Source organism: Haliotis cracherodii, unplaced genomic scaffold (genome assembly GCF_022045235.1).
Source record: "Haliotis cracherodii isolate W230 unplaced genomic scaffold, xgHalCrac1.p SCAF_4, whole genome shotgun sequence".
NCBI lineage: Eukaryota > Metazoa > Mollusca > Gastropoda > Lepetellida > Haliotidae > Haliotis > Haliotis cracherodii.
The window spans coordinates 55,625,158-55,754,882 of NW_027266297.1; the positions used below are offsets into that span (position 1 = coordinate 55,625,158).

General features: G+C 41.7%; 7 protein-coding genes across 8 annotated transcripts; 5 read left to right on the plus strand and 2 right to left on the minus strand.

The window, feature by feature from the left end:
* The first annotated feature begins 1,367 nt into the window (after positions 1 to 1,367).
* On the plus strand, positions 1,368 to 22,304 carry LOC139479831 (serine/threonine-protein kinase dyf-5-like). Of its 2 annotated transcripts, none has more exons than XM_071262724.1 (14): positions 1,368 to 1,453; positions 6,198 to 6,341; positions 8,237 to 8,291; positions 8,521 to 8,642; positions 10,068 to 10,147; positions 11,358 to 11,490; positions 11,853 to 12,192; positions 12,472 to 12,711; positions 14,600 to 14,793; positions 15,004 to 15,128; positions 17,809 to 17,874; positions 18,487 to 18,573; positions 19,131 to 19,254; positions 20,905 to 22,304. In XM_071262724.1, the coding sequence occupies exons 2-14, from the start codon at positions 6,241 to 6,243 to the stop codon at positions 20,918 to 20,920; spliced, it is 1,683 nt and encodes a 560-aa protein (XP_071118825.1). In that variant the 5' UTR covers positions 1,368 to 1,453; positions 6,198 to 6,240; the 3' UTR covers positions 20,921 to 22,304. The 2 variants fall into 2 exon arrangements, with proteins under 2 accessions (XP_071118825.1, XP_071118826.1); XM_071262725.1 differs by having other exon boundaries at positions 12,472 to 12,540.
* Positions 22,305 to 32,622: 10,318 nt separating this feature from the next.
* On the plus strand, positions 32,623 to 43,520 carry LOC139478182 (ras-related protein Rab-10-like). The gene is made up of 6 exons (XM_071260541.1): positions 32,623 to 32,978; positions 35,373 to 35,433; positions 36,482 to 36,620; positions 37,540 to 37,629; positions 38,210 to 38,311; positions 39,557 to 43,520. The coding sequence occupies exons 1-6, from the start codon at positions 32,852 to 32,854 to the stop codon at positions 39,629 to 39,631; spliced, it is 594 nt and encodes a 197-aa protein (XP_071116642.1). The 5' UTR covers positions 32,623 to 32,851; the 3' UTR covers positions 39,632 to 43,520.
* A 5,015-nt stretch (positions 43,521 to 48,535) lies between these two features.
* On the plus strand, positions 48,536 to 64,862 carry LOC139479050 (uncharacterized). The gene is made up of 10 exons (XM_071261797.1): positions 48,536 to 49,240; positions 54,531 to 54,642; positions 56,485 to 56,646; positions 57,144 to 57,320; positions 57,498 to 57,571; positions 58,014 to 58,211; positions 59,645 to 59,738; positions 60,051 to 60,184; positions 61,425 to 61,568; positions 62,415 to 64,862. Exons 1-10 carry the CDS (start codon positions 48,854 to 48,856, stop codon positions 62,535 to 62,537), a joined length of 1,605 nt encoding a protein of 534 aa, XP_071117898.1. The 5' UTR covers positions 48,536 to 48,853; the 3' UTR covers positions 62,538 to 64,862.
* A 536-nt stretch (positions 64,863 to 65,398) lies between these two features.
* LOC139480187 (uncharacterized) lies at positions 65,399 to 81,890 on the minus strand. The gene is made up of 9 exons (XM_071263218.1): positions 81,699 to 81,890; positions 79,599 to 79,692; positions 78,037 to 78,119; positions 76,795 to 76,993; positions 73,524 to 74,194; positions 72,118 to 72,205; positions 70,519 to 70,620; positions 67,730 to 67,857; positions 65,399 to 65,948 (listed from the first exon to the last, which is right to left on the minus strand). Exons 1-9 carry the CDS (start codon positions 81,801 to 81,803, stop codon positions 65,571 to 65,573), a joined length of 1,848 nt encoding a protein of 615 aa, XP_071119319.1. The 5' UTR covers positions 81,804 to 81,890; the 3' UTR covers positions 65,399 to 65,570.
* A 127-nt stretch (positions 81,891 to 82,017) lies between these two features.
* On the plus strand, positions 82,018 to 94,250 carry LOC139479843 (1-acyl-sn-glycerol-3-phosphate acyltransferase epsilon-like). The gene is made up of 8 exons (XM_071262740.1): positions 82,018 to 82,264; positions 83,871 to 83,949; positions 85,838 to 85,953; positions 86,907 to 86,996; positions 88,893 to 88,983; positions 90,005 to 90,169; positions 90,662 to 90,785; positions 92,040 to 94,250. The coding sequence occupies exons 1-8, from the start codon at positions 82,046 to 82,048 to the stop codon at positions 92,269 to 92,271; spliced, it is 1,116 nt and encodes a 371-aa protein (XP_071118841.1). The 5' UTR covers positions 82,018 to 82,045; the 3' UTR covers positions 92,272 to 94,250.
* A 10,124-nt stretch (positions 94,251 to 104,374) lies between these two features.
* LOC139478399 (E3 ubiquitin-protein ligase rnf146-like) lies at positions 104,375 to 107,562 on the minus strand. The gene is made up of 2 exons (XM_071260843.1): positions 107,322 to 107,562; positions 104,375 to 106,449 (listed from the first exon to the last, which is right to left on the minus strand). Exons 1-2 carry the CDS (start codon positions 107,419 to 107,421, stop codon positions 105,419 to 105,421), a joined length of 1,131 nt encoding a protein of 376 aa, XP_071116944.1. The 5' UTR covers positions 107,422 to 107,562; the 3' UTR covers positions 104,375 to 105,418.
* Positions 107,563 to 108,128: 566 nt separating this feature from the next.
* On the plus strand, positions 108,129 to 123,074 carry LOC139478669 (eukaryotic translation initiation factor 3 subunit E-like). Its single transcript, XM_071261233.1, has 13 exons — positions 108,129 to 108,228; positions 111,163 to 111,280; positions 111,820 to 111,937; positions 112,523 to 112,565; positions 112,751 to 112,855; positions 115,478 to 115,603; positions 116,442 to 116,566; positions 118,318 to 118,438; positions 119,021 to 119,122; positions 119,625 to 119,734; positions 121,210 to 121,312; positions 122,382 to 122,513; positions 122,966 to 123,074. Exons 1-13 carry the CDS (start codon positions 108,139 to 108,141, stop codon positions 122,987 to 122,989), a joined length of 1,317 nt encoding a protein of 438 aa, XP_071117334.1. The 5' UTR covers positions 108,129 to 108,138; the 3' UTR covers positions 122,990 to 123,074.
* Positions 123,075 to 129,725: the final 6,651 nt, after the last annotated feature.

Here is a 129,725-nt window from a genome sequence, read left to right on the forward strand (position 1 = left end):
TAGATGGAAAATATGTCTTCAAAATATGTAATACAGCGAATAAACCCATTGGCATCTCTCTTCAGGACATTGACTGTATTTATGAGCAGCAAATATGTTACAAAAGCAAATATAATATGAAGCGATATCTCGCATGGTTAATATTCGGAGTATCAACTTCTTCATTCTGGCCGACAACTACGATTGCCGATTTTGAGAAGAGTGAGTGAGTGAGTATGGTTTTACGCCGCTTTTAGCAATATTCCAGCAATATCACGGCGGGAGACACCAGAAATGGGCTTCACATAATTGTACCCGTGTCGGGAATCGAACCCGGGTCTTCGGCGTGACGAGCGAACGCTTTAACCACTAAGCTACCCGACCGCCCCGATTCTGAGAAGAAACATGGCCGGGAATTCATTCATACCAGCTTGTACCATGTTTTATAATAAGTTTTGTGAGAAATAATTGTTGAGCATGTGTGTATTCGCTACTGCCAAATTTAATGTACATTACGTTTGTGATGCTTTTATTTATCTGTATATGTCTTTACAAATAAGCTAAGACCTTGTACTGATGGAAACCAAATTGCCTTCGGGATAATAAATTTAAGTGTGATCTCATCATATTTTATCTTATTGCTGAGTGCGGCGTTAAAAAAAGGAAAAGGAAATCCTCAAAACGACAGAGTAACGGTGAACGATCGTCAGGGACCAAGCAGTGTATATTTTGAAAAAAAAGCGCGCGTGTATAGATATATAAACAAGTATAAACTGAATTTAAAAGCACGTCTTGAAGCATTGACAGATCGAATGTTTTTTAAATGTCTCTGGCAACGACATCATGCCTTTGTCCCAGAACATCATAAAGGTGTAGTAATCGAAAAATAATTGAGAGTTTTTTGAAAGTGTGTTAAAAAAAATGATCCCAACCCGACAACATATATCCTGGCTAGAACACCGGTTTATACATTGACGACATCACGTCGTGCTGTTTTTCAGTGACGTCATTGGAAAAAAATGCGAATTGTGTTTGCATTTATTATTTCACTGGTGTAAATAACATTTATATTTCACTAGGTATTTTGCTTTCGGAGTTAAAATAAATACAAATGATGAGGTTGGAACAACATTGTTGATATTTTCTGAACCTTTTAGACCGATTTTGTAATATTGATAAATTGTTCAAATACTGGTTAAAAATCAGCTACTTAGATTACTTTATGAAATCAGATATTGCCTAAAATAAAATTAGTTGTAACTGGGTGATGACCATACGCCTGCGTCTAACGGTATAGTCTACATCCAGACAACAATTCATTGATCTCTCATTCGACGCCATTGTTGTCAGAAATGTCACGTGACTAGCAGCGAGAGCCAAATAGCAACTACAAACATGGCGGAGTGTGACGGGACAAGTATAACATGACACTTCGGATATGCAGTAAACAACGGGTTATATCGCGTTGTTATAGGTAATATGACTGTATTTTTTACCTTAGCAGAGTAATGTAAGTGTTGACGAACGTTCACCAAAGAAAATGTAGTAGGAAATGTGAAAGCGTGCAGCGAAGAGTCGATACAGATCTTACGGATCTTGGAATGTTGGAACACAATCCGGCTAAAAATGACAGTCGGTACAGTTGCGCACACAGACTATTCCCTTACACACCATTTTCTTTTTGATGAACGTCATCTAGTTACAATCGTCTTTAACACATGTTTTGTGGGACATTGATATTTTTGTGTTGACATCTGGTAATGGCAATAACGGCCTCAACCACTTCCAGTCGCTCAATAATGTCAATGATGGAATGAACAACAGATCGATGTTCAAATGCCTATTCCATTGTTGCACATCCAGGTTCTATCTAATGTGCTTGGACAATATCCAAAATGATGGCTCTTTTAATATAAATCACTTCATTGATAATGTTTTTAAATAATAGCCAGCCTGCTTGTGTCACAAATATTGAGGCTTTTGGTTGTGTTTATTAGGGCTGCAACGAATACACTATGAGGCGAATATGATTCATATCATGAATATAGGGTAACGAATACGAATATTAAATCACAAATACAATAACAAGTGGGTCATCTGCTGAATTTGGGTCCCCACTTGGGGGGTTTCCATAAAGAAACCGCTGCCTTCGGCAGCTTTGCTTGTATATATAAGCGTGCCGAAATCCGTTAGGAGAAATTTTTTTGCATAAGGACCCCAACAATGAGCTGGACGTGAAAATTATGGTCTAAAACTCCGCTCCTGTGGGGGCCGAGAGTTTTACGATAGAAAGTGAAGCCGAATAGTCGTACTGTCGACTTCTTGTTGTTTATAGGCGGGACATAAATGACGTAAGATGTCACGTGTCTGATCATGTGACTTTCCTTATATGGACTCGTTACTACGAAGGCAGCTTCGCTCATAACTTGTAAATTCATAAACTGTGGCTTGTACAAAAAACAGAGTCGACTTGGAGTACAGTGAAGACATCTTTGCATAGGTATGGGATGAATGCGGGAATGTATGACAATTATTTTGTTCAAAACATCAGAAAAGTAATATTTCAGTTGTTCAATTGATCAGTTTCTAAGTTCACCAGCCATGTTTCCATTTATCAAACTTAGGAAGCAAAATGATCGTAAAGAAAAAGATGAAAAAGAAGCAGAAAAAGAAATTGAACTAGGTCTAGATGGATCCACAGACTTATATGACAGTCAATACGAATTCAATGTTTCAAATGATTTGTTTGAATGAGAAAGTATCTATCGATGATCATTTTCCTATGAAAATTCACATGCTTTCATGAATGAAGTTATACCATAGTGTGATTTTTTTTTAACCCCTGTATTTTACTTTAAAAATGTCATAAAGGTGGGGATGTACCTGCCTTGAACCCCGCTGTGTTGTCCGCCCCACAAAATATATTGTTCAAGTAACAGAATGAACTTACTGCCGTTCGACTTATTTGAAACCCCCCTTGAAACCCCAGCGTGTTGTCTGTGTGAGAAAATACTGAACTGCACACAGCTGCAGACAGCGTTCAGTAGAAAAATGGCTGCCAACAAATCCTCTGAGTTTGACCGTAAATAACGAACTGCGCATGTGTGGAACGTTTTTCATTTGACAACTTTCGTAAACACGTAACAACGTTCGTTCCGAAGTGGGGACCCAAATACTGCAGTCTACCCTAACAAGTCAGCAGCTGATGTATTATTTGTCATATTCAGTGAAACGATAACAAAAATTATTTGACATCGTTCATTAACTATTAATATATTATACATTTATATACTGTACTTATCCAGGTACTAGTATCTGCTCAAATGCAACAATGACAAGTGATCACAATACTGTCAAATTAAATATTATATGAGTGTTATCTTTGAAGAAATCAATGCATAAAGTATGTTCTTATGGATATTTTTAGGTACAGGGTATGTGAATGCACATGATTGCATATTCATAAATATTTGATTCTAGTGGCCACGAATAACGAATTCAATTCATGAATGGATACGGTTCGATTCACTGAATATGTGAGTGAATCGTAACAGCCCTAGTGTTTATCAGGATTAATTTTGATTGTTTCAAGCAATATCTTTTGTCAGGCGTAAGCTCTTTGACTGTTTCATGTTGGTTGCACCCCTTAACCCTTGAGATACTTTACCCATGAAGATCCGGGTTAGAATTGGTTTCAGTTGCCTAACCCATGTTTGACGTTAGAGGCCACTAACAGAATCGGGTGGTCAGACTCACTGACTTGGATGCCGCGTGTCATTGTATCCCACATTACGTAGATCGATGCTCATGATGTCAATCACTGGATTGTCTGGCCCAAACTTGATTATTTACGGAACGCCATCATATACTGTGAATATTTCTGAGTGCAGCATTAAACAACAAACAAACAAAGCGGTTTTCATGTATGCCAATATTCATGTTATTCACCCATTGTGCTGCCACACCAGGGTATTGGTGGAAAGTGTTGTATTTATCAATCGTGTCAGTTAAGCCCATTCAACTGGGTTTCTATACTGGTATGTACTGATAAGATAGTCAGTTACTAATGTTGTGGGGTTGTTAGTGTTCAAGGAACTGGAAATCACTTACACATGTACAGCATGTAGGGCCTACAACATGTACAATGTGATCTGAAAACTAGCCTAAGTGAGTGTGGTAACGGGTATACAGAACTTACATATACTTGTGCAACTTACCTGTCTTATTCATGAAAAGAACATTTTCAAATACTGGCTTCCACTGGAGATCTCTTACAGATTGTCTTCACTGCTTGATCATGTTGATGTCATCAGAACTAAAAGTTTACAATGACATTCTTTGGGTTTGTGTTTGGCTGTCAGTGTCAGCACCCAATGTTTGTGGTGAGCATAGTAAGAGTTGCCTGAAATTAGGTTATCGTGTTCCCTGCTTGATTTTGTGCTGTGTACCTTTGACTGCATGTTCCTAAAGCGGTCAAACTCAGGTTCAACTGGCCAAGACTCAATTATTTACATGCTTCTGGGACATGTTTTCAATATTACTGCAAATGCTTAGTATATAACCATGCTAACTATACAACTATACTAATTATATATTGTTAATAATGAAATGCAAGTGGCCTAAAACATGTGTAAAATGCGTTATGATATTAATACAACATTACAAGTACCGTATTCGACGTAATAAGCGCCCACGGCGTTATTTGCTAATATATTGGCTAGTGAACAATCCCAGTTAGCACCTTTCCGATTGATCAATGTACACAAGACTTATTTATTCGTGTATAATACACACTCTTTTGTTATATTCACCCTTAATTATGGGCAATTAAATTCTCGAAAATATATCTATCGTGTATAATACACACAGATTCTTCTTTTATATCATTTCAGGCTGTCAGCATAAACCACAACATTTACAATCTTTCAACCTCGTTTTTAATCTCACCAAAATTCTATTCTAATAAGAGCCCCCTATTTCTAATTTTGAGAGCGCCCTGGGCGCTTATTCAGTGTTAGAAATTGGCACTAGTCCTGTAGTCCTTACCAAACTGCCCAATAGTAGTGGTATCCTAAGGACCAGTAGAAATTGACCCATTTTAAGGGTTTTGCTATATGTTATCATTATAAGGACTAGTGAACAAAAACTGTTAGTTTCTAACCCTGTTATTACGTCTAATACGGTAGCCCTGCCTTTGGACCATAAAAACTTGTCAGCCAACTATTACCATGATAACACTGAGATTTAGAATTCCATGGTATAGTATGGGGTGATAGCAGCTTGATTGAATAATAGCATTTGCTATCTTCACAAACTTAACTTTAACTGCTTGACAAGTGATCTAACTTACATAAAAAGCAGGTAATTCCAAATAACATATCTATGTGAGATAGGTCGGGTCACCAGTGAAGATCGTACAGGTTCAAGCGTTGTTAAATGAGTTGGTGCAAACCTTTGAATGTAAATGTGCAGTGTTATGCATTCACCATGACGGCTGTTACTGTACTAGACATTTTCACTGTATGGGTGAGCAGTGTTTTGCATGTAATTATGAGGTTATTTGACAAGGTTGTTTGTGTTGAATACATTTTCTTAAGACATGTGAAGATCCTGGTTAGAATAGTCTTCAGCAACCCATACTTGCCGTAATAGGTGACTATGCTTGTTATTAGAGACGACTAATGGGATCGGGTGGTCTGGCTCGCTGACTTGATTGATGCATGTCATTGTATCCCATTTGCCAAGATCAATGCTCATGATGTCAGTCACTGGATTGTCTGGTCCCGACTCTATTATTTACATATGGCTGGAATATTGTTGAGTGGAGCGTTAAACAACAAACAAACAATGTGAGCATGACATCATCCCTTGCTCACATTAATAAAGGGATGCATTTGTATCCGAGCATATTTCCATGATTTTCGGTACAATATGTAACCATATTAATTAAATACCATGCTAAGTAGGTGTATTGTAATGTTAAGTTATGTTAAGAATGAGTGTCACAGTTGACATGGTTGAATGTTGTGAATACAGGGAAAACGGTAATATTGATTTACATATTGGTATTATAATAATGATGATTATAAATTATTGATATGTCGGATGAGTATAAAAAAGTTTTCTAAAACCAAACGAATTGCATCAATGACAACTGTAAGAGTTTTATTGTGTTTGGGGTTGTTAGCTGATAATAATGTTTCTATGTTATGTTGCAGGATACAGTAGCTAGTTAGCTTGTAGAGACATCAACACTTCATTATGAATCGCTACCAACTGACGAAACAGCTGGGCGACGGCACGTACGGTAGCGTGCTGCTTGCCACCCACATCGAGACGGGGGAGAAAGTAGCTGTCAAGAAGTAAGTGCCTGTGTAATTCACATGTATTTGAAGCTGTATTGATCATTTTGAGGTAACGTTATCAGCAATTCTTATGTCTGGTCATGCCATACAATTAGAGGTGTAACAATACGATGGGGTCGTGAGATGTTACACATCTTGAAACTATGGGTGTGATACAATTTGTATCCTAATACAGCACTTTTATTAAGTTGATATTCTTCCTTTTGCATGTAAATCACAACCCTGAATCATATGCTATTGTTATTAAATTTGAGAGATGAAAATGGTATATTGTGGGGCACAGACTTATAGGCTAGATGGCACTGTGAATGTTATGCTATGTATAGCCAACAGGGAATTACTAGTGCAGCTGCATAAACAGTTTCTGTTATTATTCACATGTTTTTACACAAATGTAACTTGAAATGTGATGTATCGTGATTCAGGGGTTGTAAATTGATGTATTGTACAGATGTTGTATCGTGGGCTTTGTATCGCAGTATTGTTACATCACTACATACCATGCCAGTGTTTGAAGTTAGTTTTGGGTCTGGGAGTCTGGAAGATGCCATTTTATAAGGCTGTGTGTCCATTGACTGATTTTGAGAGCAGTCTGCATTCTCAATGTCTGCCGTTCAGTTAACCTGGCATACCCATGATCAGAGTTAGAATTGATCTTCAGGAACCCGTCCTTGCCGTAAAAGGCGACTATGCTTGTCGTAAGAGGCCACTAATAGGATTGTGCTTGCTGACTTTGTTGATGCATGTCGTTGTATCCCACATTGCTCAGATCGATGCTCATGACGTCAATCACTGGATTGTCTCGTCCAGACTCGATGATTTACAGAGTGCCATCATATAGCTGGAATATTGCTGAGTGCGGTGTTAAACAACAACTTAACCTCCATATATATTAAGTGAAGGAGTTAGGGTTGACGTTGCCTTGAACAGTTATATCACATTATGTCAGGTTAATATGTGAGGAAGCTCACGTGCATGTGTATTGTGCTGACATACCGAGAATCATATTCATGGCAAGTGTTGGATTTGAACCCAAGGTATTCAGATCAAGTTATGTTTTAGATGGCTGAGTTACCTGTGTCCACCATATGGACTTGTAGGTGTTGTGTCAAAATGCAGGGAGTAATGCAGGAATATCAGATTCCATCATCAGGGTTGTGTCCATGGAAACAAGACATTCTCATCTCTATGTGATTCTCTCAGTGTAAAGTTATCATGTATGGTGTTATGAGTAGACAATGTAGGCCGCTGGGTTTCAAGGGATCAAGTATTGTCAGTGAACAATAAATAACACATCAGCAAATTGATCGTCATTCCTCTGGGATCTTTGCATCATTAATAATGCCCAGCCTTTATCATGTTTCCTGCTTGTTCACGATGGGGTTGAAGCCTCAGTGTAAGTCCAAAATGATGAGCTGTTGCCTATCTGGATAAGTGGCTCATACAGTTAGGAAATAATTAAGTGTTTTTGTTGAATACATTTTCTTGAGACATGTGATGTTCATGATTAGAATAGGTCTTCAGCAACCCATGCATGCAGTAACAGGCGACTATGCTTGTCGTTAGAGGAAACTAATGTGATCGGAGGGTCAGGCTCGCTGACTTGGCTGATACGTGTCATCGTATCCCAATTTCTGAGATTGATGCTCATGATGTCAATCACTGGATTGTCTGGATTATTTACAGACCCCCCATCACATAGCCAGAATATTGCTGAGTGCAGTGTTAAACAACAAACATTTACAAATATTTTCTTTGAGTCTTAAGATTTACTTGATTTATGCAGAGCGAATTCTTTTTCTTCAATTTTATGTACCAATCTTAACTGCACAATGACAGTCAGACAAAGAGAGTTGAATACATATATCTGTACATGACTTTGTTGATTTCAGGATGAAGAAGAAATACTACTCCTGGGATGAATGCCTCAGTCTGAGGGAGGTCAAGGTCAGTATCAATACGGTGCTTGTGGAGATAAAGACAACATTCTGTGGTCAAATCAGATAATTAGTTTGTGATTGGGCTGTAATGAAACTGCAAATCTCAAAACATAATGTTTATTTCCTTATGATTCAGATGGTTTATAAATGTGTTGCTGGTTGTCAGAACTTAATTAAATTGCTATCAGCATGATCAGGATGTCACATAGTTACATGCTCTTCGTGGATTGTTGCAGTCTCTCCGTAAATTGAACCATCCCAACATAGTGAAGCTGAAGGAGGTGATTCGGGAGAATGATATGCTGTACTTCGTGTTTGAGTTCATGAAGGAGAACCTCTACCAGATGATGAAAGACAGGTGAGTGCTGCATCCTCCGTCTCTCTCCTGTCTGGCCTCTGTGTCGCACCAAGTAGAAGCAGGTGCAACTTGACTGTTAGCATGTTTACAGGGCAGGAATTGATATTGGTCTCTTTTGGCCTACATGGTCTGCATAATTTAGAAACTGGCAAAACTTCAATAAATTGTTATGAAAGTTGTTTGTTTACCTGAATGAGAACTAGATTTTGATCATTTCAACAATGCATGTCATTGTATCCCAATTGCGTGGATCGATGCTCATGATGTCAATCACTGGATTGTCTGGTCCAGACTATTATTTACAGACTGCCGTCATATAGCTGGAATATTGTTGAGTGTGGCCTCATGGTTTAGATTAGTAAAAACACTAAAGTATATGTGAGGCTAAAATGTGTTGAAAAGGTGGATTTTAAGGGTTTTCAGGAAACATTTTTAAGTATACCATTTAAAAGAACTGAAGGACCACCCAATTCTTTCTTATTATGTTAGTTAATCTGGCATTATGGTCATGGTATGACAGATTAACTATTGGAATATGAAAGAATATGATGGTCCAAGGCTTCTTTTGAGAAATATATTTCAATATGTAGAAGTCTTCTTCCAAGCTAAGGTCACCATTTGCATGACTGCCTTGTTCATGTTACAAATGTAATTTTTCATTTCATTAAGATCTTAGTTCTTGCTACCACTACACAGAGATCCGAGCACATCCCATTACAGGTCACTTCAGAAGGACCTTTCTCGAACTTTGACCAACCAATGAAATGACAAATAAGAAGTCACCATAAGCCAATCAGAAAGCAGCTTTTTCCAGCTTTACGGCACTAGTTGCAAACTGGTGACTTCCATTCCAGACTACACAGGGACGGTCGGGTAGCTTAGTGGTTAAAGTGTTTGTTTGTCACGCCGAAGACCGGGGTTCAATTCCCGACATGGGTACAATGTGTGAAGCCCATTTCTGGTGCCCCCCTGTGAATGGCGTAAAACCATACTCACTCCAGACTTCACTTTGACAAAGTTCTTGATTTAAAATGAACAAAAGAAAATTCTGGAATGTCTAATAGATGACTGAGGTTATATGGCAGTACTTCCCACAGGCTATGGAAAGTCATACTTCTGTTTCAAATGTTTATCCAACTGAAGTGAAACGCTGATTTTGAAGGAATCAGTCGGACAGACCATACGTTTTCAAGGTAGGTTGATTAGAAAACACTTTTGGACTGTCACATTCCCTATCTTGAAAGTGATGTTCAAATTGGTCAGCTGAAAGGTCGTTCTGATGTGACCTGTAATGGGATGTCCTCGGATCTTTGTTTAGCAGTAATAAGAACTAAGATTTGATTTTAATGAAGTTGTGTTATATTCCTCTTGAAGTTGGGGGTCTACTGTGGTTGTTGTTTGATTGACATGTGATACTTGTTTCAGGGAAAAGTTACTTCCTGGATCAGTGGTGCGAAACATCATCTACCAAGTTCTACAGGGATTAGCATACATGCACAAACAGGGTAGGTCAGGGTCGGGTACATAGGTCAGGAGGGACATCGGTTGGGTGTTGTGGGTCAGGTGGTACATGGGTCAGGAGGGACATGGGTTGGGTGTTGTGGGTCAGGTGGTACATGGGTCAGGAGGGACATGGGTTGGGTGTTGTGGGTCAGGTGGTACATGGGTCAGGAGGGACATCGGTTGGGTGTTGTGGGTCAGGTGGTACATGGGTCAGGAGGGACATCGGTTGGGTGTTGTGGGTCAGGTGGTACATGGGTCAGGAGGGACATGGGTTGGGTGTTGTTGTTGGTCAGGTGGTACATGGGTCTGGGGTTGTGTTGTAGGTCAGAGGGTACACGGGTCGGGTGTTGTGTTGTAGGTCAGGTGGGTCAGGGGTTGTGTTGTAGGTCAGGTGTCATGTTGTGGGTCAGGTGGTACATGGGTCAGGAGGGACATGGGTTGGGTGTTGTGGGTCAGGTGGTACATGGGTCAGGAGGGACATGGGTTGGGTGTTGTGGGTCAGGTGGTACATGGGTCAGGAGGGACATCGGTTGGGTGTTGTGGGTCAGGTGGTACATGGGTCAGGAGGGACATCGGTTGGGTGTTGTGGGTCAGGTGGTACATGGGTCAGGAGGGACATGGGTTGGGTGTTGTTGTTGGTCAGGTGGTACATGGGTCTGGGGTTGTGTTGTAGGTCAGAGGGTACACGGGTCGGGTGTTGTGTTGTAGGTCAGGTGGGTCAGGGGTTGTGTTGTAGGTCAGGTGTCATGTTGTAGGTCAGGTGGTACATGGGCCGGGTGTTGTGTTGTAGGTCAGGTGGTACACGGGCCGGGGGTTGTAGGTCAGGTGGTACACAGGTCTCAAGTTATGTTGTAGGTCAGGTGGTACATGGGCCGGGTGTTGTGTTGTAGTTCAGGTGGTACACGGGTTGGGTGTTGTGTTGTAGGTCAGAGGGTACATGGGTCGGGTGTTGTGTTGTGGGTCAGAGGTTGTGTTGTAGGTCAGGTGGTACATGGGTCTGGTGTTGTGTTGTAGGTCAGGTGGTACATGGGCCGGGTGTTGTGTTGTAGGTCAGGTGGGCCAGGGGTTGTGTTGTAGGTCAGGTGGTACACGGGTCAGGTGTTATGTTGTAGGTCAGGTGGTACATGGGTCTGTTGTTGTGTTGTAGGTCAGGTGGTATACAGGCCGGGTGTTGTAGGTCAATTTAAAACAGAGATTTTCCCTCCATTTCAGGATTTTTCCATCGTGACTTAAAACCTGAAAACTTGCTATGTGCGGGCCCAGAGTTAGTAAAGATCGCCGACTTTGGTCTAGCTCGTGAGACTCGATCTCGTCCCCCATACACAGACTATGTGTCCACACGATGGTAAGTAATAGCTGGAATGACTAAGCATGTCCATACCCTAGGTGCAAATGGCATAACTACATTGTGATATGTAGTCAGGACTAAATGAGTTATCTGATGGGCAGGAAGTCCTTGTCTAGAATCCAGTGACAACAAGGTGTGATCTGATTATGTTTTTGCACCCATACAAACAAGATGCTTTCTATCACTGGTTACATTGTTTATATTTGCTTGCTTGATATTTTCAGCTGACCAACAAGGGTCCTTATCATGACTTTTCCTGTTTAGACAGTATGTCTGAGGTGATGACATGAGCAGTTCTAGCTCATGTTGTGGAAGATGTGTATGATACGTTATCTACATTATGAGTCGGGTTTCCACAGGTACCGGGCCCCAGAGGTGTTGCTCCGCTCAACCAACTACAGCTCCCCCATCGACATCTGGGCCCTCGGCTGCATCATGGCCGAGCTGTACACCCTCCGACCATTATTCCCTGGCAGCTCCGAGATCGACCAAATATTCAAGACCTGCACGTGCCTCGGCACTCCGTCCAAGGAGGAGTGGCCAGAAGGCTACCAGCTGGCCAGTAGCATGAACTACCGATTCCCACAGACTGTGCCAGTCAGCCTCAAATCACTCATACCAAGTGCCGACAAGGATGGCCTTGACATTATGGCACGCATGTTAAAGTGGAACCCGTCACATCGACCCGGGTCAAGTCAGGTAATTCTGAGATTTCTCTATATTAACAGTCTGAGTCGACATGCCAGAAGTTGTCTCTGCATCATTTTTCATTTGGTGTAACTTGACAATGAGGAGCTAGGTGTACAAGACCAAACAGTTTTGCTGGACGTAAGAGTCGGACAAGTTGCTGAAGTCTCAAAGTGCATCAGCAAGAGTAAGAAGTAAATACAGAATATTCATAATGGTCTGTATAATATGTTATGGATGACCTATGTTATGATGTTGATGACAAGGCTGTATTGACTTTTGTACTTGCAGTGTTTGCGGCATCCCTACTTTCAAGTGGATCAGACACTGGGTGTGTCCATGGCTTCTAGCAGGCCGCAGGTAGCATCCAACCACAGCAGCCACCCAACACAGGCAGCACATGCACCAGCTTATGCACCAGCTTATGCACCACAACCTGCACCCACTCGCAAGGCCTCAATAGACAGCATGGGAGGCCCTGGCATGGGAGGCCCCTCCACCTACAAGGACAAGCCAATCAATCCCTCACCGGTTAGTGGCACTTGCTCTTAGCTCATCTTGAAGACCAGCTTCTATATAGCGTTGTAACCATCTTATTGTTTGCTATTCTCAGCTTTACCAGTGTTTAGACATGTTGACAGCCATGTCTTACCACGGCCTGTGACAACATGTAATGTTTCTTAGCCTTCTAAATGTGTCTGGTCAAGGAATACCCGTTAACCACATTTCTGACTGGAAACTGGTCTAGTTAACTTCATGTGCTCTTCCTGGCACTCTAGCAACAGCAGCAGAGTAGGGATGCAACTTTTCAGTAGTTGAGTAGCTGTGGTGATGTGTTCTTCCTGGCACTCTAGCAACAGCAGCAGAGTAGGGATGCAACTTTTCAGTAGTTGAGTAGCTGTGGTGATGTGTTCTTCCTGGCACTCTAGCAACAGCAGCAGAGTAGGGATGCAACTTTTCAGTAGTTGAGTAGCTGTGGTGATGTGTTCTTACTGGCACTCTAGCAACAGCAGCAGAGTAGGGATGCAACTTTTCAGTAGTTGAGTAGCTGTGGTGATGTGTTCTTCCTGGCACTCTAGCAACAGCAGCAGAGTAGGGATGCAACTTTTCAGTAGTTGAGTAGCTGTGGTGATGTGTTCTTCCTGGCACTCTAGCAACAGCAGCAGAGTAGGGATGCAACTTTTCAGTAGTTGAGTAGCTGTGGTGATGTGTTCTTCCTGGCACTCTAGCAACAGCAGCAGAGTAGGGATGCAACTTTTCAGTAGTTGAGTAGCTGTGGTGATGTGTTCTTCCTGGCACTCTAGCAACAGCAGCAGAGTAGGGATGCAACTTTTCAGTAGTTGAGTAGCTGTGGTGATGTGTTCTTCCTGGCACTCTAGCAACAGCAGCAGAGTAGGGATGCAACTTTTCAGTAGTTGAGTAGCTGTGGTGATGTGTTCTTCCTGGCACTCTAGCAACAGCAGCAGAGTAGGGATGCAACTTTTCAGTAGTTGAGTAGCTGTGGTGATGTGTTCTTCCTGGCACTCTAGCAACAGCAGCAGAGTAGGGATGCAACTTTTCAGTAGTTGAGTAGCTGTGGTGATGTGTTCTTCCTGGCACTCTAGCAACAGCAGCAGAGTAGGGATGCAACTTTTCAGTAGTTGAGTAGCTGTGGTGATGTGTTCTTCCTGGCACTCTAGCAACAGCAGCAGAGTAGGGATGCAACTTTTCAGTAGTTGAGTAGCTGTGGTGATGTGTTCTTACTGGCACTCTAGCAACAGCAGCAGAGTAGGGATGCAACTTTTCAGTAGTTGAGTAGCTGTGGTGATGTGTTCTTACTGGCACTCTAGCAACAGCAGCAGAGTAGGGATGCAACTTTTCAGTAGTTGAGTAGCTGTGGTGATGTGTTCTTACTGGCACTCTAGCAACAGCAGCAGAGTAGGGATGCAACTTTTCAGTAGTTGAGTAGCTGTGGTGATGTGTTCTTCCTGGCACTCTAGCAACAGCAGCAGAGTAGGGATGCAACTTTTCAGTAGTTGAGTAGCTGTGGTGATGTGTTCTTACTGGCACTCTAGCAACAGCAGCAGAGTAGGGATGCAACTTTTCAGTAGTTGAGTAGCTGTGGTGATGTGTTCTTCCTGGCACTCTAGCAACAGCAGCAGAGTAGGGATGCAACTTTTCAGTAGTTGAGTAGCTGTGGTGATGTGTTCTTACTGGCACTCTAGCAACAGCAGCAGAGTAGGGATGCAACTTTTCAGTAGTTGAGTAGCTGTGGTGATGTGTTCTTCCTGGCACTCTAGCAACAGCAGCAGAGTAGGGATGCAACTTTTCAGTAGTTGAGTAGCTGTGGTGATGTGTTCTTACTGGCACTCTAGCAACAGCAGCAGAGTAGGGATCCATGTAGTCAATGTTCAATGTGTCTTGATTTATTCATGTTTAGGGCCCCATTGCTGTGACTGTCCCTCGGAAACAGCCGGAGCGGAAACGCTGGGGCACAACCAACATATCAGAGAAGTGGGACGACTGGGATGACCTAGACTTCTCCCTACCCAGCAAGAAGCCGATTGCAGCCGTCAAACCAAAGTACAAGGAGCCTGAAAAGGCCAATGATGATTTTGACGATGATTTTCTTAAGTGAGTATATAATGACAGTTTGGTTAATAGTTGTCTAATTATCTGTTTTCAAAAGTTATAATGTATTAAATATCAATTGTGTTCAAGCAGAAATAATAGAACAAGATTTCTTCAAAAGGAATAATTTAGCAGATTCAGCATGTATTTTGTTGCAAATGTTTTCAACAGGAATGATGAATGGAACATTTCATCATGTTTTCTATATTTCAGTTCTATCTTGAGTAAGTCCCCCGGCAAACCAGCTGTGCCAACTGCGGGTCGACGGATGAACTCTGGAAGGTCGTCAGCGCGGTCTGCCAAACAGCACTACTTGAGCTCCTCACGCTATCATCCTGGTAGGCAACATCTCACTCCTGTGAAACACCATTCACATCTCCCACACACCACCAGGTCGTAGTTGTATCATGGCACGTCTCACACACCACCAGGTAGCAGTTGTCTGATGGCACATATCTCACACACCACCAGGTTGCAGTTGTCTGATGGCACATACCTCACACACCACCAGGTCGCAGTTGTCTCATGGCACATCTCACACACCACCAGGTAGCAGTTGTCTGAAGGCACATGTCTCACACACCACCAGGTAGCAGTTGTCTGATGGCACACGTCTCACACACCACAAGGTAGCAGTTGTCTGATGGCACATATCTCACACACCACCAGGTAGCAGTTGTCTGATGGCACATATCTCACACACCACCAGGTCGCAGTTGTCTGATGGCGCATATCTCACACACCACCAGGTAGCAGTTGTCTGATGGCACATACCTCACACACCACCAGGTAGCAGTTGTCTGATGGCACACGTCTCACACACCACCAGGTAGCAGTTGTCTGATGGCACATGTCTCACACACCACCAGGTAGCAGTTGTATGATGGCACATGTCTCACACACTACCAGGTAGCAATTGTCTGATGGCACATATCTCACACACCACCAGGTTGCAGTTGTCTGATGGCACACGTCTCACACACCACCAGGTAGCAGTTGTCTGAAGGCACATGTCTCACACACTGCCAGGTAGCAGTTGTCTGATGGCACAAGTCTCACACACTGCCAGGTAGCAGTTGGCTGATGGCACATGTCTCACACACTGCCAGGTAGCAGTTGTCTGATGGCACATGTCTCACACACTGCCAGGTAGCAGTTGTCTGATGGCACATGTCTCACACACCACCAGGTAGCAGTTGTCTGATGGCACATGTCTCACACCACCAGGTAGCAGTTGTCTGATGGCACATACCTCACACACCACCAGGTAGCAGTTGTCTGATGGCACACGTCTCGCACACCACCAGGTAGCAGTTGTCTGATGGCACAAGTCTCACACACTGCCAGGTAGCAGTTGGCTGATGGCACATGTCTCACACACTGCCAGGTAGCAGTTGTCTGATGGCACACGTCTCACACACTGCCAGGTAGCAGTTGTCTGATGGCACATGTCTCACACACCACCAGGTAGCAGTTGTCTGATGGCACATGTCTCACACACTGCCAGGTAGCAGTTGTCTGAAGGCACATGTCTCACACACCACCAGGTAGCAGTTGTCTGAAGGCACATGTCTCACACACCACCAGGTAGCAGTTGTCTGAAGGCACATGTCTCACACACCACCAGGTAGCAGTTGTCTGAAGGCACATGTCTCACACACCACCAGGTAGCAGTTGTCTGATGGCACACGTCTCACACACCACAAGGTAGCAGTTGTCTGATGGCACATATCTCACACACCACCAGGTAGCAGTTGTCTGATGGCACATATCTCACACACCACCAGGTCGCAGTTGTCTGATGGCGCATATCTCACACACCACCAGGTAGCAGTTGTCTGATGGCACATACCTCACACACCACCAGGTAGCAGTTGTCTGATGGCACACGTCTCACACACCACCAGGTAGCAGTTGTCTGATGGCACATGTCTCACACACCACCAGGTAGCAGTTGTATGATGGCACATGTCTCACACACTACCAGGTAGCAATTGTCTGATGGCACATATCTCACACACCACCAGGTTGCAGTTGTCTGATGGCACACGTCTCACACACCACCAGGTAGCAGTTGTCTGAAGGCACATGTCTCACACACTGCCAGGTAGCAGTTGTCTGATGGCACAAGTCTCACACACTGCCAGGTAGCAGTTGGCTGATGGCACATGTCTCACACACTGCCAGGTAGCAGTTGTCTGATGGCACATGTCTCACACACTGCCAGGTAGCAGTTGTCTGATGGCACATGTCTCACACACCACCAGGTAGCAGTTGTCTGATGGCACATGTCTCACACCACCAGGTAGCAGTTGTCTGATGGCACATACCTCACACACCACCAGGTAGCAGTTGTCTGATGGCACACGTCTCGCACACCACCAGGTAGCAGTTGTCTGATGGCACAAGTCTCACACACTGCCAGGTAGCAGTTGGCTGATGGCACATGTCTCACACACTGCCAGGTAGCAGTTGTCTGATGGCACACGTCTCACACACTGCCAGGTAGCAGTTGTCTGATGGCACATGTCTCACACACCACCAGGTAGCAGTTGTCTGATGGCACATGTCTCACACACTGCCAGGTAGCAGTTGTCTGAAGGCACATGTCTCACACACCACCAGGTAGCAGTTGTCTGAAGGCACATGTCTCACACACCACCAGGTAGCAGTTGTCTGAAGGCACATGTCTCACACACCACCAGGTAGCAGTTGTCTGATGGCACATATCTCACACACTGCCAGGTAGCAGTTGTCTGATGGCACATGTCTCACACACTGCCAGGTAGCAGTTGTCTGATGGCACACGTCTCAGACAGCTGAAAACTTAGGTCACACACACACAATGAGAAGTAATAACACATCTCATGCAATCACCTAATAAGATATATTCGTTTCAAACATACACAGGTGATAACATGTCTCCAACAGTCAACTGATAACATATTTCACATACACAGGTAATAGAGTGTCCCCATCTGAGCTTGTATTGATATAGCTGTACTTATTGTTTTCCAGGTTTAAATCCCCTAAACAGTGGCATGAAGCGAAATCCCCTGGGAGCGATCTCCCGTCCCAATCCAGGTGAGTTGATTGATTATACAACAGGGAACATCCTACTCCATATGTAATCCCACAATCAGTTGAAAACAGACAACCAATATGATGTCTATTGCCAAATCATTTATTACGGTTTCTGAAGGATTCAGCTTTAAAAAACCCTGATAATTTATAGCTTCATCTTTAAAATGGCCTGTCTTTCACCCTAACCAAAATTGAGAAATATTCAACTAATATTCAAAACTAGACTGAACATTCAAGTTTGATTAATCTTCCTATCAAACTACATTTAGCCCAAGGCCAAGTATTTGGGGGAATTATCTGACTCATTTTACTCCCTTTTTAGGAAGTTTTTCAGCAACATCACGGGCGGGGGGAAGCCTTAAATAAGCTCAACATATTGTTCCCTTGTTGGGGATCAAACCCGACCAGCAAACACTGCCCTACTGCCCCGGTGAATTAAGTCAATGTGGGCCTTATATCTTATCTACAATAAAAACAACAAATCCTCTAAGGCTAAGAATCCAGAGAAGTGAGAGAAGTCACTACCTATGAGGAAGATGGCATGATATCAGCTCGTGGTCAGCCCATGTCTTCTCCCTGGCCTAAATGTTTGAGGTGTTGTTTGTGTTACAGACAGTGGATTGAGGAACTTCAACACCCCAGCCAGCAAGGACTCAGGAGGAGGCTACATGCCATCATTTGGTCTGTCTAATAAACCAAGTAAGCGTTCTGTTCACATTCTACACTTTGAGCCAAACAAGCTCATTACATGATAAAGGCTACAAGATTAACTGTTGCACATGCATGCTTTTCGTATTGTTGAGTGTGTCTCCCTCCAAAGGATGTGCAGAGATGCCAACCATTACGATTTTGGCACCAAATTCAGCCAATACGATAATGTGAAATATTTTATGAATTACATCCAAAAACATTGCCTTACAAAGTAATTTTGCCAAGTCATTGATACATGTATTGTTAATATGCCCAGGTTTTTCGCCATATTTACTACTCTCTACAACAAATTACTGCTTCTACTTGGGAACATTGCCACGGCATGCTTTTGTGGTTTAAAAGAACAGCAAACATGAGTTTTTAAGAACAGCGATTATGAGTATCGGAAAGCAAATATCTGAATCAGGAATCTGAATCATTGAAAACAATGATAAATTTTAGACCCTTGTTATCCCAGATATTCTTACCTGCCTCAATGTAGGGTTGGCTTCTCTGGTGTGCAGTGTGTGGGTGTTGGTCTATATGTTATTGTGTTGTCTACACAGGCTATGCAGGCAGCAACATGAGCTGGAAGAGAGCCCAGCCAGGCCCCCTCAGTAACAACCCAGGGTCCAACATGCGACAACCCCTGGCTGGACCGGTGCCTGGACGCACAGACTGGGCTGCTAAGTATGTCGCCATCATGTTGCCTTTCTTGTATCAACAAGCACTCATCCGCAAACTTGTTACCTTATTTGCTTGATCAAGTTTTAGGACAGTGAATCCACTGAGGGTCTTAATCTGATCAGGTTAAAATAATTGTCTTGTGTGTTCTCGTCCATGATGTTCAGCTCTTGCTTTGTTCACAATAATCAAGGTGTATTTCTGATACATTTTGAGAATTTAGTTTTATTTTAAGTTGTGATATTTAGATAAATCAAATAAATACATCAACATAGTCTCATCTCGCTTCTGACTTGAAATTATTTTTTATGTAAAATTATTGATGTGTCTAAATTCATTTCTGTGTAAAAAACATATGTCAATTCAAAAAGTATATCGTGGAGTTAGGGAAAACATGCAAATGATATACCCCCTGGTAGACATTTTTGCAGTATTTAGCCACTTGCATGAACCCTGAGTCTATGGTAAGATGAACTAAATATGATTCCACAAGACATCATCAGGCTCAATTGACAACAGACATCTTTAGTTTATTTTCAAACTCATTATCATCAGATCTTTTGCTCAAACACAATCACAGCTCCAGATAACTTTTTGAGCAATTGAGTTTTAACTCTGGGGTTTCTATTCTAATTGGGTTATTACATTTTTCATTGGGTTACCAATATTTTTTCACTCATCTATTCATTACTCTATTGGTTTTTTCCCAAAATTAGTGAACATTTTAAGATTTAAAAATAATGTTTTATATGTATATAACTGTTCTAAATATATATGCTTGACTCGGAAAGTAAATTAGTTCATAATTGTGTTTCGGAATTTAGCTCCTTTTATGCATGCTGAAAAAGCTTCAATGGGTATTTACACAAGCTGTTTTTATACATTTGAGTTTTTCATTTAATGCATGAGTTTCTGTGAGAATGTTAACTGAAAGTATTTGGGTTTTGAATATTTAGGGGTAGTATTTTACGACAATACGCTGCTTATCTGTAGCTCTTCCTCTCGGCATCACTATCTTACAACCCTCCAAAGAAGATCTTGTCCTGTGAACCCTGAGCCAACTTTGACAGCTCAATCTAAATGAAGGACGTGTGGGTTCCTGAGTCAATCAGATGGCAGTTTTCTGAAACTAGTTGGCTTCATTTCTTTACAACCTTGATTAAAAAATTGCTATCTAAGTAACAGAAAAACCCACACAGAACAGTACCCTTGATAGTACCCTCTTTTGGGTGTGGGTGCGATGGTGATCAGAAACTACATGAGGTATAAGATATCCACAACAACAGTGTGACCTTTATTGTTTTGCATCTGGAAGTCTGTAAATATGTTCAGGTTTTTCATACAAATTTAGATATGCCTCTTTAAAATGCTTCACTTAGAATAGGTCTTCAGCAACCCATGCTTGCCGTCAGAGGCAACCATGCATGTCATAAGAGGTGACTAACGAGATCAAGTGGTCAGACTCGCTGATTCGGTTACTGTATGTCGTTGTATCCCATTTGGGTAAATAGATGCTCATGATGTCAATCACTGGATTTTTTGGTCCAGACTTGATTATTTACAGACTGCCATCATATAGCTGGAATATTACCGAGTTCAGAGTTAAACAACAAACAATGACACAATGAACTAATTGAAACCATTTATCTTTTGCAGATACTTGAAATCCTGAAGTCATCTTTTCAAGGGGAGATAATCTCACATCTGTTGTCGAAGATTTGATGGGAGATGTTTTCATTGTGACTGTGATAAATTTTCTTTTTGTGACTTGTGGACTTTCTAAGCCATGTCATGGACAACTTGGGATGACCGGACGGTCATCAGTGTAATGTCATCCTTGCTCCAGCGTATTGACAGCCTTGTGTATTTTCTGTCTCAGGGGCACATATTGTTAGTAGGGTGAGGCATGCCTTGTATCATTGTATGTCACCACATCGTTAACAGTCAGGAGGGAGGGGACAGGAGGGGGTCGGGACCTTTTTGTTTAGGGCAATCAGAGTAAGTGAATCATGTTCGGGGTAGGCTATGGATCACCATCCTAGTTCATTTATTGGTATTTAATGCACTCATTTATCCCATATTAAACATTTAGGTTTTAAGTATATGCCCAAATAGCATTCATTTATAGAAGTAGATGTACTGGTGTTAATTGTAAATCAAAGAAATTGCACTATTTTATCTTTTAATGTATCTATTCCATACAGATATTTTTACTATCTTCCACATTCACAAGTTAATAGTTGTCAGCCAAAGATAGAAGAGTGTTCACCCTTTACTCAGGTCCCTCAAGGCCACATCTGTTTCACCTCATTGTAATCATTAATCCATCACCATGGTACATAGTAATCAAAATCATAAGAGCATAATTTATTTTCATAGTGTATGTGTTTGTGGTTTTCCTTCTCTAATTTCTCTAATTAATACTGCCTTTCCCGGCATTATGCCAACATGATCTGTTTAACCATCAATAACTGGTTGTGAAACATATCTATGAAAGAACACCAGACAAGTCTCACGGACATGTGCTAGTCGCAACACCCAGCTTTAGATATTCTCATTGAATATTTGTTTACCATAGAAACTCTGCAGTCATCAAATACATAGCTAAAACATTATATTTTTTATTATGTGTTTTATTAGATAACATCTTATAATCAGTTAATGATAATGCTTTATTTGATCAATAGATAACAAAATATATGTTTTTTATTTGATTGCCATTTTATTGTATATAACCTGTGTGTATCCTACATGTGTTGTGGGAAGTGCACAGTTTACTGTGTAGATGGTCATCACAGTTTGTTGAAGGGGGTGGGGATTGTCTGATTCAGGAGATAGGTACATTACCTGTGGGGTGGGAGGATGGAATGAGATGTCGTCGCTTGTAAAGGCATTAGGGCCCCCATTCCACAAAGTGATTTTTGCACTACAGCTGTCATAACCCTATGTTAAATATAGGAGTTGCGATCATCTTAGCACTAAGACTGCTTTGTGGAACAGGCCCTGGACAGCAGGGGTGCTTCATCATATACTCAGGCAATAGGATAGCTCATGTGTAACTGGGTGTGAAGTAGCTAATGTATCGTTCTTGCATTAGCTGATGTCTCCTTGTAACGGAAGTTATGTAGTAGCTGATGTCTCATTGGTGCACAATGATGCTGCAGCTGCTGACGTCCTAGTGTAACAAAGTGATGCAGTGGCTGATGTCTCATTGTACAATGCAGTGGTTGACGTCTCATTGCAACACCTCCACATCCACCTGACACAGTAATGCTTACAGTTGTTTCAGTGAGTGAGTATTTCTTTTTGCCGCATCACAATTCAGTCTGTATTCGCGGTGAGTTGTTACAGTGCTGTCTTCTGTATAATCATGTTATATATATATTATATATATGTGGGATGTCATCCAGGTGCAGCCATACAGTCAGTTAACATGTCAGTCAGACATTTAGTTACTGAAGCAACTTGTTCTGGCGGTATTACTGGTGCTGGTTCATTCACACATGCACATGCACACATAATAAACATGTCCCCAATACAAAGTTGGTGTTATCAGTTTGTCCAGAGGTCTGTTTGCTGGGGGCCAGCAGGACCGAGTTCATTGACACAAAAGTCAGGAAAACTACTTCAGTGTCACAACATTGGTGATCAACTCACTATACTGTCTGTAAAGCTTGGTAGTATCATAGGAATCCTCAGTTCTGGATTAAAATAATTAACTTTTATATCTATACTGGTCAAGGAAACATATATAGAATACTAAACTCACTCCCCTGTAGTACCAGTTTTATAAAACTCATGAATAGTTGATACCTGATATTGAGATCCTTACACAATATGGTGTAATGTTGATAAGGATGATAATACCCAAAAACATCATATAATAAGGTTGCATGAGTGGTCTACAATTACAAGAATCTATTATTACACAAACATATTATTACATTTACTGTAATACCATGAGCATCAATTTAAGCATATATTAAATACAATTAAAAACAACCATCAGTATATTATTACAGCTATAAATCCCATTTATATGATAGAATATACATCCAAATATGATATATACATACAAATATTAGCACAAAAAACAACAACCAAAGTACTCACGGAAATGAAAAAAAACTTTTTTCGACCTCAGATCTTAAATAAATGCAGTTAATATACAAAATATGTAAATATTCAAACAACTAAATTAGTACTAATTGGGCCGTGTCAAATAAAAAATAAATACAGCGTGTCAAATGTTTTTATGCCTTTTTACATGTAAAAGTGTGTAAAAATGTGAATAAAACAGACTATTGTGAAACAGGGCATAACCAGGTGTAAGTAGATCAAGGTGACCTATGACACCTTGACGACAGGTGAGAACAGGTGCATAATGCCTATAGTCTGTTTCTGCTATGTCAATTTGGACTTGGTTTTATTTTTGAATGTTGAAAGTGCCAACAAATTACCTCCTGTAAAGTACATTTTGTATTGTTCACTGAGATCAAACTAGCAAATCCAGACTAGTACTTTTCCAGTTGTTTTGTTATTTCGTATTTACAGCTACGTAACACTTTGTGTCGATTTTTAAATTGAGAAAAACAGTTTTTTTTCATTTCTGTGAGTACTTTAGTCTCAGGGTCGCAGGCTTATCACAGCGAAGCCAACAGTAATGCTCTATGTGCCTCATGCCTAATAATAAAATGACGCAATTAAGTAAAAAGCATACACGCACACAGACATGCTTTCTCTCTATCTTGCACGCACAGAGTAAACACACACCAATACTATTCATAGAACTATGTACATAACAATCAACTAACTCATGCAAGACGTGTACTAACATCCTACTGTACAATATATTTATTGACATTTATAAATAGCTGTAATCTATACATCATTGATAGAGATAAATGTATTTCTAACAGCAACAGCTACAAGCCATAAACTGAATTACTGAAAGCACCTTATAACAATATGGTAGCTTAACACTAATTACATTATATTCTAATTGGTTACTTCAGTCATTGCTAATCACAATACACACTAAAGTATCATACCTTTGTTAAATAAGTAATATATTTACAACATTGCATATCCTGTGGATGATACTGCAAATCATACCATATAACAGATATGCAATTAAAATTATAAAAGTATATACTTATAAAAGATACTAACCTCCTTATGATAAATATAAATACAAAAGAAGTCTAAATTAACTTACCCCAATCAGTGCAGTGCTGTGAATCATGCAGGGTTGAAATGCAGCAGTGACCAGAGAAGAGAAATATTGAAGTGTTTAAAGCTGAAAACCTGGTCACATGCTACAGAAACAATAGAACAGGCAATCACTGGCCAAGCTGTGTCTGTGTCTCACTAGAGACCTTACATAACTACTTTACCTTGGGACCAGTAGATAGTGCTCAGGTTAGTATAGGGGCTACTACCGTACTTAACTGAATTATTTACCTAAGTTTAAACTACATGAGTTAAAGAAACACGTTATTTACATTTTGCTACGTCTTCACGGGAGAATAATAAATACTACTATACTATACCATAAGTTCTGATTTAAACAATTAATAATTGTTGTTTCGTGTTTAATATGAAACACCACTCTCTACAGAAAGAACCAGTAATATGCCATATCTGCGGTTTGTATATTCTATAAGAAGGGGTGGTTTTAATTGTTTAATGCATAACTTATGACTCCTGTGGAAGCAAATATTTGCTGGTCCAGTATGCAGTCGAGGGAACGCCTAGCTATATGCACTAGAAACTCCTACTGCCAAACCATGTTTACTGCTATGAGAATCAACTTCATAACAGAGTTGTGACAGTTGTAGCGCAAAGATCGCTCTTTTAATGGGGCCCAGGCAAAGCGAACTTTTGGCAGCACCTTCATACAACAATACTAAATGCCAAGTTACCTCAGCATTAACTGTCTTCGGGAAACACCCAGCTAACAAATGCCATCTTTTATGTTTTATGGACTTGCAAGGTAGTCAGTCTACCTTAGAGTCAGCTCTCCAGTGACCGCAGGGACGGGGCAGTATAGTGTAGGTGACAGAACGACTGTAAGGTGGACCGCAGATTGGAAATTCTTAATAATCTCGTATTTAGGAATGTCGGGGAAAAGTTCTGAGCCCAACGACGAAGGATGTATAGTACACCCACAGCACATGTAGTACAAGTTTGTAGTACAATTCTTCCATGCTTACAGGCTGCATTGAACCAAATACACAACCAGGCAGACCATATCTGCAGCCATCAAAGTGACTGAGTATTTTCTGTTAATGAAAAAGGACCTTAAACTGCTGAAATATTCTTTAAAGGAAAGAATTTAGCATGACTCCTGATCAGAGACTCTCCAGGTTCATCATGTCATTGAAGTAAACCAAGCTGGTTTTCTTGTGTGGATGAGTCTTGGGTTCACCACTATCAACCAGAGACTGAACGACTGTCAAAGTAGCGGTAACATCTAACGTCCCCGAAGAAGAAGAATGCAAAGTCTGTTCCATCACCTGGCAAGGTGATGGCTTCGGTTTTCAGGGATTCCAAAGGAATCCTGCTGGTGGGCTACCTCCGGAAAGGTCAAACGGTTAATGGTCAATGTTATGCTTATCTGCTTCGGCAAACTGCGTCATATATTAAGTCTAAACGTCGTGGAAAACTTACTAAAGGTGTGTTGTTTCAACCAGGACAATGCACCTGTGCACAAGTATGATGTTGTCATGTTTGCAATGCACGATTGTGGCTTTCAAATTGAACTTCCTCCATATTCATCAGATTAGGCATGGGCACATTTCCACCTCTTCCCAAACTACAAGAAAGAACTGTCTGGCAAGCATTATGCAAATGTTGGCGTCATTTCTGTTATTTTACACCTCCTTTTTAACCTTCTACGCTGGCCTGGAAGGTGTTGAGAGGTGCGGCCTGGAAGGTGTTGAGAGATGCGGTCTGGAAGGTGTTGAGAGATGCGATCTGGAAGGTGTTGAGAGATGCGGTCTGGAAGGTGTTGGGAGATGCCGACTGGAAGGTGTTTAGAGATGCAGCCTGGAAAGTGTTGAGAGATGCGGTCTGGAAGGTGTTAAGAGATGCCGACTGGAAGGTGTTGAGAGATGCGATCTGGAAGGTGTTGAGAGATGCGGTCTGGAAGGTGTTGGGAGATGCCGACTGGAAGGTGTTTAGAGATGCAGCCTGGAAAGTGTTGAGAGATGCGATCTGGAAGGTGTTGAGAGATGCGATCTGGAAGGTGTTGAGAGATGCAGCCTGGAAAGTGTTGAGAGATGCGATCTGGAAAGTGTTGAGAGATGCGATCTGGAAGGTGTTGAGAGGGATGCGGACAGTTAGATGAATGGAGATGACGCATTATAGAACCATGCACCCATGTTGAAGCCGACGTGCTTACATTATCTCCACTCTGTCACGCGCTACAGAGAAAACCTATAAGTATTTCGTGGATAATGGAGGGTGCACAAGTAGACAGCATCTCTCTCTTTTGTACTTTTCCCAATTAAATCAACCTGATTAACGATGATAGGTTGCATTTATTCCTAGTGGTTTTAAGTAGTAGTAGTGAAATATCTGGGGGCCACATGGTCCAGTGATTGCCTATTTGCATCCAGTACAGCGTGGTCTTGTAACAACGAGCTATCTTTAACATTTGTCTAAATGAGAAATGTATTTTACATTTCAAAGGAATCCATCATATCAGTACTGGAAGAATGTAACCGGGTGAGCGTTTGGATCCAAAGGTCCAAGACACAGGTTTCGGGGTGAGAACGCTTATTCTTCAAGTGTCTAACAACACACCCTGAAACAATATATCATTCAATAAACACAGGGCACAGGAGTCCGTATCTAAAAATAGACGCCCTCATGCATATTCATGACCATCTCCACACGCGAGCCCGAACGCTCGTGTGTGGAGATGGTCATGAATATGCATGAGGGCGTCTATTTTTAGATACGGACTCCTGTGCACAGGGTCATACAATATACATGGGGCTTCAAAACAGACAATTACATCACTTGGATGAAATACGAATAAGAAAGATTATGACGATATATTTACCCCAAGGGGCGATAACTCCTCGATTGATCACATACATTCGGTACAGACACAGACGTATCAATGCAATACCCATGTCAAATTCAATGGATGTGATACACAGTATAACATAAACTTATACTGTTATGCAAAGTAATTCCTACCCGATGTATGACACTAGGGCGCAGACGTGACAGCGCCGCCAAGCCAGATCTACCAAGCGTACCTGAAATCTGTGTATACAGGATATAACATTAATCCTGCAGTAACTATATAAATCAGTATATCTATTACCATTACAAAAGAATGGAACACTTCATAACAGCTTAGGCTCAAACCACATTTATACTTGCATTCACATATACGCTAATCTTTCTCTCAAACATGAGGCGGTTGGGTAGCCTAGTGGTTAAAGCTCGTCTCGCCGAAGAACCGGGTTCGATTCCCCACATGGGTACAATGTGTTATGCCCATTTCTGGCGTCCCTTGTCGTGATACGGATGGAATATAGCTAGAAGCGGCGTAAAACCTTATTCATTCATGTACTCTCCCACACATAAAATGAAAACATGCAACAATTTACTCATAGGGAAAATAGAAATACTTGAATGAATTAGATACGTTATTTTATATTACATTCTATACTCTGAAATTCACTAAAACCTGACTGAATAATTACTTACACTTAGGGTAGATTTAGTTTTATTAAGGTTGAATTTGCTGGATATATTTTACAGAAACAATATGATATGTCACGTAAAGGTGTACACACTTATAAACCAACCTAAAAGACGTCAACTAACCTGTGAGGTATTGACAATAATCATTGTTGATGACATCCAATCTGGAACTCTGGAACTCTGGAACTCGTGCTCAGCGTGAATGTGAAGTGCAAATTTGAATTAGGAAAGAGGGCAAGAGTTTGAATGATCCAATCCAATATATAAAACATATAAGTTGTGGTAAAGAAAACAAAATGGTAGTACGTCATTAAAAGAACCGATGGCACAGCAAAGAAAAGGAAACAATTCTCAAAAATAACATTAGGTCTTATTTGTCCCTTTTTACACCGAATTGTAACAAAGCCAGTTTTATCGACCCTAACAATATTTGCCCTTGTTAATCAAGACGTAGACAGAAAGATATGTTTGATATATGATATAGATTTAGTAGTGGGAGAAATTATAGGGCCCTTCTCTCAGTCCAGCGCCAGTACTTAATGCTTGTCGTAACGGGCGACTAGCGGGATCGGGTGGTCAGGCTCGCTGACTTGGTTGATGCATGTCATCGATCCCAATTGCGTGGATCGATGCTCATGATATCAATCACTGGATTGTCTGGTAGATTATTTACAGACTGCCGTCATATAGCTGGAATATTGCTGAGTGCGGCGTAAAACAACAAACCAACCAATTAACCAACTTAATGGCGTTGCGTGACGAGTGCGGTACGGTGCAGCTGGTGAGTGAGGACTTAAGTCGCTGTTAGCAACATTACGGCGGGGGACACAAGAAATGGGTTTTACACATAAGGGAGACGAACCAGGGCATAACAGTGTAACAAGCGAACGCTTCAACCACCAGCTAGGCCACCCAACTGCCAAATAGGTATTTTTACTGCATGGAGTTATGTCCCTTTGTATATTGATGTAAACAAGTGTGTTGACTTGCATCACGTAGTTCAGCTTTCCTGTCTCTGTCGGTCACTCCTATTCGGTACTCGCTCTGACGTCGTCGTATTTTGAATCAAAACCACACAAACACCAAGGGGACGAATATAACGTTATGTAGCCCTCGTCTCCCACTTTTAAATGCGTTAAACGTCTCCATAATCGAATTTAGTAACATATCTTCGAAAAACGAGGAAATAACTGAAAAGACCATCTGGGTTCGTGACTACGAATATAATTCACGCTATTATTAGCTGGTTTATTGGTGTTATCATGTTTAATAGGCGACATTAAATTTTAAGATAACATTAATTCATCGATATCGAATTTAAATCAGTTTACTTGTGAACTATGAAACCTCTAGCTCATTGACCAGAGTTCCATGTCGTGATAATCTGTATCACAGTTCCTGAACCATAATATTTTCCCTTCCGCCCTGCCCCTTACTGAAATGCTGAAAGCTGAAGTCTACATTTTTCACAAGGCTCCTTTTTAATCGAAAAGGAGTTGCTTGTTGCTATCAAAATTATGTATTTTTATAGAGTAAGCGTTAGTCTAATATTGTGAATGGAATGTGATTCTGAATAATATGGGTAGTGAATATACAAGACAATATATATAAGCAGGCATTCTACCATGAATTTGGAATTTACTCGATTCTGATTGGTCAATCAGAGGCTATTAAATCACAATAAACCCCCTCTGATTGAAACAGCTGGTTTGACGGCCGCATCACCGCGGAAGCTAATATTCACAGAATAGTACTATTTTCAGTCATTGTCGGTAGGCATATTTAAATAATTATATCTACAATTACAGGTTACGAAATGCACAGATGCGGTTACTACAATATTCAAAGGATGTGTGGCAAAGGATTACGTGCAGAAAAACACGACCGAAATCAACAAAGGGAATGTATTTACGTTTTGGAGACAACAGAGAGCTTGGAATTTTGGCGCTTTTCTATATACGACTGTGACGTCATATTTTTTGCGTCACAATGAGCGATATGACGTCATAATGGTGATGCGCGATGTAAAGCGAAATCCTTGCAAAGCTTGCTTTGTTTTCTTTAGGGATGCCCACCTCATGTTAGCTTACCAAGTCATATGTTCGAGTGAAGTATAACGGTGTAAACAAACTGCTTGAGTATAAACAGCACCATATTTTGTTCGGTGATTCCGTAATTCAGATCGATAACCCACGCAAAACACTGAACTCAACCCATGCCGCTTCACTCAGTATATGTGCTAACACCAAAGAGTTCGCTGCGCGTTCGGTTCCAAATTCAATTTAGCGGGGTTAAATCTACAGGTAACCTAGCTCTACATTGAAAACACAGTATGTTTATCTCCTAATTAGATTGCAAAGACTTTTCAATGAATAGAGTGAGTAAGCTATATGTGTAACGCCGGAGGAAAGCCTGAAGTGATGCAGGTCTCAGACGTTAACCACTTCGGTGAAACCCACGCGCACGGGTATGGTGCTGACAAACCTAGAATCATAATCAGGCAAACCGGGATTCGAACCCACAATCATTGGTTTATGGCGTGCCCTAGGGACGCAACTCTGCACAGCGAATTGCGGCACCTTAGACGACTGGGTCATCCGTGCCCCTCTCATGGATTGACACGAGCATTTCTATAAAATATCATTGTAGGAGTTCGTTATTTCTATGAACCATACGAACAGTTAGAGACATTTGGATTTTACTGGCGTTAAAACTGTTTCAACATACTTTATGGGTTATTAAATACCCCTTGCACCACAAAACATCCACACTGTAATTTGTCAATACAACATCATATCTTTTCCTACACACCATGTTGTTTGTGTGGTATTAGGCTTTAATCACTGCAATTTTGCTTAAATATAATTTTGCCGGATATGAAAAAGTGTTTGTTTGTTGTTTAACGCCGCATATTCCAGCTATATGACGGTGTTCTCTAAATATTCACATCATGAGCATCGACCCACGCTATAGACGCTTACGACAAGCATGGGTTGCTGAATACCTATTCTAACCCGGATCTTCACTGGTTTACAAAAAGTTAAAGGTTATTTGTTTCTTTAATTTATACACACGTCGCCAGATACTAAGTTATTTACGATTATTTTTATAGATCGAGGAAGCACTCCTAAATCACAAATTCGATTGTATGTGATCATTTATTTGTGATATCTAATGAAAAACAATCATATCTGAATATCGAATCGGTCAAATCAATAAATCATCCCAGATATGTAACTTGAGTTGGTTTGATATTGATAAATACTTGTCATTTTATTCATTATTTCCATTTTAAGAAATCACTCGTGCGAATTCTTGATATCAGTAAATGAATTACTTGTATAGGAAATACTGATAAGATAGTGTGACTGTCATTTTTGTTGTGATGTGACACGCGGCGGTGATCACCATTCTCTTTGTAATCCAGTGTGCGTAATCAAAGTCCAGGCACGTGACTGAATTAGCGTCCGTAATACAACCCGTGCGGTCATGACAACATTTCTCTCGGTTCATTATTCCAGTAATGACGTTTCTGTTCTCATTTCTTAACCTGTTTCCTCCTGTGTGTGTATGAGTCATGAGGATAACAAAGAAGATATCAGTTTCATCTTTATTACAGCAAAAGGCTTGATTGAATACAAGTTATAGGACTCTGCATGGTTGATTGAAGCTAAAAATAATCTACTCATTTCATATCTGCACTAACTAGTACATGATAGTATCTTTAATTAGTATTAAGAAACCTCTTTTATCCACATCCCGTTAGTCAAGAAATCTCGATATCAATGGATAGACCGGAATACCGAGGGTTCTCTGTATTTGAGGAAAAATGAAACAATTGACTTTGTATCAAACAAACCCTTCAAAATGATATTATTCCTTAATTCTTAGGTTAATTATTGTGAACTTTCAACCACTCATACCAAACTAATTCCTTGCCTCCAGTACCACGTTTGTCGTTACAGTAATTGTGACAACAGGCATGTATCAAACGCACGTACGGACGTTGATATCACACGACCACTGTTAAATTAGACATGTATTAAGTCAATATTGCAGTATTGTTTCGGCGTAGCATTACATGATTCAGAGTTAACTGTTAGGAACATATATTTGGCCACAGGGGGTATTAAAATGATTAAATCAGTATTCGTTATATTTAAAATTGTAGTACTGTATATGAGGTGTGTAGCACGTAATGCACAAGGAAGTAGTCTTGCCTTTGCAATACATATGCGTCTTATATGTTGCGTATTTTCCTTCTCTAGCCAGTTAACACTACGGATGAATATGAAAAAAAACTCGATCCGTAATAACACATACAGATTTACAATGTCATTTCTCAATTTTTGTATTCTTATTGGGGTTCAATGAAATCAATAATTATGTTGAACGAAATAGATCTTGCATTCATGAGTCTGTTTTGATGTGGCATATGTTATATGTTTATGTTCCTACTTCTATTTTCGACCTTCAGTGTATCATGGCCTGTCACACGCTAAGCATTCCAATGCATAACAGTGAAGCCTATATTTAGTATATTGACATATAGTCAGGGCGCCACGTTGAGGAATATATTGTGGTCGACACGCTTCGTAGGGTGTGGTGAGAGTTACCTCCCGTTGCATTAATCATTTCAGTGCCCGGATTAGGAAATGACGTAAGGAAATATCGCGAAGTGCCGCTGCGGATGGAAATGAATCGGCTAGAGCAACAATAAAGCTCCATTGCGAAACCAACCTATCGGAGTTTGTTGCCATCTGGACAAAGAAATCCGATACTGTTATACGAACTGAATAGTCGACGCTGTTTCAAACTAAGAACATTTATTTAATGTGATAAGGTTGTAGTCGCCATTTTGAATGCTAGGTAGAAAATGGCGAAAAAGACATACGACCTTTTATTCAAATTGCTCTTGATCGGTGACTCCGGAGTTGGAAAGACGTGTTTGCTTTTTAGATTTTCAGATGATGCTTTCAACACGACATTTATATCCACCATAGGTGAGTACTAACTAACAATACTAGTTGCCAGTAAACATTCTGTTTTCTAGATCTCGTGATCATGACTACAGGAAGTGATCACAGCCATAAAAAAGCATCTCCAGTGAGTATGAAAACTCACAACCACAAAGTGACATTTGCTTTAGTGTGAAACATGAGCTATATTTCATTTACTCATAATGTAGAATCTATGACATAAAGTTAGTTTTAGACATGTAATATAGACGATACGTGTATATTTTGACAATCATCATCATCATCGTCATCATCATCATCACATCGTCGAGCACTCTGGGAATACTGTCAGCTATGCATTTTCAGGTTCACTTGTTTGAGAAAAGTTTTCTTTATTTAAGAATCATGAGATCAGCTTGAAACCAGTAAGAGTAGATTATATCAGCAATGGGGTGAAGGCTGAGTTAAGCTATTATGGCAAAGACATAGTTTAGTGTTAAAAGTTCTGGGGCCAAAAATCCTTTCTACAACTACTTATTTGGCAAGCTAGTTAGCTAATAAGTAATAGCATTCATCCAGTTTAATGCGTCTATCAGCAATAAAGTATTAGGGATGTAATAAGTCACTTTGACACAATCAGATACATACCTGGATACATACTTGACACTTGCCATGCCAAGAGAATGAATGGGAGTCAAAACATATTAAGTAGATTTGATTTAATCTGTTAAAAGGCTTTAGCTCTTGCACATACCTGTAGAATATAGTTTTTAACAATTCATCTTCATGTAAATTTCCATCTGTCCATGCCACCATGGTCACCCATTACATACTTATATCATTTTGTTTCGGTACATGACCTCATGAGACAAATGTGCTGAAACAATTGTTTGGTTGATCATTACTCTCCCTACATCGTAAGCATTACTGTGATTTTTGTTTCAACACCATGTTTCAAAGGCAGAAGTACACCATGTAAGCCAAAAGAATATGTCCAATTAGACGATCATGCTTAACACCATTAAATTTTACCATTTTTCTTAATGATTTTGAAAAAGTCCTGTTTCATAATGAATTGAACTTGAAGAGGTGATTAAGTGGATCGGATGCTTTGTGACTTTGTTGATGGCATATTGTATCCAAATTGTGTAGATCAATGCTCTTGACATCAATCAATGGATCGTCTGGTCCAGACTTAATTATTTACAGACCACTGTCCTTTAGCTGGAATATTAAACAAAATGGTTGTTAGTATCAAATAATCATTCAAGATTACTAAATAGCCAGTTTCACTTTCAGAACTATTTCATGCAGATCATGCTAATAGTGAAAGCAGAAACAGGTTAAAAGAGACCTATGAATCACCATGATCACTGTGAAAACATTACAGGACAAGCATGTGAAACATGTATTATAAGGGGATTATTTCCGGAGTATTTGGGTTAATCCAATCACATGAACACTTCAACTGTGGACTGCTTAATCTATTTACTTTGAGCGAACTTGGGCATGTTGAGTATGCATTTATCCTGTGCAGGAGCAATGGAAATGCTGGGTTAAGTTCCTTGTATTTGAGGTCAGTGGCATGGCAGGGATAGAGACGGACACTACATACACTAGTCCGAGACTAGTGAGAATCCAGACGGACAGGGTTTTTTTTTCCCAAAGTCCATTTATTTTGCATAACCACAACTCCAAAATAAGCTACGGACTATTTGGATGTGACCAGTGGTGTCTTTTGATTGATTAATTGGTTGACCAATTGATTGAATGCCTTAGTCCCTGAGAAAATGTTCTGCTCTGTCACACCACTCACAGGGTCTAGTGATGCAAAATGTGTTTGTGTCAAACACTGCCAACACAGGTCATGCTTGTAAATAGTCAGTTTATTTGGGTGTGTCATTAGAAAATAAATGTTATTTGGGCCTCCTTCAGTTCTTGACCTTTGCACTTCATTCTTCTCAATGCATGCACTATTATATCTATTGGGTCAATGACACTGCCAGATGACTCGAGGGTTGTGTACCATAGTCACCTTTCTTTACTACCCTTAAATATTAAGTTGAATCTTTTTTGGGTACAAATTGTTTGGTTATGTCATGTCTGTCCCTTTTTTCAAGCTTATACAACATGTACAAGAGGCTTTTTGGAACAAGTGTTTGATCATTCTCATAGGTGCACGTAAAAACATACTTGATGCAAGATGTACCACTTGATCGAGGTCCACCATTCTGAAGTTAGTTTATGCACATTTGCATATGAGGAAATTATTGTAGTTACTTGATTGTAAGCACATTCTTCTAGCTCATTGGCAGCCTTGGCAACTGTTAGGTCCTTAAAATAGATGCTGCAAGTCTCACTCAGCTAGCTACTCTTTTATTTGTTCTAGCAATTTTGTATTGAAAAGTCTGTATTAATCTGGTGCTGATTTTCTTGCAGGAATTGATTTCAAAATCAAAACCGTGGAACTTGGTGGGAAGAAGATAAAGCTGCAGATATGGTAAGGAATATATAGATAGATTAAATGATAAGCATAATAGTTGACTAAGTGCTTAATGCAATGTAGCTGCATAACTAATGACCAGGGGTGAGCCTGTAGGGACCTTCACCTCAATACATTGCTCATACTATCAACCACTGGTTTGGCCTAGCTGAATTTGCTGAAATACTGCTGTGACACGACTGGGCTCGATGTAGTTATATAACACATGTACAAGTGCAACTTATTATTGAAAACTGCATCCTAATATAAATATTTGTCTACATGCATCAAGTGCATGTCAAATTTGTGTCTGACTAACCCTCACTTTTACTTGTCCACAAACACAATCAATCTTTGAACATGCTCAGTACCTCTAAAGCTTAATAATATAATGTATAATTTGTCATGCTTTCATGGGCAAGAATATGCTGACATCATCAATTGGTGGGTACTTCAAGATAATGTGCATACGATGCCATTACACTTTTCTTGGTTTTCATGTCATCATGCACCTGGTCAAGTCAAGTTCCTTAAATCGAGTCCTGTGAGATACCAACCAACCATATTAGTCGTTAACAGTGTTCAAAATTAAACAAAGCCCATTTCTGGTGCTCTGTGATATTGCTGCAATATTGCAAAAAGCGATGTAAAACCATGCTTACTCACTCACTAAAAATTAAACATGAAAGTCAAAGGATGCATGTTAAAGGGACCCATGAAGATCCGGGTTAGAATAGTTCTTGAGCAACCTACGGTTGCTGTTAAAGGCAACTATGCTTGTCATAAGAGGTGACTAAAGGGATCGGGTGGTCAAGCTTACTGACTTTGTTGATGCAGGTCATCATGTCCCCAATCAATGCTCATGATGTCAATCGCTGGATTGTCTGGTCCAGACAGATTGTCGGCATATAGCAGGAATATTGCGGAGTGTGGCGTTAAACAACAAACAAATAAAGCAAAAAGCATGTTAAGATGTAAGGATTTACCCCACAGGCTCCCTTCATTTTGAACACTGTATGTGTAGCAGATGAGTTAGATTGCTGCAGTATGTGTTGTTATACTTCAGGGACACTGCCGGACAGGAGCGCTTCCACACCATCACCACCTCCTACTACCGTGGGGCCATGGGCATCATGCTGGTGTATGACATCACCAATGCAAAGACCTTTGAAAATATCTCAAAGTGGCTTCGCAACATTGATGAGGTAGACTTTTGCATTCTATCACTTTGTTCTATGCTTTGGTGACTGTTTTTATGTACATGCCCATTGCATTCAGTTTAGGAGCGAGCCAAACTTTTTGTGTTTATTTTTATTTTTAATGTCACACCTGGTGATGTTGCTGATATATCCTGTCAGAAGGTGATATCATGTTTCAATCTGATTTAAGGTTTGAGGTTACATCCACCAATTGATTGGCATCTTTGCATACCTCCTTTGTGTAAAGTGAGAATTGCCATGATTGCCCATTTTCCGGTGATTGTTGTCAAAGAAAGAATGCAAATTGGGCTGGGCACATTGTATTTATTTACATTTGTGTGCATTTGCCTAATTCAGCAGTGTCATTGACTAAGTCACACTGCTGATATTATTGCTGACATCCCTGTTGGTATTATGACTGACATCCATTTTGATCTTATTGCTGACATCCATTTTGATCTTATTGCTGACATCCATGCTGATATTATTGCTGACATTCCAGCTGATATTATTGCTGACGTACCCTGTTGATATTATTGCTGACGTACCCTGTTGACATTGCTGACGTACCCTGTTGATATTATTGTTGACATACACTGTTGATATTATTGTTGACATACACTGTTGATATTATTGCTGACGTCCCTGTTGATATTATTGCTGACGTACCCTGTTCATATTATTGCTGACGTACCCTGCTGATATCATTGCTGACATACCCTATTGATATTATTGCTGACGTACCCTGTTGATATCATTGCTGATGTACCCTGTTGATATTATTGCTGACGTCCCTGTTGATATTTTTCCTGACGTACCCTGCTGATATTATTACTGTTGATATTATTGCTGACGTACCCTGTTGATATTATTGCTGATGTACCCTGTTGATATTAATCGGGGATGTACCCTGTCGATGTTGCAGCACGCAAATGAGGATGTGGAGAAGATGATCTTAGGTAACAAGTGTGACATGGAGGACAAGCGTCAGGTGTCGAAGGATCGTGGTGATGTGGTCAGTAGACTTTAGGCTTGTGTATTTGAAGGCTGAGCATGGTCTAACTTTCAACATATGTAGCTAGCTGTTCTGTTTTATCATCACAATTAGCCCTGTCAAATAGAGGAATGTTTTCCTTAGAAGTGTCAACTGCTGAACTACTCAGTTTATGCTGGGGGGCACGAATGGCCAAGTCGTCTGTGTGTATGGGGAGTGATGTATTCAGGATTGTGTAATATTGTATGCGTTTGGGGTTTTATATGGTTCTTTGTGTTCACCGGGAGTGTTTTATCTGGAAGATCAAGTATTTGTGAATGTTTTGTAACTTTGATCATTTCTATTGTAAATATTGTGAATGTTTTGAAGGTTTAATGGTTATGGTGGCAGGATGCACCAATGTATAAGACAATAAGATGCACAATGCACTTAAATGTTTTTGGGGTGGGTTGTGTATGTGGGAGGGTTGTTGATTTTGACTCAAGTTTTATGGGGAATTTTATTTGTTGAGGGATGGTAATATGTATCCTCGCACACAGAACATGTTTTTTAACATAGTCCTGCATGTAACCATGGTAACTTGTGTTTTGTTTTTTTCCAGATTGCCAGGGAACACAATATTCCATTCTTAGAGACAAGTGCTAAGGCTAATATTAATGTTGAAAAAGCTTTCATGGATTTAGCACAAGCAATTTTAAACAAGGTAATAACAAGCATCTTTCTAGAATGTTGTCTTCAAAATGTTGACTCATGCCAGATCCACAACAGAATAAACTTGTAACTAGTTTTGATTGTAATTACCCAGAGAGACCAATATATTACCCCTTCAAGATACAGGTTAGCAATGGTTAAAATTGATTCATTTATTCAGAAAGCCAACCTTCCAGACGATTGCTGCTGGGAACACTTACATATACTACTCAAAATAAAATGTAGAACATCCGATTTTTCATATGATGTGACAAGAGTAATTATGGTCATAAAATAATTGGGTGTTCTTTAACTTCTTTTTAGTAGAATATATACAAAGGGACATAACTCTGCAAGGTTTTCAAACTTGGTTTACGATTCTGCCAACCTGTAATTATTGAAATGTAAAAAAAATGAAAAAAACAGTGTCTTTTTTTATTCCACCAACCAAAATTGAGTAAAATTTAAAAAGAAAAATGAAATACTGCGGCTTTCAGTAAAAATAATTTTTTCAAAACATATTTGAAATTTTATCATATGTTCTCAACCTACCAACTTGAATTAGCTAGCCAAAAATCTGTAATCAGAAAGCCTAATGTAACAAATGTTATATTTGGGATAACACTTTTTGGTGTTGAATTCCGTACAGGATTCGAACCCACACTGCCAGAACACAAAGTCAGTGATCTAACCCACTCAGCCACCGAGGCTTTCAAAAGCCTCAACCCCAAAAAGTGCGAGAATCTGTCTTTACTAAGAAGGTGTTATCCGAAATGAAACATTTATTACATTTGAAACCTTAATGGCATTGTGTGTTCACGGAAATCCCGAGGTTTGTCTGACGATGATTCATTATTTTGGACTTTGTTAATCCTGATATTACTTTAGGAAAACTACTATCCCAAGTATTAGGATGACTGTATGCTTGCCCTAGTTCCCCATCTGGTGTGACTCTAGTTATTCAAGGTATCACAATTGGCTATGCAGAGTTGCGTCCCTTGGATGTCTCAGAAACCTTTAATCATGGGTTCCAGTCACAGATTCGCTGAATATTTTTCTATTTTTGTCAGTCTTGTGACGTGCAACACTTCAGGCTTTCCTTCCACATCAAGCTGATACACCTTGATATAACTGAAATACTGTTCAAATCGGCATGAAACCAAAGTCTCTAGCTCTAAACTTAGGCGTGATTTTCCTTTGATACTGATATTATCCCTATGATTGTCAATGTTGCTGAGGTTCCTGCTTGTCATTTCAGACCCCAGGACGGGACTCCGAGCCTAAAGGTGTTGATATAAAACATATGGACTCAACCAGTAAACGATGCTGTTAGGGGGTACTTTTATCTAAACACAAACCGTGTGTGACTTGTGGTGGTGGCGCCCAGTACCAACAGCCTGCTGCAGCTCAACATCACCAGTCTGTCGTCTGTCTATCTGTCTGTCTGCCTGCCTGTCTGAATGTCCATCATGTCTGGGCGCCATCCACGGTTAATGGATTGGGTTGGCTCCCTCCTCCCTGGATCTGTGCAGGACATGGCTGAGAGGTGTTGGTGGCGGCAACGGCCATGTTGTGTGGAGAGCCAGTTGGCTGACCTGCTTGTGTAATGTGTACATATTACTGTGACTGCTTGTGTTGGAGTGAAGCTAGGACGACTGATCTGCCAGACTCTGCCCTCAACTGGAGGAGGAGGAGGGGAGGTTGGCATTGGATTTAATGTAACCCAGACAACCCTGTGCTTGAGTCGGGCCATGTATCCGGTCCACAAACTGGCTGTACATACATACGCGGCTGTCCTCCTGGTGGCTTCTGCTCATTAGTGTTGCCAAGCAACTAGATGGTTGACATTTTATTGTATATGTGGTGAACCCTGAGATGTGAACACCAGGGCCACTCAAGGTCATCTCTTCCCATGAAGCTCATGTGTTCAATCAACTTCTCCCAATGATCCTGCTTTTAGTTCAGAGCTCGTATATCTTCCTTGTATTATCAGTAGTGACTGCTCCCATATCACGCCTGCCTATCTGCCTGTCTGCCTGCAGTGTGCTTGAAGGATGAGTGTTGTATGGTTCTGGCCAGTTGTAACCGTGGTAACCTGTTGTAGTTGTATGTTGGAAATGTACAGCTTAAGTAAGTAACCATGGTAACATGTATAATGCAGTTTGGAACGACTCGCAACTATAGTGAGATTTTCTGTTGGGCTGCTGTTTTTCAGCACAAATATGTCTTCTCCCTGAACCATCACTCAAAGAGTGGCAAGGCTGCACAGTGTGGTGTCTCTTTCTATGCAGGCCTACACTTGTTACAAGTGCCCTGTGTGGAAGTCTCGGTGACATTAGTCTAACTTAACCAATTAACAAAGGCTTAAATCCTATGATTCCTCAAAATACAATTTGGTCAAGCCTCTTTACAATGCTTTAACATAATTGTTAGGTGACTCAATATTTTTGACTTCACTGCGTTCATTTTTGCAGTGTTTGTGAGGTGACATGAAAATATAAAAGAACGAGGAGTTTTAGTGTTTTTGACTTTGAAGTTGGAGGGGTGCTCCTGATGAATTTTAGACCTGCCAGGCATCTTGCTGGATAGTTCTGTGTCCACCTGAATGAAAAGTAATTGTATGTATTCACATGAAATCTGTTGCGATCTTGGCATGCACATTTCTTTGGAACTACCACAAATTACAAGGAGATAATTTGCTTTTGTTGCTTGTTAAAGATTATCCGAGTGTTTTTTTTATTTCTTTGCTATTTTAATTTGGACAAACCTATCTATCTACTATTCAACATATATACTGATATGCCTTGTGTATAAGTGTTAAAGTTCAAGGTAATTATTACGCAATGTTGAACACGTAGATGTCAATATTCATCTCTCATAAGTCAGATGCAGTTAATCTATGGAACCTTCTGTATCCTGATGATACAGGATAGTCATCGATGCTCTGACAGTAAGTTGCAGTGAATAAGGATGGGAATCATATTGGTCATCAGGGTGCCACCTGTTAGCTCTCCAAAGTCCCAGTGCTAGGCTAGGTCAGGTTCAGGTACCAGAATGCTGGTTGAAGTTGGATATGACTGCCTCATGTGTTGCCGAGTCGGATATGACTGCCACATATGTTGCAGAGTCGGATATGACTGCCTCATGGGTTGCCGAGTCGGATATGACTGCCTCAGGTCTTGCTGAGCCTAAATGACTGCCACACATGTTGCTGAGTCTGATATAACTGCCACTTATGTTGCCAAGTCTGATATGACTGCCTCATGTGTTGCCGAGTCGGATATGACTGCCTCAGGTCTTGCTGAGCCTAAATGACTGCCACATATGTTGCTGAGTCTGATATGACTGCCTCATGCGTTGCCGAGTCGGATATGACTGCCTCAGGTCTTGCTGAGTCAGATATGACTGCCTCGTGTGTTGCCGAGTCAGATATGTGACTGGCACATGTCGCCAAGTCTGATATGTGATTGGCACATGTCGCCGAGTGGTATATGACTGCGACATGTGTTGCCGAGTCGGATCTGACAGGCTACACCTAAAGAACAGGTAGGTATAACTTCTTACATCCACCATAAGGTAATGCCCACAGTATATCTTCAATGACCTTAACTATGAAAAGTACAGCAGAATCCTGTACAAAACAAGACATAGTATGCTGCATAGGCTGTGTTGAAGCTGATTAAAAGGGGTCTCGTTAGACACAGATTTAGCAGTTACACTACATCTGCCCTGGGTCAGTGGCTGCCTCATTGATGTCCCAGATGTTCATGGAATGGAGAAGGCAGTGACTTATACATAAACATGCTAGTCACAATACCTCATGATTGATACTGCATTTATAGCTTGATGATTGGGACAGAGTGGCAAGTTGGCGATCAGACATAGGCTAGTTGTAGAGACATGGAGGATTGTCTCCCCAATGAACGTCTCATCAAGCAGCATGTATTTTATTGCTATTATGAGAAAGGTGTTGTTAGAAGACAGTGTCATGTATATGCCTCATGAGTGTATTGTGTCAATGGTGTAAAGGTAATCGGAAGACGGACATTGACACTAGTTGCTTGTGGGATCATCTTCCAGTTCATTCAGAAAAAAGAGTTTTTGGATTTATTCACTTTGATTTTTAAAAGAGGATAAACCAAGGACTAAGTCCCTGGAATTATGGAGGTAGGATATAATCACAAGTGACTTCATTCTTCCTGAAACATTTTTCGATTTTTATGAAGGGGACTTCAAAATTAGTGCTGTGATGATTTGGTCTTGGTTGTAAGGTGACTACAATACACTGTATGATGTAAGACAACTTGGTGCTTGTTTCAGAGCTGTTTCAATCTTCAAATGAGAATTACTGTAGACTTGAGATCAAATTTAGAAAGGGTTAGACCTTTGGACTAGCAATGGCATAGGACCTTTTGTATATGGAGTCAGAAAATTTTGCCATTTGGGGGCAATACTATACCAGATGCCCTCATTATTTACATAAACGTGAATTGTTTTGTCTGAAATATGATTTTCTGATATGACTTATGTTATGGCATAAACTATCAGACGAACGGATGATTTGTTACTGCAGCAGTGTTTGTCAAAACAGTACATTGTTTACTGATCCAGCTAAATGCTGTAAAAGCTGTTAAGCTGTAAAACTGAAGAAAACATTAAGGATGTTGATCAAGCCTGTTCCAACTGCCTCATGTGTTCGCCAAGGTTACACAAGTCTTGATGTCATAACATTAGGATGTACAAGAGATACAGAGGTCAATGTATAATGTGAATGACAGGTATGTACTGTAATGACATACTTATTGGAAAGGTGTACAATGGTATGACATATTGTAAAGGACTGCATACTGTTTTTTTTTTCAGTATGCCTTATGTTCAGATAGGACTAATTTATTTTCAATATGGAATCCTGGCATTAGTGCACATGCTGTGACACGGATGGGTTTTGTCTCCCTGGCTCTCTTTCTCAGTTATGTTTCTCCAATAGCCAGACATTCTGACAGGATACTTCACTGAAAACCACACTTACTCAATATATTGCACTTTTATTTGTAAAAAAAATAAATCAACATAATATTTTTTGATTGAAGAGCTATTAGGAAGTGTATAGAAACAAACTGTGTTGTGTGAGGTTGTCTGCCCCTGTATACCGGCAACGTGATACTTGGTGGCAGCACCATGGCCGCCACATGCCTCTTCCAGAATAAACGCATTTCACAGAATATTTTGTTTTTTATTCATTACAGTATTGAAGTCTCATCACTGCACAGGAATGGTTTAATGGTCCCTAATTCATACCAGGATCTGCTGATTGTGGGTTCGAAATTCCAGAAGTGCCCTGATTATTAGCATTGGTTGGTTCGTCAGCACCATAAGTGTGGTGGTTGCCAAAAATGGTTAACCTCTATAACTTGTAGGACGGTGGGGTAACCTTGTGGTTAAAGCATTCACTTGTCACATGGAAGGCCCTGGGATGATGCCTCACATGATCACGATGTGTGAATCCCATTTCTGTTGTCTCCAGATGTGATATCGCTGGAATATTCAGCTACCTACCTAAGCAGTGGTGGTAGGGTGCATTGTGTCATACTCCAGCGCTCCTGTGTGCTACCTGAAAACTAGTGTTTTGGAGAAGAATTATGTACACAGACTGCTTGAAGTGTATTCTGTCCATTCCAGTTGGACATGCTGGAGGCTGGCTGGCCAGCTAATGTTATCAGGCTATGTTGGAAGTTGATAACACATTTTATCATCCAAAACTGGCTTCCACAGGAGATATTGCTTGGATTAGATCAAGCGATATCTACACTATCGCTGCAGTGAAATTACATCACAATGCTTTGCAGACCATTGTGATGTCACTGGTTACCATGACGCCACAATCAAATGACATCACTAATGGCTCTGCTACTGAAGCTGTAAGCAATACTTTTTACACTGAAAACACTGCTAATTACTGTCTACAAATTGAAAAAGTTGGAAGAATGATGTTGGATGATAAATAAAATCTCACCCTCGTGTCTTTTGATATCAAATATATCAACACTCGTTGATAAAAATGGCAAAAATCCTCGGCAAGCCTCGGAATTTTTCCACTTTTATCAACTCGTGTTGATATAATTGATATCAAAAGACACTCGGGTGAGATTCTCTATGTACTATGGGGTCACAGTACAGGATGACATAACTTCAAATCATACATCACTTACTGCTCGGCCTGATTCGTAACATGAGATATATTGTCGTGATTTGTAATTATGACAGCTGGTATCCATATGTGGAGAAAGAGATAATTATATTTCTGTGTATATAATATTTTTATGGTTTTAATCATCAATATTTATTTCAGAATCAGGAAAGGCAAAGACTGCACCCAGAGAGGTGCATTTGTCATTGAGTATAATTTGTTTTAACCATAAAAACACAGGTTCTGCTTTTTTTAAACAAATTCATACACACACCATTTACATTCATCCAGCATTGCTTAACAATGGCCCACACACGTGTTGAATATAAAACATAACTGAAGAAAAGAATATTTCATGCACATTGTAGACAAGAGGCCACTCTGACTGATACAGTTTAAGGTAATTAAGGGCCAGAACTTCTGTCCTTGAACAATACATAAAAAAATGCCATATTGGTTTATGATTTATTAGGTTCATTGTTTTGAAAATTAAGTTTTACTCAATGATATATCTTGACTAATATGTTCCACGTTTTTTTTTCAACAAATAATCTTAAAAAAACAACCCAAATTTGTTTGTATTAAGGTGCAGTGGTCTATTATTTGAACCATCCTCCGTTTAGTGTCTGGAGTAACTTTTAAGTGCTTTGACAAATTTAGGCCCATTCAAGATGGATATTTTTCGTAAAGCTACAATTTATCCAAGTTGTGAATTCACAAATAAGTTTGAAGTTGCCAGTGTGTAATAGTATGGTTTTGTGACTTTTTTAATTAAAGTAAGTTTCCAAACATCTAAACTTTCAACAGGAAAAACAAGCGTATTTGGTATTTCCGAATACATCAGAATTCAGATATTTTGTTTACTGAATTTGAAAGTTCAAATACAAAAAAGTTAGTTTGAAAATCAACAAAGGTTTAGAAAATGGATATAACGAAACTCCTGAAGGAACTCGTGAATTCCCCTCGTTCTCACTCGGGGGAAGTGAAATCAGTATCACACGCATTTAAAAGTCTCTATACGGTCCGTTCAACAGTACACGCGTCATGACGGGAATGTGAAAATACCAAGTACCAGGGAAAGCTGAAAGGTCTAAGCCTAACTGTGATGGACTGCGTTGATGACTGCGTTGATGACTGAGTTAGTTGCTGATTATTTTATCACCTCCCAGGCCCACACACTTCGGCCAACGACGTCTGAGTGCCTGGATCCCACTGGTGATGTAAACAGTTCTCTATAGGAAAACTGACTTCATCAATATTCTATAATGCTTGCCAATCAGTTCCTTCACGTTTGGGAAGAGGTGGACATCTGACTGTGCCAAACTTGGTGAAAATACGGATGTTATTCAATGAGTTCAAAGCCACAGACATGGATTGCAGCCATGGCGAAACAGACGTGTGCATCGTCCTGGTGTAACAACACAACTGCAGTGACTTTTCCAGGACGTTTCGCCTTGATATTCTCACACAGTTGCCTAAACAGATTAGAATAATATTGGTCATAATTGGTGAGGAGGAAGTCAACCAATAGGCTTCCTTGGGAATCCCCCCAGCTGATGGAACATACTTTGCGCTGTTTCCACTGCTTTTATTGTTCGTATCTGGGTGATGGTGGTGAACCAAAGACTCATTCGCGGTTACCATTGCTCAACAACCTCAACTGGGTCTGCTTCAACACGACGTGAAATCTCACGAAAGGTGAAACCTGGAATGTATCTCACCAGGTGCAGAAGCCTTGGAACCCAGCATGTGGGAATCTTTGTCATTCCCAGTTTTCATGAGAAGTGCCTTCTGTATTCGCGTGGTGTTGAATTGGTTCAAATGCACCCTTAAAGCATGGAAAGTATTGTGCTTTTCACATGCAAACTGTTAACTGTTACAACCTCGTATACAACGGGGGGCACGGGTGGCCCAGTCGTCTAAGGCGCCGCGATTCGCTGTGCAGAGTTGCGTCCCTTGGGTACGCCAGAAACCTATGATTGTGGGTTCGAATCCCTGATTGTTTCTAGGTTTGTCAGCACCATACCCGTGCTTGTGGGTTTCACCGAAGTGGTAAACGTCTGAGACCTGCATCACTTCGGGCTTTCCTCCCCCATTAAGCAGACACGCCGTGATATAACTGGAATACTGTTAAAAGCGGCGTTAAACCCAACCCACTCACCCACTCGTATATAACGTGCACATCCAACCGCATGCATTGTTCAACGGCATGTCGCCATGCTGTGGGTCTCACCCAATAGGTTATTATTTCGAGATGGGTCACTGGACACTCCTTCCAGATTATAGTTACAGACCCATTACAATGCTCCCATTGACAACCCTCTACAACATTCATACAACACATGTAGTAAACGTGCATCTCCCTTTCGAGTTCACGTGCGTCATCAGTCACGGGTTATAGCTAAACCGTCACCTCAGGAAAACGTCACCATTGGCGAAAACAGTTTAGCCTGCACCGTCAGTCACTATATATATGGAACAACTTGAATTGAATCATGTCGCTGCAATTATCAGAAATTAACGTGGCATGATAAGAATGATCCTGTTATAACTGTCCTATATTTGCACATGTGTATTTTTGCGGTTCTTAATGCTGATTGGTCAAATAAAGCCATATGACCTCATTGTGGAGAAAAATACGATATGACGTCATCCATTATTCATGACGACATAAATTGATCACATTATGTCATATGAACAGTGAGTGAGTATGGTTTAACGCCGCATTTAGCAATATTACAGCAACATATCACGGCGGGGGACACCAGAAATGGGCTTCACACATTGTACATCATATGAACAATAGGCTTTAGGGTTGACATTTCATACTGCTGCCGTGATAAAGCTTTAATGTCACGGACTTCGGTGTAAAACAACAAACAATGAAATCAAATCGTTTGTCAAGTTTCGTACACACACGCATGCAATACTCCCCTATAGTCTGAGTGAGTGACTTCGGTTTTACGCCGCTTGTAGCAATATTCCAGCAATATCACTGCAGCGGACACCAGAAATGGGCTTCACACATTGTACCCATGTCGGAAATCGAACCAGGGTCTTCAAATTGGCGTGATGAGAGAACGCTTTAACCACTAGGCTACCCGGCATGTCGCCATGCTGTGGGTCTCACCCAAGAGGTATGTAATTTCGACCGACTCCAAATACACTCTGTAACAATTCGTCTTTGTGATAAAGCGTGGTGAAACTTCTGTTTAGACTGTGACGTAATCATTTTTTATTGTGGCGTCCTTACATTCAATTTTTGTCAATAACATTTTTTTATTATGCATTTAATGTTGAAATATAATATGTTTCTAAATATAAAACCGTTTTGGTTTTCAAAGTTCATATAATGAGCTATAAGAGCGTAATGCATAGAGGATATTTGTTTTTGTTCTCTTGTAAAATGATCAATGTGTCATTTGGCCTCGTCTATGATTGTTTTTGCGACTTTTTATATTTTTATTGTTATGATTAGTCACATATGGTCCTGTGGATCAATGTGTCATTTGGCCTCGTCTATGATTTTTTTGCGACTTTTTAATTGTTTTATTGTTATAATTAGTTACATGGTCCTGTGATTGATCTTACCTCGTGACCTACAAAGTTGACATTTTTCTCGTAGATACATGACATGTCCGAAATGACAATCATGCTACAACTGGAGAAATACTAAAGTGTTTTTTTTTTGAAAGCTTATAACATTAGCTCTTGGTCGCTGGAAACCTCTCAGAGAACAAACCAAATATTATGTTACATGTTAAATTTTAGTCTGTCTTACAGACCCTGATACATTTATATCAACTATAGCCCATGCAAGTCTATGTTTGGCAAGTCTAGATTACTGCAGTATCTGAAAATGAAGAGAATCACTGGGCTCCCTTTTTATTAGATTTTTATTAAGATAACTGAACAACTGTTTTTTTCTGTATGATATGTTCATTTCAGAGACTATATGTTAGTCTAGTTAAATTTCGACCGACCTATATATATTCGCACTTCGTAAAGCGCTCGGCCTTATCTGATAGACCGTTATCTAACCGGGACGTCTAATCTTCTCTCCCCTCACGGAAAGCGAACTATACTGGCAACACGATTACCATCCAGTCTCATTGAAATAAGATTTTTGTTCTCGCTGCCGCTTTTTAATGAGATTATATTATTACCACCAGTGACAACACGAGCTTGGTGAGTGGTCGTTGCCTCTGACATGCCTCGAGTCAACGAAATGTAAACCCATGGTCATATATAGGCTCCAGATCTCAATCGCGTGACTGTCATGGCAGCTGGATTATGGCCCTTGGTCCGTCAGTACAGTAGCTTTACATGAATCCGCCATCGAATGCATTGATATGGTAATTGATACTTATGTTGTTGCGATGGCTACAGCGTAAACTGGCGATGACTTGGCAATATTTATTTCCAATCGTGAGTCGGCAGTTTAACTTGGCGAGGAGGTCGATACGTGGACTGTCACTTGCCTCGCCTACGCAAAATTTCACATCCGCATTACTGAAGCATTTACCAGCAATGGAGTTGAAGGGACGTGTGATCGTGTACTCCATCCTCGGATGCCCTCACTGTATGCGGGCCAAGAACAGTCTGCAAGAACTTCGAATACCGTATTCCGACGTCGGCCTTGACAAGTTTCCCCAGTGTCGACAGGATTTGCAAACACGCACTGGGAAGAAGACGGTACCGCAAATATTCTTCAACGCTGTTCACGTCGGTGGAAACGACGACCTACAGAAACTGGTGAGGCTGTGACTGTCATTTGGGTAAGGTAGGGTAGGGGCGGGGTGGGTCGAGGGGTGAGGGGTGATAGTCATTTATCTTGTTTAGATTAAACTGTGGGGTGAGGCACATGGACCATATACTACTACTACTACTACTAATAATAATAATAATACTATTAATACTAATAACAAACTCACAGACGAGTCTTTGAGTTTGTGTGTTATTAATATTATTAGTTACATATTGTTCTGTGGGTGAGGGTGAGAGTCTGAACGAGGTGTGATTGTAGGGTATATATGTTTCAAGGGTAGGGTGGTGAGGAGAGGGGCTGTGAGGTATTCATTGATGTGTGGTAGATATACATGGGTGTCGGGTATGGGTAGAGCAAGACAGTCATTAATGTGTTTTTAGGCTATAATATGGGGTAGGGTAGGGTCATGTCTTGACTGTCAGACCCCATTGTGGCTCTCGGCAAGGATGTGCACAGGGTGATCTACTATCTCCCTGCATATTTCTGTTCTGTGCAGAATCTGATCAGGTTACAACTGAAACTTTTCAAAATGGCACCTAAATTGCCTGGTGAATATGGATGAACACATTGACTACCTGAGAAATGGCCACCATATGTAGGCTTAATGTCATACACAAACAGGCTTAATGTCATACACAAACAGGAAACAGGAAATGGTCAACTCATTATATATATATGACCAGTTATGAATGATTCAGAAATCACCATGTCTTTAATTCTTGTTCATAGTACTGTATTCAACGTAATAAGCGCCCAGGGCGCTCTCAAAATTAGAAATAGAGGGCGCATATTAGAATATTATTTTGAGTTGAAAGATCGTAAATTTCGTGGTTTATGCTAACAGCCTGAAATGTTTACATACGACAGATATATTTTTCAAGAATCTTGTGTACATTGATCAATCAGAAGGGGTGCTGATTGGGATTGTTCACTTGCCAATATATTAGCAAATATCGCTGTGGGCGCTTATTAGAGCGGGGCGCTTATTACGTCGAATACGGTAATTGGAGATAATTTCAATTTTTTTTCACTTTTATCTGTTTCCTGTCCTGAATGTTGAATTGTATCAACAAATAATTCAAAATTCAATCATGAGCTGTATGCAGTGAAAGTTTGTTAACTTGAGGTCCCGGGTATGGATTATCCATATTCCAAGACATGCAGGGAGTTGATACTAGACCATGATGTCAATAAGCATCTGCTTGTATAACGTATGTCACATGGTCTCACACAACAAATTAAGAGAAAGTTCAAGTTTTTTTGTGTTTTTTTTCAAACAATTTTTATTCCATTTCAACTTCAGGTTGATGTGATGTCACCGTACACGATTGTGTCTATTCTCTGCAGGGTTAAATAATATATAGGCTTGGTCATGCGGGCTGCAGCTGGGTTATACAATGATTTCGATGACTCGACACGTTGATAAATAATTAACCCCAGGGTAGACACCATTAAGATATCCAACTAGTCCACAGCTCTTTTTCTGTTTAGTGAGTTATTTAAAATAACTAGATGTAAGGAGAAAACAGCTAGTCCCTCCCTAGATTACCTGTATAAAACAAGCACCAATTGCAGGTCCGAAAGGTTAAAATTTGTGTCTGACTGACCTAGTTTTTTGCAATAATTTCCATGTGAACATTGATTGATTAATTGATTAAGTGGATCGGTAGATCAGGTTCACTGACTTGATTGATTACAAACTTCCATTTTTTAACGTTGTTTGGTATGACACGGCTGTGGTACTTAGGTCTTCAACAAACAAAGAAAACAAATCGTTTAATAAATATCGTACACACATGAATGTAATACTCTCTGTAACCATTCTCTTAGTTATAAGATGTGCTGAAACATCTTTTACACTGAACGTCGTGACATCAACAGCGATATGATGTAATTATTATTGGGGAGTCATTACACAGCATGTCAATAATATTTTTTTCAGAGTAAGATCATGAAAACCATGCAAGAAAATACATAATAAAGAACTATGGGATCCTTATACATAGAGGAAATTTATTTGTTTTTTCTTGTCAAATGGCATGTTTATCTAATTTGTGTCTTACTAACCCTTACTTGTCCACACAAAATCGATCTCTGAACACTCAATACCTCTCCCGTTTATTTACCATACTACATCACTAATCCCTGTGTTCTGTGTAATTTGTCATGCTTTCTGTGGCTTGACATCATCAAACTGTGGGTACTTGAAGACTATGTGCATGTTTCTATTAGTTTCACTGCAATGCGTCATTAATTTATGTGACACTGATAGCAGACTTGTCTATGTTTCAACTTTGATAACTTTTTGGGACCCGGGTGCAACCTAGTTTTGTTTTGTGCAACTTGGTTTTCATGTCAACATGCACAAGGTGCAAGTTAAATCAAGTTCCTAAAATCAAACCCTGCCACTAGATTTTCACTGGTCTCGGAATAACGGACAAGTGGACGTTTCTATCCCTGGAATGTATACAGATAGATATCTTTGTCTGAATCCTCTAATCATCTGTTTTAAAGTAGATACATCTAAAACGGTAGATAAATATCAATGTAAATAATGTTAGTTTATGAAATTACAATGATATTTAGCTATGCAATATATACCTTACATTTTGACTTCATGGGGTCAGACAAATTTAAGAGATATGTTGGTTCAATTTGCCAAGGGGCAGGAACCAAAATAAAAAAATATAGAAAAAGTCAGGGTTAGTTTGAGGTTATGTCTTCTCAGTTTTAACAAAAATTCAAAATAAAAATGTTGGAAAGGTTTGTAAAGGTCATACCAAGAATTCTAATTTTCTTTTGTTCTTTAAGAGTTAGCAAAATTTTCATTAAAACGAAAACAAATTGGTCAGGCCTTAACCAAGAAACAGAAGAGATGAAAAAAAAGTGCTGTCTTTTTACACCAGATCCTGGGTCTGTTATTTTGCCATTTCATTTGATGTAGTTTTGTGGAAAATAGTATATATGGCAGACATTATCTGTCCCAGAATGAATGGGATTGTTCATCAGGCTTATGAGATTTCTACAGATTTTAATGAGATTTTCTCCCTTTAACTTTGTGAAATAATTCCATTGTTTACTAAATACCTCAGACTTTATGCGATACAATCGTATACCTTCTCGTAGATACACACAATTTTCTGATTACATCCTGATGTAGTGCAGTCAGTCAGCTCAAAATAGCCCTGCACATGTTTCCAAAGCTGACCTTTAACTGTGTCTACGTGTTCACAACTACTGATGATGAAGAAAGATTTATGTTTGTCATCACCTGGCCAGGTGTTTATATGATGTTTCAACAGAAATGTTGATGATCTGATCAGATTGGCATGATATAGTATGTAAACACTAATTTATGTGAAGATGTTTGGTTGGATATGTTTCAGTGCGAGATTGGTTATCATCACTGAAACGCCCAAAGTGAACTTTGTTGATGCAGAGTAAGTCAAAATATGTTAAAATTGATGTCAGTTGTAAATAGAAGCCGCAAAACCCTTTCCATGTTCATAAAAAATCTCTGCCAAAAATAAAATCGATTTTACGATTCCGACTATATTATGAGCATGGGTTTATGAATCACTATCACATAGTGATGATACCAGGTGTTTTTGCGAAAAAGGGAGCGTTTCCTGCCCCACTGGTGGCAGAAATGCTAAGGACAATATATATAACGATATTGTTGCTAAATTTAATCCAATGCTAAATTGTTTTCGTATTGGTATAAAATGTCGCTATCTTCCGGGACACCCCTACAACCCAAGATGGCTGTTTTCGGTTCTTATGTTACCACTTGGAGGTTCCTCGGATCGGTCCAAGAATTGGTGGATTGGTTGGTTTGTTGTTTAACGCCACACTCAGCAATATTCCAGCTATATGACGACGGTCTGTAAATAATCAAGTCTGTACCAGACAATCCAGTGATTAATATCATGAGCATTGATCCATGCAACTGGGATCGATGACATGCATCAACCAAGTCAGCGAGCCTGACCACCCGATCCAATTTGTCGCCTTTTATGACAAGCATAGTCGCCTTTTATGACAAGCATGGGTTGCTGAAGACCTGTTCTAGCCCGGATTCTTTGCGTGTCTCCAAGAATTGAATGGTTGTGTACCTGAATCAAACTGAAAGTAAAAGTGTGATGAAAAGAAAACGATAAACATGCACAGTCGTGATGTAATGATACAGCGATACTACAGTGTATCCCAATACAAGGCCCACGATACAATACATCGATTTGCAACCCCTGTATCGCGATACATTCAGATCATTACATCATGGACATAACAAGTCATAATGGTGTGAAAACTCATGAATAATAACAGAGACTGTTTAACAACCAGCTTACACATTTAATAATTCTGCCCTACAATATTTCATCTTTGATCTCTGAAATTTAAACACATATGATTCATGGTTGTGATTCACCTGCCCCCCCCCCCCCACCCCCCAAAAAAATATTAACTTAGGAAATAAAAATAAAATACTAGCAAATCCTATCGCACCCATAGTTTGGGGATACATATCGTATTGTGACCCCACCGTATTGTCAAGGGAGCATTGTTAAAGAAGTGGTTAAATATTGATAACAATCTGTCGATTGTGTCTCTTGCGAGGGTAAGACCATTTAGGTGTTTGTTTTGCCAATCACTCTTTCTCCAGGTGGGGCGGTTGGGTAGCCTAGTGGTTAAAGCGTTCGCTCATCATGCCGAAGACCCGGGTCCGATTCCCGACATGGATACAATGTGCGAAGCCCATTTCTGGTGTCCCCCGCCGTGATATTGCTGGAATTTTGCTAAAAGCGGCTTAAAACCATACTCACTCACTCACTTTTTCTCCAGGTATATGATAGTTTGTGCAGGTACCATTTCACCATTGAAACTTGTGGCTGTTTGATGAGGTGCCGGTTTTAGACTGATCCCATGGCAAGAGACTCTGCTTACAAAATATATAGCTCTTCCAGTTAAAACTTGCTCGACTGCTTGATCAAAACACAGACATTTCTTGAGTCTACCTGCACAAACTCCCTCCCAGAAGCAGGAAAGAAATGAATGATAGAAGTCTCTGGTTGACAACTAGAAGTTGATATCACAAGTCAAATTGATTATCTGATAGCTACTTTGTCGTAATTATTTTTCTTTACCGGTACTTTAATTGTGTCAGGAGGACACACCAACCCACTGGCAGTGTGTAGGCAAACAAAGTGACAATATGAACTAAGTGGGTATCCAGTGGTGAATATTTGACAGTCTGTAGATTATGCTGTAATGTTTCAGATTGCGGAAGACAAGACGCGTCTAAATGAGCTGATTGAAGATGTGAAGAACAACGCACCACCTAAAGATGCTCCAGAACTCCCTGACCCAAGCACTGCTGTGCAGGATGCCGGTGAGTTTAGAAGTGTGTCATTATTGTAGGGTTTGTAGAGTTCAAATTTACTACCCGGGAACCCGACCCCCTATTACCCAACCCTGCCCCGGTACCCACTGTAGAGGTCTCAAGAGTTTGGAATAAAATGTCTGATTGGGAAATAACTGATAAGCAATTGTTTTACCGCAGCCCTGGCCAAAACTATTAGATACAAGTATCAAACGATCAGATCATGCATACACTGAAGTTGACTAAGCTTTGTCTTTCCTCAGACATATACAAGTCAAAAAGAATGTGTGCATCGTCAGAGAGAAATATGAACATTAGCGACTCGTAGTGCAACCACTGAGTTATAGTGAGTTTTTGTCATTAAACAATACATCACGTGACTAACCACTGGTCCGCGGGTAGTCCTTAGGGTACCCGGGTCCTACTCAGGACTCACGCGACCCATCCCAGCCCCACATTATTTGTTAGTGTGACATGAAGTAAGTTGAAATCTTAGTGTGGCATGAAGTTAGTTGAAATCTTAGTGTGGCACGAAGTTAGTTGAAATCTTAGTGTGGCATGAAGTTAGTTGAAATCTTAGTGTGGCATGAAGTTAGTTGAAATCTTAGTGTGGCATGAAGTTGTTGAAATCTTAGTGTGGCATGAAGTTAGTTGAAATCTTAGTGTGGCACGAAGTTAGTTGAAATCTTAGTGTGGCATGAAGTTAGTTGAAATCTTAGTGTGGCATGAAGTTAGTTGAAATCTTAGTGTGGCATGAAGTTAGTTGAAATCTTAGTGTGGCATGAAGTTAGTCGAAAGTGTTTGTGCATCATGGGCGCAGGCTATAACGGTAACTCAGCAAAACGTTGCCGATTTCATCTGGCCCAAAAGGATAGTCGACTGAAAACGGGATTTTATCTATTTATAAAATAGATAAAAAACTGATTTCTGTAGTAATATTTATGCTTTGTTCTTTGGGAACATTGATTCTACTTTTGTCACCATATTTCCACACAGCACTAATGTCATTGTCTAGTGATTCTGTTTGTTTGGTCCAGCAGGAAATCTTTGCCAATTTGAAAATATATGTGTTAAGACAATGAATATGCAGGTCATAAAAAATACAAACTTATCTTTCTGTATACAGAATTTAGATTTATTAACATTTCACAATTATTTTTGTTTTTGTGTAAATAGGTGAGTTTAATTTCATTTTTTGCTTGTTTTTAAAAACCAAACTAAAAAAGAGTAAGTGCTGCATGGAGGTAGTCAGAAGTGTAAGTGCTGCATGGAGGTAGTCAGAAGTGTAAGTGCTGCATGGAGGTAGTCAGAAGTGTAAGTGCTGCATGGAGGTAGTCAGAAGTGTAAGTGCTGCATAGAGGTAGTCAGAAGTGTAAGTGCTGCGTGAAGGTAGTCAGAAGTGTAAGTGCTGCATGGAGGTAGTCAGAAGTGTAAGTGCTGCATGGAGGTAGTCAGAAGTGTAAGTGCTGCATAGAGGTAGTCAGAAGTGTAAGTGCTGCATGGAGGTAGTCAGAAGTGTAAGTGCTGCATGGAGGTAGTCAGAAGTGTAAGTGCTGCATGGAGGTAGTCAGAAGTGTAAGTGCTGCATAGAGGTAGTCAGAAGTGTAAGTGCTGCATGGAGGTAGTCAGAAGTGTAAGTGCTGCATGGAGGTAGTCAGAAGTGTAAGTGCTGCTTGGAGGTAGTCAGAAGTTTAAGTGCTGCATGGAGGTAGTCAGAAGTGTAAGTGCTGCGTGAAGTTAGTCAGAAGTGTAAGTGCTGCGTGAAGTTGGAAGTGTGTTTGTGGTCCATAAAGTATAAAGGCAGATATTATTTCATTATTTATCATGGGGATTTCTCTATGCTTTTTCCAGATGCTGGTGATTTTACATGTGAGCCGGACGAGTATGCGAGGCTTGTGCAGGAGCTGAGACAGAGTGGCTTGATTGCCGACCATCGTCAGGGGCTCACCGTCCACAAGAAATCCTTCATGGGGAAAGAGTTTGTGGACTGGGTGGTCAAGAACAAGGGTTTGGGTGAGACCATGGACTTGGTGTATACAGCATTGAATGTTACAGCCTTGATATGTTCACTATGTTCAGCCTATATACGTCACGTCATCACCATAATAGGAACAGAACAGTATAGTTCTTCTTCTAAGTTCTTGTCACTTACCTTCTAGGCAGTTAACTGTCAAAAACAAGGCGTGGGTGAATTCGTAGCGTTAGCTACTTAGAATCAAGTATTTTAAACAACCCATAACCAATTAATTAACCTTTAGCCATATAGCAATACATGTGATGATGTGACCCTCATTACACAAAGGCAATGTCTATATTCCAGACAAGGCACTCATTACACTGTTATGTGGCAAACTCTGAGAATGGACACTTGACCTGTAGCCTTGGCCTCCGTTACTGTAACTGTCACAGAGGATGGTGTAGCTTTGGTTAATCTCTAGGGGATGTTATTGGTGATGATGATGATGATGATGATGATGATGATGATGATTGTGATGATGATGATGTTGCAGATCGAGAGCGTGCAGTGGAGATGGGCCAGCAGTTGGTGGAGAAACACTTTAGCCACCAGGTCAAGTCAGGCCAGGAGACATTCAAGGACGAAAAGGTGTACTATCGCCTGCTGGATGATGATGATTCAATCGCCCTCAATGATGCTGGAAAGATGTCGGAGTGTGAACCACGACAAGGCAAGTGTGGAACAGGAAACAGTGAAGTCAGATTTCACTGATCTGATCTCACTGATCTGATGGTGATTCTGATGCTGGTATAGGGATTCATTCAATTGACCACGTCAGTTCGGCCCAACATACTTTAACTGAACAGTCTGACCATGGTCCACTAACTTGCTGTGTTTTGTCCTCCAGCTAGTGACCTTGGAGGCGAACTCAGGAAACTCATTCTGAAGCTGTACAACGCATTCCTGTCCAAAGACGGTCGGGTATGTCAGACACGCTACCTTGAGTGAGTGAGTGAGTGAGTGAGCTGGCCTTATGCTTTGGTCAGGTGTAGGCCAGCTATAGAATGGTGTCCTGTATGTACTCAAGTCTGAACCAGTGACTGAAAGCATGAGCATCTATATACTGCCACCAGGCTGCAATTACATGCCATCAACCAAGTCACACCCCCCAGCCAGTTGACCCCCAGGATCGAGCTATGTGTTGATTACTGCCTGGCATGCTCCGACGTTTACCTGCAGGATCTTTGTGTAAACTTGCATGCATACTCTTCAGGTCTGAGACGATTCCAAATTTACTACCTGGGAACCCGACCCCACATTACCCAACCAGGGTACCGTTCCAGCTCTAATACTGTCTGTTTGAATTTGTCACTAAATGTGCCTCTATCACACATTGTAAAATACCCACTGTTTTGCCTTGCAGAAAGTGAATTATGCTGGAATCGGAGGAAGCAGCGAGTTTGAGCGCTACACAAAGCTCACCAAGGAGCTCCTACGAGTCCAGATTGTTGATGCAACTCGTGAGGAGAAACTTGCGTTCTTCGTCAACGTGTATAACGCCCTCGTAATCCATGCCAACATCGTGAAGGGACCTGCTACCAACCTGTGGCAGCGCTACAAGGTATGTCCTACATGACGAGGCTGAACATAGTCTTGTGGTTCTGTGTGAGATGGTTACCTTAAAATAGTCATGTGCTTCTGGTATAAGGTGTTGAGCCTAAAATAGTCCTGTTGTTGTGGTATAACGTGGTAACCCTAACATTGTCATGTGGTTGTGGTATAACGTGGTGACCCTAAAATAGTCCTGTTGTTGTGGTATAACGGGGTGAACCTAAAATAGTCATGTTGTTGTGGTATAATGTGGTGACCCTAAAATAGTCCTGTTGTTGTGGTATAACGGGGTGACCCTAAAATAGTCATGTTGTTGTGGTATAACGTGGTGACCCTAAAATAGTCCTGTTGTTGTGGTATAATGTGGTGACCCTAACATAGCCATGTTGTTGTGGTATAACGTGGTGAACCGAAAATAGCCATGTTGTTGTGGTATAACGGGGTGAACCTAAAATAGTCTTGTTGTTGTGGTATAACGGGATGACCCTAAAAATAGTCATGTTGTGGTATAACATGGTGACCCTAAAATAGTCATGTTGTTGTGGTATAACGGGGTGCCCCTAAAATAGTCATGTTGTGGTATAACGGGGTTACCCTAAATTGTTTGAGTTGTACTCCTCTTTGCCTTTTAATGCCTCATCAATATTCCATCTATATGATAGCTGCATGTATCATATCAATCCAGTGATTGATATTATGACTAACAATCCATGCCACTGGGGTATGATGACACACAGTCAACCACAGTCTGGCTGATCCATTAAAGGGGAAGTGTACACGCAAAAATCACTTTCTTTCTTTTTCTAAACAAAACGCAATTTTATAATTAGTTAGTATCTGTGTTTGAAAATATACACTCATTTTTTTTCACAGTGAAAGTAGGAAGCTCACAATAGTGTAAAAGTGATATGCCGTTATGAGGCCTTCGTTTTACGAGCGAAATAGGCCTGAGTTATCCCCCTTAGATTATGACGTAATTGGTGCCAATTCAACTGGGTCCCTGTCTATTCTCAACGCAAAAGATATCAAGGACCAGTTTGCGGTAAAACAACATGGTCTACGACACACTCCGGCGCAGTGGTGACTCAGCATAACACAATTCTGGATGGCATCTGAGATGCTAGAATCACAAAACTGTACCTACACCACGTGAAGCGGCTCTAACAAAGCATGATGACGTCATAATGTTTATCAATTGGCACCAATGACGTCATATTGCAAGGGACATAAGCCATGGTGTTTTTGTTATGGAAATAGAACACTTGGTAAATGTGAAAAATATAAATCGTTTTAGTGCAAAAAATATGTTAATTAAATATGATATTTTTATATTTTTGTCTATGACACTTCTATGTTAACACTTTTAATGTGGAAAAAGTACAAGAAAAAAGGTTCATTTCCGTGTGAACTTGCCCTTTAAGTCGCCTCTTACTACTGTTTCAGTTCTTCAATACAGTGAAGTATATGATCGGGGGCTATCCCTACTCACTTCAGGACATCGAGAACGGAGTTCTGAGAGGAAACAGGAAGGGTGTTGGTGCGTATGCTCATGTCTTCAGCGTACACACTGCAACCAGGGAGGATTTAGCTTGGATTCAAAACTAATTTTTTTTAATTTGGTTCCAAATTTTGGATTTTTTAATTTCTTCTTTTCTTAAATTCAGAAATATTTTTAACATTGCATTTTATACAATAGCATAACACTACCTCCTTGTTGATATTATCTGTGAAATAAATACATGTCATCTTTACAAAAGCTATGAGTTGTAACTTATATCACGAATTGGGAAAGTGCAGAGTGGCAGGGTGACTGTCGGAACAAAGACTGATAATGTCTCCATGGTTACAGGCATGATCACCAGGCCATTCTCCAAGTCTGACCCTCGCCTCAAGGTCGCCCTGGAGAGACATGAACCACTCATCCACTTCGGGCTCGTGTGTGGTGCCAAGAGCTGCCCACCCATCAAGACTTACACACCAGAGGTAGGTCATGTGACACACACACATCACATATAGGTCATGTCACACACACACTTATATAGCGACGTGCATGCATGCGTGTGTGTGGCTGTGTGTACTTGTCTTGACTAATGCCGATTTTATAGTACTTGCCCACTCAGATATCATGCAATTAAACATGAATACCCCACTCAGACACAGTATACTGACCCCGAGCCGACCAGTCCTAGTTTTAGCCACTTAATGCCGAAAGCCAGTCAGGGTAACAACAAGTACCTTTTTTAACATCTTTTGGTATGACGCGACCGGGGATTGAACCCTGGACCTTCCGCTCTCTGGGTGGACGCTCCACCACTAGACCACAGAGGTAGTCACACTGACAGACAGGCACTAGAGGTAGTTAATGTGACACACACTGGAGATGTCTGTAATAAGTTTATGTTTATGTGTGGGCTTGTTACAAAACGCAGAGGTGTGCACAGAACTAGATTGTGAAATCAGTAAATGACCAAGGTCAATGAATAATCAGTCAATTATATCTACAATCCAAAAAGGCGATTCAATGGGTCGTGGCAGCAGCAATAAGAGGCCCTGAGGTTAATGTTAGTGCACTCCCAAATGGACAGAACATTGTCACTGTTGAGTGTCTTGAAGAGAGGCCTGTCCATGAATCCAGAATTTCCAGATAGTTATCCAAACGGTGCTTGCCAAGTGAATGCGTCAGGTCAAAAAGGCCTTGAATCGCTGTCTTGTCACTCTATTGTCCAAGCTGTCCAATTCAGATTCTTCCCAAACAATCCAGCCTGCCATGTTCATGCTCACCACGGGCAGAAAAGGCCTTCAGCAACCCATGCTTGCCATAAAAGGCGACTATGCTTGTCGACTAACGGGATCGGGTGGTCAGGCTCGCTGACTTGGTTGATGCATGTCATCGTATCCCAATTGTGTGTATCAATGCTCATATCAATCACTGGATTGTCTGGTCCAGACTCGATTATTTACAGACCGCTGTCATATAGCTGGAATATTGCTGAGTGGGGACTTAAACAACAAACAAACAAGGGCAGATAACTCTAATTATAGCTGTTGACTGCAGTTCAAATCTGGCCACGACAGCACTTGATCTCATTTTACCTGTAGCTCAGGCATTTGCCACCACTGAGGTCACAAATATATTTACAACAGTTTCTACGCTTACTACAATTATAACATAACAAGGTAGATAGATACTGTGACAGTGGAGATGTCTGTGTTGTGTCCCCAGGGCGTGATAGAGCAGCTGCAGATGGCGGCAGAGGCGTTCCTGGACGGCCCTGATGGGTGCCAGGTGGATGTCGGCAAGAAGACATTGTATCTGTCGCAGATCTTCAAGTGGTATCAGGAGGACTTTGGACAAAACAGTGAGGAGGTGGGTCGCCCAACACAGTGGCAATAAAACCATCATTCTAAGTTTGTGTTTTGATGAAATATGTTTTCATCAATGTATTTTGCAGACTGTGTTAACACAGACAATTTGATATCTAGTTCTAATAACTCAAAAGAAGGTAATTGTTGGCGACAATGACTTTTTTGCGTCCTAATTTTCCAAGGTGTGGTGTTAACATAATTATTGTTGATGTGGGCTGTTGTGTGACTTTGTGCGCAGTGTAACTGTTATGTTGTGTTATTTATGAACATAGTGTATATTCAGGCTTGCCATGTTGTGTTGTCATATTGGAGGTTGAGGAATGGGCCTACTTGTCTTGTCATGTTCTAATATAGTTTTGTCACGCAGTGTAGTCATGCTGTCATGCACTGTTGTCATGCAGTGTTGTCATGATGTAATTCAGTGTTATCGTGCAGTGTTCTCATAGTGTCATGCAGTGTTGTCATGGTGACACAGTGTTGTCATGGTGTCATGCAGTATTGCTATGGTGTCGTGCAGTATTGCCATGGTGTCATGCTGTGTTGACATGGGGTCATGCAGTGTTGTCATGGTGTCACACAGTGTTGTTATGATGTCATGCAGTGTGGCCGTGTCGTCATTCAGTGTTGTGATGGTGTCACGCTGTATTGTCATGGTGTCATGCAGTGTTGTCATGGTGTCATGCAGTGTTGTTATGATGTCATGCAGTGTGGCCGTGTCGTCATTCAGTGTTGTGATGGTGTCACGCTGTATTGTCATGGTGTCATGCAGTGTTGTCATGGTGTCATGCAGTGTTGTTATGATGTCATGCAGTGTGGTCGTGGTGTCATGCAGTTTGTCATGTTGCAGGTGGCACAGTGGGTCTACGAGAACATGGGTGAAGGTGAGAAGAAAGACCAGTTGCAGGAGATGCTTGCAGGGAAGAAGTTCAAGGTCTCGCACTTGCATTATGACTGGTCCGTCAACTCTTAAGCTTAAACATTATTGACAGTTGTCATCTATGAAACTGTTCAACTCAAGTCTACTGCTCAAACACCATGTGTTCTATCTACACTGACAGTAAGAGGATGTTGTGTACCTGAATTCTCCACAAGACAGTGCTTATAATGAACATCATGTACTTTATATGTTTCAGTACATGTCATACCATCATATGTAACTTGTTGTGAAATTATGTGCCTTAATATGTCATAACATCATTTATTACCAACATGTATTAGATATTCCTATGAAATTTATGTAATAATGATTACATTATCAAGGTAATGATGACGCCATTGTTGACAGAGCTCAGTTCCTCTACACAGTTTAATATCAGAATAAACAATACAATACAACTTCATTATGACAGCTTGAGATAATACAGAAATTATTCCATTTGTGCGTGTATTATTCTGATTTAAAAAAACTTGTGTCAGAATTTATGTATTCCATTCTCCCTCTTGAGACCACAAGATGCCTGACACCCATTTGGTAACATCACTCACTCAAACATGTTATTATTGTTAATACATTTGTGTTGCAAGTATTTACACATGCGTTGATTATGCCTTACGATATTGGTCATAACATCCATTGATGCTTTGTCAAGATCATGAATTGTGATATATAGCCTATGGAAGATATAAGCTATGTTACAAATAACTATGCCAGATTATGTGTTATGATATATATCATTGTTATAACTCTATTAAGAATCTTGCAATTCCATTGGTTAATCTGTACCACGTGACGAAACAATACATTTCAATGTAGACCCTGAAATCATTTGTCTGACACAGACCTCGATTATTGACTCGTCACATGATCATTATTGACCTGTCACATGATGAATATTGACTCGTCTGATGGAAAATAAGATGGCATCAGCTTGATAACGGAAACAGAAGATGGTTTAAAGACTTCATAAACTTTTAAGTGAATGTGGGTATAACTAACGAATGATTACTCTTAACAAGGTAAATATACAAAAACAAGGACCTTCGGACCCAACCCCGGTGGTGGTCCTTGTTTTGCATATTGACCTTGTCAAGAGTAATTATTTTTATAACGTCACACTATTTCACAAGGTACATGAAACCTTTGCAACTCAAAGTGCCTGGGAACATCATATATTCATGGCGTTATTAGTTTTTTAAGATAAAGATAAAGAGTTTTTATATTTGATGCTATTTCCATATATCCTTATATGTAAGTGTCGCTATAACCTTGCCATATGTCGCCATGGATACTAAAGCACAATATAGTGGAATATATTTGACCAGGCTCCATAATTCTCTCAAAATGCATATTCCCCTCTGAAATTGTCAGACTGATGGAGCTGAGGTTTGGCTTGTATGGTTTTCCTTCAGATGACATGAAAGCATTAGATCTTAAGTGTTAGTTTTTTGTACTTTAATATTTGAATATCAATGCTGACAGCAACTTTTTTTTGAGTCACTGTCTTTGTTGACATTTCAAACTGTAGACTGTATATCCAGGAGAGCTATTTTTAGATTTTTATGTTGGATGGTCATGTATGTCAAGGGGCCATCTAGAGTTATCTCCCTTGACAGCAGCCATGTTAACAGATTCTCTTGTTTTAGAATAGTTACTGGTCATTACGCACAAAACTGGATCAATCCAGAACAGTCATTCTTTTTTAAAGCTCGTAATCTATATGAAGTTTGGTTTACGTTTGTATGTATTTTTTTGCTGGAATGTAGAAATGTCATCAGCTGGGTCAGACCTCACTGATGTACACAGTGGGGGATAGCTCATACAGAGTTTTTGAACTTCACAGGTATTTGGTCTTTGAAAGGCATTTAGAAGTGAAATATATAAGGAAGAGAATTTATGAATGTCAACTTCTTTCTTATGAGGAACGCAACGTGTTGGAGTACATGCTGCCATGAGGCAGAGAGCATATGTTTATACATGTAAGGACAACAAAAGCGCCAATCATCTGTTGGCGTCCCTTGTTAGTTTCTACCCTTTGTTATTTTCCACTTTTTGTTATCTTATTAATTATTGGTTGTCCTGACATCTACATATATATGCTCTCTGCCTCATGGCATTCATTCACCTGATGAAGGAGTGAGTATATACTCCTAAACTTTGTATTCCTAATAATAAAGAAGTTGACATCCATAAATTCTCTTCCTTGACAGTTATTTGTGTGCACATTTGTGAAATTGGTGTGATCATCAGTTTCCTCATCACGGTAAGATGATATCTTGAATCTAGAATTCTCATTTTTACTTACATTTTTTGGTATTACTTATTTTTATAGGAAGATTACATTGTACTGTAAAAGCAATAAAATATTCTACTCTCAAGGCTGGAATAGAATTCAAAATTTTCTCCGTCACCTACGGATGTTTCAAGGGTTCAGCATGAGCCTCCTGAACAGACATATTAATATTCGCCAGCGAGGATCCTGACAAATTGTAGCTGGTTACTCCTGTGACAGATCTTTCATATTTGCTGCAGTCTCTCTTTGGAATGAGTTACTGTTGAGCTCAAACTCCCTCCTGCTGTCAGCTTCCAAAACAAGTCTAAATACCTGAAAGGACTATCAGTGACACTTTTGTATACTCAATAAACAGTACAAACTATGTGGCAGCATGAAGCAGTATATATATATATATATATATATATATATATATATATATATTGACTACGATACTGGTGGCTACTGCAAGATAGAGGCTGTTTAAACACACACACACAAAGAAAATTATATTAAGGTTCAATTTTAATGAAATACTAAAATATAATTTTCACACAATTATAAATGTACATAAGTGTAGTTTACTTCATATTTCCAATATAGCAAACAGTTTCTTCTTACTTGGAAAATATTAACACTATGAAAAGCCAAAACAATATTTCCATAATACATCTTCGACTAAAATGTTACCCATTAATCTACCCCATACATAAAACAACATCAATAAATACACTTGCACAAAGCACATCATTGAACTACACATCGGTAGGTTCCCTATTACAAAATTCAAATCTTCAGAATGGACTGACTGGCCTGTTTTCCATCCTTGATGTTCGGCCATCACAGGAGGAGCGTCCACTGCGAGACGTCCGACCGCTTGTCAGCCTGCTGCTGTTGCAGTCAACATGGTCAGGAGTCTGTCGTCCACCCTGTTGCATGCGGGGACCGTTTTTGAGGGAGGGGAAGTGACGGAATGGTCCGGGAACCCACGGACACACGACAAAGGCCTCCTCCTGCTTGTGTGGGGAATATGCTTGGTATACCTCCCGGAAGTTCTCCATCAGTTTGTGGGAACGGATACGGTCAGAGTAAATTCTGTCCCAGTGGTCCAAGGCAGTCTGGACGTGGGCTTGCCGTAGACTCTCGTAGTAGTCATCAATGGCCTGGGACACCTGCAACATGACGACACATGCAACATGACACCTGGAGCATGACGCCACCTCCAGTATGGAAACACATTCAACATGACGACACATGCAACATGACGACACATGCAACATGACACCTGGAGCATGACGCCACCTCCTGTATGGAAACACATGCAACATGACATGGTGAGATGTACCTCAATGTCTCACCTTTTCCCTGATATTGGGCAGGTCCTCTGCAGTGACACACCCCTCAATGTCTCACCTTTTCCCTGATATTGGGCGGGTCCTCTACAGTGACACACCCCTCAATGTCTCACCTTTTCCCTGATATTGGGCAGGTCCTCTATAGTGACACACCCCTCAATGTCTCACCTTTTCCCTGATATTGGGCGGGTCCTCTACAGTGACACACCCCTCAATGTCTCACCTTTTCCCTGATATTGGGCAGGTCCTCTATAGTGACACACCCCTCAATGTCTCACCTTTTCCCTGATATTGGGCAGGTCCTCTATAGTGACACACCCCTCAATGTCTCACCTTTTCCCTGATATTGGGCAGGTCCTCTGCAGTGACACACCCCTCAATGTCTCACCTTTTCCCTGATATTGGGCAGGTCCTCTATAGTGACACCCCCCTCAATGTCTTACCTTTTCCCTGATATTGGGCAGGTCCTCTATAGTGACACACCCCTCAATGTCTCACCTTTTCCCTGATATTGGGCAGGTCCTCTATAGTGACACACCCCTCAATGTCTCACCTTTTCCCTGATATTGGGCAGGTCCTCTGCAGTGACACACCCCTCAATGTCTCACCTTTTCCCTGATATTGAGCAGGTCCTCTATAGTGACACACCCCTCAATGTCTCACCTTTTCCCTGATATTGAGCAGGTCCTCTATAGTGACACATCCCTCAATGTCTCACCTTTTCCCTGATATTGGGCAGGTCCTCTATAGTGACACATCCCTCAATGTCTCACCTTTTCCCTGATATTGGGCAGGTCCTCTGCAGTGACACACCCCTCAATGTCTCACCTTTTCCCTGATATTGGGCAGGTCCTCTGCAGTGACACACCCCTCAATGTCTCACCTTTTCCCTGATATTGGGCAGGTCCTCTATAGTGACACACCCCTCAATGTCTCACCTTTTCCCTGATATTGGGCAGGTCCTCTATAGTGACACACCCCTCAATGTCTCACCTTTTCCCTGATATTGGGCAGGTCCTCTACAGTGACACACCCCTCAATGTCTCACCTTTTCCCTGATATTGGGCAGGTCCTCTGCAGTGACACACCCCTCATTGTCTCACCTTTTCCCTGATATTGAGCAGGTCCTCTATAGTGACACACCCCTCAATGTCTCACCTTTTCCCTGATATTGGGCAGGTCCTCTGCAGTGACACACCCCTCAATGTCTCACCTTTTCCCTGATATTGGGCAGGTCCTCTATAGTGACACACCCCTCAATGTCTCACCTTTTCCCTGATATTGGGCAGGTCCTCTGCAGTGACACACCCCTCAATGTCTCACCTTTTCCCTGATATGGGGCAGGTCCTCTGTAGTGACACACCCCTCAATGTCTCACCTTTTCCCTGATATTGGGTGGGTCCTCTACAGTGACACACCCCTCAATGTCTCACCTTTTCCCTGATATTGGGCAGGTCCTCTATAGTGACACACCCCTCAATGTCTCACCTTTTCCCTGATATTGGGCAGGTCCTCTATAGTGACACCCCCCTCAATGTCTCACCTTTTCCCTGATATTGGGCAGGTCCTCTATAGTGACACACCCCTCAATGTCTCACCTTTTCCCTGATATTGGGCAGGTCCTCCATGGTAGGCTTCTTATGTTTATACTTGATCTTCAGGGCAGGGAGAGGCACCTTGTCCCTGTCGACCCGGAATAACGTCCACCCTTTCGACATCTGCCGACCTGCACACAGACAGACAAACTGACCTCACCAATATCCATCTGTGTCCCTCTTTGATCCCTTCTTTTGTCTAATGCATTACAACTTATACCCCAATATAAGAGAGCTACGCGATAAATCGCAAAGAACAATGAAGAGCGAAGTGTGGTTTATTTCACAATAAAACATTGTTATATCATGACATCATTTCTGGAGATTGGAACATGTGCTCGCAACTTGATGATGTCGTATATTGGACAATGTTATTTCTGAGAGTGGACGGTCTAGTGAGTTGTTCCCCGTAGATGTAGCTGGCCAACGCTGATAAACACGATGATCAGATGATCGCATCCTAAAGTGGGAGACATATGACAATCGTCACTGGGACAAAAAATACAGGTAATCGATGTGAGGATTGTGAGAAAATGATTGCTGTGCCCCTCATGGTTTATTCTCCCTGCAGTTTTATTGGATGATAAACACTTGTCATTTATTTCTTTTTAACACATGATGAGCACTTCTTGTGTAATAACACCACTTCCGGATTTATGAAAACACATGCTCAATGCAATACAGAAAACAGAAAATTATAATTGTAATGTTCAAGAAATTGTGTACACAAGCCATTTAGAATGTCTACTTTAAGCTGTTGTTGTTTTGTTGTTTAACGCCGCACTCAGCAACATTCCAGCTGTATGACGGCGATCTGTAAGTAATCAAGTGTGGACCAGACAATCCAGTGATTGATACCATGAGCATCAATCCACGCAATTGGGTTCTTTATACTGACAAACCTTGACCTTCAGTATCATCCAACCATGTGTGAGACCATTAAATTACAAATTTGAAGTATCTATACTATAGTATAGGGGCAATGCTTATGAATGATTTTGTTTGTTTGTTGTTTAACGCCGCACTCAGCAATATTCCAGCTGTATGATGGCGGTCTGTAAATAATCGAGTCTGAACCACACGATCCAGTGATTGACATCATGAGCATCGATCTGCGCAATTGGGATCGATGACATGCATCAACTAAGTCAGCGAGCCTGACCACCCGATCCTGTTAGTTGCCTTTTACGACAAGCATGGGTTGCTGAAGACCTATTCTTCCCCGGAATCTTCACGGGTCGCTTATGAATGAGTAGAATGAGTATGGGCAGCCATTCGGTAACGAAATACAAAGTTGAAATAAAGGACAAAAGTATGCTATAAAAGACAAATGTTACAAATGAAGAATCATTGGGATTCGAGTATTCGGTATCAGGGCAGTCATCACTTGAACAGAAGGACCAGTCAGTTATGAGTTCAACTCCAAGCATGGTTGTGGCAGTTATCACAGCTATCACAGTGGGGATCTTTGACTGGTGGCAGCGATAGTTTAGAGAGCTCCATGAACGGGCTGCCGCTTGTGAGGAGCTTTCAAAAAGATTGCCCATTGCAGCGCCATCTGGAGTTGTTTATTGTCAATGTTGACCTTTCGCAGTTAATATCCTTGTTGTGTTGTGTTCTTCAGTACACATTGTTCTTTCTTTACATTTGACATCTTTTGCTTACAAGTTGTTCATTTGTATCGTCATATATTTTGAGTTAATTTTTCGTATGTAAATATTCACCTTTATTTGTAACATTTATTCTTTATTTGAAACATTTGACTTTTATTGCGTACTATTGTCCATTATTTCAACTTTGTATATTTTGACCGAATGGCTTCCCATACATGAGTGAGTGACCTTAAAGTTACCTTGACATTTGACACAACCATGACCATCACAACTGGTTAAAATGATTTGATTTGTCATGCATTTATGTAACATTTCTTGAAATTTGAGTCATGACTTATTTTATGTGACCTGAAAAGTTCATGAAATCGAGAGTCAAGCTGTGTGAGGCATACTAAGTCTTGTTGAATTCCAAACATAAATACTCAAGTTATTGTGTACACAAATATTTTGACACCTAGGGCATACATAGTGACCCTGATCTTTTAATTTTATCCATGGGTATATGTAAGAGTGAATATTATCCTACCCTATTTTTTATCCTGGGGATGAAATTCTCTAGTGTCAGGATGATTCTCCCTCGTGAATTTGAACCCATACCATTGTGTTTAATCCTATCCTATACTACACTCTAGAGTAAAACTTCCCCCAGGATAATATTTAGGTAGAAAATAATCATTGCTTACATATACAGTCATCCCTTGCAATAATGTCCTTCGCGGTACCCCAGATTCAACTGGGATAATCAAAGGCTCCCATAAATTTAACTATTTTCCCAACAAACAAACATCTTCACGCCATTGGAAATTGCATATCAACAAATCTGTACTGAATTACCCAAGTTAATCCTGTTGTAAAGATTGACTTGCATCATTCAGTACAGATGGTAATTGTATATATCTGTACTTGGGATTTTTATCAATTTAAATTAATTTCAGTTGAATTTTCACATTATTCACAGCAATCATGATAAGATTATTGACACCTTGAAACGAACTCAGTTGTCAGAGAATGGAAACAGAAGACCTTTGTATCAGGTATGAAATTCCTAACATCGGCCACAAGCGTGTTATTGAGAAAACCAATTCCGGTGGTAGTGGAACTTTAAACCTGGGGCCAAACTCGGGAGGACACCATTAAAAATTCTTGTGCATTGTAGGTCCGTCTTTTTCTTTACTTCACCTTTGCGCTTTGATTTCTTAAGCTGCTCTGCAGTTGGTAGTTCAGGCTTGGGTTGCTCGGGAGTGGTGCTGTCTGATGCCTTCACTGCTTCCATGTCCCTCACTAAACAAAACAAGAACGATGGCAGCACCATTCAACACATTAATGTTCTCTTATTAATGGAACTTCACACAGGAAAGTTAGCAGTATTCAGACAGCAACATCGGAAGCAGCACTGTAAGTGTTCGTAACTGTGCCAGGATAAACTGGGTTACAAAGCATGGGCAACAATGAAATGCCAAGGGTGACGTTGACACAGAAACAGCCAGGTCATACATTATAACTACCCAATAATCATTTCAGTTCGCACTTCCAAGTAGCATGATCAATGTTTACCCAATGTCAACTCCTCACATCTTTTGGATCCATCCATCATCTCTCATCATTCCTAACCCATGTCATATACACCCCTCCTCACCCCTACCCATGTCACAACACCCCCACACATTCCTACTCATGTCATATCACCCCCTTCACTCCAACTCCATGTCACATTCACCCCCAACACCCACCACACACACACCCTTACCCAATGTCACATCCACCCCTTCACACCTAATCCATGTCACATCCACCCTCCCATGTCACATCCACCCCTACACACCTAATCCATGTCACATCCACCCTCCCATGTCACATCCACCCCTTCACACCTAATCCATGTCACATCCACCCTCCCATGTCACATCCACCCCCTTCACACCTAATCCATGTCACATCCACCCTCCCATGTCACATCCACCCCTTCACACCTAATCCATGTCACATCCACCCTCCCATGTCACATCCACCCCCTTCACTCCTACTCCATGTCACATCCCCCCCAGACACACCCTTACCCAATGTCACATCCACCCCCTTCACACCTAATCCATGTCACATCCACCCTCCCATGTCACATCCACCCCCTTCACTCCTACCCCATGTCACATCCACCCCCTTCACTCCTACTCCATGTCACATCCACCCTCCCATGTCACATCCACCCCCTTCACTCCTACCCCATGTCACATCCACCCCCTTCACACCTAATCCATGTCACATCCACCCTCCCATGTCACATCCACCCCTTCACACCTAATCCATGTCACATCCACCCTCCCATGTCACATCCACCCCTTCACACCTAATCCATGTCACATCCACCCTCCCATGTCACATCCACCCCCTTCACACCTAATCCATGTCACATCCACCCTCCCATGTCACATCCACCCCTTCACACCTAATCCATGTCACATCCACCCTCCCATGTCACATCCACCCCCTTCACTCCTACTCCATGTCACATCCCCCCCAGACACACCCTTACCCAATGTCACATCCACCCCCTTCACACCTAATCCATGTCACATCCACCCTCCCATGTCACATCCACCCCCTTCACTCCTACCCCATGTCACATCCACCCCCTTCACTCCTACTCCATGTCACATCCACCCTCCCATGTCACATCCACCCCCTTCACTCCTACTCCATGTCACATCCACCCCCTTCACTCCTACTCCATGTCGCATCCATCTGACTGAGGTCACCTCTACTCCCCCATCCACAGCTCACCAAGTTTGTCTCGCAAGGCTAAAATTTTGTGCACATCTGGTAGCTTGGACATTATGCTCCCTCTCTCTGCCAGCATTTTGAAAGATTCCTGTGGAAGAAATATACTGCACTGACAAAAACACAGCAACATTGCCACAGGGTGATACAGGGGACATAAGTAACAGTGTCAACACAATACCCTGCTCCAGAGGATTTGGTGTGTTCACATAGTAGTGAATAATGGGGGAGTTAATGTTAACTATGAAACAAGTATGTCGCATAAGCAAGCAAATGTCATTTCTCTAACTAGTGAAACCAGCTAGCAAAGGTATGGTGCTGACAAATCTAGAAACATAATCAGGGAGAACCAGAATTCAAACCCACGATCATAGGTTTCTGGTGTGACCAAAGGATGCAGAGCTGCACAACACATTCAACGCCAAGATGACTGAGCCACCTGTGCCCCCAGTGTTTAAAGAGAAGAAGTAGATTGTTTGTTGTTTAACGCTACACTCAGCAATATTCTAGCTATATGACGGCTGCCTGTAAATAATCAAGTCTGGACCAGACAATCCAGTGATTGATATCATGAGCATCGATCCACGCAATTGGGATATGATGACATGCATCAACCAAGTCAGCGAGCCTGACCATCCGATCCCGTTAGTCGCCTCTTATGACAAGCATAGTCCCCTTTTACAGCAAGCATGGGTTGCTGATGACCTATTCTACCCCGGATCTTCATGCGTCAAGAAATATACATGCAGACACATATTAAGTCAGTGATTTGGTTGGTTGGTTTCTTGTTTAACGCCGCACTCAGCAATGTTCCAGCTATATGATGGCGGTCTGTAAATAATCGTGTCTGGACCAGACAATCCAGTGATTGATATCATGAGCATTGATCCACGCAATTGGGTTTTCTTGAATATTTTTGCAATATTATATTTATAAAAATCATAATACAAGTGACGATAAGAACATCCTAACTAAATTCCAGATGTGTATTACGCACTGACACCACAATAAATTGTCTCAACACAGGGTCAAACTTACAATTCCAAAATGGCAACAACAACAACAACAACAACAACAGTATTGAAGTTGTACCAAATATGAGAATGTAGACAAGTCAATGTAAGACTCGTTATTTGACATGCAAGATCGATACTGAATATAACTTTTGACAAGCGTAAAAGCAGATGTGGCTTAGAAACGATAATGATCAAACAAATACGAACATGTTGACTATATGAAATTGAGGAGATACACCATTGGCATGGATGACAGAGTGCTGGCCATGACATGCTTATGTGCCCTTCAGGAAAGAAAAAAGAAAGGGTAAGCTTCAGTACCCCTGCAAAAGTAGACGGATGAAGGAGTAAGTGAGCCATGACATGGTGAAATGTGATGTGAATGTAACCCACCCTCAGGTCTGTGTTGAAGTTGACCTCGGCCTGGGGGGCGGCCTGGGGGGCGGCCTGGTGGGCGGCCTGGTGGGCAGCCTGGAACTTCCTGAATACTCCCGACCAACCAACCTTCTGCGGTTCTATGTACATGGTGACCTTCACCTCCGGGATATCTTGAGCTGACAAAGGCCCAGCACTGGGGATACAGATAGGGGACTGCATCGCCATTTGCTTCATATGACTCATCTGTTTTGTAATTTGGGTTGAGTCACTGCTGGCTGCTGGTGCTGTTGTTGCTGGTGCTGTTGTTGCTGGTGCTGTTGTTGCTGGTGCTGTTGTTGCTGGTGTTGCAGCAGGCACAGGCCGTTCCCCTGCCTTCCGATGTGGCCGGATCGCCCTCCTAACTGCCCTCCCCCCCTTGACCACCAGCTGCAGCGGCTGAGCGTACGGAGAGTCCTGCTGCTTCATGCTCTTGTGCATCTTCTTCATCTCGATGGCCAGCTGGCGATCGGTCAGCCCAATAAGCCTGGCCCCAGCTGTGTAGTGGCTCAACACATGGGGCTGGTTGACGCGATTTTGTAGTGCCTTCTGAATGTTCTCTACGGTGCGCTTCAGGTGAAAGTCTGTGATGGCAGAGTAGAACAGACGCTGGCGCTTGGTGAAGGCCATCCTACGTTCTTGATCGCCATCTGTAGCACACACACATATATACTATAAATCTTGGAATCAATGCGTCTCCAAATCTCTCCCCTTGTTAAAAATGCAACTCGATTACAGTGCGATTACCCCGCCCTAACCCCATTGGAATGATACATACTCTTACCTTAATCCAATCAAAGACAAATAGCACTGTTTATCAGTGCTGAGTAGAGCACTTCTGTAAAAACAATACACAGTGTTTTCCTAAAAACAACACACAGTTCCTTTGTTTATTCTATTGACTGGCATTAAGGAAGTTCAAAGGCAATAAAATAATTGAACCAACAACAGTTCACCTACTGGTATGCAGAGACAAGATAGACACAATTTTTATGGATAACAACTTCTTTAATACTGTAAACGGCGACAAGACAAAGGCTGTATATCTGAAGAGTACGATGAAGCCTATCATTGCACGTTGGGTTGTGACAGCCTTTGACGAACACAACATTACTAATATGATATGGCAAGTACTTGCTGTAAGGGAGTTCACACTCATCAGAAAGTGGAATGTATGATATCTATCTCTTGGTTCCAGAGAAGTTGTTTAAAGCAATATCGCCAAATTACCCCTATTTGTAAGGGTGAAACGGTACACCAATATTCCGATGCATCGCGATACTTGACCCACGATATGATACACGTAGGCCCATTTATCGATGCGCCGCGATACGGAACGCAAATCTAAAGTTCAGCGTTTCCTCACTATTGTGCCTTTCAATAAACCGCTAACTTGGTTATAGCGTGCAGTAACGCATGGCTCCCAAAAACGTACTTACATTTTTAATAAGCTCAGGTTTTACACCGACAGATGTATTTCCCCATCTTAAAAAACATTATCAGCTGATCCCCGCAAGCACATAACAATGGAAATACCTGTCAGCAAATACGAACTGAAGTACGCAATTCAATACCATTATCATACTATCTTGTTATCAAAGCATGTTCATTGTATATCTGGACTTGTGTTTGTAATATATTTTAATAGTTTTTTTCAAAATTTCATTTAATATTGTTTTCATTAAGTTATGTGACATCGTGTGTGAAGAGATACAGCAACCACGGTCAGATTACCGCCTTTGACGCATTGAAACAAACTTTAGTTGCTAGAGATTGGACATATATTAAAAATGCCATACTTTGACTCGTTAAAAGTCATATTTGTGGCAATTTGGCTAATATATGTCAAGAAAACGTTTTCGCAATCAAAATACATGTAGCACGGGAAGTCCCTAGGGTGACTGGTCAAATTGTTCCATGCGTAAAAATATCCTGCAACAGCAATCACCAGTACCAATATGCTACACTTGTGGTTCTTATAATTTTAAATATATATATAGTAAAAGCTGCAACTAAGGTAACACGATATTGGAATATATTATTCCTGATAAAAAATAATTTCAGATACAATTTCTTCGACCATTGCATCAAAATTCTTTGACGTTGTATCACTGGTGGAGCACATTAATTATTTTCTGGTGTTTGAACTTTGAATTGTTTTTAAGGAAAGTTAGAGAAAGTTCCACTTTGAAGCTGAACAACTTCAGTAGTCTTGTTATTATAAAATAATTTTGACCAGAATATCGAGATGCGTATCGTATCCTACCTGTATCGTTGCAGCCCTACCTATTTGGCCCCACCAGCTAATAATAACACCTCACTCTATCAATTAAGAACAAAAAATAGGGAAAGGGTTTTAGAAATTGACACTTGTTCAACCTGATTTGTAGGCCTAATTGTAAAATCACTCACGTACCTGGTCCTGTTCCCCTTTTACTATGACAACTCACTAAGTACTGGTCCTGTTTCCCAGTTACTGTGATAACACACTATGTCCCTGGCCCCATACACTGTTACTAGGACAACTCACTAAGTACTGGTCCTGTTCCCCTTTTACTATGACAACTCACTAAGTACTGGTCCTGTTTCCCAGTTACTGTGATAACACACTATGTCCCTGGCCCCATACACTGTTACTAGGACAACTCACTAAGTACTGGTCCTGTTTCCCAGTTACTGTGATAACACACTATGTCCCTGGCCCCATACACTGTTACTAGGACAACTCACTAAGTACTGGTCCTGTTTCCCAGTTACTGTGATAACACACTATGTCCCTGGCCCCATACACTGTTACTAGGACAACTCACTAAGTACTGGTCCTGTTTCCCAGTTACTGTGATAACACACTATGTCCCTGGCCCCATACACTGTTACTAGGACAACTCACTAAGTACTGGTCCTGTTTCCCAGTTACTGTGATAACACACTATGTCCCTGGCCCCATACACTGTTACTAGGACAACTCACTAAGTACTGGTCCTGTTTCCCAGTTACTGTGATAACACACTATGCCCTGGCCCCATACACTGTTACTAGGACAACTCACTAAGTACTGGTCCTGTTTCCCAGTTACTGTGATAACACACTATGTCCCTGGCCCCATACACTGTTACTAGGACAACTCACTAAGTACTGGTCCTGTTTCCCAGTTACTGTGATAACACACTATGTCCCTGGCCCCATACACTGTTACTAGGACAACTCAGTACATCCCTAATCATGTTCCATCATTACTTTGACAACTCACCAGTTTCTTCGTCACCTTGGTGACTGATGTGGAAAAGGAACTCCTCAAAATCTATTTCTCCATTGCCATCCTTGTCGAGTCTGTGCAGCACATCCTCCACCTCCTGCCTTGTGATCCCACTGTCCACGCGACGCAGACCCTCATACAGACTTTCAGCATTCAGGGTCCCTGTATGACTAGAATTCAGCATGTCGAATACCTACAGGACAACAGAAGGATATCAACTTCTGTCTGCAGACATCTATCAGTGGGAAACAACTCACCTTTTTGAATGCACAGACAAGTCGTGTCCTTTAACGCTATGATTTGGGAAACAAACGACCACTTTAAATTCACTGCTTGAATACATTCCTGTTGGAGACAACTCACCTCCTTGAATGCACTGACATGGGAGACAACTCACCTCCTTGAATGCACTGACATGGGAGACAACTCACCTCCTTGAATGCACTGACATTGGAGACAACTCACCTCCTTGATTGAACAAGCTCCTTCCCAGCGCATGACACCTTCGTTACACTCTCGGTAACATCGCTGCCACCAGTGTGGGCGCGGCCATTACAAGAATCTTGTAATTTCCCCTCTAACCCCAAATGTAGTAACGTTGATACTTTTGTTTATGTCTTTGGGAATGCCATTATATTTCATTTTGAAAAGGTTTACGACTGACCATGTTTTCCAGATGAATTTACTTTGTTGTTTTAATAATCAGATTGGTTCAAGATTGCAGACTAACGGAAAATCAACCAACTTCTCCCTTACATTCTTACTATATCAATAACACGATAGTTTTAATGAAATAGAAATTCAAGACAAACAAAGAAAAGTAATTAAGCAGGGTAAGTGTATTCGGCGTCACAACAGTCATTACTTGTTTGTAAACATAACGGTCATTCAGTTTTGAGTTCAACTCCAAGCATGGTTGTGGCCACCTATTCACAGTGGGGAGTTTTGACTGGTGGCAGCGATAGTATAGAGAGCTCCGCGAACGGGCTATCGCTATGAGGAGCTTGTTGAATGAACTGACATGGGAGACAACTCACCTCCTTGAATGAACTGACATGGGAGACAACTAACCTCCTTGAATGCACTGACATGGGATATAACTCACTTGAATGCACTGACAAGGGAGACCAATCACCTCTTTGAATGCATTGACATGGGAGACAACTCACCTCCTTGAATGTACTGACATGGGAGACAACTCACCTCATTGAATGCACTGACAGGGAGACAACTCACCTCCTTGAATGCACTGACTTGGTTGTCACTGAGCTCCTCGTACCAGTCTGGTGCATGCTCGTCCCAAACTGACTTTCGACTGGCTGAAAGTAAAAATAGACATAAAAAAAAATGTCCCAAGGAACCCTCACTGGGTACTTTCATATTGTGCTGGATGAGAAATATGGTCATAAATCTTTCAGAAATCTTCGAGTGAGGACAGTCTGTTAAATGGTTGTGTGGAGCAGTTTGTGTAATGAGCACGTACATTATGACCCAAATGATACTTTTCCAGTCCTTGGTAACCAAAACCTGTTCAGTTAAGTATACCCTCAATTGGAAAAGCAGCTTCAGTTTGGCAACATCGTCAATGATAGCCAAGGGTAAGAGCAGCTGATGGTGCCTACACGCAAACTAATTAACATTACTATCCACAAGTTTCAGCTCATCATAAATGCCATGATTATTTGAACCCTATTGTAGAGCTACAGATCCTTTTTGTTTTATGAGAGGAAACAGATTTTAAAATTTGTTGTTTTACTGACTTTGTTAACTTGGACAAACATGAATCCCATTGTGATGCTCCACGTTATATAAATGTTGCAGAGCCCTTAACCTTCAAGGTCTTCAAGATATGGAGGCCATTTTGGATTTTACAAAAATCTAAAATCGGACTTCTTATAATATACCAGATAACCCCATAACTACAGCCTCCTCCTCCTCCTCACTGACAACAAGACACCCACTCAATGTGCCCCACCCAGACATGACTTTGTCCACCACCTCCGCCCTGACAACCACCTGCACCACGTCCACCTCCGCCCTGACAACCACCTGCACCACGTCCACCCTCACAACCACCTCCGCCCTGACAACCACCTGCACCACGTCCACCCTCACAACCACCTGCACCACGTCCACCCTCACAACCACCTCCGCCCTGACAACCACCTGCACCACGTCCACCCTCACAACCACCTCCGCCCTGACAGCCACCTGCACCACGTCCACCCTCACAACCACCTGCACCACGTCCACCCTCACAACCACCTGCACCACATCCACCCTCACAACCACCTCCGCCCTGACAACCACCTGCACCATGTCCACCCTCACAACCACTTCCGCCCTGACAGCCACCTGCACCACGTCCACCCTCACAACCACCTCCGCCCTGACAACCACCTGCAACATGTCCACCCTCACAACCACTTCCGCCCTGACAACCACCTGCACCACGTCCACCCTCACAACCACTTCCGCCCTGACAACCACCTGCACCACGTCCACCCTCACAACCACCTTTGCCCTGACAACCACCTGCACCATGTCCACGCTCACAACCATCTGCACCACCTCTGCCTTGACAACCATCTGCACCACCTCCGCCCTGACAACAACCTGGACCAACTCCACTCTGACAACCACCTGCACCACCTCTCTAACGTCCATTAGACCCATCCATATTTCCACCCTCCTTCTTAACAACCACCTCCTTCCTGACAAACATCACCTGACAAGCATCCCATCCCTGACAACCACAACGTCCATATGTCTCCCCCTAACAACCATCCCCCTCTCACCTGTCTTCTCGAGGTGTGAGGTGGAGGAGACCTGTCTAGAGGTAGCCTTGGACGAAGAGGCTTTGTCCTCATCACTGGTGAGCTCATGTGTAGACTGAAACACCAACAGCATATCAGTTGATATCAAATCATCAAGAGTAATTTTATTCAGAATATTTGTCAATTTAAAAAAACAACCTTTATGGTGCATCAAGTATTGATGTGCAAATAAAATATATTCTCCTTGCGTATTTGTCTTGTGGAATATATATCCCGTGACTACAGTTTCTATGGAAACAAATACATATCCAAACAGTTCAAAAGTTTAAAGTTTGATAAAAATCCAAGATGAAACAGTTTGGTCAAGATCTTTTTGTGTTTCCTCGCCCACATTGTGGAACAGACTACCAACTCTCTTAAGAATTTAGATCCATGCTCAAAACCCATCCATTCCAACTTTCATATTTGTCCATATTTCCCCTCAATTATCAGTCTCTCCTTTCTATATAGGCATCATACATTGGTACATTGTAGCGCTTGCATGCTTCAACAGATAGATTATAGCGGATAGTTTTAAGATGAATGCGTAGTGTGTCTATGCATCTCTGTCTTGTGGAAAATAGTAGTGTCAATCTGGAGTAGATTATACATCTGGGAGTAGAGTATATGTTGCAGAGCACAGTGCACCCAACGACCAGCTGATGTAAAAAGTACCGTATTCCACGTAATAAGCGCCCGGGGTGCTCTCAAAATTAGAAATAGGGGCTCTCATTAGAATATTATTTTCTCTTTATTAGAATATTATTTTGGTGAGAAAAAAAACAGAGTTTAAAGATAAATTTTATGGTTTATGCTGACATCCTGAAGTGTGCATGTACGACAGATATATTTTTCCAGAATTTAATTGCCCATAAATAAGGGAGCATATTAACACATAAGTCATATTATACGCGAATAAATAAGTCTTGTGCACATTGATCATTGTTCACTAGCCAATATATTAGCAAATATTGCTGTTGCCGCTTATTAGAGCGTGGCACTTATTACGTCGAATACGGTAGTCCCAATTACACGGGTGATCTCTTTATGGCTTAATGACTTAATACACATCAGACGAATTGGCAGCCCCAGCCAGTTGAATTCCAGTTGTATAAAAACACCTCTTTTCTCTGCTATAACACAAACTTTATGATGCACATGAACTTAACAAATAACAACTTCCTAATTACATACAGACAATGTCTCAGTTTCAATATCTAGTCACCAGGCAATTTGGCAGAGTCCTCTTTACCATGTTTAAGGAAATGTCATTCTATGCATGGCTGGTAAGGAGTTGTCTGCTCAAATGTTGAAAAAATAAATAAAAACATAATCATGATAAATGCTGTCTGAAAGAAAACATGTTCATTTTCAAAATAACTTTGTTTGTATTTTTCATGAATATTTACCTCCAAAGTTCATATGAATAAAAATTAACCAAGACATCAAATTACATAGCCTTCTGCATCAATGATGTTGGTAGGCATATTAAATTTAAAAAAAAAATCATTTGGCCTAACTGAAACAATTGAAGTGATTAGAGATGAGTTTTAATGAAAGATAATTTGAAAAAAATCCTCAATATATCCATATGAACAGCTAGTCTGCCAGTCCCATTTAATAGAGTGACATTCAGATGTAACATGTAACAAATATATATGCCTGTGGAATATTGTAATGACCTTCGATGTATTAGTATTTATGTTGCATCAACAATACATTAACAACACCTGCTTTCATTTGGTCATTTATTTTTACTATCCAATAGTTATTCTGCTGTCATTTTTTCAGGGAAAATGTTTTTTCAGAAAATAAAAGCCCTGGGATAACCTGTTTTTATCAATTTTCAGGGTGTGTATATTTTCCTTCACACAGAAGTATACATGTAATAGAATTTCTCCTTTATTATTATTTGATATTAATTCACCTGTTCAGAGTTCCTGAATTATAGCATCTTCCCGAAGCAAGATCCGAATATAGAAATGTTTAAATTTGTCATTTGTTAATCAAAAAAATATTTTATTTGTTAAATAATTAACGCTCCAGTAGGTCTGGCCTACGAAAACAAATGTTAGAAAGTACCCTTTTGAGTTTGGGAGTTATTTTCTTCAGAAGAGATGTGGCATCATTGGGCTCTTTCTGCGCAACAGAAGATGACACCCTGTCTTTGTCGCCTTTTTTCTTCATCGCGGAGTCACTACACGAGGCTAACTGTCGACATCTAAAAGTGTAAATTTCTCATCAAGTCACCAGTTGACATGACAGCGACCGATCCAGTCCACTCACTCTTCGCACGTGGGTAAGTTTACATCTGTGACGTCACACAGAGGTCAAAGGTGAAATCAGCAGGACGGGACGCATGCGTATCGCCGGTATCTCCCACTTCCGTTTTTCTCACATGGTTGTGGAGCACATTTGACAGGTCGGCGATGTTGTTGTCATTGTTGGTATATCTGCAGTCACTGAGATGGGTGGTCCCGACTGCGGTTATGTTGGGGTCAGCCCCTGCCTACATCACCGCTTGGATGGCGGTGCGAATGGCAACTGCAATTCTACCGAGGCGTTACTACCGACGCGGGGACGACCTTTTATATTCGGCCTACCAACGACTGATACTATTTTTTTTTGAGAACTACACAGGAGTACAGGTAAGGTGCATGCAGTTTTACTTTTCACTTAAGTTATGCTTTTGTTTGTTAAAAAAAAGCACAATATATGCGGTGTCCAGGTTGGCGCAAGGCTAAATGTTGCTCAATTTGGATGCAAAATATTTAGCATCAGGCCCCGTTCCACGAAGTGATCTTAGCGCTACGATTGTCCCAAGTCTGTGTTATGGGTGTAACGATCGTCTTAGCTCTAAGATCGCTCCCTTAAAGATGGTAACGCACCATACTTTAACACTTAAGATAGTCATAGCGCCAAGGTCGCTTTGAGTAACGCGAGCACTTATCCTGAAATGATGGGTTTGAGTAAAAAGTACTAAAAACAAATAAATTTGGAAATATAAAGCGAAGCAGCAAGTGTATGCATGATATCAGAGATGAGGTGATCTGATTGGCCATAATCAGTTCGGTCTACAAACCCAGCACTAGTTTGAGTTCAACAAGTGTTTGCGCCACATTGTCATATGTGAGCCTACACCCACAGAGTACACCCCTCCCCTCACAGTGTATGCCCCTACCCCCACAGTGTATGCCCCTACCCCCACAGTGTATGTCCCTACCCCCACAGTGTATGCCCCTACCATAACAGTGTATGCCCCTACCCCCACTGTGTATGCCCCTACCCCCACAGTGTATGCCCCTGACTCAACAGTGTATGCCCCTACCCCCACAGTGTATGCTCCTACCCCCACAGACTATATGCCTCTGTTAATCTGTTTATGAAGGTTAGGCCAGGAAATGGACTATGGGTTTCAATTATGAAATTCACCCTAAATAGAGCCCATTTCACCGTAGTTGTTTATTTAAAATAACCTGATTTTTCTTTTTAGAAAATTAACTATATGTTGGCCCTCTAGGTTTTTACTAGACTCGGACAAACTGACTAGTGGCCATATCCATCCCTGCCATACCCATACTGCAGTTGCCTGCCTCTACATGATCTGTATTATTCACCATGTTTGTTTGAATTTTTTAGCCCCTATTTTACCAATTTTTTTTTAAAAATTGTTTTATTTTTAATCTCAGTATTAACATGTTAAATTGCCCATTTCCCCTGTCGTGATAATATGGGAATATTAGTATTATTACTTAAAGTGATGTAAAACTATACTCACTCATGCACTTCACTCGGTGTGTCAATATCTGTCCTCAAGTATCTATGATCACAATGATGATATGCAACTTATACCGTATTCGACGTAATAAGAGCCCAGGGCGCTCTCAAAATTAGAAATAGGGGGCTCTTATTAGAATATTATTTTGGTGAAAAAAACACAGTTGAAACATAAATTTCGTTGTTTATGGTGACAGCCTGAAATGTTTATGTACGACAGATATATTTTCCCAGAATTTAATTGGCCATAATTAAGGGTGCATAAAATACACAAGTGAGTATTACACGCAAATAAATAAGTCTTGTGTACATTGATCAATCCGAAGGGGTGCTAATTGGGATTGTTCACCAGCCAATATATCAGCCAGTATCGCCATGGTCGCTTATTAGAGCGGGGCGCTTATTACGTCGAATACGGTATGTCTCATACATAAATGTGAAGAGTACTCACGGTTTCTACTATTTCCTGTGTGCCAGATTTACCTGTATGGGGACACAGATGTCTTGACATCCAAGAAGGAGAATGTTCTGTATATGTCCAACCACCAGTGTACAGGTAGGTCAACAATGCCTGCTAGAACTATACAAAGTTAAGGCCTATGTTCTATGTGTTATCTGCTCTGCAATATTTGATACAGTGGGGTTAAATAATCATGAAATAGTAACCACTGACCATCCAAAATGTTATTGTGGAAGAGGAATGAGTTCGATGAGATGGCATGTTGTGGATGTGTCTATGGGTGTGATAGGGAGGTGTCTACAGGTGTGATTGGGAGGTGTCTGCAGGAGTGATTGGGAGGTGTCTACAGGTGTGATAGGGAGGTGTCTGCAGGTGTGATAGGGAGGTGTCTACAGGAGTGATGGAAGGTGTCTACAGGTGTGATAGGGAGGTGTCTACAGGAGTGATGGAAGGTGTCTACAGGTGTGATAGGGAGGTGTCTACAGGAGTGATGGGAGGTGTCTACAGGTGTGATAGGGAGGTGTCTACAGGAGTGATAGGGAGGTGTCTACAGGAGTGATAGGGAGGTGTCTACAGGTGTGATAGGGAGGTGTCTACAGGAGTGATTGGGAGGTGTCTACAGGAGTGATTGGGAGGTGTCTACAGGAGTGATAGGGAGGTGTCTACAGGAGTGATGGGGAGGTGTCTACAGGAGTGATGGGAGGTGTCTACAGGTGTGATAGGGAGGTGTCTACAGGTGTGATAGGGAGGTGTCTACAGGAGTGATAGGGAGGTGTCTACAGGAGTGATGGGGAGGTGTCTACAGGAGTGATTGGGAGGTGTCTACAGGAGTGATGGGAGGTGTCTACAGGTGTGATAGGGAGGTGTCTACAGGAGTGATAGGGAGGTGTCTACAGGTGTGATTGGGAGGTGTCTACAGGAGTGATTGGGAGGTGTCTACAGGAGTGATGGGGAGGTGTCTACAGGAGTGATGGGGAGGTGTCTACAGGAGTGATAGGGAGGTGTCTACAGGAGTGATAGGGAGGTGTCTACAGGAGTGATGGGGAGGTGTCTACAGGAGTGATGGAAGGTGTCTACAGGTGTGATAGGGAGGTGTCTACAGGAGTGATAGGGAGGTGTCTACAGGAGTGATGGGAGGTGTCTGCAGGAGTGATTGGGAGGTGTCTACAGGAGTGATTGGGAGGTGTCTACAGGAGTGATGGGAGGTGTCTGCAGGAGTGATTGGGAGGTGTCTACAGGAGTGATAGGGAGGTGTCTGCAGGTGTGATAGGGAGGTGTCTGCAGGTGTGATAGGGAGGTGTCTACAGGAGTGATAGGGAGGTGTCTACAGGAGTGATTGGGAGGTGTCTACAAGAGTGATGGGAGGTGTCTACAGGTGTGATTGGGAGGTGTCTACAGGAGTGATAGGGAGGTGTCTGCAGGTGTGATAGGGAGGTGTCTGCAGGTGTGATAGGGAGGTGTCTACAGGAGTGATAGGGAGGTGTCTACAGGTGTGATAGGGAGGTGTCTACAGGAGTGATTGGGAGGTGTCTACAGGTGTGATTGGGAGGTGTCTACAGGAGTGATAGGGAGGTGTCTGCAGGAGTGATGGGAGGTGTCTACAGGTGTGATAGGGAGGTGTCTGCAGGAGTGATGAGAGGTATCTGCAGGAGTGATTGGGGGGTGTCTACAGGAGTGATGGAAGGTGTCTACAGGTGTGATGGGAGGTGTCTACAGGAGTGATTGGGAGGTGTCTACAGGAGTGATTGGGAGGTGTCTACAGGAGTGATTGGGGGGGTGTCTGCAGGAGTGATTGGGGGGGTGTCTGCAGGAGTCATCGGGAGGTGTCTGCAGGAGTGATTGGAAAGTGCCTGCAGAACTGATTGGAAAATGTGCAGGCATGATTGGGAGATTGGAAAGTATGCACACAGGAGAGATCCGAAGTGTCTTCAGCAGTGATTGATGTCTTATGTGCTGACCAACACAATGTCTTTTCTGTGCATAGTGGACTGGGTTGTGTGTGACATGCTGGCTGTGAGGCAGGGAATGCTGGGCACTCTCCGCTACGTGCTGAAAGACGGCCTCAGGTTCTTTCCCCTGTATGGATTCTATCTTGCACAGGTCAGTACTGACATGTTTGTTCATGTCTTTGAAATTTCCATTTTTCACAAGTATATTAAGTCTAAAACCTTTGTTGAACATTGGTAATGCAGCATCTGATGATAAAAGTAAATATGATTAGTTTGCATATTGTGGCAGGAACCCGGTCTTGGGTTTGATCCCAGGTTTGCCATGATCCTGGGTCAGAGTGGGTTTGTTTATTCTTAACGCCACACTCAACAATATTCCAGCTCTATGATAGTGACCTGTTAATAGAGTGTGGGGTGGATAATCCAGCGCTTGATATCATGAGCAATGATCTACACTGTGGGGGTACAGCTGAGTCATGGACCCCTGATCACCCAGCAGGCTTAGAACTAAACTGACAAGATTTACTAGCCCGGGTGGAGATAAAATGCCCTTGTAATGTTAAGATAATGGTGAAATTGGGAAATTTGTACTAGCCTGCCGGAACTTGTACTAGCCACGGGCTAACAGACTAGTGTAAAGTTCTAACCCTGCCAAAAAAATCATTTGGTCGCCTCTTACAACAAGCATTGGTTGCTGGGGACCTATTCTATCCTGAAATCCCCATAGCTATGATGGGGTCCTTTCTCAGTGAGCACAAGACCTTGTGGCTTTCATGGAATAGGAACACATGGATGATGTCCTAAAGAACTTAGAAGCTCGCCAACTCACTCAAATAACAATGGCTTGTAGCAGCGTTTCTATTTACCGTAGATATTTATTGGTGCTAATGAAATTTGGCTAGGACTGGTACATTTGAGGCAGTTAGTCCCGGGGAGTGGCTGTTAATTTTGACAAATAGTCAGACCCAGGTAAATCCCTGGCCTTTCGTAAAGTCTGTAGGATTCACTCGATTGTCATGCCCTTACGATTGACACTTATCATGATGGACAGAGATGTTGAACCATGATGATAATACATGTGTATAGTCAGATTTACTTTTCCAGCATGATTGTTTGTATGTGAAGAGAAGTGGCAAGTTTGATAAAGATCGGGCCAGTCGGCAGCTGGAGAGACTACAGAGAGACAAGACTCCCGTAAGTTCAGAAGTGCAACCAGTGTCATACCATGATACACAGACTGCAAATCTGGAGAATAATGTGTCTCTTAATTAATGCGACCCCAGACCCCCAGCCCAAAATGTGACTTAATATTATTAGTCCCCCCAACCCATGTGGAATTTTAGGGAGAACAAATGACTTCCATGAGGTACATGTGAAATGTATTTAAATGAACCTTGATCCAATCAAACAACAAAGAGCACCGTAAATAAACCTCAACCGATGTCCATTATGTAATTTCCCGTTTGAATTTTTCTTATTATATTCTTGTTACAACTGTTGGTCAATATACCGTGATGTGGAACACATACGTTTTGTTTGTATTGATGTTAGCATTGTTAGTATTTCCGTAATCCAACATGCCAAAGTAAGCTCCAAATTTCATTCAATATTGTTTACATTAATATCATCGAAATTGTATGTGACCTCATTAGCAGAACGCACAAACACAACTTTATTTACAGCAGCCACAGTCAGACTGTCGATAATGACACCTTGAAATGAAATGAACCTCAGCTGTCAGAGAATGGATACATATATCAAATGTCGTGACTTGACTCATTAAAACTCATATTTTGGTGTACTGGTAGTTTGAATATTATATGTCAACATGATGTTTTCGTGCGAAGTCTAAATTGTGACAAGTGAAACTGTTCCATACGTAAAAAATGTCAGGCAATAGCAATCAGCTGTCTCAAGTGCTATGCTTATGGTTATTAATATTTAATAACATCAAATTGTTTTTGAGATATATTATTTGTTTTTTTTTAACTGAATCACTGGTAGATGTGTGTACAGCTAATTGCTATTTCTGGCTTTGTTTACGACAAAATACATATGTTAATCTTAATCTCTGCATGTAAAACAATGCCTAACATATCAGGAAACACAATGTAAATGGTAAATCATCATGTCTAGTGATGTTTTATCACTAATTTCACATTTTTATTGAACAGGTTTGTTATCACCTGTTCATTCACCTGAGTTAAAGTGTTTGCTTGTCACACTGAAGAGCCGGGATATTGCTAAAAGCGGCATAAAAGCATACTCAGTCAGTCATTCACCTAAAGGGATACGAGGGGAGGTCCTCTTGTTAACAGTCAATTTTAAGACATAAATGTGTAGTTTAATTAATGCGAGCAAAGACCACTTGCATTTTTTGCATTAATTTCACTCACATTATTTTCAACATCTACAGTACAACAGTGTAACCTGACAATGCCTAAGCCTCCACTTTCTTATTCATTACATGTAACAGTGGATAGGTGAGGTGAAATGGGATTCAACATCGCGTCCAGGATTATTGCACTTATTGCATGCACATGTGTTTGTGTGGCTGTTTGTACTAGTCTAGGCTAATGCCGATTTTAAAGTGCTAGCCCACTGACATACCATGCCATAGTTTAACATGAATACCACACTCAGACACAGTGGACTGACTCCGAGCAGACCAGTCCTTGTTTTAGCCCCTTAATGCCGAGGGCTAGACAGGGTAACAACAAGTACCACCTTCTAACGTTTTTTTGGTATGACACAGCGGGAATCGAACCCCCGACTTTCCGCTCTCTGGGCGGACACTCTACCTCGGTCGGTAACAGTGGATAGACCAAAGATTCTGGGGCTAACATTTCATGTTATGATCTTGTGTTATTATTAATGAACAACAAACAAACAAAGAAATTAATGACATAACACCATGGACCTATCCAGTTGTCTGGTCTCAATTATGTTTGATAACACATTGATGTAAGTTGTCTTCAATTATGCCTGCTTCATTGTTCATCCTCTGTGTTGGCAGCATGGTTATTTTGGCTATCCGAGTTTCAAGGGCAGGCCAGTTTGTTTGACAGCCAGCTTTGCTATGTGTTTCAGACATGGTTTGTGGTGTTCCCAGAAGGCACACGCTTCAACCCTGAGCTGCCGGAGGTCATCAAGAAGAGTCAGGACTACGCCAAGGCTCAAGGTAGGATGCTGTGTGCTTTCAGTCTGTGAGAAGAACTTCCATTTTCCATATGTTTGTCACGCTTTTCCTGTTGTCCTTAAACATGTGTCAATCCTTTTGTATTGTCCTTATGCCGTGTGTCAATCCTTTCCTGTTGTCCTTAAGATGTGTGTCAATCCTTTCCTGTTGTCCTCAAGATGTGTGTCAGACCTTTCCTATTGTCCTTAAACGTGTGTCAATGTTTCCCTATTGTCTTTAAGACTTGTGTCAATCTTTTAGTGTTGTACTTAAGATGTGTGTCAATCCTTTCCTGTTGTCCTTAGGATGTGTGTCAATCCTTTTGTGTTGTCCTTAAGACATGTATCAATTCTCTCCTTTTGTCCTTAAACGTGTGTCAATCCTTTCGTGTTGTCCTTAAGATTTGTATCAATTCTCTCCTGTTGTCCTTAAATGTGTGTCAATCCTTTCGTGTTGTCCTAAGACGTGTATCAATTCTCTCCTGTTGTCCCTAAGATGTGTGTCAGACCTTTCCTGTAGTCCTTAAATGTGTTTTAATGTTTTCCTGTTGTCCTTTAGAGTTGTGTCAATCCTTTCATGCTGTCTTTAAGACGTGTGTCAATCCTTTTGTGTTGTCCTTAAGTCATGTATCAATTCTCTCCTGTTGTCCTTAAACATGTGTCAATCCTTTTGTGTTGTCCTTAAATGTGTGTCAATCCTTTCGTTTTGTCCTTAAATGTGTGTCAATCCTTTCGTGTTATCCTTAAGACGTGTATCAATTCTCTCCTGTTGTCCCTTAGATGTGTGTCAGACCTTTCCGGTAGTCCTTAGATGTGTTTTAATGTTTTCCTGTTGTCCTTAAATGTATGTCAATCCGTTCCTGTTGTCCTTTGTGTGTCAGTTTTCTCAGTTCTATCGTGTATGAATCCCAATTAATGCCTCTTTTCTCGCAATCACTCATCCAAAACACTGACCCCTCTGATACAATCCCCCCAGGTTTTACTCTCCCCCACTATTACACTGAAATGCTCTGTTTCCCCTGCAGGTTACCCCGTCCTCCACCACGTCCTCACCCCTCGCTACCGAGCCCTGCAGGTGGGGCTGCTGCAGATGAGGACTTGTCTGGATGCTGTGTATGATATCACTATCGCCTATGGCAACACTGTTGCCAAGGAAACAGGGGAGAGACTGACCTCTCCAGGGATGCCAGGTATATTTCACAGCTAGCGATTTCACCAGAAGCTGGGCTTAGCCGCACCTTTTTTTCATGATTGAAATTGTTTTGTTACTTTAAGTGTGTCATCATTGATTCTCCACATGTATGTATACACTTTGCTCCTCCATCCATCACCTGTGAATAGAATACACTGGGCCAATATGTGGTGGTGACATGTCAGCTAATAAAATGAGGCTGTGTATCATTCACTGAAGTTAAATGAACAAATATACTCCATGCATGGACATCGTTGGAACCCTTCCATTGCCTGGCATTGAGGCAATGTGTGTAGAGCAGATACCACAGGGTTTTGGAGCATGTTGCACATGATGTCAAGCGAGAAACATTGCCGTTTGTGGTTCTCTAAACTGAGTGCTGATTGTACTCGAAGTGTCCTCATTCATTTGTTAAAACTAGCGACTCTTAAAAATAGATATATGTACAGGTTCTCGTCTGTGAGGTGATGATGGTGTTTATGTTTGACAGACTTCCTGCAGGGCAGCAGCAAAGAGCTCCACCTACATATAGCACGTGTGCCCCTGTCTGACGTCCCCGACTCAGAGGAAAAGCTCTCACAGTGGGTGCAGCACCGGTTCCAGGAAAAAGAAAAGTGAGTAGAGTTATGGATGGATAAAGATGATAGATGGATGGGTAGGTAGAGGGGATGGATGAATGGGTAGATAGAGGTGATGGGTGAATGGGTAGGTAGAGGGGATGGATGGGTAGGTAGAGGTGATGGATGGATGGGTAGGTAGAGGGGATGGATAGATAGGTAGAGGTGATGGATGGGTAGGTAGAGGTGATGGATGGGTAGAGGTGATTGATGGATGGGTAGGTAGAGGTGATTGATGGATGGATAGGTAGAGGTGATGGATGGATAGATAGGTAGAGGTGATGGATGGATAGGTAGACGTGATGGATGGGTAGAGGTGATTGATGGGTAGGTAGAGGTGATGGATGGGTAGGTAGAGGTGATGGATGGATAGATAGGTAGAGGTGATGGATGGATAGGTAGAGGTGAAAGATGGGTAGGTAGAGGTGATGGATGGATAGGTAGAGGTGATGGATGGGTAGGTAGAGGTGATGGATGGATAGATAGAGGTGATAGATGGATAGGTAGAGGTGATGGATGGGTAGGTAGAGGTGATGGATGGATAGGTAGAGGTGATTGATGGGTAGGTAGAGGTGATGGATGGGTAGATAGGTAGAGGTGATGGATGGATAGGTAGGTAGAGGTGATGGATGGGTAGGTAGAGGTGATGGATGGGTAGATAGGTAGAGGTGACGGATGGATAGGTAGGTAGAGGTGATGGATGGGTAGGTAGAGGTGATGGATGGGTAGGTAGAGGTGATGGATGGATGGGTAGGTAGAGGTGATGGATGGGTAGGTAGGTAGAGGTGATGGATGGGTAGGTAGAGGTGATGGATGGGTAGGTAGGTAGAGGTGATGGATGGGTAGGTAGGTAGAGGTGATGGATGGGTAGGTAAGTAGAGGCGATGGATGGATGGGTAGGTAGAGGTGATGGATGGATGGGTAGGTAGAGGTGATGGATGGGTAGGTAGGTAGAGGTGATGGATGGATGGATGGGTAGGTAGAGGTGATGGATGGGTAGGTAGGTAGAGGCGATGGATGGGTAGGTAGGTAGAGGCGATGGATGGGTAGGTAGGTAGAGGTGATGAAGGGGTCAAGGTGATAGGTGGATGGGTAGAGGTGGAGGTGATGGATGGGTAGGTAGATGTGATGATAGATGATAGAAACCCTTTGTTAAAAATAAATCCATCTAAAATTGAGTCGACTTTGTACCTTGTGAGTGCAGTTGTTTACTGTGATCAGCATTAGAGATGTTCCATCCAATCTCCACAGGCTGCTGTCCCACTTCTACTCCCCGAACAACAGCTGTAGTGAGCCCCGCCAGTGTTTCCCCGGCAAGCAGGTCAAGTCAGGTCTTCCCCTCATCTCTACAGCGCCCGCCTTCATCTTCTGGGGTGGACTCTTCACAGCGGTGCTGGCCACGTCGGAGGGCCGGGCTGTGTACTGGAAGGTGGCCCTAGGGTCCACGGCAGCTGGCTGTCTGTGGATGGCCGTGCGCTCATAACCAGGAGGGTACATAGGCTGTCTGCGCTAGATGTCGGGCATAATATCAACTGACTCCACCAGCTGGAGTATTTGCAGTGCTTCTCAGTCTTCTTTTCATTGCCAAAATTTGTCACTTTGTTGTGTTGACACTGATAAAGTTGATCTGAGCAAGACTATGAACTAACAACTGTTGGCGGTTCCTGTCTGATCAGACGAAGGCCAGCACATTTGTGATCTGTGAACCAGTTTCTGTGTGACGACGCACAGGCTCCTGTGTGTGATAACCAGGTATTATTGTGCCTGATGTGAAGGTCTTGTGTAGGGTCAGCTCACTGCATGGATGTGTTCAAGCTCTAATGTGTGAGACTACACTGTGTGTCTGGATTGTGTATTGACACACTGTGTCTGGATTGTGTGTTGACACACTGTGTGTCTGGATTGTGTGTGGACACACTGTGTGTCTGGATTGTGTGTTGACACACTGTGTGTCTGGATTGTGTGTTGACACGCTGTGTCTGGATTGTGTGTTGACACGCTGTGTGTCTGGATTGTGTGTGGACACACTGTGTCTGGATTGTGTGTTGACACGCTGTGTGTCTGGATTGTGTGTGGACACACTGTGTCTGGATTGTGTGTGGACACACTGTGTGTCTGGATTGTGTGTTGACATGCTGTGTGTCTGAATTGTGTGTTGACACACTGTGTGTCTGGATTGTGTGTTGACACGCTGTGTGTCTGGATTGTGTGTTGACATGCTGTGTGTCTGGATTGTGTGTGGACACACTCTGTCTAGATTGTGTGTTGACATGCTGTGTGTCTGGATTGTGTGTGGACACACTGTGTGTCTGGATTGTGTGTTGACACACTGTGTGTCTGGATTGTGTGTTGACACACTGTGTCTGGATTGTGTGTGGACACACTGTCTGGATTGTGTGTTGACACACTGTTTGTCTGGATTGTGTATAGACTCATAGTGTGTCCGGATTGTGTATAGACACATATTGTGTCCGGATTGTGTGTTGACACGCTGTGTGTCTGGATTGTGTATAGACACATAGTGTGTCTGGATTGTGTGTTGACATACTATTTGTCTGGATTGTGTATAGACACATAGTGTGTCTTGATTGTATATAGACAGATAGTATGTCTGGATTGTATATAGACAGATAGTGTGTCTGGATTGTATATAGACAGATAGTGTGTCTGGATTGTGTGTTGACACACTGTGTGTCTGGATTGTGTGTTGACACACTGTGTGTCCGGATTGTGTGTTGACACATAGTGTGTCTGGATTGTGTGTTGACACACTGTGTGTCTGGATTGTGTGTTGAGACGCTGTGTGTCTGGATTGTTTGTTGACACACTGTGTGTCTGGATTGTGTGTTGACACACTGTGTGTCTGGATTGTGTGTGGACACATAGTGTGTCTGGATTGTGTGTGGACACACTCTGTCTGGATTGTGTGTTGACATGCTGTGTGTCTGGATTGTGTGTTGACACATAGTGTGTCTGGATTGTGTGTGGACACACTCTGTCTGGATTGTGTGTTGACACGCTGTGTGTCTGGATTGTGTGTTGACATGCTGTGTGTCTGGATTGTGTGTGGACACACTCTGTCTAGATTGTGTGTTGACATGCTGTGTGTCTGGATTGTGTGTGGACACACTGTGTGTCTGGATTGTGTGTTGACACACTGTGTGTCTGGATTGTGTGTTGACACACTGTGTTTGGATTGTGTGTGGACACACTGTCTGGATTGTGTGTTGACACACTGTGTGTCTGGATTGTGTATAGACACATAGTGTGTCCGGATTGTGTATAGACACATATTGTGTCCGGATTGTGTGTTGACACGCTGTGTGTCTGGATTGTGTATAGACACATAGTGTGTCTGGATTGTGTGTTGACATACTATTTGTCTGGATTGTGTATAGACACATAGTGTGTCTTGATTGTATATAGACAGATAGTGTGTCTGGATTGTATATAGACAGATAGTGTGTCGACACGCTGTGTGTCTGGATTGTGTATAGACACATAGTGTGTCTGGATTGTGTGTTGACATACTATTTGTCTTGATTGTATATAGACAGATAGTGTGTCTGGATTGTATATAGACAGATAGTGTGTCTGGATTGTGTGTTGACACATTGGGTCTGGATTGTGTCTCTGGATTGTGTGTTGACACTGATATTATGTGTCTGGAATGTGTGGTGATGCATTGTGTGTCTGTTATGCATGACCACAATATTGTGTGTCTGGAATGTGTGTAGACATATTGTCCAAATTGGGAAAATCAATATTTATACGTTCTGTAGGCCACAGGTATTTGGTGAGCTGACCTACACCTGGAACATGGTTGATGTCAAAATTAGAATTTATGATTATATAAGGAAATTGGTTGATGTTTAATTTAAGATAAAATAAGCTGTCATTTGGAACATGGTTGTTGTTGAAGTTATATGGATTAGTATGCTGAATTATTTCAGGATGTGGCTAATGCGAAATTAGGATTGATGATTGGACTTATCCATGAACATGGTTGATGTTAAAATTAGGTTTGATGAGTGGACTTATCCATGAACATGGTTGATCTTAAAATTAGGGTGATGCTTGGACATATCCATGAGCATGGCTGAGGATAAAATTAGGATTGATGAGTGGACTAATCCATGAACATAGTTAATTATATAATTAGGATTGTTGAGTAGACATATCCATAAACTTGGTTGAGGATAAAATTAGGATTGATGAGTGGACTAATCCATGAACGTGGTTGATGTTAAAACTAGGATTGATGAGTGGACTTATCCATGAACATGGTTGATTATAAAATTGGGATTGTTGAGCGGACTTATCCATGAACATGGTTGATGTAAAAAATAAGGATTGATGAGTGGGCTTATTCATGAACATGGTTGATGATAAAATTAGGATTGTTGAGTAGACTTATCCATGAACATGGTTGATGGTATAATTAGGATTAAAAGCTGCCTTATGATCCAAATGCTAGGAAGATTGTTGATGAATGGGAGCCTGTCCTTAATGGAGAGCTGGTTCAATAGTTACTGGTTACAACATGAACAAAAGGGATGTTATTGTTTTATAGTGATGATTTGCTCAGTCATAATTTAGTGTAGAAGGAGTGTGAGAATATGTTGCATGTTTTATACCGATTTGTATTCCAGATAACCTTTTTTTGTTGGTTGCATGTGAATGTTTGTTTGGGATGCAGCACGCCAATCAAGCAACGGAAAATCTTACAATGATATTACCATGATAACAGGAGCGGCTTTATCATGACAGAAACTTTTACTCATGTTAAAATCAAACATTGCCTTTTACAGGACTCTGGTCATTGTGTTCTGTTGTTAAAACTGTTTTGTGTGAGTGATGAGTTGACACTGCACACCCATAGTACTAGTATACTACATGGATGAAATGTGCAGGCCTAAAATATGTTCTTTCACATAGATGTGCCACACATTCATAAGATTTATACTACATAATTTGTACCTATCAGATGTGCCATACTGTATTACCTATATACCACACCCATCAAATGTGCTTCCTGATCTAATCTGTGTTACATTATTTTTGTTTGTACTAATGACATTATCATATCTAGAGAAGAAAGATGCTGTGCATGTATTGTATAAAGATCATATGAATCTTCCAGGGTAGAGGAGATCTGTCCTGTGTTGTACAGGCAACTTGAGACGTGACACACACCATGGTAGAGATCTGTCCTGTGTTGTACAGGCAACTTGAGGTGTGACACACTCCATGGTAGAGATCTGTCCTGTGTTATACAGGCAACTTGAAGTGCGACACACTCCATGGTAGAGATCTGTCCTGTGTTGTACAGGCAACTTGAGGTGTGACACACTCCATGGTAGAGATCGGTCCTGTGTTGTACAGGCAACTTGAGGTGTGACACACACCATGGTAGAGATCTGTCCTGTGTTGTACAGGCAACTTGAGGTGTGACACACTCCATGGTAGTGGTCTGTCCTGTGTTGTACAGGCAACTTGAGGTGTGACACACTCCATGGGAGAGATCTGTCCTGTGTATTCAAGGTTTCAAGTGGCTGTTCCTTCAGCTGTGAGTTGATGGGAATCAAGTGTGTTTGTTATCGTTGCGGAATGTACTGTCCAGATGCCGAGACACCAGGGCAGGTGATGGACAGCTTGCTTTATCATGTTAAAGTGCTTTTACAGATTTTAGCCAATATCATTAGTGATATATTGTTGTACTGTGCCAAGTATGTAATCAAAATCCTCTATGTAATCAAGACTGTGTGAATGTAGTATTGTTGGTTTGATAGTGAATGAAATAAACATCTGAACATTGATGCTTGTGAACTTTTTCCGCCATTCCTAGAGATAACATGTCAATTGCATATATATCTGATTCAAGGAAAGAATTTACTGTGCATGAAAAATGCTTTAAGCAACATGACAGTTTTCCATGTTGTTGTGAAATGAATGTTTGAGAGGAGACAACGCTTTGTATAAATGCTCACATTTTCGGGGGCTGATATAACTAAGCTCAGTCATGCTGAGTGTGAATGCAGTCCATGGATGTAAATCTGCACATCAGTCATCACAAGTTCAGACAAGGGTGACCCAGATATCTCAGGCGCTACAATTTGCTGTGCAGAGTTTTGTCCCATAGGCATGCCAGAAACCTATGATTGTGGGTTCGAATCCTGGTTTGTTTCTTGGTGTGACAGCGCCATACCCCTGCTTGGGTTTCATCAATGTGGTAAACATCTTAGACGTGCATCACTTCGGGTTTCACCCTCACGCAATAAGTGGACACAAATCAGTGAAGTCCAAGGGGAAATAACACCACACATCTGATGTCATCAAGATACCACTCCTGCGTCTTCGTCTATTTCATCCTATTGCTTGCCATCCTTTCGTCTGATGTTCTAAATCAAATTTGTGCTTCAGAATGACTTTTTAAAAATTGATTTGACAGCTTTATAATGAATTGTTTCTCCCAGCCTCTGCTTTCCTAATTGATTGTGTTGTGCATTAGGCTGCCATCTTGAAAGAGTAATCTCAGATGAACACTCCCACAATTCCAACTGGTGACTTTGTAGTTTCTTGTAACAAATACAATGTAATATATGTTAATATCAAGCAGCATTTGGTTTATGTGACTTACTGTGCACATATGACAGGCTTTGCACTAATTTTACAAGTCTTTAAATTTCAATGAAAATTGTTATTTTATAAATTTAAAGAGTCTGATGTCTAAACCCAGTGACAGTTGTAAAATATTTGAAAGTTACTTTTATCTGTTGATTTGTACAAGGTAAATGTTTATTCTCGGTGGGTATATGCGAAGCTGGGTACATGGTTCCATTGTGAGACCTCTGAGGTGTCAGTAGGTGTATTTGCATTTAAACTTCCAAATGTGGGTATCTCTTTCATATTTCTTGTTACAAAACGGCAAGTAATCCATACGCCTGAATTGTCTTGAAACACGTAAATTTCCTGAACACTTTGTCATGTGATTGAAAAGATCTGAATGAACACTTATATCAAACAAAGAGCTCTTAATCTGAACATTAATATTCATCAGGTTCCAGTGGACAGAGTTTATTTCAGTAAGCAGATGACGACACACACCACTGACAGACAGCCACTCCAACAACAGGGTGACAAGACACATGGAAATTAGACAGCAGTCATGAGGAAACTAAATCTCAACAGGTCCTCCAGTAGCTGGTCTGTGATCAGCAGTCATGCAGTAAGGAGTCCGATTGATGTTCATTAAGTGCACCCTTACACCATGACACGTATCAAGATACGTATCCTCGCATGCAATACATGAGTATAGTTACCTCTTGCTATGTACCAGGGTTACAACTTAACACTAGCCTGGGCAGCGTTAGAAATTGACACTAGTCCTGTAGTTCAAGTTCAAGAGGTTTTATTGTAGTCCTTGCCAAACTGCACAATTGTTAAGGTATCATGTGGACTAGTAGAAATTTGCCATTTTAAAGGGTTTTGCTATGTTATCATTATAAGGACTAGTGGATAAAAACTGGTAGTTTCTGCTGCTGCTGGGCCTTGTACAAATTACTGCGGGCAACTAAACACTTCCCAATTTCCCCATTGTTTTAACATCACCCTGGCATTTTATCTTTACCCAAGCTAGTAAAGCTTTTGAGTTTAGTTCTAACCCTGTGTACCCATGCTCTGTGATACATATTGGTACAGTCACCTTATGATACATACCTTAAGACTGTGATTCACACTGATATAGTTGACTCATTATACGTATCACCTGCTGGTGATATCGTTTTACATTAAATCTACAATACAGGCTGCTTGGCCCACCTGCACAAAACGATCTTAGCGCTTAGACTACATAACACCTACACTTCAACACGGACAAACAATGACTGTAGAGCTAAGATTACTTTGTGAAAGTTGGCACTGGTGACCTTGACCTTTGAGAAGGTTGACCTGGAAATATGGCCGACTTTCAACCATGTTGCTTCAAGCATGCACACATACATTCTTAACATATGTAGAATAAATAGATAAGATTATATTACACCAGTCCTGTCACAATATACAACTAGCTGCTCACATCATACATGGCATACAAAAATACAAGATGATACACACATCACAGAACGAAACAACCCATTCGGCATGGCTGCCGCTAACAACTTGTGCAAACCTTGCATTCATGGACAGTACACTTACAACCAGGCATAGGGTCAACCATCCGATGACATGCTGACCTTTGGTGAGATCACATCAGGGGGCAGAATGGTCCAGTAACAAATTCCCTGTGTGGAGTTGCATCCCTTAGGCATGCCAGAAACCTTTGGTTGTGGGTTTGGATCCAAGATTCACCCTTATTATGTTTCTAGGTTTGTTGGCACCATGCCTATGCTCGTGGATTTCACCCAAAGTGGTTAATGTCAAAGACTTGCATCACTTCCAGTTTCTTCCCAAATAACGCTGCTTTGAACAGTATTCCATTTATGTTAGGGCCTGTCAGCTTAATTTGTGAGAAAAGCCCAAAGTGATGCAGGTCTTTGACATTAACCATATCGTAGAAATGACAAAAAATATCATTTACATTCAGAACAGCCCGATTAAATTCATTTTCAAGATACAGGAATCAGACATGTTGGTCTGATATTCAATTGTATCAAGAACTTAGAAGCTTTGGCGTTGGCTCATAAGAGAGTTCATCTGATGCGGTTGGTGTTCTTAAGTCTTCGTGCAGAGCGGTATTTTATCGGAGTAAAAGATCTGATTTTAATGGGACTTAAAATCCCCCAATTTCCATCCAAGAATCGGCTCAACTCTGCGCAGTGTTTCAGCTTCATGTGAGAAGAAGACGCAATTAGACACAGGTCATATGCATTTACCACTTATGTAAAACCTGGAGCAAAGTGCTGACTAACCAAGAAACATATCAGGAATTTAAACCCACAATCACCAGATCCTGGCACAGCTAAGGGACACAAACCTATTCACTGTGCCTTAAACCACTGAATCACACATGCCCCTGGACCATGCAAGAATGGGGAATGTGTCAATCCAATCTCATCAGAATCAGATCTAACTTCTCGCTATCGCTAAACAAAGATCTGAGGACATCCCATTACGGGTCATGTCAATACGACCTTTCTCGAACTTTGACCGACCACTGAAATTACTAACAAGAAGTTGACATCAGTCAATTAGAAAGCAGCTTTCTCGAGTTTTACAACACTCTTTTTCAACCTGGCGACTTCCATTTCAGACTATGCTTGAAAAATATATTGACACAGTTCTCGACACTAACATTCCTGAATGTCTATTATATGGTTGAGATTGTATGACAGTGCTTCCCACGTACTGTGCAATGCCTCTTTTCTTTAAATGTTTCTCCCATGGAGATAGGCGATGATTTTGACAGAATCAGTCGTACAGGCCGTAACTGTCGTTTGGAATACCCTGTGTTAACGTTTTTGAGGTTGCATGATTAGAAAACACATTCCGACTGTCACTTTCATGATCTGGTAAGTGACGATCTGATTGGTTGGATGAAAGGTCGTTCTGACGTGACCCGTACTGGGATGTCCTCAGATCTCTGTTTAGCAATAGTGAGAACTAAGATCTGATTTTAATGAGATTGGTGTCAATCATTCTTTACAAAGAACTTTTACATGAATTAAAATTTTGTTCGCATCAGGTTTTAATTGAAGTTTTCGAGAAGTTGACTAATGGTAAAGTAGAATATCTTTAATCAACCTTGGCCAAACTGATCAATATATATCAAACTTGGAAAACCAAACCACAACCAGTTTAGGCATGGCCATGTGATCACTGTGCTACGTAAGTTCACCAAGACACTAGTCTCCTATCAGACCTTCACAAAAACAGAATTGCCAAAAATGTATTTACTTGTTTGCATTTTTATCTGAAAACTAAAAAAGTAGAACAGACAATTTGCCATATTTCAAACTGTACTAAGCTAAACTATGTAGTGTATAAAGTTGACTGGGTTGACCAGGTGAGCTAAACAAAGTGCTTGAAAATATTCCAAGTAGCACAACAACATAACATGTAAACAAAAACAAATATTACTTTCTCCACAACAGTTTACATGGAAATGTAGCTCACCTGGCCAAATCAAAACACTTATTGACCAACATATTCAATTACTGAAAAATGTTTCATAAAGCATCAGGCTATGCTGTGGCCCAGTGTTGGGTACATGTAGCACTAAGCACTTCAGTAGGGTACATGTAACATTAAGCCCTTCAGTAGGGTACACGTAGCATTAAGCCTTGCTTTAGGGAAGATGTAGCCGTAAGCCCTTCAGTAGTGTACATGTAACATTAAGCCCTTCAGTAGGGTACATGTAGCATTAAGCCCTTCAGTAGGGTACACGTAGCATTAAGCCTTGCTTTAGGGAAGATGTAGCCGTAAGCCCTTCAGTAGTGTACATGTAACATTAAGCCCTTCAGTAGTGTACATGTAGCATTAAGCCCTTCAGTAGGGTACACGTAGCATTAAGCCTTGCTTTAGGGAAGATGTAGCCGTAAGCCCTTCAGTAGTGTACATGTAACATTAAGCCCTTCAGTAGGGTACATGTAGCATTAAGCCCTTCAGTAGGGTACACGTAGCATTAAGCCTTGCTTTAGGGAAGATGTAGCCGTAAGCCCTTCAGTAGTGTACATGTAACATTAAGCCCTTCAGTAGTGTACATGTAGCATTAAGCCCTTCAGTAGGGTACACGTAGCATTAAGCCTTGCTTTAGGGAAGATGTAGCCGTAAGCCCTTCAGTAGGGTACATGTAACATTAAGCCCTTCAGTAGGGTACATGTAACATTAAGTCCTTCAGTAGGGTACATGTAGCATTAAGCCCTACTGTAGGGAAGATGTAGCTGTACGCCCTTTAGTTGGGTAATGTAGCACTAAGCCCTTCAGTAGGGTACATGTAGCATTAAGCCCTGCTGTAGGGAAGATGTAGCTGTACGCCCTTTAGTTGGGTAATGTAGCACTAAGCCCTTCAGTAGGGTACATGTAGCATTAAGCCCTGCTGTAGGGAAGATGTAGCTGTACGCCCTTTAGTTGGGTAATGTAGCATTAAGCCCTTCAGCAGGGTACATGTAGTATTAAGCCCTGCTGTAGGGAAGATGTAGCATTAAGCCCTTCAGTAGGGTACATGTAGTATTAAGCCCTGCTGTAGAGGAGATGTAGCATTAAGCCCTGCTGTAGAGGAGATGTAGCATTAAGCCCTTCAGTTGGGTACACGTAGCATTAAGCCCTTCAGTTGGGTACATGCAGCATTAAGCACTTCAGTTGGGTACACGTGGCATTGAGCCTTTCAATTTGGGACATGTCACAACAGGCCCTTCAGTGCGGCACATGTCACAACAGGCCCTTCAGTGCGGCACATGTCACAACAGGCCCTTCAGTGCGGCACATGTCACAACAGGCCCTTCAGTGCGGCACATGTCACAACAGGCCCTTCAGTGCGGCACATGTCACAACAGGCCCTTCAGTGGGGCACATGTCACAACAGACCCTTCAGTGGGGCACATGTCACAACAGGCCCTTCAGTGGGGCACATGTCACAACAGGCCCTTCAGTGCGGCACATGTCACAACAGGCAGGCCCTTCAGTGCGGCACATGTCACAACAGGCAGGCCCTTCAGTGCGGCACATGTCACAACAGGTCCTTCAGTGCGGCACATGTCACAACAGGCCCTTCAGTGGGGCACATGTCACAACAGGCCCTTCAGTGGGGCACATGTCACAACAGGTCCTTCACTCAGTGCAGCACATGTCACAACAGGCACTTCAGTGGGGCACATGTTACAACAGGTCCTTCACTCAGTGGGGCACATGTCACAACAGGTCCTTCACTCAGTGGGGCACATGTCACAACAGGTCCTTCAGTGCAGCACATGTTACAACAGGCCCTTCAGTGGGGCACATATCACAACAGGTCCTTCAGTGCAGCACATGTTACAACAGGCCCTTCAGTGGGGCACATGTTACAACAGGTCCTTCAGTGCTGTACATGTCACAACAGGTCCTTCACTCAGTGGGGCACATGTTACAACAGGTCCTTCACTCAGTGCGGCACATGTCACAACAGGTCCTTCACTCAGTGGGGCACATGTCACAACAGGTCCTTCAGTGCGACACATTTCACAACAGGTCCTTCACTCAGTGGGGCACATATCACAACAGGTCCTTCAGTGCAGCACATGTTACAACAGGCCCTTCAGTGGGGCACATGTCACAACAGGCCCTTCAGTGGGGCACATGTCACAACAGGTCCTTCACTCAGTGCAGCACATGTTACAACAGGTCCTTCAGTGCAGCACATGTTACAACAGGTCCTTCAGTGGGGCACATGTCACAACAGGTCCTTCAGTGGGGCACATGTTACAACAGACCTTCTGTTGATAGATGTAGCATCAGGAAATAATCTGAAGTTTTTTACATGACATTGTCTGTTCAAATTGGAAATGAAATTTCACTCATAAAATTTCATCCTCATGATTCATGTGCATTTTCAAAGCAAAAAACTGTTCTGACATGATAGCTAACATACGGCAAATAGTTTCCTCCATAAAACAGTCATACACATTGATGTGCTTGACATTTGGCATAACTGCCCCCGCCACCACAGGTTGCACTGGTCAGAAAACATATTAGGGGTGTCAAGATTCACTGATGTATCAATGCACCGTGATGCATTTACACCTGACGATACAACATGATCCGCCTACCCATGTATCAATTCATGTATCAATTCTGTATTAAACAGTAACACCTACAAATCTTTGACATAACACTGAATAATACAACTTTGGCTAGCATTATATTATTGACCACCACAGAAAACAAGATTCATCTGATTTTATAATACTGTTGGCAAATCATTAGAAGAAGCCTAAATTAGCAGGCATAAGAGTTAAGCCACAAACAAGCTGAAAGCAACCTCTTCTCCGCCTGGTCACATGTAGAACTTCATGCAAAAATTGGCCAAATTTAATAGGTATTGCAGTATGTATCATATCGTGATTCAAGTACAGTGATACGTATTTACACCTAAGTAGAAGACCCGTGAAGGTCCGGGGTGGAATAGGTCTTCAGCAACCCATGCTTGCCATAAAAGTCGACTATGCTTGACGTAAGAGGTGACTAACGGGATTGGGTGGTCAGGCTCGCTGAGTTGGTTGATGCATGTCATTGATCCTAACTGCGTGACTGTCACATAGCTGGAATATTGCTGAGTGCGGCGTTAAATAACAAACCAAACCAACCAAAACCTAAGTAGACACATCGTGACACCCCTAAAATATACAGATGATGTTCAGAGATAGCAAACAAGCAAGTCAAAGTGTAATGTTTGCAATGACATTCCCCGATCAACACTCTTCTGATTCATCATTATCCGATAATGTAAATATGGAATCAGTTTTAAGATATAATCCACCCTAAAGTCACACAAATTCTTCATGGAAAAATCATCTTCATCAGTCAATAATAATATGCCACATTTTTAATGAAGCATTCATCTCGTGTCCCCCATGTCTTGGTTACATCTTTTGAATGCAACATTCATCGTCAAGATTCACTGATGTATCAATGCACCGTGATGCATTTACACCTGACGATACAACATGATCCGCCTACCCATGTATCAATTCATGTATCAATTCTGTATTAAACAGTAACACCTACAAATCTTTGACATAACACTGAATAATACAACTTTGGCTAGCATTATATTATTGACCACCACAGAAAACAAGATTCATCTGATTTTATAATACTGTTGGCAAATCATTAGAAGAAGCCTAAATTAGCAGGCATAAGAGTTAAGCCACAAACAAGCTGAAAGCAACCTCTTCTCCGCCTGGTCACATGTAGAACTTCATGCAAAAATTGGCCAAATTTAATAGGTATTGCAGTATGTATCATATCGTGATTCAAGTACAGTGATACGTATTTACACCTAAGTAGAAGACCCGTGAAGGTCCGGGGTGGAATAGGTCTTCAGCAACCCATGCTTGCCATAAAAGTCGACTATGCTTGACGTAAGAGGTGACTAACGGGATTGGGTGGTCAGGCTCGCTGAGTTGGTTGATGCATGTCATTGATCCTAACTGCGTGACTGTCACATAGCTGGAATATTGCTGAGTGCGGCGTTAAATAACAAACCAAACCAACCAAAACCTAAGTAGACACATCGTGACACCCCTAAAATATACAGATGATGTTCAGAGATAGCAAACAAGCAAGTCAAAGTGTAATGTTTGCAATGACATTCCCCGATCAACACTCTTCTGATTCATCATTATCCGATAATGTAAATATGGAATCAGTTTTAAGATATAATCCACCCTAAAGTCACACAAATTCTTCATGGAAAAATCATCTTCATCAGTCAATAATAATATGCCACATTTTTAATGAAGCATTCATCTCGTGTCCCCCATGTCTTGGTTACATCTTTTGAATGCAACATTCATCGTTCTGTGTCATACATCACTACAGGGCATTCATCACACATTATGTTCAGAAAGGGCTGAATTTCCACATGTCACATATCAAGTTCATGAAGGATTCGTTGCAACATGTCTGACATGTTCACAGAGGATCTCCTCATTGTGTCACACATCATGTTTACGGAGTTGCTCTCCTGGGTCAGTTTGTGGCTCAGTCTGTTCCATGTCCTCCTGTATCTGGTTGTAAATCTCAGTCTCAGTCTCCTGCAACCCTGCTCTCACATCCTCAGCAGCGTCAGCCTCCCTCTCAGAACACGTCTCACTCAGTCCCCGTGGTCTCACCCTTGTGAATACCTCCGACCCATCAGCACCCCCTAATCCTGCTCCAAGGGTCACGTCAGCTGGCCTTGCACCTGGGGGCCAGTCCTGAGGACTCGTTGAGAGAATGCTGGGATCTCCAAGCCTCAAACGCTCTAACTGCATAGTGAGATCTTGTTCTGAAGGTACAGATGCTGTGGGTGGACTTTCAGCAGGGGTCTGGGGAGTCTGGGGGGTATTGTAGGGGGTGGGCGGAGACAGGGAGTTGGTATACCCAACACTGCGGTCCATTGGATGAATGGGAATGGGGACCATGATCTGATGAGTTGTTGGTGTTGTTGTCTCGTCACCATCTGCACCAGGGCGATCAGAATCACAATCTCGCCCCACACCAGCAGAGCTACCATTGCTGCCAAACTTGAGCCCTGCCACACCCTTCTTTCCAGGCAGGTTAACTTTATCTCTCTTGACGCGCCGCTTCTTTGTTCGATCATTTCTCTGACATTGTATCATCTTCTCCAAGTCAATAAGATAAACATAGCCTGCAATCAGCAGTTCGAATGTCTTCACTCCCTTCTTGTAATGGCTCTCCATGTCACAGCTTGTGCGATCGTCATACTGCCACCATCCGTTCTGGCCCTCATAGAACCACTGGTACTCTTCATCAAACACTTTAGTTTGCTGCAGGTCGCCTTTCCTTACCAGGTTGGGGCGACAAAAAAAGTCAGATGGGATGTCTTGGCGACACAGGGCACATCGCTTGCTGCGGCTGGCAACGCCCTTGACACACAGGAAACAGAAGATGTGGGAACACGGCAGCTGGACTGGGTGGATACAGGTCTGTAGGCACACCGGGCAGTCAGGGTCATCGCCATCCTCTGAAATAAAACATCCTCAATTCAGATTCATGAAATGCATTGGTTACATGTTTTTGAACAAATGAAAGTTGGGAAGCTGTTAAGTTACAGGTCACAATGGTGTGAGGCAAGGGTTGCCTGATGACACATTTAAGCCAAATTTCAGTTTTATCACAGTGATCTGTTACTAAAGAAATCTGGATTAAGAAAACCAGTGGTTAATAGCATGAGCAATACTTCACACTGTAAAGGTATGATGAAAACAAAAGATATTAGCCAAATTCCACATTTAAACCAATGGATCAGATGGCTGCACAGCTCTAAATGGTGCAAACAGGTCTGGGGTGGTACATTCAAGTCTACAAGCCTGAACTTGGAATTTTAATAGCTGAGTTAACTAGATCAAACTCAGTTTTTTTTACTAGACTTGGGCTTTGAACTAGCTCACCACCATAATCCTCCCACATACACCTGTAGAAATTAACCTGGAACACATACTAGGCCTGTAGCTACAATACTGAACATGTAAGGGCAATTAGGACACCTAAAAAGATTGAAATATGAAATTCCATGAGCCCTTGGTGTATACTCAACATAAGACAAACTGGGTTGGACTAGATGGAATGTGTGTGGACTATTCCTACATATATTGTGTTTTTTTTGGTAGGCCCCTATATCAGTGTTCAGTGTCACCATCCTTATGTTAGATTCTGTACATAAACTATCCATACCAACCGTCGCATATTGATTAATAAAACAAATATCACATTTCCGACTCTTACATAAGAAACATGACACAGTGTTAACACGCCATCAAACAATTTTACAGAACGAAACACATGACTAAAAGTCAGGAGCCCTGAGATACGGGGATTTTAGTTTGTAGATCAAACCTGCGTCATCTTCCTGTCCTCGGTCGTTTTCTCCACCATTAGCAGGTTTCAAAGAGACGTGGATGTCTGTTGTCCTGTCACCATTGCTTTCTGTGGACATTTTTCTATTATATAGGGAAATTTCAGTATTAATCCCCCTCCAAACTAGTCCCACAAGCGGATATTAATTTACAGGAATATTTTCAGGAATGACATCTTACATCGTTCCTTCAGGCGACCCAACTCCTTACACACTGTTAAAACTGTGTTTAGAGTTTACAGGGTCTGTTTTTCAATGACTGGTTGTTTGTTTGAAAGCGCAAACGTCAATTTATCTCCAAGACGCTGTGTCAAATATGACATTTACCAGTTTGATAATCGAGAATATTTTGTAAAAGATAGTGCTTGAAAAGTTATATTGAAATTGGAAACTATGATATAGCTGGGTACATAATGATGCGAATATACATACTCGGACAGATTTATAATCATGGTATTTGTTTGTAGAAGACTGTTGCCGCGGGATAAATGCGCGGCCGCTAGATCATCGGTGATGATCTTGAAATTAACTGCCGCCAAAGGTATGGCTAGACAGAAACCCAGTCTGGTATCAGACATAGGATTGAAGCTTACGAAATAAACTGCTTTGTTGACGTATATAAATTAATAAATCATATAAGGAGAATATAATAGACTTTTAATGTATGGTAAAATGCAAACAGTTTACATGTAAATGATATTATGTTGAAATTTGATTCCATATCTGTATTGTCAGTATTCCATTTTCCGACTTCAGGTCTTATTTCACATCAACCCACCTACATCCTTTTCAGTAAACATGGCGGAGTTTGACTTAACCACGCGTATGGGCCAATATTTGGACCGGCATCTGGTCTTCCCACTGCTCGAGTTTTTGTCAGTAAAAGAGGTAACGGATTAATTAATGTTACATAGAGTCTTTCTGTCTTTATATTATACACCCTTGTATTCAGGATCATCTGTGTTTGTGACTGTTGATCCAACAGCTGTACATAAAATGCATGGTACAATGAATCAGTAGGTTTCATACTATTATTAATTTATTATCATATTTATCTGTGCATCTCAAGGTAGTACGTAATTATTTCGGTATTATACCCTATGTCATAATTAACATAACTTATTTTTAAGAGCTGATCTTGACACAAAGATAAAATAAGTATGTGACACCATTGCTCACTTTCTGACATGTGTTAAGTCAGTGTTCTCAACCTTGCTGTGCTATGCAATAAATTGCCACTCCCAGATGTGGGTCTCTTTTAGGATGTTTGGCAGATTGCTGCTAAGTTTCAGTAATATTATTTACACTTGACTGGTAAGAACAAAATTTGTGAATCATTTCGTATATTAGTATGGAACCTTGTTGAGTCAGCTTCATCATGTTCATGAGCTCAATATGCATCATAAAGATGGACTATGCCATGGACATTATTGGCAGTATTGAGTCAAGTAAATAGAAATGATTAGAAAGAAAACTACATCTGTTTTTATTATGTATATTATTTTCAATCTAAACTGAATAATTACCCCAATTACACAGATGGCACTGATTGCAAAGTAAGACGTAGATCTAAACTGGAAATGAGAACCGAGATAAACAGCATGCAGAATCTTCTGTTGTTAGAATTGGTCCCAGTGTCATTTTAAGTAATAAACCAACTTTTGTCAGAATTTGATGAGTTTATGTGCATGACATATATAGGTTTACTCAGTATGTGTGATATTCCTATACCTTAGCGTCAAAAATACAATCAGAAAATATGATTTTTCTTTTCATGTTATGGTTATATTCAAGTAACAGTGAATCTGAATGATGGGGACACTGTTGACTGAATACACTGATACCTCTCTTTCTGTCCTCCCATGAGCCAGTTTAGATTGGCATGATTGACATGTGGTTTCAGTCAAAACTCACAAGTGGCTAATCAACTAGGGAAGCACTAATTAATTGACAGACCCTTATTTCACCCAAGTCTCTAGAGACTTCAATGGTTTAGTGGTTGAGGGTCTGTCTGGAGCGCGAACTCTGGCTGCGTCATACCAAAAGACGTAAAAAAGATGGTACTTGTTGTTACCCTGCCTGGTGCTCACCATAAGGGGGTAAAACAAGGACTGGTCAGCTTGGGGCCAATATACTGTGGTTGAGTGGGGTATTCATGTTAAAATGTGTCATCTCAGTGGGCTAGCACTATAAAATTGGCATTAGTCCGTACTAGTACAAGCAGACACACATACCCATGTGCATGCATGTCACTATATTAGTGCAGTAATGTTGAACCAGACATTAAACCTCACTTCACCTCACTTCAAGCCCTTAGTAGCAAAGATAATCATTTGTACTTTGAACACTGTTGAAGAATTGTCAGGGAAAATATCAAGATGATGGTGAAACCGATGAATACATTATGGTTGTATATGATTTGACATATGTCTGAATACACTGTGGAGTGGATATTTTCTGAATAACATGCGTTGGTTATTTGTCTTTTGGACTGCTGCTACTATGTCATAACAAAGACAAAGACCACGATATGCTCAAAAAACACTATTGTGCATAGCAAGTCACATTACTTGAGCTAATCTCCTAACCCCCACCCCGATCCAAAGTTGTCCCAAAATATTCTAATTATTGCCGAGGGCACGGGTGGCCCAGTCGTCTAAGGCGCCGCGATTCGCTGTGCAGAGTTGCATCCCTTGGGCACGCCAGAAACCTTTGATTGTGGTTTGAATCCCGGTTCACCCCAATTATGTTTCTAGGTTTGTCAGCACCATACGCGTGCTCGTGGGTTTCAGCGAAGTGGTAAACGTCTGAGACCTGCATCACTTCGGGCTTTCCTCCCACATTAAGCTGACACGCTGTGATATTGATATAACTGGAATACTGTTTAAAGCGGCATTGAACCCAACTCACTCACTCACTCTAATTATTGCCATCAATTCTGTTTCGTGCATTCATTATATAATATGTATAGAATACTTAACTCACTCCCGTGTAATACCAATTTTATGGAACAAGTGAATAGTTCTGGTATCTGATGGCTGTGTTTAGTATATTTAAATTACTTGCCGTTTAGAACCTTTTTTTAAGATTCACCGTCATGTGTGAATAGGCAGACATCTATGCAATCCACAGCAAAAAACAATTTGAAGTTTAACAGAATAATACTTCAAACATGACAAATGTTTACACATATTAATTTAATACCGTACACAGTGGGTCAGTTCCACAAAGCTATAGTATTGCTAAGGTTTTTGTAACTCCCATAATATTACATAGACTTGCGACTGTCGTGTGCTGTGATCGCCTTGTGGAATGGGGCCCTGCACCACAATGTTTACAGTCACGTCACAATACCGTGTGACGCAATTTGTGGAATTTTGTTGCAAGATCCACCTACGAAACAATGTCATGTAACGTCAGCCTAGCAACAGGGCTGCTGGATTCACTGCATGTGCATAGGCTCCTTTCAGTGATCTATTATTATCTCTGCATGCAATGTTGTTGAATACGCCCAGGGATGTTGGAATTTTCAGTACTTGTTAGGGAAACTTGTTCCCATTTTACATAAGCACACGCTTTGTTATAACACAATGTGTAATACAGCTGTATGTTTACTAAACGGGTGATCTCTTCATGTGCGACTAATAAACCTGTTTGGAATGATTAAGCAAGTCTAAAGATTTCTCATTTCTTAAAAAATGCACAAGCCTAACATACTAGGATTTTTACTAACATTTACAGATAAAAATCATAATCAGATATTACATTGCTATTGTGAACAAAGAATGTGAACATGGTATATGTGATGGTGACCTGTTGCAGCTGTACGATGAGAAGGAGATGGCTCGAGGCAAGCTTGACCTTCTCAGCAACACCAACATGGTGGACTTCGCCATGGACGTCCACAAAAACCTCTACCCGGATCAGAATGTTCCTGACAGTGAGTTGTTTAACATGTTGCCTTGTTTAGAGGGCATAGGGGACTGGGAACATGAGTCACAATGCCTGGGAATATGATGTGTCACAATGCCTGGGAATATGATGTGTCACAATGCCTGGGAATATGATGTGTCACAATGCCTGGGAATATATGTCAATGATTGAGAATGTGATATTTGATACGTGATAATGACTGAGAATGTGATATGTAATATGTAATATGTGATGTGTGACAATATCTGGAACTATGACATGTGTCTATGACTAGGTAGCTAAATGAAGGTATGAATGTCTAAAATTTGAGTTATTCTGTTCTTAAATGCCCAATGAGAGATCAACAGTTGACACATTTGACCATGTTGCTCTTGTTCGGCAAGGGTGGAACCTTGCCTCAGGAAGATGAACACAAACAGATCCAGGCACAATCCCTGTCTACCTATTACATGACCCTGTCTACCTATTACATGACCCTGTCTAACTATTACATGACCCTGTCTAACTATTACAACATATTAACATCAATTGTTTGTTTTTTCATAGCACTGAAGGACAAACGTATGGAGGTGGTGCATCGCCTCAAGAAACTGCAGGCAGCTACAGAGGTCATTACCAAGATCTTTGAGGACACTGAGGTCACAAGGCAGATCCAGAGCTCACGGTAAGTCAGTTATGTCATATGGGAAGCATCTTCCAATAACATTGTTTTGGGAGGTCATTCAGTCTTCCTTTGTACTCACCCATGAAGATCCGGGTTAGAATAGGTCTTCAGCAACCCATGCTTGCCGTAAATGGTGACTATACTTGTCAAAATAGGTGATGAACCGGATCGGGTGTTGAGGCCCGCTGACTTGGTCAATACATGTCATCGCATCCCAATTGTGTGGGTCGATGCTCATGATATCAATCACTTGATTGTCTGGCCCAGACTCTATGATTTACAGACTGCCGTCGTATAGCTGGAATATTGCTGAGTGCTGTGTTAAACAGCAACCAAACAAAAACTTCCATTATGCTGAGGGGTGTTTGGGGATTAGGTGTAGAAATTGTAACCATGCCTGTCATAAGAGCTGATGAGTGAGGATTGGATGGTCAGACTTGTGATGTTAGATGGAGCTTCATCAATCCCTGATTCTTTGGAGTGTAACTCGTACTGTCAGTCACTCATTTAACTGGTCCACAGTGATATAGTTTGATTATTTTGACTACAGCATTTAAACAAAACTCACTGACTCTTTTGTTACAGAGATGGGCGTCAGCTGTTTGACTTTCTACACAAGGAACATGGGGTGAGTAGCATACAGAGGACAGAATGGCAGCTAATTCCAACACAAGGACATTGTTGATGTTCACACTATCGGCCACTGTTTTTTTCTGCTCAAGACATGCTTACATTACAGCTAGTCCTGACATCCAGCTGTACATATTATCAGCTTATCATCTTCCTCTCACAGCAGCGTTTTGTGTATTTCAGTTCCGCCAGGACATGGTGGATACCCTCTACAACTACGCCAAGTTCCAGTACGAGTGCGGCAACTACTCCGGCGCAGCAGAGTACCTGTACTTCGTCCGAGTCCTGGTGAGTCTGGAAAACATTGTAACAATTGTAATTGTGTAGGTTCGTTACATACAGGTGACATAAGTTTGTTACATACAGGTGACATAGGGTCAGTACATACAGGTGACATAGGGCAGTACATACAGTTGACATAGGTTCGTTACATACAGGTGACATGGGGTCATTACATACAGGTGACATAGGGTCATTACATACAGGTGACATAGGGTGAGTACATACCGGTGACATAGGGTCATTACATACAGGTGACATAGGGTCAGTACATACAGGTGACATAGGGTAGTACATACAGGTGACATAGGTTCGTTACATACAGGTGACATAGGGTCATTACATACAGGTGACATATTGTCATTATATACAGGTGACATAGGGTCATTACATACAGGTGACATAGGGTCATTACATTCCGGTGACATAGGATCATGACATACAAGTGACATAGGGTGAGTACATACAGGTGACATAGGGTCATTACATACAGGTGACATAGGGTCATTACATACAGGTGACATGGGGTCAGTACATACAGGTAACATAGGGTCATTATATACAGGTGACATAGGTTCATTACATACAGGTGACATAGGGTCAGTACATACAGGTAACATAGGGTCATTTCATATAGGTGACATAGGGTCATTACATACAGGTGACATAAGTCATTACATACAGGTGACATGGGGTCAGTACATACAGGTGACATAGGGTCATTACATACAGGTGACATAAGTCATTACATACAGGTGACATAGGGTCATTACATACAGATGACATGGGGTCATTACATACAGGTGACATAGGGTGAGTACATACCGGTGACATAGGGTCATTACATACAGGTGACATAGGGTCAGTACATACAGGTGACATAGGGTAGTACATACAGGTGACATAGGTTCGTTACATACAGGTGACATAGGGTCATTACATACAGGTGACATATTGTCATTATATACAGGTGACATAGGGTCATTACATACAGTTGACATAGGGTCTTTACATACAGGTGACATGGGGTCATGACATACAGGTGACATAGGGTGAGTACATACCGGTGACATAGGGTCATTACATACAGGTGACATAGGGTCATTACATACAGGTGACATAGGGTCATTACATTCCGGTGACATAGGGTCATGAAATACAAGTGACATAGGGTGAGTACATACAGGTGACATAGGGTCATTACATACAGGTGACATAGGGTCATTACATACAGGTGACATGGGGTCAGTACATACAGGTAACATAGGGTCATTATATACAGGTGACATAGGGTCATTACATACAGGTGACATAGGGTCAGTACATACAGGTAACATAGGGTCATTTCATACAGGTGACATAGGGTCATTACATACAGGTGACATAAGTCATTACATACAGGTGACATGGGGTCAGTACATACAGGTGACATAGGGTCATTACATACAGGTGACATAAGTCATTACATACAGGTGACATAGGGTCATTACATACAGATGACATGGGGTCAGTACATACAGGTGACATAGGGTCATTACATACAGGTGAGATAGGGTCATTACATACAGGTGACATAAGTCATTACATACAGGTGACATAGGGTCATTACATACAGATGACATAGGTTCGTTACATACAGGTGACAGGGTCATTACATACATGTAACACCAAAAGACGTTAAAAGATGGTACTTGTTGTAACCCTGTCTGGCGCTCGACATTAAGGGGCTAAAACAAGGACTGGTCGGCTCGGAGTCAGTATACTGTGTCTGAGTGGGGTATTCATGTTAAACTGTGGCATGGTATCTCAGTGAGCTAGCACTATAAATTGGCATCAGTCCGGACTAGTACAAGCAGCCACACACACACACACGTGCATGCCTGTCGCTATATAAGTGCAATAATCTTGGACGCGATGTTAAACCCAATTTCACCTCACCTCACATACATGTAACATAGGGTCATTAAATACAGGTGACATGGGGTCATTACATACAGTAGACATAGGGTCATGACATACAGGTACCATAGGTCCGTTACAGGTGACAAAGGGCCATTCCATACCGGTGACATGGGGTCATTACATACAGGTGACATAGGGTCATTACATACAGGTGACATAGGGTCATTAAATACAGGTGACATGGGGTCATTACATACAGGTGATGGTGTCATTACACACAGGTGACATAGGTTCATGACATACAGGTGACATAGGGTCATTTCATACAGGTAACATAGGGTCATGACATACAGATGACATAGGGTCATTAAATACAGGTGACATGGGGTCATTACATACAGGTGACATAGGGTCATGACATACAGGCTTCAAAGTAAGACTCTGATCTCAGATCCCATTCGAGTTCTTGTCTGCTTTACAATATTTGCAAATCAGGTAGCCATGCATCCAATAATGTTGAGCAATTATTTCATTGGTCAGCATTTTGGAACGGGATTCACTAGTATCACTAGTTCATGTGACTATCACATTACACAACAACCTGGTGGCTTTTGTTTCCTTATATAAATGTTGCTTGATATCTGATTGTATGCCTAATGTCTGTCTATCTTTTCATCATGATGACATGGGACATGAAGTTTTCACCCATCCTGATGTTCTGTGTTTCAGCTGCCTCCAGGTGACCGAAACTTTGTGAATGCTCTCTGGGGAAAGCTGGCGTCGGAGATCCTGATGCAGAACTGGGATGTGGCCCTGGAGGACCTGCAGAGACTCAAGGATGTCATAGACTCAAACGTAAGTACTTTGTGGAACCTGACCTGCAGACAATATACACTGACGGTGTTAGTGTCTGATCAAATCACATATTTTTGGATGATGTTCAGTATATCTTCTGGATGAAAATAGTTCGACATTTACTCATGAAAATATGTACTTCTATCACAACTGCAGAGTAACAATGGTCAGTGTGCCACCACTCAACAGAAACGGGAATTATTTGATTGATTTGTTCCGCTGTGCAGAGTTGTGTCCCTTGGGCCTGCCAGGGAACTATGATCGTGGGTTTGCTTCCTTGTTTGCCCTGATTATGTTTCTAGGTTTGTCAGCACCATACCTGTGCTCGTGGGTTTCAACAAAGTGGTAAACACCTGCATCACTTTGGGCTTTCCTCCCACATTAAGCCGATCGCCGCCCGCGTCATACCTAAAGTATTAAAGATGGCACTTGTTGTTACCCTGTCTGGCGCTTGGCATCAAGGGGCTAAAACAAGAACTGATTGGCAGTAAACTGTGTTTGAGTTGGGTATTCATGTTAAACTGCGGCATGGTATCTCAGTGAGCTAGCACTATAAATCGGCATCAGTCCGGACTAAGCACACACACTGGCATGCACGTTGCTATATAAATGCAATAATCTTGGATGCAACGTTAAACCCAATTTCACCTCACCTCCCCAAGTGGTGTTAAAACCAACTCAAATAACTGCTTGCATTTGCATGTTTACAATGGAAATAGCATGTGAATCGTTTTTTGTTATCAAAACTGAACTCCACCAAGGATGTGTGTATTATTAACAGGAATATATTTCTATGAATATGCATTCTGTACATGTTTGCATGTATTGTGTTGTCTAGACATTCGCGTCGGCGCTGCAGTCTCTCCAGCAGAGGACCTGGCTACTACACTGGAGCCTCTTCGTCTTCTTCAACCACCAGAAAGGCCGAGACCTCATCATCGACATGTTTCTGTACCAGCCTCTGTAAGTATTTGGGGTCAAGTGGGGTGGGGGAGTGAGGGGGCAGGGTTGGGTGTGTGTGGAAGGGGCAGGGTTGTGGAGGGGTCATGTCTGATGGGGGAGTGAGGGGGCAGGGTTGTGATGGGGTCAGGTAGGATGGGGGAGTGAGGAGGCAGGGTTGTGATGGGGTCAGGTAGGATGGGGGAGTGGGGGGGGGGGGGTCGGGGGGGTCAGGGTTGGGATGGGGTCAGGTGGGATGGGGGAGTGAGGGGGCAGGGTTGTGATGGGGTCAGGTGGGATGGGGAGTGAGGGTTCAGGGTTGTGATGGGGTCAGGTGGGGTGGGGGAGTGAGGGGCAGGGTTGTGATAGGGTCAGGTAGGATGGGGGAGTAGGGGGGGTTAGGGTTGTGATGGGGTCAGGGTTGTGATGGGATCAGGTGGGGTGGGGGAGTGAGGGGGCAGGGTTGTGATGGAGTCAGTGCGGTGGGGGAGTGATGGGGTCAGGTCATGATGGGGGAGTGAGGGGGCAGGGTTGTGATGGGGGCAGGGTTGTGATGGGGGCAGGTAGGAGGGGGGAATGAGGGGCCAGGGTTGTGATGGGGTCAGGTAGGATGGGGGAGTGAGCTGGCAGGGTTGTGATGGGGTCAGGTGAGGTGGGGGAGTGAGGGGCCAGGGTTGTGATGGGGTCAGGTAGGATGGGGGAGTGAGCTGGCAGGGTTGTGATGGGGTCAGGTGGGGTGGGGGAGTGAGGGGGCAGGGTTGTGGTGGGGTCAGGTAGGAGGGGGGAATGAGGGGCCAGGGTTGTGATGGGGTCAGGTAGGATGGGGGAGTGATGGGGCAGGGTTGTGATGGGGGCAGGGTTGTGATGGGGTCAGGTAGGAGGGGGGAATGAGGGGCCAGGGTTGTGATGGGGTCAGGTAGGATGGGGGAGTGAGCTGGCAGGGTTGTGATGGGGTCAGGTGAGGTGGGGGAGTGAGGAGCCAGGGTTGTGATGGGGTCAGGTAGGATGGGGGAGTGAGCTGGCAGGGTTGTGATGGGGTCAGGGTTGTGATGGGGTCAGGTGGTGTGGGGGAGTGACGGGGCAGGGTTGTGGTGGGGTCAGGTGAGGTGGGGGAGTGAGGGGCCAGGGTTGTGATGGGGTCAGGTAGGATGGGGGAGTGAGCTGTCAGGGTTGTGATGGGGTCAGGTGGGGTGGGGGAGTGAGGGGGCAGGGTTGGGGTGGGGTCAGGTAGGATGGGGGAGTGACGGGGCAGGGTGTTTGGAGGTGTGAAACAGGCAGGGTTGTGATTGGGTCAGGTAGGATGGGGAAGATTGGGGGCAGGGTTGTGGAGGGGTCAGGTCCGGTGGGTGAGTGAGGGGGCAGGGTTGTAAGGTGAGGAGCAGGCAGGGTTGTGATGGGGACCAGGTGGGTTTGGGGAGTGAGGGGGGAAATTCAGAGTTGTGGAGGTGTCAGATGGGTTTGGGGCATGAGGGGGTGAAATTCGGAGTTGTAGAGGGGTCAGATGGCTTTGGAGATGGGTCAGGTGTATTTGGAGATGGGTCAGGTGTATTAAGGTGAAATGTCTGTAAAGAGATGAGGAAACCCAAATGGGCTGACACTATTGAACATAGGTGAGCTTACTCTCAAATGAGCCTCTGCTTGTGAATTCTGTGTGGCACTATGTTTGTGTTAGTCAGTGCTGAACTCCTTGTGCATGTGAAGGTATCTGCTACAGTGAAACACCTTGTGCAGGTGTCTGCAAGTTGCCAATAGTGAAAAACCTTGTGTCTGTGCAGGTATCTGAATGCTATGCAGACGATGTGCCCCCACATACTGCGCTATCTCACCACGGCCGTCATCACAAACAAGGGCAGGCGGAGACAGGTCCTCAAAGACCTTGTCAAGGTCATTCAACAGGTGAGGTCACGACTATACTTCTGTGACAGAGATACAAATCTGCATAACTTTGGTTTGTATAACTGACATTATTGACAGGGCCCTCTTGAAATGCATTTTGGACTCAATTAACATCTCTCTGACAAAAGAAGCTGAAACTTAGCTTTGTGGTTCCACCGAATGTGGACTTGAATGTGAAATCTAAATATCCTCCCACAAACTATATGTGAGAGAATGCTAGGGCAGTTTCAGGGTGCAAGGTTGTTCAATACGTGTTTCATCTGTCAAAGAAAAGGTTTTACACCTGTTGTAAACAGGTATGATTGTACATGCTGTAAGAGTTTCAATTTTGTTTGTCTCCTTCAATAAGTTTGTGACAGGTAGAATAGGGAGAGAAGTGTCCATGTGTATAACACAGGACCTGTCTACAATGTTCTTTAATGAACATGAACTCTTTCATGATTTCAGGCCCCTTTTCGCAAAGTAATCGTAGCGCTATGATTGTTGTACTTTAACATAGAATTATGACTGTCGTAGCTCTAAGTCGGTTGGCACTTAAAGTATGCCAGTGTTGTTTGTCACACTCTGTTCTGTTGTTTTCAGGAGAGCTACACGTACCGAGATCCGATCACAGAGTTTGTGGAATGTTTGTATGTAAATTTTGACTTCGATGGAGCCCAGCAGAAGCTGCGGGAATGTGAGACGGTGAGTTTACACCTGCATATATTGTGTTTAACAGGAAAGACTAGCTTGGTCATCTTATAGCTGGAATATGATGTGGCTGGACCCCAACATCAGGATTTCCATCAGTATTGGGCCTCTGTGCCTATCATAAGAGGCAAGTCAGTGGTCCAGGGTGCTGTTGTACAAAACAACCTTAGCACTATGATATCACAAGTCTGTGGGTTAAGGTATTGGAGTTCACAAAATCGCTTTGTACAATGGCACACCAGGTTATCAGGTTTGTTTGACTTGATTGATTGGGTGTCTTTGTACCCCAATGGCATGTATAGTTGCTGATAATATCAATCAATGGTTTGTTTGGGTCCGGACATAATTATTTATAGGCCTTTGTCATGTAGCTGTAATATTGCTGACTGTGGCATTAAACCATGTTCACTCACTTGCATGAAATGGAGGGTCTGTTTATTGCAGTAGTGGTAAGCATGTCATTCCAAGGCAATAAGAGTTATCTCCCTCTCTGCAGGTGCTTGTCAATGACTTCTTCTTGACTGCATGTCTGGAGGACTTCATCGAGAACGCCCGATTGCTGATCTTTGAGACCTTCTGCCGCATCCACCAGTGTATCAGCATAGAGTAAGTAACCTTCACTGTGTCATACATCCTGCTTGAGTTGAGGTGTTCACAGGGAGGATGTATCTTAGTGAGTGAAGTGTTCACTGGGAGGTTATATCTTAGTAGATGAAGTGTTCACAGGGAATATGTATCTTAATGGGTGAAGTGTTCACTGGGAGGGTTGTATCTTAGTGGGTGAAATCTTCACAAGGAGGATGTATCTTAGTGGGTGAAGTGTTCACAGGGAAGTTGTATCTTAGTGGGTGAAGTGTTCTAAGGGAGTTTGTATCTTAGTGTGTGAAGTGTTCACAGGGAAGTTGTATCTTAGTGGGTGAAGTGTTCACAGGGAGGATGTATCTTAGTGGGTGAAGTGTTCACAGAGAGGTTGTATCTTAGTGGGTGAAGTGTTCACAGGGAGGTTGTATCTTAGTGGGTGAAGTGTTCACAGGGAGGTTGTATCTTAGTGGGTGAAGTGTTCACAGAGAGGTATCTTAGTGAGTGAAGTGTTCACTGGGAGGTTATATCTTAGTAGATGAAGTGTTCACAGGGAATATGTATCTTAGTGGGTGAAGTGTTCACTGGGAGGGTTGTATCTTAGTGGGTGAAATCTTCACAAGGAGGATGTATCTTAGTGGGTGAAGTGTTCACAGGGAGGTTGTATCTTAGTGGGTGAAGTGTTCACAGGGAGGATGTATCTTAGTGGGTGAAGTGTTCACAGGGAGGATGTATCTTAGTGGGTGAAGTGTTCACAGATAGGATGTATCTTAGTGGGTGAAGTGTTCACAGGGAGGTTGTATCTTAGTGGGTGAAGTGTTCACAGGGAGGATGTATCTTAGTGGGTGAAGTGTTCACAGAGAGGTATCTTAGTGGGTGAAGTGTTCACAGGGAGGTTTTATCTTTGTGAGTGAAGTGTTCACTGGGAGGTTATATCTTAGTAGATGAAGTGTTCACAGGGAATATGTATCTTAGTGGGTGAAGTGTTCACTGGGAGGGTTGTATCTTAGTGGGTGAAATCTTCACAAGGAGGATGTATCTTAGTGGGTGAAGTGTTCACAGGGAGGTTGTATCTTAGTGGGTGAAGTGTTCACAGGGAGGATGTATCTTAGTGGGTGAAGTGTTCACAGGGAGGATGTATCTTAGTGGGTGAAGTGTTCACAGATAGGATGTATCTTAGTGGGTGAAGTGTTCACAGGGAGGTTGTATCTTAGTGGGTGAAGTGTTCACAGGGAGGATGTATCTTAGTGGGTGAAGTGTTCACAGGGAGGATGTATCTTAGTGGGTGAAGTGTTCACAGAGAGGATGTATCTTAGTGGGTGAAGTGTTTACACGGAGGTTGTATCCTCAGCATTTGTCATGCCTATTTCTTTGATGTTTAAATAAATCCTTGAACACAGGTTTGAAGTTTAAAAAGTGCTTGAATTTTGACCACTAAGATCTGTATGAACCCATATACCGCGAACTGACTTCAGGGTGTAATTGGCTCTGTTGTATTTCAGCATGCTGGCGGAGAAGCTGAACATGTCCCCCGAGGAAGCTGAGCGATGGATCGTCAACCTGATCCGAAATGCTCGACTAGATGCCAAGATCGACTCGAAATTGGTAAGACTGGCAATGAGCAGTAGCTTGTGACATCAGATACCCCAGCCTCGGTAAACCTGTGTACAGCTTCCTCTGCTAGGTGGGGCTCTTACAACGGATGTAATCAGCCAAACAGGGAATTCGATCAGGAAAACTGTCATTGATTGTTTTCCAATTATGTATGTTAATTTGATTTTGTGGGGTTATAAAGGTGAGCATAACGTGTGGTGCGGTGTTTCTTAGTTGATGTGCTTGCATTATTAAAATATCATTCAAGAGTTACTTTATTTTAGGTAATGTACATGAAGGATACAGAAAGAGAATACTCTATATTGTATTTTATTTATCGTATTCGACGTAATAAGTGCCCGGGGCGCTCTCAAAATTAGAAAAAGGGGGCTCCTTTCAGAATATTATTTTGGTGAGAGAAAAAACAGAGTTCAAAGATTGTAAATTTCGTAGTTCATGCTGACAGCCTGAAATGATACAAAAGAAAAGTATGTGCATATCATACATGACAGATATATTTTCCAGAATTTTAATTTTCCATTATTAAGGGTGCATATAACACTTGAGTGCGTATTATGCACGAATAAATAAATCTTGTGTACATTGATCAACCGGAAGGGGTGCTAACTGGGATTGTTCACAAGCAAATATATTTGCAACTATTGCCGTGGGCGCTCATTAGAGCGGGGCACTTATTACGTCGAATACGGTAACTTATTTATTTCATTTACCAATCATTGATGGCTGATTCAAACCTGTTCTGTTATGGAGAAAAAATGAGAATCTGTTGATTCAACTTTCGGTATCAGCAGATCCGAGTGATTTCCCTGACATAATCTGTTAAGTTCTATTTTCTCTCTAAAGTTCTCTTTAGTTTTGCATGCATAATGACCTATGGTTGCATCAGTTTTACTTGTTTATAATACATGTTAAAAATGCAGGTTCAGAATGGTCAGTGAATTCATGCCTCAGAATCAACTGGCATCATAATAATGGTTTAATCCCGGGGAAAATGTCATGCTGTGGTGTGTGTGGCTTCTTACTTCAATGCTGACATGTTATGTTGTGTTGTGTGTTGCAGAGTCACGTGGTGATGGGGACACAGGCTGTGTCTCCCTACCAGCAGGTCATCGAGAAGACGAAGAACCTGTCCTTCAGATCCCAGATGCTGGCTATCAACATGGAAAAGAAGCTTGGCCTACACAAGCAGGAGGTGAGTGGAGACTGACTATGTTTGCTACCTACCATGGGCCAAGGACTCACTTTACCATGACAAAGTTAGCTTGTCTGAACAATGGTGTCACTTAAGACTGTCTCACAAGATTCTGATCCGAAATGAACATGGCCACCTAGCCTTATTGAAAGAAACCTTGGCTGTTGTGCAGCCTCATTTTGTGTCAGTGTGAAATGTGATATTGTAGGTAAGAGCATGGTGAAGGGGCAACAAGTAGCCAAGAAAGTCGTAACAAAGAAATGAAATTTTATCCATAGCAGTTTCATGTCTTTGTGACAGCAACTCCTAAATGGGTTGGGTAGACTTGGGTTCAGTAGAGAATCCACAATTGTCAGCTCAGAGGGCATGGAATAGATATTCAAACAATGGACACATGTCTCTCGTGATGTCTTTATGTACATGTGCGTACAATTGTGTCTTTTTCATTTCAGAATCAATGGGGAGTGCAGGAGTAGTCAATGGAGAGACAGACGCAACACAACAGATTTCACTTGTACAAAATAATAACAGATAATAAACAAAAACATAATAAACAGTATCTTGTCAGATCAAAAATCATTTTGCTGTTTTGTGTCCTTCATTTTGTTTATGATCCCTACTTCCAATGTACCTATGCATGGCATACAAGGCAGCTGGGGGTTCAATGCTTCTCCTGTACCTATGCATGGCATACAAGGCAGCTGGGGGTCAATGCTTCTCCCGTACCTATGCATGGCATACAAGGCAGCTGGGGGTCAATGCTTCTCATGTACCTATGCATGGCATACAAGGCAGCTGGGGGTCAATGCTTCTCCTGTACCTATGCATGGCATACAAGGCAGCTGGAGGTCAATGCTTCTCATGTACCTATGCATGGCATACAAGGCAGCTGGGGGTCAATGCTTCTCCTGTACCTATGCATGGCATACAAGGCAGCTGGGGGTCAATGTTCTCCTGTACTTATGCATGGCATACAAGGCAGCTGGAGGTCAATGTTCTCATGTACGTACCTATGCTCGGCAAAAGAGTCAACTGAGGATTGAATGGATACAATGGTTGCTCAGTATGGAATCTGGTTGTCAGTGAAGTGGGAACTCAGCTAAATTGATTCATCATTATGCCATGGAAGCAGGATTCCTGGTTCAAGGTAACTACCTACTGTTTGCCTATTCCAAAGCTATGCATACAGAGCTACACACATAGTGTATATGTTAGTTACAGGCACACAAGGATAGGCACACAAGGATAGGCATTAGAGCTACACATAGCCATTAGAGTTACACACAGATAGCCATTAGAGTTACACACAGATAGCCTTTAGAGCTTCATACGGATAGCCATTAGAGCTACATGCAGATAACCCTTAGAGCTACACACAGATAGCCATTATAGCCACATACAGATAGCCATAAGAGATACGCACAGATAGCAATTAGAGCTACACGTTTTATATTCAGAGCTACACTTAAGGTAATTGGCAGTTTACACAAATAAGCAGCACAAACAAGTATATAAGGCTGCATAGATACAGTGAAGAGCTACACACAAATATGATTTTAGCTACACATACATAGCTACACACAAATATCCAGTCAGAATTACTGACAAATATAGACGGCTACATAAATGCAAAAAGCATTTGGAGCTACACTATGTGATTTCAGAGCTGTACACAAATAGAGCTGCACATACACAGTGTATTGTGCTACTACCGGTGGGTGAAGTGTTCTGAGCCTATGACAGACTGTTGATGGATGTAAATATTTTTCAACACTATACCATTTGAGTTCTCACACTTGTGCCAACGAGGAATTTGTAATGTGTCATCATACACTACCTGGTTGTGTCATCATACACTATATATGTGATGTATCGTGGTACACTACCTGTGTGTTGTATCATCGTACACTACCTGTGTTTTGTATCATCGTACACTACGTGTGTGTGTGTGTGTGTGTGTGTGTGTGTGTGTGTGTGTGTGTGTGTTGTATCTCGTACACTACCTATCTGTGTGTTGTACACCCACTGTCCTGTGGAACATGCAATTACCCCCACTGTCTTGTAGAAGTTGTCATAACCCCCTGTCTTGTGGAACATGCAATAACCCCCTGTCTTGTGGAACATGCAATAAACCCCTGTCTTGTGGCAGATGCAATGAACCCTGTCTTGTGGAACATGTAATAACCCCAACTGTCTTGTGGCAGATGTAATAACCCCCTGTCTTGTGGCAGATGCAATAACCCCCTGTCTTGTGTCAGATGCAATAACCCCCTGTCTTGTGGCAGATGCAATAACCCCCTGTCTTGTGGCAGATGTAATAACCGCCTGTCTTGTGGCAGATGTAATAACCCCCTGTCTTGTGTCAGATGCAATAACCCCCTGTCTTGTGTCAGATGCAATAACCCCCTGTCTTGTGGCAGATGTAATAACCCCTTGTCTTGTGGCAGATGTAATAACCGCCTGTCTTGTGCCAGATGTAATAACCCCCTGTCTTGTGTCAGATGCAATAACCCCCTTTCTTGTGTCAGATGTAATAACCCCCTGTCTTGTGGCAGATGTAATAACCCCCTGTCTTGTGGAACATGTCATAACCCCCTGTCTTGTGGCAGATGTAATAACCCCCTGTCTTGTGGCAGATGCAATAACCCCCTGTCTTGTGTCAGATGTAATAACCCCCTGTCTTGTGTCAGATGCAATAACCCCCTGTCTTGTGGCTGATGTAATAACCCCCTGTCTTGTGGCAGATGTAATAACCGCCTGTCTTGTGCCAGATGTAATAACCCCCTGTCTTGTGTCAGATGTAATAACACCCTGTCTTGTGGCAGATGCAATAACCCCCTGTCTTGTTGCCGATGTAATAACACCCTGTCTTGTGGCAGATGTAATAACACCCTGTCTTGTGGCAGATGCAATAACCCCCTGTCTTGTTGCCGATGTAATAACACCCTGTCTTGTGGCAGATGTAATAACCCGCTGTCTTGTTGCCGACGTAATAACCCCCTGTCTTGTGGCAGATGTAATAACCCCCTGTCTTGTGGCAGATGCAATAACCCCCTGTCTTGTGTCAGATGTAATAACCCTGTGTCCCATGGCAGATGCAATAACACCCTGGCTTGTGGCATATGCAATGACCCCCTGTCTTGTGGCAGATGCAATAACCCCCTGTCTCGTGGAACATGCACAACCCTTAGTCTTTAACCAGATGCAGAAACCTTCTGTCTTATGGCAGATGCAATAACCCCCTGTCTTGTTGCCGATGTAATAACCCCCTGTCTTGTGGAACATGCACAACCGTTTGTCTTTAGCCAGATGCAGAAACCTTCTGTCTTATGGCAGATGCAATAACCCCCTGTCTTGTTGCCGATGTAATAACCCCCTGTCTTGTGGCAGATGTAATAACCCCCTGTCTTGTGTCAGATGTAATAACCCCCTGTCTTGTGTCAGATGTAATAACCCCCTGTCTTGTGTCAGATGTAATAACCCCTACTGTCTTGTGGCAGATGCAATAACCCCCTGTCTTGTGTCAGATGTAATAACCCCCTGTCTTGTTGCCGATGTAATAACCCCCTGTCTTGTGTCAGATGTAATAACCCCCTGTCTTGTGTCAGATGTAATAACCCCCTGTCTTGTGGCAGATGTAATAACCCCCTGTCTTGTGTCAGATGTAATAACCCAGTGTCTTGTGGCAGATGTAATAACCCCCTGTCTTGTGGCAGATGCAATGACCCGCTGTCTCATGGCACATTCGATTGCCCTAATTCACATATAGGTATCCTTTTGTCTCGGGGCCCATATGAACACCCTCTTTCTCTGTCACAAGTGGATCCCTTAGTCTCGGGTGCAGATGAAACCCATCGTGTTGGGGCACTTTTGGAACCCTTTGTCACGGGCACATATGGACACCCTCCTTTTGTCTCGGGGCCCATATGAACACCCTCTTTCTCTGTCACATGTGGATCCCTTAGTCTCGGGTGCAGATGAAACCCACCGTGTTGGGGCACTTTTGAAACTCCCCGTCTCTGGCACATATGGAAACTCTTGGGAAAATACGAAACTCTGTGTCTGGGGCATATTATGATTCTCTATCGTCGTATAAAATTGATAACCATCTGTCTAGGGCCACATGTAATAATAACCCTCGAGCCAGGTGCTCTTGATCTGCACTTTTTCCGATGCAATCAGCCTAGGAAAACGGACTGGCTCTTGTAACGAGCGTTAACTAGAAGGTGATATCAATTCAGCTGAGGCATTAATAGGTTTGGGTGCGAGTGTTCAGTGGAGTTTAAATCACCACAGTCAAAGCAGAAAGAGAATTATTGAATTCCGGGGGCTGCGAGCGCTGAAATCAATTAGAGGCAATGCGTGGTCGATATGAAGTGACAGGGAGACTCGGCTCGTTGACACCTGTCGATACTGCAGATAGCTTAGAACTCCATTACCGCAGAGGTAACTGTGCCTTTCCGTACCTCACTCTTTATTAACGCCTCACCGTAATCTGCTTCTTGTTGTAGTCATTCCACCTGTCCATTTCCGTATGCTGGGTGACCTGTCCCTTACAGTATTGTGACCTGTCAATACTGCGGGAGCTAAGAGTGAGTGAATGAGTGAGTTGGGTTTAACGCCGCTTTTAACAATATTCCAGTTATATCCGGCGTGTCAGGATGATGTTGGAGGAGAGCCCCAAGTGATGCAGGTCTTATACGTTCGCCACTTCGGTGAAACTCACGATCACGTAATTTCCATTACCGCTATAAGTTACTTATTAACCTGTCTCATCTTGGGTGATCATTCTTGTCCATTACAGAATTCTGACCTGTCTCTAACGGTATTGTGATCCATTTTTTACCTCTGCCTTGCGACCCGTGAACATCCGGGTTAGAATAGGTCTTCAGGAACCCATGCCTGCCGTTACAGTCGACTATGATTGTCGTCAGACTCGACTAACGGGATCGGGTGGTGAGGCTCACTGACTTGGTTGATAAATGTCATGATGTCCAATTACGTGGATCGATGCTCATGATATCAATCACTGTCTGGTGCAGATTCGATTATTTACAGACCACCGTAATATAGCTGAAATATTGCTGAGTGCGGCGTTCACCAACCAACCTCTGTCTTGCATATTGTGACCTACCCTTGCCGTATTGTGATATATGCCTCCGTCCAGCGTATAATGACCTGTTTATTTCCGTCTCTTAAGGTTTGTGGGGGCGGTCTGGTAGCCCAGTGGTTAAAGCGTTCGCTCGTCACTCCGAAGACCCGGGTTCGATTCCCGACATGGGTACAATGTGTGAAGCCCATTTCTGGTATCCCCCGCCGTGATATTGCTGGAATATTGCTAAAAGTGGCGTAAAACCATACTCACTCACTTACAGTTTGTGCTGTGTTCGTTGTCAGTATAGTGTGTGCAGTATTTAATAATATGACACTCTGTCTTGAGGAACCTGAGGAAACCCTCTGTCTCGGGCACATGCCATAGCCCTCTTTCTTTGTCTCGGGTGCTTATGGAACCCTTTGAAATTCACTTTCTATTCAATGTTTATATTGTCAGTACACTATGTGCTATATCTATTCAGTGTTTATATTGTCAGTACATTGTGTACTGTATTTATTCAGTGGTTATATTGTCAGTACATACACTGTGTGCTGCATGTATTCAATGTTTATATTGTCAGTACACTGTGTGCTGCATCTATTCAATGTTTATATTGTCAGTACATTGTGTCCAGTATCTATTCAGTGTATATATTATCAGTACATTGTGTACTGTATTTATTCAGTGTTTATATTATCAGTACACTGTGTGCTGCATCTATTCAATGTTTATATTGTCAGTACATTGTGTACTGTATTTATTCAGTGTTTATATTGGCAGTGAACTGTGTACTGTATTTATTCAATGTTTATATTGTCAGTACATTGTGTACTGTATTTATTCAGTGTTTATATTGTCAGTACATTGTGTACTGTATTTATTCAGTGTTTATATTGGCAGTGAACTGTGTACTGTATTTATTCAATGTTTATATTGTCAGTACATTGTGTTCTGTATTTATTCAATGTTTATATTGTCAGTACATTGTGTCCTGTATTTATTCAGTGTTTATATTGTCAGTACATTGTGTACTGTATTTATTCAATGTTTATATTGTCAGTACATTGTTTCCAGTATCTATTCAGTGTTTATATTATCAGTACATTGTGTACTGTATTTATTCAGTGTTTATATTATCAGTACATTGTGTCCTGTATTTATTCAGTGTTTATATTGTCAGTACATTGTGTACTGTATTTATTCAGTGTTTATATTGTCAGTACATTGTGTCCAGTATTTATTCAGTGTTTATATTGTCAGTACATTGTGTCCAGTATTTATTCAGTGTTTATATTGTCAGTACATTGTGTCCAGTATCTATTCAGTGTATATATTGTCAGTACATTGTGTCCAGTATCTATTCAGTGTTTATATTGTCAGTACATTGTGTACTGTATTTATTCAGTGTTTATATTATCAGTACATTGTGTCCTGTATTTATTCAGTGTTTATATTGTCAGTACATTGTGTCCAGTATCTATTCAGTGTTTATATTGTCAGTACATTGTGTACTGTATCTATTCAGTGTATATATTATCAGTACATTGTGTCCTGTATTTATTCAGTGTTTATATTGTCAGTACATTGTGTCCAGTATCTATTCAGTGTTTTTATTGTCAGTACATTGTGTCCTGTATTTATTCAGTGTTTATATTGTCAGTACATTGTGTACTGTATTTATTCAATGTTTATATTGTCAGTACATTGTTTCCAGTATCTATTCAGTGTTTATATTATCAGTACATTGTGTACTGTATTTATTCAGTGTTTATATTATCAGTACATTGTGTCCTGTATTTATTCAGTGTTTATATTGTCAGTACATTGTGTACTGTATTTATTCAGTGTTTATATTGTCAGTACATTGTGTCCAGTATTTATTCAGTGTTTATATTGTCAGTACATTGTGTACTGTATTTATTCAGTGTTTATATTGTCAGTACATTGTGTCCAGTATCTATTCAGTGTATATATTGTCAGTACATTGTGTCCAGTATCTATTCAGTGTTTATATTGTCAGTACATTGTGTACTGTATTTATTCAGTGTTTATATTATCAGTACATTGTGTCCTGTATTTATTCAGTGTTTATATTGTCAGTACATTGTGTCCAGTAT

What these genes read in the sequence shown, in the direction of transcription:
- LOC139479831 (XM_071262724.1), top strand. Translation starts at nt 6,241, where the DNA reads ATGAATCGCTACCAACTGACGAAACAGCTGGGCGACGGCACGTACGGT. An exon ending in AGCCAATCAATCCCTCACCG is followed by an intron (nt 12,712 to 14,599) that starts GTTAGTGGCACT and finishes ATTCATGTTTAG; the next exon opens with GGCCCCATTGCTGTGACTGT. An exon ending in TGGTCTGTCTAATAAACCAA is followed by an intron (nt 18,574 to 19,130) that starts GTAAGCGTTCTG and finishes TTGTCTACACAG; the next exon opens with GCTATGCAGGCAGCAACATG.
- LOC139478182 (XM_071260541.1), top strand. Translation starts at nt 32,852, where the DNA reads ATGGCGAAAAAGACATACGACCTTTTATTCAAATTGCTCTTGATCGGT. An exon ending in GACATTTATATCCACCATAG is followed by an intron (nt 32,979 to 35,372) that starts GTGAGTACTAAC and finishes ATTTTCTTGCAG; the next exon opens with GAATTGATTTCAAAATCAAA. An exon ending in CGAAGGATCGTGGTGATGTG is followed by an intron (nt 37,630 to 38,209) that starts GTCAGTAGACTT and finishes GTTTTTTTCCAG; the next exon opens with ATTGCCAGGGAACACAATAT.
- LOC139479050 (XM_071261797.1), top strand. Translation starts at nt 48,854, where the DNA reads ATGTTGTTGCGATGGCTACAGCGTAAACTGGCGATGACTTGGCAATAT. An exon ending in CACTGCTGTGCAGGATGCCG is followed by an intron (nt 54,643 to 56,484) that starts GTGAGTTTAGAA and finishes TGCTTTTTCCAG; the next exon opens with ATGCTGGTGATTTTACATGT. An exon ending in AGGAAACAGGAAGGGTGTTG is followed by an intron (nt 59,739 to 60,050) that starts GTGCGTATGCTC and finishes CCATGGTTACAG; the next exon opens with GCATGATCACCAGGCCATTC.
- LOC139480187 (XM_071263218.1), bottom strand. Translation starts at nt 81,803, where the DNA reads ATGAAGAAAAAAGGCGACAAAGACAGGGTGTCATCTTCTGTTGCGCAG. An exon ending in AGCCTTGCGAGACAAACTTG is followed by an intron (nt 70,621 to 72,117) that starts GTGAGCTGTGGA and finishes TGTTTTGTTTAG; the next exon opens with TGAGGGACATGGAAGCAGTG. An exon ending in TGCCCAATATCAGGGAAAAG is followed by an intron (nt 65,949 to 67,729) that starts GTGAGACATTGA and finishes GTCATGTTGCAG; the next exon opens with GTGTCCCAGGCCATTGATGA.
- LOC139479843 (XM_071262740.1), top strand. Translation starts at nt 82,046, where the DNA reads ATGTTGTTGTCATTGTTGGTATATCTGCAGTCACTGAGATGGGTGGTC. An exon ending in AGAACTACACAGGAGTACAG is followed by an intron (nt 82,265 to 83,870) that starts GTAAGGTGCATG and finishes CCTGTGTGCCAG; the next exon opens with ATTTACCTGTATGGGGACAC. An exon ending in TACAGAGAGACAAGACTCCC is followed by an intron (nt 86,997 to 88,892) that starts GTAAGTTCAGAA and finishes TATGTGTTTCAG; the next exon opens with ACATGGTTTGTGGTGTTCCC.
- LOC139478399 (XM_071260843.1), bottom strand. Translation starts at nt 107,421, where the DNA reads ATGTCCACAGAAAGCAATGGTGACAGGACAACAGACATCCACGTCTCT. An exon ending in AGGACAGGAAGATGACGCAG is followed by an intron (nt 106,450 to 107,321) that starts GTTTGATCTACA and finishes GTTTTATTTCAG; the next exon opens with AGGATGGCGATGACCCTGAC.
- LOC139478669 (XM_071261233.1), top strand. Translation starts at nt 108,139, where the DNA reads ATGGCGGAGTTTGACTTAACCACGCGTATGGGCCAATATTTGGACCGG. An exon ending in AGTTTTTGTCAGTAAAAGAG is followed by an intron (nt 108,229 to 111,162) that starts GTAACGGATTAA and finishes GACCTGTTGCAG; the next exon opens with CTGTACGATGAGAAGGAGAT. An exon ending in ATGTTTCTGTACCAGCCTCT is followed by an intron (nt 116,567 to 118,317) that starts GTAAGTATTTGG and finishes GTGTCTGTGCAG; the next exon opens with GTATCTGAATGCTATGCAGA.